The sequence below is a fragment of the Poromitra crassiceps genome, assembly GCF_964638095.1.
Source record: "Poromitra crassiceps genome assembly, chromosome: 12".
Lineage (NCBI taxonomy): Eukaryota > Metazoa > Chordata > Actinopteri > Beryciformes > Melamphaidae > Poromitra > Poromitra crassiceps.
Genome location: NC_139632.1, coordinates 14,681,687 through 14,825,865, shown reverse-complemented (window position 1 = coordinate 14,825,865; position 144,179 = coordinate 14,681,687). Strand labels below are relative to the sequence as shown.

Here is a 144,179-nt window from a genome sequence, read left to right as displayed (position 1 = left end):
CAATCAACAATCATAGTGTCAACAAATTAATTTGGTGCCAGTGTTTTTGTTAATCAAATCTGATATCTGAACCCATAGTATATTTAATATTTGAGCTGACCACAAATATCCATAATTCTGCTCATTCTCGCAATCATCTTCGTCTTCTGCATTATCTTTATTTATGCTGCCTGTATTTATACTGTACAGTATATCTTTTGTTTTCTCCTCTCTCTGTTTGATGAGAACAGTGCTGTAGAACATGTAAGTTCACATCATTATACCAAAGGCCACTTCTTCAGTTGTACGAGTGCAATGAGAACCGAAACACACACACACACACACACACACACACACACACACACACACACACACACACACACACACACACACCATAAAGGAATATGTGAATCTAAACAGGGATGACAAATGGCAGAGATGTTAACATATTAACTTTTTTATTGTACAAAATATATATTTTGTGTGTTTTTCTTTTTTAATTTAAAGCTCACATATGTTATATTACTGTGAAGTTCTCCTTATCAGTGTTAAACATATTGTAAATAATAAAGATATTGATGAATACGGCAGAGTTTTCGATTCATCCTTTATCTGCCTGCCGACAGTTTTAGTAGACTGCACGAATTACATTCAAAGTGGCACTTTGGGGGAACTTGGTATTGTTCACACTGTGGTTTGGAAAAAATACAATTGGAGATAGCTGCAGCAGCATTTGTCAGCCTGATTTTCACCAAATCCTCATGCAACCCAGAGTAAGGCTTTACATTTTTTGTGGAGACTTTGCCACCATCTAGTGGCGACAGGTCATTTTTATGATCTGAAAAAAGTAGTCCTAATGGTTATCTAATGGTTCAGTCAGACGATGGGATTTGTTAGAATTGGCAGAGCCTGCAGTGACACATCTCATTAATGGACTATCTCGCATACAAGGTTTCCGCCTGACAGCAGTGATTGGCTTTATTTCATAAGCAATAAGCTATATAGCAGATACACATAGTTATTGCTATTAGTTATTAATGCATAACATAGATAAATGGAAGACAGACAGACAGGCACACACACAGACACAATCACCTCTGACTTGGAGGTAGCCTGGCTCACATTGTGTTCATCATCACTTTATTGACAGACACAAGGTCCAATAAAAAAAACACACACACACACACACACACACAATACATATAAGACAGGCAAACGTCACAACAAGAACACTAGCCACTCAACAATACTACAATAGGGCACTGTGCCAATATTTCCAGATGCACGACAGGTATCTAGTGGCACTGAGACTAGGTTGAGATTGAGAAGATCCTTATCACCTCTTGTTCTGCAGATCATAGTGACACTCTTTTTAGCATTGTATTTCACATAAAAACGACCTCCATAGTCAGAACAGATATTCAGCAACTGTTGGAAACCAGTACCTTCCTGTTCCCTGTTTTCACTGTCCCTAGTGACTATTCATGACCATATCACCCAGCCACAGTATATTCTACCCGTTCTGCTCTCTCTCCTCTTCCCCGCTTCCCCGCTTCCCCTGCTCCCTCTCCACCTCCTCCCTTTCCCTGCTCTCTCCTCCCCCACATTCCCCATTCCCTCCTCACCTCCTCCCTTTCCTTGCTCTCTCTCCTCCCCCGCACCCCCTCTTTCCTTGCTCTCTCCTCCACCATACACCCGCTCTCCCTCCCCACCTCCTCCCTTTCCCTGCTCTCTCCTCCCCCACATTCACCTGTTCCCTCTCCACCTCCTCCCTTTCCCTGCTCTCGCCTCCCCCACATTCCCTCCCCCTTTCTCTCTGTCTCTCTCTACCATTGTTCAATTATGTTGTTAGTATTACTACTGTAATTGTTATTGTTGTGTCAGCTAGATTTAGCTAGACATATATTCTCTGTGAACCCCTCCGAGACATACTTGTGAATTAGGGCTATACACATGAACTTGACTTGACTTGACAAACAAGAACTATATAGTAGAACTGTATGTCCAAAATTCTGAACATCAATTAGGCTATATAAATAGAACTATACTGTATGGACAGACAGTCTTTAGAGGACAGTCAGCTGCCCCCCCCCCCCCTCCCCCCCTTTCTCTCTCTCTCGCCTCCCGCTCTCTGGCTCTCTTTGGCTTTTGAAAACTAGAGAGTCAATCAAAATCTCGGACATCATCTCAATACTGATATACTGTAGGCTACATGGGAAAAGGCACTGTTCAAAAACCACCACCCCAAACCAGCCTAATTGGGCGGAAAACCCGTCCAGGATCTGGCAACTCTGTAGGGTAGCTGGATTTTCGCGGCTTCCGTGTGTTTGAATTTGATTCGGCCTCTGATTGGCTAACCGTGAGTTCATCTTTAGAGCGAGAAGCTTCACGCAGTCAGTCCAACACTACTCTTGAACGGATCAGCTGCAATTCGGAGAAGCTACGGTTACCAACTCGAATTCTCGAAATCTTACAAGTAAGTCAATGTTTTATTGTCACAGTACCAGCTCTCTAGGACATGTGTCGACATAGCGTTTGTCAGCATCTTTTTTCGCGTGGAAAATGCGCCTTTTGTGAGGAGAAGCGATGATAATGCCTGCTTAATAACGCTAGCTTACCAGCCGCACTAAATACCTTGTTAACGATGTAACTTAATGTTAGCCCTTATAGCAGTAACAATACAGTGTTGTAGCACATGCAAGGCTGACCAGATGGCAGATATTTACAATACCTGTCCAGTATAACCATACTGCCTTTTTGATCACTGAAATTAAATGGTTAGCCCACAATGTCCCTTAATCGCCAAGCCAAGGTCACATCGGGAGCATTTTTTCGTGCGATTAATTCGCATATTTTCCGAACCTATAGGCCTATCAGTTAATGCAACCGTGCATACCAACGGTGAAGTTTCGCCGAGCATATTGTGGCGTTTATTTTTTCGAAACGTAGAACAAGCCAGCACACGAGATGTCCTTTCTTTTATCGTATTTTATTTACCTCAGTCCGGGGTGGGTACAGCACAAACAGTTTCGGCACGGCCTTCATCAGGCCTTCATCAGACTAGGCCTAGTGCCGAAACTGTTTGTGCTGTACCCACCCCGGACTGAGGTAAATAAAATACGATAAAAGAAAGGACATCTCGTGTGCTGGCTTGTTCTACGTTTTGCTATTGTGCTTGTGCCTTGCACCGGACCTTTATGTTTGACTCTCTGAAGTGTGCTTGTTTTTCCACTTTTTTGAGTTTATTTTTTCGAACCACGGTCGATTTTTCAGAAATTCGCTTCCTTTCATCGCTCTTGATGTGTAAGGACCGTTAGCGTTAAACCAGCTAATGTAGGGCCTACGTCGTGGGCTACCTGTCGTTGGAACTAAATTGGCAGTTGATCGCTGGTTTTTAGTCAAGTTCTTTAGTGAAATGAGCAAGATGGAGTTGTGACTCGTGAACCAGCATGCTGGCTGTAATTCCGTGCGCAAATGCCGTTAGTTGTAAACAGTGTTGGGGAGTAGTGAGCTACATGTCGTTGAGAAGTGAGAGAAAATGTCCGCACATTAATGTCCTTTCACTTTCAACTAGTTGCTACACTAGTAGTTGAACTACATTTTGCAGTAGCTTGCTGGTAGTTCATCTACATTCATATTTGCATAGTGAGTCAAGTAGTTAAACTACTTTTTGGTCATTATTGTGTAGTTTAACTACTCAAACTACAAACCACAATTTGGGGCAATAAAATTAAAGGACAGCTGATGTTACATTCTCCACAGTGTACATCAATGTAATAAGTAGTGATATTTCTTTGACATTTGATATTTGATATTTCTTCTGCTCACCAGACCAGACCACTCTGATGGAAGCTCGCTTTGCCCACCTGCGCCAGCGGGACAACAGCATATCTATGTTGAGGGTGAAGATGTCCCGCAGACAGACTCAGACCCAGAGGGAGAACAGGGACCGCCTGCTGCAAACCCGCAGGCAGCTGGACAGGTTGCCTGAGCTTGAGACCTCCAGCCTGGACGCCTCCATGACAAGGCAGAACAAGGCAACAGCTAAACGTAAGGATTAACATTACCTGTGACATCAATACACTCACCTGTTGTTTCACATCAGGAGTTAATTCCAAAAAGAAGAGTGCCTTCAGTAGTGTCCAGGTGGTTTGGTTACATATTGTAAGAGCACATACAACAAACCACTGTAATATTTGAAGGCAAAATGTTACGTTTATGCTAAAACTATAACACTTTTATTGTTACAATTGTATGTTGGTTTTTCTCTCGTTTCTTTGCCATTGTCTCACCTGCTGTCCTGGTCGATGCTCCACCCCCTCTGCTGATATGGGGAGAGCCCTAGACTAGCACATGCTTCCTCCACTCCGATACATGTGCAGTCGTCACCAGCTGCTTCTTGTCACCTGACAGTAAGGAGTTTCACCGGCAGGATGTAGCACGCTGGAGGTCAGATCAGGATCATGCTATTCCCCCCAGTTTCCCTCCACCTCCTCTGAACTGGCGCCCCGACCAGAGGAGGCACTAGTGCAGCGACCAGGTCACATACACCACCCGCAAACACGGCCAATTGTGAGAACGTCTCTGACCAATCAGGAAGTGCCGCTGCCGGTAATTGAACCCGGCTTTCTGCGGTGGTAGGCGAGTGCTTTTACCTTTACACTCCCCAAATGCTCTGCAATGTTCTTGAAATTAATAATAAAATATTTCTCAGTATTTTATCATATCATCAAGAATATCGTTATCACAGAAATACACAAATATCCTGAATTATTTTAGGGCCATATCGCACATCCCTACTACCATGATTCACTCAAAAGGATTTGCTCTCCAATTTAAATGTAGCACATGCTCTGATTCAGAGAGACAAACAATGAATTAGCAGTTAGGGGTCCAGGGTCTCCAGGAGGTTTTGTCAGGATGCATTGGCTGTTGCAGGGATCAAAATCTTATCTCATATCACCAAGCTACCCACCCATCTAGTTAGCTCTTACCAGCATCCGGGTAGTGTAGCGGTAGATTCCCTGCTTACCAAGACAAGGGTCGCAGGTCCGCGCCCCCCTGTGTTACCTCCGGCTTGGTCGGCTGTCCATACAGGTACGATTGGTTGTGTCTGCGGGTGGGATGTGTATGTGTCCTGGTCGGTCGGGGCGCCTGTTCGGGGGCGGAAGGGAACTGGTGGGAATAGCGTGATCCTCCCACGTGCTACGTCCTGCCAGTGAAGCTCCCGGCTGTCAGGTGAAAAGAAGCGACTGGGAACTGCATGTGTCGGAGGAAGCATGGTGCTAGTCTCGGCTCTCCAGATCGGCAGAGGGTGGAGCAGCGACTGGGGCAAATTGGCCAAGTACAATTGGGGAGAAAATGGGGGGGGGGGCGAAGTTAACTCTTACCATATCTCACACTTCTTCCACTTCTCCACAGAGACAGCTGTAAGTAATGAGAAGATGAAAAAGCTTGAGCAGTGGAAAGAGCGCAAGGCACTGTTGAAAGAGAAGGAAAAGAGGGAGAAGAAAAGCGTTTTCAAGGCAGGGTTGTACCATCCAACCAACACCTTCAGCTTTGTCCCTCTGCCTCCTGTGAAAAAAGGTAAATTGTAATTGAATTACTAGGACAAAAAATGCTTTAAGGCTGTGATATACTTGTGCCCCAGCCTCGACCTGGAGCCTTGCCAGCAGCAGCTAGTCCTCCTGTATACTCGAATGTCAGCTTGAAAGGGCTCGCAGGGGAGTCCCCAGCAAAATTAGTAAAATTGTGTGATTTTACTAGGATTTCAATTACTCCTGCTATCTCCCCAATCTACATTATATTATACTCGCGCTGTTTGCGTGATTTTCATCAAGTCACATTTTTTAGGAGCTGCACGTCCCCTGCGCCCAAGCTACGCCGACAGGCCGGCCAGCCGCGGCGCACCCCTCGGCGCATTCGGCGCTGGCTTTGACGCGGAACCATGTAAAGCCTATTAGGATTTAGATAATCTTTGCCTGTTTATTTGAGATAAAACACACAAGTGCTGCGACCTTGTCTGTTTTGGTTTAGTTCTGACCTCCCATTTTCTTACAGGCCAACCTGCTATGGAGAGATCAACCAGTAGGCGTGTCCAGCCTGCTGTGGAGAGGTCAACCAGTAGGCGGGTCCAGTCTGCTGTGGAGAGGTCGACCAGTAGACGTGTCCAGTCTGCTGTTAAGAGGTCGACCAGTAGGCGTGTCCAGCCTGCTGTGGAGAGGTCAAGCCACAGGCAGATTGCTCTTGTCCAGCCATTGGCAGCACTTAATGGGACCACCAGGACCAAAGCCTCTACAGGTAACATGTGTTACAGGACAGTGAGATAACATGAAATGGCATCTTTACTGCCTTGATTTGATGCATTTTTGTTTCTTTTTCTCTATAACCTTTTCTGTCTGTGTCCCTCTTTTCTACAGTGACTGCTGAGGACAAAGTCCAAGTTGTTCTGATGGTCATGTACCCAGCTCCGGCCGACTGCCTCCCTCCTGTGGATTCATCTGAATCTCCAGCCTCCTTCGCCCCTCAGGGCTTTGTGTTCCAGGCTCCTGTCGGCTTGTCCTCCTTCAGAATTCAGCCTCTCACTCCTCGCTCAGCAGACGCTTTCCTCACACCAAGGTCTGTCTCTTTTCCCCCTCCTTTAAGTAGACTTTAAATTGACTTGTTAAAGGCACAATCTGCAATATAATGCAAATTTGATGCCCCCTTTTATTTGAAAATGAATTACTTGGAAAAGAAAAAAGAAAAAGTGCTTGAATTTCATGTTGTTCTGAAAGCTGTTTATGTTTTTACATTGCTTGACGCAGTGTTGTAGGCAAGTCACTATATCTCTGACTCGGACACTGTCTGCATGCAGGCTTGTTATTTTGTCATTTTACAGGCAACGCCAATTGGCCTTCGGTGTCACACTTTTTTGGGGGGCACAAAGGCCATTGAGTGAAATAAGAGAATTTGGAGCCCACAAATAAATAAGTTGACTTTCCAATTACAAAAAAAGAATGACATGAAAAACATAAATTATTAACAAACATTTGAAGTTGTCATATGCCTCCCTAATGTTATGCTGATTGATGATGGCATTGGCTGACCAGTCTATACATATTTGTTAGTTGTGTCTGAACTTTTACAGTCTGTGTCTAAACAGAGAGGGAGAGAGACGAGCAGGCACACACAAATCCATACAGAGAGAGAGAGAGAGTGTTACAGATATGTGTGTGCAGCGGTGATGCGAGGCGAATATCGGTGCTCTGATGCTTAATTGCTCTAAAGTTACGTTAGACTCAAGCCCAGTGAAAAATCTAAATCCCATTCTGATTTCCACAGGTCCAGCGTCAATCTTCCCTCTGCTCCTGCTCCTGCATTCAACCTCGAGCCTCAAGCTGAGCAGAGCGGACTCTCTCCCCCCAAATCCCCCCACCCCTCCCCGCCTCGCCCCTCTCCCTCCCCCCACTGCTCCCCACCTTGCCCCTCTCCCTCCTCCCCGCCTCGCCCCTCTCCCTCCCCCCACTGCTCCCCACCTTGCCCCTCTCCCTCCTCCCCGCCTCGCCCCTCTCCCTCCCCCCACTGCTCCCCACCTTGCCCCTCTCCCTCCTCCCCGCCTCGCCCCTCTCCCTCCCCCCACTGCTCCCCACCTTGCCCCTCTCCCTCCTCCCTGCCTCGCCCCTCTCCCTCCCCCCACTGCTCCCTACCTTGCCCCTCTCCCTCCCCCCACTGCTCCCCACCTTGCCCCTCTCCCTCCTCCCCACCTCGCCCCTCTCCCTCCCCCCACTTCTCCCTACCTTGCCCCTCTCCCTCCCCCCACTGCTCCCCACCTTGCCCCTCTCCCTCCTCCCCGCCTCGCCCCTCTCCCTCCCCCCACAGCTCCCCACCTTGCCCCTCTCCCTCCTCCCCGCCTCGCCCCTCTCCCTCCCCCCACTGCTCCCCACCTTGCCCCTCTCCCTCCTCCCTTCCTCGCCCCTCTCCCTCCCCCCACTGCTCCCCACCCCATTCCCTTGAGTTGTCGCTCCAGGAGGACCTGCTGCGCTGGGAGCACGAGCGACACACCGAGAACGTGGAGCTGCTCGAGTTTGAGCTGCTCGAGCAAGAGGCCAACGAGCTGTCCTCTTCCACCTCCTCCGTCACCAAGGTGATTTACTCAGTTTACTCCTCCAGCGTTCTTTCTTTCTTTCTTTTAAATTCCAAACAGCCTCGATTGTGTGAGTTTTGTTTTTCCCTGCCTGTATCTTCTTATTGTATTTGACCTGTTGACTGTGAAGCCAGCGGTTCCTTGTTTGACGTTTGATGTCTGCCCTCGCAGGTTTCTCAGATCGACCTCAGGAACAAGTTTCAGCGATTCATGGGCAGGGTGAGGAAGGCCCTCCTTGGTTGCATTCTTCCCCAGAAGTCTGCAGAGCACAGAGAGGATGCTGTCCTAATAATAACGTAAATAATACATTTGTGTGTGATCAAAAGAAAATCTGAAATTTGGGTTGAGACTTAATGACCAATGACTTACATTTCAAACCAGTCTTGTAGTTCATGCGTTTGCTGTTCTAAGCCAATAAATGTTTTGTTTTTTTTGTATTTTAGGTCACCACGACGACGACTCTGAGCCCAGTCAACTCTCCATGTGCTGCTATTGGTGCCGATCAGACTGTAGGAGAGCTTTGCGCAGGACCCTGTCAAGAAGAAGGCCAAAGAGAGGAAGGCCAAAACCAGCATCGTCAGCCATTATCTGATGATTGTACAACTGAACAACATTACATCAGATATCATTACGATGTCTTTGTTCAGTTGTATATGTACTATTATGTATATATGTTTTTCGTGCATTCCAATTGTTTGTTTTTTTGTTTTTTTGGGTGGAATAATCTTATTTTATTTTCACAAGCAACTGAAGCAAGCCATTATATGAGAAATAACTCCCTCCACTGCCTCTCAGTCGAAAATACAATAAGGTCACTTCCTGTTTCAGAGTTAGAAAGAGGAATATTAGAGAGTCCAAGCAGCATGAGTGTTAGGACATGCTCAAAACCCCACGCCAGGCCATGAGGTGTGACTCAAAACCCCACGCCAGGCCATGAGGTGTGACTCAAAACCCCACGCCACGCCATGAGGTGTGACTCAAAACCCCACGCCAGGCCATGAGGTCATTGAGGTGTGACTCAAAACCCCACGTCACGCCATGAGGTGTGACTCAAAACCCCACGCCAGGCCATGAGGTGTGACTCAAAACCCCACGCCACGCCATGAGGTGTGACTCAAAACCCCACGCCAGGCCATGAGGTGTGACTCAAAACCCCATGCCAGGCCATGAGGTGTGACTCAAAACCCCACGCCAGGCCATGAGGTGTGACTCAAAACCCCACGCCAGGCCATGAGGTGTGAACACTGGCAAGCATCTTGACATTTTATTGGACTCTTGGGTCCTTCTATACAGTGCTATGCATATACTGTACTGTAGGTGTCAGTTATTTCATTGAACTGCTCTCCTTTGACCTGGATCTGTGAGGCCATTTACACCTGGCACCAACACGCGACCAGACCGCAACCGGACAGCGGCCGACCACACTTACCTGATTACATTTACACCTGGTATTAATGTCTCCAGTGTCCACATTGAGATCCGATAGCGATCCGCCCAGGCAAGCTCCATAGAGTAGAGCGGCAGAAAAACAGCAGTGACTGTTGTATGTGGTTTGAGAGGACACATTGCATTTACACTTGTGTTCAATGTGGTCACAATGCGTCCCTGACCACCTCTGGAGGTGGTTTTGCCAAACAGATCGCAATCCGCCCCTAACGTGTCCTGGGGGAGTTTACACCTTTCTAATTGTTTTAATGAGTTTTAAAAAAATGTTTTAATTAAAATATAAAATTACCTTATATGTACTATGTATGTTTTTCATGCATTCTAATTGTTTTAATGATTTTTTTTTATTCAAATATAAAATTGCCTTATATGTACTATATATGTATATGTTTTTCATGCTTTATAATTGTTTTAATGAGGTTTTCTTTACTGTTTTAATTAAAATATAAAATTGACATATGTACTATATGTATATATTTTCATGCATTCTAATTGTTTTAATGAGTTTTTTCAAATGTTTTAATTAAAATATAAAATTGCCTTATATGTACTATATAAGTATATATTATTTTTCATGCATTCTAATTGTTTTAATGAGTTTTTTCAAATGTTTTAATTAAAAATATAAAATTGACTTGCCTTACGTGTTTCATGAATGCCTTCTGTTTGAGTTTAAGTATTCAAGTGTAATATGTAATGAAACCCTTTGTAACGTCTCCTGAGGAAATTAGAAACCTTCCTAGTATGACTAATGCATTGTAAATATTCACATTAACACTTTACATAATAGTAATCTACAGTATAGAAACTATCATCTCTGATTCCAGGTGATGTCACCCTGTCACTGCCAACATCTAACATCAAGCACAACTTTAAAGACACACCAAAGAAGCAAAGATCCTCTTGCAACAAGGCTTATGGGAAATGTAGTCTTCACTTTGAGAAACAGTCTGACCCCTGACATTTATGTACAGTCAATGAGTCTGACCCTAGGCTGGTGTGAGATACAGTTGAAATCAAAATGGTTAATGAGCGACACCTTGTGGTCGGATGTAGAAATGAACAAGGGCACAGTTTGTCAACCTCTCCCATGAGAGGATGATATTGAATTTTTATTCCCATTTGAAGCAAATGCCTCATCTTTGTATGGCGGCCAGTGAGAACACATCTGACTTGTCGAGACAGACTGCAATCACATGTGCCATAACAGGAAATTAAGAAAAGAAACCCCCCAACATATAAGCCACAGGAACTACCCTGGCACCCCAATAGGCCTACTGAAATCCATACAACATACATATGCACATAACACATGCATACTATTAATGTTATTTAGTTTAAGCTTGTTCTTGCTCCTTTTCTCCTGTGATTACTATTTTCAAAATGTTAATGTCAGCTGTTACGTATAGGCTATTCATTCCAGGGTTCCACATCCTCCTTAAAATCTTCAAAGTTTGTGAATTTGAGAAGAAAGAAATCAATTGAAAATAGAGATGGGTCAGTGAAAGTGCATGAATTTATTTATTGTAACGGCACAGGCGAGTGTTTTGAACCCGAGGTCTCCAACTTAGAAGTCCAACACGTTAACCATCCGACTAAAGGGAGAGGGCTCTTAGAATGGCCAGCACTGGGTGCTCTCTTACCCATATAGGCGGAGTTTGACTTTTAGCTTTTGGGGGACCACTTCTGCAGGAGACAGATGCATCTCGCACTGGCGGGAAAAAATTTGCCGTTTTACATTTGAAATTTTGCCTGTTTGAAGCCAGATTTAGAGGAATATCTCATTTTAAGGCTGATGTCATCATGGTCTCTCTCTAATTATTGTTTAATAAGTGTAAGAATGGAAATATAATACATATTAGAATATGAATAGAATTACAGAACATTAATACTCATTAATGTACAGTAATTTTATTATTTTCTTACTTGCAAACTGCCAAAAATGAGACGAGATACAGCAGCGAACTCGGTGCATGTCTGTCTGTATGTGGAGAGATTGCAGCATCTCTATCTGTGGAGAGATGGCAGTGTCTCTGTCTATGCAAGACCGCTGTGTTTGAAAAAGCTGGAGGCCTAACTTACTGTATGGATTTTTAAAGTCAATAACATTCCTTTACTTTATATGTAGGCTACTGTATTCTTGTAACATGTCAATTAGATGGTAGTCTGCATGAGAAATAAAGAAAAAGAAAAAAACGGTTATAATGATCATGCACTTTTAGTGATCAATTTGACCCATCCCAAGGGGATCACTATAGGAGGAGTGCACTGTATTCAAAATGTAAGCCCTTGTTATAATGAAATTATATCTATCTATAGATAGATAGATATAATCTCATTATAACAAGGGTAGATTCTATCACTCTATCTATCTATACCTATAAATTTGGCAATGTGGGCTCTGTTTCTCTGTTTGTTCTGTTTCAATTTATGTTCCACTGACACACACTCTCTCACACACACACACACACACACACACACACACACACCAATAGGCCACGCAGTAGCCGAGCTAGCAAGGCCACGCAGTGGGCGAGCCAGAATCGAGTGTGCGCGGCGCGCGAGATGCCATAGTAGCCTACTTACAAAAAAGAATTCAGGTTCCAGTCAAAAAGTGTGCTTAAAAAGTGAAGATTTATTCAAAAGTTTTAGCAAGTGAAAAAGTGCATCAGATCACAAAGTTTAAAAAGAAAGAAAATGTCCTTTCAAAGGCTGTAGCAGGCTGTTTTAAAGCAAGAGTGAAGTAATGAATGTCTCTAAGGCATATCTATCTCCTGAGTCTGAATATTAAAGGTGTGGGAAAGGGGGGGGGGGGTTGGAGAGAAATTAAATCTAAATTGACAATACATTGCGGAGGGCAGCCAACATATCGTCCATGCCGGTCAGCAAAAAGTAGTTGGCCCCAAAATGCTCACTACGGCATTTTGGACAAGTTGTGGTCGGGGTCTGGAGCCAAATCCTGATGCAAGAGCGGCACCCGACCATGCTCCTGCAACATGGTGCGACTATGATGTCATTCATCACTCCTGCAAGAAAAAAGTATAAATGATCAGAACAAGTTTTCATCATTAGCTTCATGGCAGCCCACCCCCTCCTCAATTATACATGGCCGACAGCTATGGCTGTTCCGGTCGTTGCACCCCCTCTGCCGATCTATATCTATCTACAGGCTATGTATTTATTTATTTTATTTATTTATTCATTCATTTATTTGTATTTGCAATAGAGAATAACTTAACATGTAGCCTAGCTTACAATACAAACCTGTGCAAATAGGGCACTGGAAGGTGATCTTTGTCAAAGCGACCATCTCCATCAGCCGGTCCAGTTTCAGTGGCAGCTGCTCCATGTCCATAATCTCGTCTATGATACGGCTGGGGAAAACAAGCAAAAAGAAAACAAGAATTTCTGTTATGTCTATCCACTAAAAACAAAATGTTTGTACTCCATAAAAGGAAACGTAACGCACACCAAATGTGTGCTGATCACTGGAAGTAAACTTAATTTGAAATGCAAAATACATTTCAACAAAGAGATATAATAAATCTGTCCTTAATGCTGCTGCCACTAAAAGAACAGAGGTCTGATCTCTTAAAAAATAAACCTACCTAGTTCAATCAAATGACCGGATAATGTTTACAACAGAGTATTCTGAGGGTTCAGAACAGATTAAGGGAATAATAAAAAAAATCAATATACTTTATTCTGACTGTCAACTTAATGGCGTGTTCAAAGAACAGCCTTTCATGGTAGGCTACACAGCACATAGGGCGGACTGATGTGCAGACTGCACAGTGCAGGCTGTGACGTCACCAACACCTACATCACGTGACACCTCTGCAGCCGAAACATGTCAGGTACAAACATTGCCTAACTGGCCTTTATAGATGAACTATTCTAAATAATGCTTATAAAATAGTTGTACTTCCTTCCACTTCTTCAAATGAATCACAATCAACACATAGGGGAGAGTGGGGTGAGTTGTGCCAGTTTTTACTTGGTGTCTTTAAAGTGAGGGCTTGACAGTAATGCCTCCAACAAGAATATGTAAATATATTTCAGGATGTTGTGCACCACTGGGAACACATAGCCTGACTCCACCAGACGGGGGCGGCATTGTTCCACAAATTCACAATCCACCTCAGTCTGGCCCTGGCCTCAGAGATGCATTCAAACCGGCCGCCACACAGGCGCACCAATCAGCGTGAGCTAGGGGCGGGCTTTAGGCGAGACCGGGTGTGACGCCACCGAGAGGCGCCTCTGCGTTTGTAGTTCTTTCACTATTCAACACGGCGGCGGCTACCGAGGCTAGCTCCAGTGTGCTAGTCAAACATTCTATTCAAAACAATAAGCTAACATAAACGTTAAACACTTGATCTTACAGTGAGTACGAAACCGTAACTGTATTGCTGTAATGTTATCAACTATGAACGTTAGTAAACAAGACATTGTTGTAGAATTTGGGGAGATAGCCTTCAGGCTAGGCTGGGATAACTTATTAGCTGTAAGGCTGTAATGGCTAACGGCTAGCCATTCACGCAAGTCACACAAACACAAAGCCCTTCTCACTCTCACCACAGCCCAGTAAACATGCAATCTGTTAAACCATCATTTTTGTTCCAAATCGAAATAAATCATAACGTTAATCAAAATGCCACTGAATTATTAGCTAATCAACACAGAACTGCAAAGATCAGTGTGATGTATTGTCCCTTTACTGCTAGCTGAAGTGTATTCTGCTATGATTGGAATGTTGGCTGCTGTTTAATAAACCACGTTAACTCACGTTGGTGTCCGAGTGACATATTATGTTATACAGGCGAGATTAAAGATCTCAGGATACAATACAACAATCAGTTTATCTGATATTTTCCCCCGCTTGCATAAATTATACTGTGAAGTGTGAATATAGCTCTAGCATATAGTAGTCCTATATGTCTGATATTTTGGAGCTGTTATTCGAGAAATTGGTTTATCGATAGAACATACCGGTAGCTTAAGATTTTGCACTTGTACTTTAGATAGGGGGTAAACAAACGTCATGGGAGCCAATACTAGGAATACGGTATATCAACAAGGAACCATTCTTAAAGTTAGAGATTATATCCAAATACATGCTGCATGGTGTAACCAGGGTGTTTTTCCTCTTCTCTGTTGACGTCCTCTGGGCTCCAGGCAGCTCCCTTTCGCAGATTCATCTGACAACATCTTTATGCATTTACATCGTCTTATCATTTGACCCAATCGTGCCTCAAGACCAGCAGATTATGTAACAACAACACCACACACGGCCGTCATTTCTCCGTTTAGTTTATTATTACAAGTAAGCAAATAACATTCTCCAGTCATGCGTAAATATCTACCATTCCACTGACACATATGCTAAAATTCACCAGTTAAATAGTAGCGTTAAATCATTATATTGTATCAAAGCATTTGGTTGTTGCCATGATCATAAAGGCTAGAGAGCGTTGCGTCTCCATGACGTTAGCCGTCCAGGGTGCGTGCCACTCGGTGTCATATCGTGTCATCAGTTCCCTGAAGAAACGAACAACGATATGTGTTATGAATGAATCGCTGTTAACGTTAACATTAATCATCAATCATCAGACGTAGCACCCCAACCTCCAAATGTTGCTATCGTTAGCGTAACATCAGTTAATCCAATCAGTTACATTTAACGTGCAAAATGGCCTACCTGCACTTCATCCTCAGTCAGACATCTGCAGTAATTCTTCTTTCTTTTGGCAAATTGAATAGTCAATGGTTGCACCCAATATTCACCTTACAAAAACAGCAAAAAATCTGCGACCTCCATGCTAACTATTAGCAATTGTAGTCCTAGCTGATCAGGCGCTGCTACGTCATGAAGGGAAGTCTGATCAGGCGCTGCTACGTCATGAAGGGAAGTCGATCTGATTGGTTGGCGCTGGCAAGCCCAGACGGTGACAGACAGACGGTCCATCCAATCACCTGCCTAGTAGCTTGAAAAAAGTGACCGCCCTCTTCAGCAATGTAGCTTGGCCGAATCCAGATGGATGTTGTTTGTGAAACAGATATTTGAAGCAAACTCATCGATCTGGCAGCGTCAGGTTAGGGAACACACCCTTTGGATCTTAAATAAACTGTTTAAAAAATATAGCTTTTCAAAAAAAAGTGGTCTCTTGGCACAACTTGCCCCCGGTGCGGGGTAAGTTGTGCCTTTGGAGAGAATACATTGGGGTAAATTGTGCCATTGATTACTGAAGTAAAACAGAACATTTTCATCTCATATACTGTAATGCTATATCAAAGCAAGACAAAATAAAGATAACATTAAAGTCCAGTGTATTATAACAGGGTTAAACAAGGCTAAACGGTAGCAGCAGTTGACCTACATTAACATTTTCAGAAATAAAAATTATGTTCAAAATGAACAAAATCAACTATCACAGAGCCAGGCTACACTTGCCAATACTGCAATATTCTTCAACAAGGTCTATTTAAACATTTAAGAACAAAATAAAATTAAAATTCACTAAATCAACTGCAACTGCACTGGCACAACTTAACCCAGGCCTTTTGGCACAAATCACCCCATCCCCACCATTTTAACAAACTTGTATCATATAGGTTTGGAGCTAACATCAACATTTAACAGTATAGCCTCATATTGTAGCTTACTAAAACACTAACACATGTGTGAAATGTTTTCAAGCTTGTCTATAATTGTTCAGACACAACAATCAATAAACCTTGATCATAAAAAATTTACTTTGAGAGGCAAAACAGTTTTTTTTAACGTAAATGTCTCTTGCTCTTGCACCTCTTGTGCCATCTGCCTCCCTTCTTTGCAGAGTAAGTAAAATGGATGCCTCTTCAAAAATGTGTGGTCACATGACCAATTTCTTCTATGGTTTTCTAGGTGGCACAACTTCCCCCCTGGAACAACTCACCCCACTCTCCCCTATTGGCACTCCACTGATCACTCCTTTCTTCACTGTCACTGGACCCGTTCCAAGTCGGAAACACATCACTTTACAAGAGTTGAACCTAATTAAATCTAGAACTTCCAACACCTGCTTCTTCGACACAGTCAATAATAACAATCCCACTTCTCGTTGTCTTGACAGACTTCACTGCTCCAAAATTTTCTTTCACAAACTTTCCCACCTCATGTGGATTACTGAACACTCCATCAATTTCTGAACGATTTCATTCCAACCAACCAAGGCCCCGACCCTTCTTTTTTCACTTATCTTTTGGGAAGACCCGCTCGAGACACTCGAAACACTCTTTCTCTTGTTCACCATCCACCTTGTACACCCTAGAGTTACACCGAGATTTTTATCACCGAGATTTTTGGCTGTTTGGGGGGGAAGAACGGTGGTTCTACTCTGGCTGTTTGCCCAAAATCTCTCTTACTTGGCAAGGTTCCGTGTTGAAACCATGCCGAGTTGTCATGAATGCGGCCGACAATAGTCTAGAGTTACGACTATACACCGAGATTTTTGGCAAACAGCCAGAGTGGTTTCAACACGGAACCTCCGCCCTGGAATCGGGTGACAGATTGCGTCCATGCTGCACCTCCCGCTCGGGGGGAAAGCCCAAAATGTTGCTATAGCAACCAGCGTTAGCATGGTAACTACCTACTAGCGAACAATGCTAACCGAACATGCTGAATGCTGAATTTCACACAGAGCGAAACACAGATGATACAAACACATATGAAATGTTAACATTACATAATTAAGAACTCAACTTGTGTGTTAAAACGTCAACAAACGTCTTTATAATAATTCTGTGATTATCATTAACGATGCAAGTAGCCATTTTGATGTGGCTGTGACGTCAACTCGGAGAAACCGGAGCTCTGGATGATACCCGAATTTCCGAGCTGTAATTCTGGCCTGGACGACCGTTCAATTAACTTTTTACAGGTCGGAACCCATTTTTTCCGGCGGTCCGAGTTGTCTTGAACGGGATTTTTGGCTGTTTGGGGGGGAAGAACGGTGGTTCTACTCTGGCTGTTTGCCAAAAATCTCGGTGTATAGTCTAGAGCAGTGGTTCCCAACCTTTTTACACCAAGTACCACCTGAGAAAGTAGTTGGCTCTCCAAGTACCACCATATGACCGACGTTAAAATACAGTCTATTCAGCCATAGACGGATTATGACTTCATGGGCCCCTGGGCATGCCCCCCTCACGGGCCCCCCCTCACAGCGCAAAAAAAAAAAAAAAAAATTTTTTTTTTTTTTTTTTTTTTGCCCCCCGATTTTTTTTTATCCAGAATGCAACTCGGGCAAGTTATCAGATATCTGCACTGATTGCAAAGGGTGGACAGCTTTTTCATGTGGTGACTTTGTGAAACAGTGTCTGAATGTGGCTGCAGATATACTGTGTTCACTCCTGAGATTGCATCCCTGCAAATTGTCATGGCAAATTGTTTACAAAAGATGAACAATAAAGCTGATTTTCAAAGTACCTTGAGGATTTTTCAAGTTGTGAATTAAGTCAAATTTCTCTCTTGATTACAAAGGTGGAAAATACAACTGTTTTTAACTGGGTGTTTACTGATTAAATGTTTAAGCTCCCCACAAATGCAGATGTTTTTTTTTTAATATATATAACCAATTGCAAATTATTACAATTACCAAACAGATAAAAAGTAGATTATTATATTGAAATGTTATTTTAGATTTAGAATGTTAATTTTCTATAAAACACAATACATTTTAATGTAATTCCACAACGTTTATTTTTGGCCCTCGGCCCTCCACCCAGATTGAGTTTTGGCCCTTCATGGGAAAGAATTTGGGCACCCCTGAGCTAGAGTCTCTTCGCAGGCCGCCTGCGAAGTGAGCTCAGGGGCCCATAAGCTAGAGTCTCAGCTGTGAAGTGAGCTCAGGGGCCCATAAGCTAGAGTCTCAGCTGCAAAGTGAGCTCAGGGGCCCATAAGCTAGAGTCTCAGCTGCGAAGTGAGCTCAGGGGGCCCATAAGCTAGAGTCTCAGCTGCGAAGTGAGCTCAGGGGCCCATAAGCTAGAGTCTCAGCTGCGAAGTGAGCTCAGGGGCCCATAAGCTAGAGTCTCAGCTGCAAAGTGAGCTCAGGGGCCCATAAGCTAGAGTCTCAGCTGCAAAGTGAGCTCAGGGGCCCCATCAGTTAGTCTCTTCGCAGGCCGCCTGCGGCGGCCTGCGAAGAGACTCTAGCTCATGGGCCCCCTGAGCTCTCGGGCCCCTGGCGAGTGCCCGGTATGCCCGTTCAGTAATACAGCCCTGTATTCAGCTATGCACAGTTCACGCAGGAGGCAAATTTATTCCAACCTGCAGCCTATGTGCAACCTGCAGCAGCTGCACTTGTGCTGGGTTGACTGCTGTCTTCACCTCCTTGTGCTTCATCGTTGCTGCTCTCCTCTACTACAGCTCTTTTACGATTCCCTCCTGTTTTGATCCACTTTAGCATCCCTCCTCGTCTTTGTTCACCACTTGTGTAACCATGCGGGGCGGGCAGGTAATTGTGCATGCGCAACAGGTATAGTGTCCGCCAGAAACAAATATTTGTTTCTAAATCTCAAGACAACAAAATAAACCTCAATTTCAATGATCACAAGTTTATTTTCATTCGTAGTATTATTTTGATAAACATGTTTTACAATTGATTTTAAAGTTGGGTTTATTTCATAATTTAAACATTGGGATTCCAGGGATCAAGTACCACCAGCAGGGGGGGCGCAAGTACCACCTACCTTGAGAAACACTGCCAATAATATTAATAATAATTATTATTATTTCACTTTCACATGTTTGAAAATTACTACTAATGACCACCATGGATTTTGCACAAAAACTTTTTTTTTTTTTTTTTTTTTTTAGTTTTTGTGCAAAATGGTTAACTAACAAAGTATCAACATTTTCCCCCAAGTCTATGCTTATAATAAGAAAGCTAGGAAGTGACAACTACATCTGACTGACATACAGTTATCCTCCCAAACTCCACTAAGAAAGTTGGAAAGCCCTCGTGGCTGAGTGTTTAAAGCAGCCTGCTTTGCAATCTGAAGTTCAGTGGTTCGAATCCACCACTGGCTTTTAGCAATCTCTGTCCCAGGCCAGAGCTTCTTTACATGTCCGGTACCATGTAACTACATATGAACTACAGTTAAATAGACTCACTCCACTTTACAGGTCCGGTACCATGTAACTACATATGAACTACAGTTGAATAGACTCACTCCACTTTACAGGTCCGTTAAAATGTAACTACATATGAACTACAGTTGAATAGACTCACTCCACTTTACAGGTCTGTTACCATGTAACTACATATGAACTACAGTTGAACAGACTCACTCCATTTTACAAGTCTGTTACAATGTAACTACATATGAACTACAGTTGAACAGACTCACTCCATTTTACAGGTCTGTTACAATGTAACTACATATGAACTACAGTTGAACAGACTCACTCCATTTTACAGGTCTGTTACAATGTAACTACATATGAACATAATTTATAACTATTGGTAATTACTGTGTAATTACATTTGGTGTTCATGTGTAATTACAAATAGTTCATATGTAACTAGGGTACCTGTAAAATAAAGGGTTACCCAAATGTCCATTAATACGAACTCTGTATACTCACATAGGTATCTCCGGTTTATAATTTCACAAATCTCTCTCAAACAGATTTCCCCTTGTATCTTCGCTGAGTGATGTGTACCTTAAGGCAACTTCAGCAGGTGGATTTGAGAGCCAAGGAGGACCCGCCCCTCTCTGCCTCTGATTGGCTATGGGGAACACGAGTTAGGTACTCACATGGCCGTAACTAGCTATGAGGACGGGGAGGTCCGGACCTCCCCTAATATTTCAGCCTGCAAAAAAAAAAAAAAAAATTTTTTTTTTTTTTTTTTTTTTTTTTTGCAGGCCAGGCCAGGCCAGGCCACTCACTGAACAGCAGGCCAGGCGCCGCCTACTGGTTTACTAGTGGTTTTATTACTTTATTCAGGTTTAAAGTGGGTGCATCTCATTGTAATCATGCATGATGCCAATTGCCAAGCTCCCGAAGTCAGGTATGCAGGTGGCTATATGCATGGTTTCAGTTTCATGACCCAATAAGTAACAAAAAGAGGTGGTGTAAAGTTAAAAACAACATAATATATTTTATTTTATTTTTCAATCGTTCCTATCAGGAATAAATAAATGTCCCTCTGTATGTTTTTTTTATTATCGATGATGACTTTGTGTGTTGTGTACGGCTTGGGTTGTGTACCTGTGTTTGTAGGTGTCATTTTGATATGAATTTGGCTAAAACAGTTTGTGTTTGTTAGTTACAATTATGTTGACAGGAGAGCTGAGCAGGTGGTGACATGAAAGAGAATATACTGAATAATGACATCACAACAGTATAATCCTAATGTTGATTTAAAATGATATATTACTCTAAATATGGCTAAAAAAGGGGGGGGGGAAAACTCAAATTTTTTTCGGCGGCGAAAACCTCTGGGTCGTTTGCTTTGTTCCGATTCCGGGGCTATTCAAGTTGTCTTTGACAGTAATAGCCTACATCCATGCTGATGAAATCCAGTGTTGGGGGTAACTCATTACAAAAGTAACATATTACATGTAATATATTACTTTTAGCAGTAACTCAGTAATATAACTTATTACTTATAGGATGTCAGTAATATTATACCAGTTACTTTGTCAAGTAACTCAAGTTACAAATTGAGTTACTTTTTTTTTTATCAAAGCACCTATTTAAATAAAGATACAATAATTTCCTAATCAAACCATGTTTTTTTAATGCAAATAACCACTATAGATGACAATAACAAAGGAAAATAATACAAATTTGAATTTTGGATTGTTTACCCTGACTTCAAGGCAGTTGAAATTATTTTTCGGGATGGTTCTGGTGTGGCAATGTCATTCTGCTGCTGCTGTTGTTTTGGTGAAAGTAATGCAAAAGTAGTGTAATAGGTAACGAGTTACTCTACACAGACAGTAATATTGTAAAGTAACTTATTACTTTCAAATGAAAGTAACTAGTAATATGTAGTATATTACATTTTGAAAGTAACTTGCCCAACACTGATGAAATCACGCTACATCCATGGGTAGGAGTCCTTATATCTCGACCGTTCAGGTTCGGGCAAGGTCGCAAAAATAATTAGTAGACATGTTTATCAAACCAAAAAAACACTTGAACCCGAAATTAATGAATTGGTATTTTGTCTATGCTAGCTAAAAACACGGCAAAAATACCATCAAAACAACGCTATTCATTCTTTCTATCCCCCAAAAAGGGTCGCGGCCTTGACGCTTTGGATGTGCAGGTCTGGTCTAGACAGAGACACTGCCATCTCTCCACAGACAGAGATGCTGCAATCTCTCCATACAGACAGACATGCACCGAGTTCGCTGCTGTAGGCCGCCTATCTCGTCTAATTTTTGGCAGTTTGCAAGTAAGACAATAATAAAATTACTTAGATTTACAACCGGCCCTTTGAGGATAACCATAATGTTGATGTGGCCCGGGATGAAATTGAGTTCGACACCCCTGCCTTAGACAGTGTGTAGCCTACACGACTACGGTACCACCACTGGCTAAACGATCATGGGACAGCTGTATTTTATATCATGTGTAGCCTACACATGATATAAAATACAGCTACACCAGACTATTATATTATCTAACAGACTAAAATTATGTTGACTCACTGTGTGTGTGCATCCGTAGGCTGTACGGCTTCAGAGGATAACTTCATTTAAAGTGTAACTTACCCCCAAAACACTTTTTTTCCCAGCTTTTAACCAATAGGTAGTAATGTACAGTATAAATTATCATCTCTGATTCCAGGTGATGTCACCCTGGCACTGCGAACATCAGTACAACTTTAAAGACACCAAAGAAGCAAAGATCCTCTTGCAACAAGGCTTATGGGAAATGTAGTCTTCACTTTGAGAAGCTGCACTTTTAAGAAAATAGAACCCCTCCAAGTGTGAAGATAAGATTGTTGATTTGCAGAAAGTTGAGTAGAACTTTTTTATTTTTTAGGTTAGTGGTAGAACCAGATAGAGTGGAAATAGTTAACGAGTGACACCTTGTGGTCGGATGTAGAAATGAACAAGGGCACAGTTTGTCAACCTCTCCCATGAGCGGCGATATTGAACTTTTATTCCCATTTGAAGCAAATGCCTCATCTTTGTATTGCGGCCTAACAAATAATGAGAACACATCTGATTTCCCCTTGTCGAGACAGACTGCAATCACATGTGCCATAACAGTCAATTAAGAAAAGAAACCCCCCACAGGAACTACCCTGGCACCCCAAATAGGCCTACTGAAATTCATACATATACACATAACACATATAAATGCATACTATTAATGTTGTTTAGTTCAACAAGTTAGCTTTTTCTTGCTCCTTTCTCCTGTGATCACTATTTTCAAAATGTTAATCTCAGCTGTTACATAGGCCATTCATTCTAGGGCTCCCACAGGTCCTGCTTGAAATCCTTCAAAGTTTGTGTATTTGAGAAGAAAGAAAGAAATCAATTGGAAAAATACATAAATAGATATGGGTCAGTGAAAGTGCTTGAATTTATATATTTTGTGCAAGAATGTGTTCAAACACATTGTCTGCCATCAGTGTAACAGCACAGTTGAGAAGTGTTCACACATTCAAGCCTCTCTCTGTTTTTATTGTCTGTGAGGTTCTGTAAAGCCTGCTAGTTATCATTACCAGTGTTGTATAACAGTAATCCTGATCCCTGTCTCAAACTAGGCAGTGTTGGGTCCTTGAATTGGAGGAAATTGGGCCTGAAAAGTAATTGAATTTGATGTTAAGCTGTGTGGGAACCCTGTATGAAATCCTCAAATTATAATACTTTGGTAGGGGAAGTTGATCCCAATCATCTCTGGGATGGGGGCTTCATCTTCATCATCATCATCATCATCATCATCATCATCATCATCAGTGACGCCTGGCCACACCATATCCGACTCCTCCCCAATCGCCTATTGTAAAGATGGCGTCCATCATGGAGGGACCGCTAAGTAAGTGGACTAACGTCATGAAAGGCTGGCAGTACCGCTGGTTTGTTTTGGACTACAACGCTGGCTTGCTGTCATACTACACGGTACGTCATTTATCACGGGTTGTAATCGCGTGTTTAAGTGCAATGGACGAGATGGTAGAAGTTACCACTGGCTGTCAAACCCAAGTGGGATAAGGGCCTGTTTGTCAGGAGTTGGGAGTCTCAGCTGGCAGAAAGAGGCGGGCATTGTGGGTGATGTAGCCCTTATTGACCAATCGTAACGATGCATGAGGACCAACTGACGAATCGAGTGACAGTATTTTCTCCACTTCCTAGAGTCAACATTCCAGAGTGATCTCGCTAGCTAAGCTACTAGCAAATATCTTAGCAGTAGCACTAGTCTTCTCTTCTTGTTGTAAATAGTTTGCTGTACTGAATGATAGAGCCTCAAGTATGCATGGCTTGTTAAACATCTCCCCGTTCATATTATTAGATGGCCTGCGTTTGTCTCCAGTACTTAAAGAATCTGGAACTGGAGTGGAGATCTGTGCTCCCTGGCTTTGCTAGCTAACATGACAGCAGAAGCACGGAAGGAGACTGGGTGCTGTCCGTAGTACCATTGTTTTCTGTTTGGCAAGTACCAGGGCAACGAATCGTAACGTTGTACGAGACAGCTAACTACAATGCATGTACAACTTTCAAGCCCAATCTCTGATTGAATATGATTTGGCTTAGAATAACACTGGTGATATAACCTGGAACCATGAAAACAGTGAGATGTCAGGTAGCTACTAGGCAGGTTAACTTAATTAGCTACATTACATGGAAAAACCCATTTCCTGTAATGTAGTAGTCCACCTTCTTATCAGGTTCATTATATAACGTTTATATTTTTTGCCATTAACGTTAGATTGTAAGGCATCTTAATTTCTGCCACATTTAAACAACAGAAGGGATACTATTTGGTTCGAATTACTCATTGATACTAATGGCCTGATGCAAAACAGGAAGACATGGTTGTGAGACTATAATCTCTGCATACTGATTGATTGTTGTTAAAATGTTATTAACCTAACTTAACAAAAATAACTGCTGTCAATGCTGCTGACTGTACGTACATGATCTGTGTACTCGACAATTTTCCCTAGCATCATTCAGCAATCAGCACAGGTTTAAGCATAAATGGCATTCACTCTGTTTAAGCCCTGATTTCTTCTATTTTTGTCTTGCAGTCAAAGGACAAGATGATGCGAGGATCCAGAAGAGGCTGTGTGCGGCTCAGGGTAAGATATCCAGGATGAGGACTGGCCTGACTCCTGACAGATGTTGCTCATGAGTCATGAATCAAGTTCATATTCTCTCTGGGACTCCTATTGAAAAAAGCTGAGGTGCTGCTGGCCTGGTTTCACAAGTCAAGTATTTTGACAAGTTTCCAATCCATGCTGGTGCCAAGTGGGCAGTGGTGGCCTAAAGGTTAGAGAAGCAAGCTTGTGACCGGAAGGTCGTCTGTTCAATCCCCGGGACCGGCAGGATAAATCTGGATGGGGAATGTGAAAAGGCAGCGCTTGCCCCTCCCTCATTACCACCACTGAGGTGCCCTTGAGCAAGGCTCTTAACCCCCAATCGCGACAGTGGAGCTGCTCAGTGGCCAGCAGATCAGACTGTAGTTGTACTGGTCAGCTTCCAGGTATAAATGTCTTGTGTGTGTGAATGTGAACAGGGCGCTCCTGAAAAAGCGAGCATTGCTCTCAGTGAGACTCCCCCTGTATAAATAACGGTAAAAATCTGTTTTAACTACCCAACGAGCATCTTTTGGTTGAATAGACATTTAAAAAACGTTTAGGGTCAACGTTGAAAAAACGTGCAAGATAGGTTGAAAAGTTAAAGTTTTTACAGGGCACCAGGCCCATATATTATACTGTATCGCTTATCCTTAGACAAGTCTGTGCACGACTACGGTACCACTGGCTAAACGATCATGGGACAGGTATATTTTATATCATGTACTAGGGCTGCACAATTAATCGTATTTTCACCGTCATCGCAATATGAACATGCGCAATAAACACATCGCAAAGACTGCCTGAAACGCAATGAATAACAAAAGGGGTTTTATTTACATGCGTCATGCATTCCCACTCAGCATCTGATCATTTTGTCTTGTGTTGTAAATCCAGCGTACACCTTTCCCTTGCAACAGTGTGCTCCGCCCCTCTGCCAAAGCCCAAACACGCTGTGTGTAGTTTCAGCTAGTCAGTGTGTATTTAATTTCTTTATTCAGTGGGCATAGGCTATGTTTGTGGTCTATGTTAGCATTATTAAAGCAGAAAGACATAGGAACTGTATAGCTAATATGCATACCGTAATTCTGCTAATAAGAGCCCTGCACTTATTATGCTAAATCAATTTGGAAAATTGGAATACAAAAAAAGGAAAAGGAAGACAGGCGGCAATTAGAGTCAGGCGGTTATTTTCATTTTGGCATAATTGAGCCAGGCGATTATTATTTTTTGAACAGAAATGCCTGCTCAGCAAAAATGGAAAGTATCAAATTGCTTATTTAAACCAGTGAGATAGTACTTAGTACACACAAGAGGCTAGGTACAGTCAGGCAGTTTAAACCAGTGAGATAGTCCTTAGTACACACAAGAGGGTAGGTACAGGCAGTTTTGAACATGCCTAGTATTGTACAACGGACTGGAATGAACGAAAACAATTGATAGCCTTCGTCTTCATCGCCATCATCATCATCATCATCATCATCCAACTACTGTATCAGTTCATTGCTCTCCTCTTCTTCCTCTGCCAAGCAGCCATACCATATTTTAAACAAGTAACATTAGCCTACCGCTCACACATTCAGTTGTTTGTGTTTCATTGGAAAGAAGTCATAGCAACGTTATTAGTCTCGCTTGCCAGACACTCCCAGCAAAGCAACATAGAAGGCACGCTAACGTAGCTAGCTACAAAGCTAACGCCAAACAAACAAACAGCACTGCAGCACTAGCGTTAGACAAAACAAGGAGACTTACCAAATAGTAGGTAGACGCCAAGTTTCCAATACATGTCCAGTATAATGGGTATAATCCATACTGCATTTATGATCGCTGTTCCGCTGAGAGAAATGCACTTTTACAAGGCACAACTGAGCTACGTTAGCGTAAGTTGCCCGCTGCTCCTGGTTAGACAGCGTCTCAGCACGTTGCCTACAGGAATCCGTAGCATTAAACAATGCGGTATGCATACTTGAAACATGTCGGTTACGGCATGTATAAATAAAATATAAAACTGTCTGACAGGATGAAACTTCCGCCTGACTTCCTCCAAAACAACGTCATTACCGTAAGTGACTGAATTTAGTCAACACAAAAACATACAGTGCAAAATACCATATTTATTAAAAAAAAAAACGCCCCGGCGGGAAAATGAGTCAGGCGCTTATTATGCTAAATCAATTTGGACCCGGCGGTAAAGGGAAGACCCGGCGGCAATTAGAGTACAGGTGCTTATTACAGGCCTAATGTGTACCAGACTATTATATTATCTAACAGACTAAAATTATGTTGACTGTGTGTGTGCATCTGTAGGCTGTACGGCTTCAGAGGATAACTTCATTTAACACCGGCAACTTCGGTGGGGGACACAGAGCCTCGTATACAGTCTGTTACAATAACATAGCGTGAAGCCCAGAGCACTCTGTCTTCGGATTCAATTCTGCATCCCCGGGCAGTCTAGTCAGTCACAGCTAGCGACTAAGCACTTGCGCATGCGTGTTACTGCAGGAACTCAATTCATTATTTTATAGTATTGCACTAAAGTATTAACCATAGTTGTGTCCTGGAAGATTTTTGCTGGCAGCACATAGCCTATATAGTTCAATATTTATATTTCATGATATTTCATGCGACATAAAATACATTAAAATGTAGTGTTTGTGTAGACAAGATTTCAACTCTGTTACACAATGAATTGGACAAATACCAATTCACACACAGTATCAATATTGCCTGTATTTCAAGCTACAACAAACGTTTTTAACTATATGATTAACCAAATTGCGTTTTTTTGACACGTTGATGTTGTAACCGCATTTTAGCCGGGTGAAGTTCAAACCCAATATCACCCAGGTTTCAACTAAAAATCAACGTTGAAAAAATGGTTTGTGCTCGCTGGGTAATGAGATAAAGTTTCCAGTCTGTTCATCTCACTTCAATCATTTTTATTGCAGCAAAATCGGATTGTCAATCAGGCAAACTGAACAACACTGTCATAACAACCTGTCGTAAATGTTGCATGCACTTGACAATTCATATAATAAAATATTATGATACTTGGGATTCGTGCAATAGGATATATTGCCACACAAAATATTGCGATACTATGCTGTATCGATTTCCTCCCCCACCACTAGTAGATTATAATATGCAGGACTTTTCATCTGATTGGTCAGGGTGAGAGACTGACTTACTATAGTCTTTTGTACCAGTAACTTCAGGTATGCAGGGAGGTAATAGCTATGCTAATTAAATGATTTGTTGGCCTAATTGAACCTGTGTGAAGAAGATATCCCACAGCCATTTTTCCAACCCCAATGCTCCACGTTTGGATGTATTCTAGCAGAGGCATTTTTGCATTTGCAGTGAGATTTCAGTTTTGAAGTATGCCCACTAGATGGCGGCAGTTGCGCTACTATCTATTTATTACATTTACAAGGGGGAAGGAAAGGTATTTACAAAAAAGATCATTCTCAATGCAGTAGGATTCCTTAAAATACTTCTCATTATCTTAAGTTAAGTTATCCTTTATTTCCCCCGTGGGGAAATTCATCCTCTGCATTTAACCCATCCTCTCCTAGGAACCTGCCTAGAACTAGCAGTGGGCAGCCGCAGTGCAGTGCCTGGGGACCAAACTCCAGTTTGATTTGTCAGTGCCTGATGGGCTGTATGGTACTGGTCATATGGAACCGACCTGGGACGGCTAGGCTAATTCTAGGTGAAGGTAATTTCAAGGCTAAGGCTAGGTTGATGGAATATGGTGAGGTAAAATGGAGTTGTGCGGCGCTGTTTCCAGGACGCTGGATTACATCGTTAAGCCTTCTTGAGGTGTGGTGGGGCTAATTTAACGAAACATCGGTGAAGGAAGTTGCCCACTTGAGAACCCCAATGACATGCTGCATACTGCTGTTGGCTAGGGTAGGTAACTGCTGATTGGTCCATCTGTGGAATGACTGTAGATCTATGACGGTGTAGCCTGATTTCTCCTATGGTGTTACATCTGATGGTGGTTATATCACTCGTTTGTTTGATTGTTTTAAATCTGGATTGGGCTTCTGCGTGTGATTTAGTTTGGAATTTGGCACAAGGGATAGTATCATCTAAGTGTGTAAAAAAAAAAGCTCTTCTTTTAAAAAGAAAATGTCGCCACATCTCCAGTTTTCCCTGTAAGGTGATAAGGGCATGTGATTGCACATGTCCAGAGGGAATAATAAATAGGCCTGAAGGTAGGTCAACATCACGTATGCTGCAGTGCAGTAGGACTGTGAGAGGATAATATTTGTCTCTTGTCCACGCTCAAGGCAGGTGTTGGGCGAGCTAGTGTGTGTGTATCATTTTTCCCAGGCTGCAGTTGGTTTATTTTGAGGTTTTCTGGGTTTTTGCAGTGTTCACACCTCTAGCTGCTTTCTACCTCCTAACCTATTTTGAGCTGATGGATGTTTGTGGAGTATTTTTTTTTTTTTTTTTTTTTTTTTTTTTTCAGGAGATATGTGTGAGATTTTGAAGGAAAAATATGTCTAGCTATTTAAAAAAAAACTACACTGCTATGTCTTTGATTGTCGTGTGTGTGTGTGTGTGTGTGTGTGTGCGTGCGTGCGCGTGCGTGCGTGCGCGTGCGTGCGTGTGTGTGCGTGTGTGTATCTATATATAACTCAATGATCTATACATTTTAATGTGGGTGAAATAAAGGGTGGGGTGATGATGACGACTTCATCACCAGAGCCGTGTATATAGAAGAGTCGCGACATCTCCGTTCACTCCAATGGACCAGTTTTTTACTCAAGAGTTCCCGGAAGTAAGGTTCTGGATTAAGCACGCTGTCAAGTTTCAGCAAAATGGACACTTTGTGATGTACTTTGAGAGGGTCCGACGTTTAAAGAATCAAATTGTACACTATCTGCTTTATTTTAGCATTCAAAAGTAGCGCGAGCCTCCTTCCTGGCTATTCATTGGCTACTGAGTCACGCATTTTGGACCTCCGCTGACGCCACTCTCTTACTAGTTTGCTCTGGCCATCACATGTGTTTGTGTTGAAGGCTCAAAGAATTACCCTACAGCCATTAGCCACTGGAAAGCCAGGCAGCTCCTGAGAGACAGCTTCACTGATAGGTTTAAACTGGAAAGCCAGGCGGCTCCTGAGAGACGGGTTCACTGATAGGTTTAAGCTGGAAAGCCAGGCGGCTCCTGAGAGACGGCTTCACTGATAGGTTTAAACTGGAAAGCCAGGCGGCTCCTGAGAGACGGCTTCACTGATAGGTTTAAACTGGAAAGCCAGGCGGCTCCTGAGAGACGGCTTCACTGATAGGTTTAAACTGGAAAGCCAGGCGGCTCCTGAGAGACGGCTTCACTGATAGGTTTAAACTGGAAAGCCACATGGCTCCTGAGAGACGGCTTCACTGATAGGTTTAAGCTGGAAAGCCAGGCGGCTCCTGAGAGATGGCTTCACTGATAGGTTTAAACTTATTCATTTTAGTCATTGTACTTGACTTAGGTCTTATGGCAAATTTTTACACATTTTTACCTAGTACATTTTTCTTTTGGTTTGTGCACGTATTTCATTATTACCCTGGCCTGTCCTACTATGTGCAATATAAATCAACTTTGCCTTGCCTGTTTTCTTGAAAGCTGTAGTGAGGTTGGATTTGAGTCATCCCCCTCCCCTCCCCTCCTCTCCCCCCCCCCCCACTCATCCAAATTGCCATCTTTGCAGGATACGTTGTTAACCTTTAGGCCCTTGGCAGTTATTCTGAATCTAGAGCAGAATTCCCAGGCCAGAACCTGTTCCTGCCCGGCCCTGCAAGCCACATGCAGGCGCTCTCACATTCAGTCAATGAGTGTTTTCGCAGCTTAAACCCAGGCCTACCTGCTTTGTTTAAACCCAGGCCTACCTGCTTTGTTTAAACCCAGGCCTACCTGCTTTGTTTAAACCCAGGCCTACCTGCTTTGTTTAAACCCAGGCCTACCTGCTTTGCTTTTCTATTCGCAATATGATGTGTTATGGAATCAAGGAGATTAAGTTTCTCACCTTATTATTTGTCCGTTCTGGTTCTGAATGTAGTGGAGGATTCTATATAGAATATTCGGTCAAATGTCAGATATAATTTGTGAGTGACCCATTATAGGACTGCAAAATATTGTGTGTGTGTGTGTGTGTGTGTGGGGGGGGGGGGGGGGTTGACTGTTCTTTCCTATGAATGCATCTGGAGGACACATCCTTTTTGAATGCTCAATGTTCATAGCATTTTGACAATTAGAGAAAACGAACAGCTAGAACTTAAATTTGTTAAAAAAAGGGAAGACTTTCTCAGACTCAAACATAACTTCATTTGCAGTCCGCTGGTTAGGAAGATGTTGACTAAGATGTTCTAAAATACCTTTCCCCATAAGACAAAAAGAGCGTTCTCATAATTTGGAAGTTGCTGCTGTGTCATTCTGTGGATGGATACTGTAGGTATAGCTTTGACTAGAACTGTGCAGGCCTAGCCTACACTAGCCTAGCTGCAGGCCTAGCCTACACTGTTTTAGTGGTGCTTTGTGTTGTTGTCAGGTGCCATTCTGGGGAAATCTAAATGTGCCTTCTTCAGAATAGCTTAGGCAACTCAATTTCTAACAGCATGACCGCGGTCTTATCATTACTCAACGTCACAGTACGGATGACTCCATATCGCTGTCTTCTTGTTCTTATGCGCAGGTTGCTTTTATTAGGGCAGGTCTGGGACACACCGTGCCTAGTTGCTAGGTGCTCATGGCATGCCCCAGCTAGCCAGCTAGCCAGTGCAGTGTCTGCTGCAGTGCTTTCTCTCCTGTTCGTCGCCAGCGGCTGATCCCCAACGTGTGCTTCTCTCTCCACCCGTCCCCGCCTCTCTCCTCCTTCCCTGTCCCAAATCCCACCTCCTCCTCCTCCTCCTCCTCTGCCCAGTTCCAAAAGGCTGCACTTGTATGAGAGAGAGAGAGGCTGTGTGTTTGTGTGTAAGAGAGAGAGATGGCAAAGCAAGAAGAAAATGGAGCACTTTGAAGGAGCGAGAGTGAGGTGATTTACTACAGAGACCGAGGCAGGGAGTGGAGGACCATGTGGAGGGCAGGAGCATAGAAAGCCAGAGAAGGAGACTAGACGTATGACGTGTCTCTCTGTCTGACTACCGGCTCCTGTTTATTTTTCCTTTCTCCTCTCTCTCTCTCTCTCTCTCCTCTCTCTCTCTCTCTCTCTGTCTCCCTCTCTCTCTCTCTCCCTCTCCCTCTCTCTCTCCCTCCCTCTCCCTCTCTCTCTCTCTGTCTCTGGTTTCTCAGGGAGCTGTGATCGGCATCGATGACGAGGACGACAGCACATTCACCATCACTGTGGACCAGAAGACTTTCCATTTTCAAGGTGAGACGCCCCCTCTCTTGTTTTTTTTGTTCTCTTTTATTCTTGTATTTATTCCCTCTCGTGTGATCAGTCTCTCACCGTGACCCCTTCCTCTTCCTCTGCTGACGGCCTTGGCTCTCTTTCTCTCTTGTCTGCTCTTGTGCATCCATCATTGCTGCTCACGTGCTCTCTCTCTCTCTCTCTCTCTCTCTCTCTCTCTCTCTCTCTCTCTCTCTCTCTCTCTCTGTGTGTCCCGTTCTCTCTCTCCCCCTCTCCCTCTCCTTCACACACACACTCCATCTTCCCCTCCCTGCTTTTTAAAGAGGTGGATCGCCCTAACGCCAAGAAGCACACGCACACGCAGGCATACAGACAGAGTCAGTGGCAAAGGCGTGCTGTGTCCATCAGTGAGCTTTCTCCTCCGTCTTGCACCGGCACCCTCTGCTAGCGGTGTGGAGTGGGACTGACTGACACGCGCGTTTCCTTAGATCAATAAGGTTTGTTCCACTGTAAGCAGAGAGAGGGAGAGAGAGAGAGATTCCTCTGGAAGAGAACGAGCAAACAAACAAATCTTTTTTCTTTTTTTCTCCCCCCGTGCCGTGCCGTGCTGTGCCGGGCCGGGCCGGAGGAGGAGGAGGAGGAAGCTTGCTGCTTGTGCTTCTCTGCAGCTGAGCCTCTGGGAATACTACGGGAATACTGCTGAGCTAGAACCTGCTGAGCTGTCTCTTCTGGTTGTTGCCGCTCTTCGCTACAGCGCCACCGCTTTGCCATCTGACAGCCAGTCACTCCACCGGGACAGGATTGGCTTTCACCCAGAACGCCCCCCCTACCTCCCTACCTCCCTCCCTCCCTCATTCCTGCCAAACCTCCCCCCCCCCCCCCCCTTTTTCTTTGACAGGGAGCTGCCCGGACCCCCTTCTTCTCTTCTCTCTCACCCCACCAGGTCTTTAACTAAGCGCCACACTTTGTTCTTCCACCTCGTGTCCTTCCATCTGCATCTCCCCCCCTCCTCTCCCACTCCGTCACTACCAGCACCCCCCCCCCCCCCCTCACCACCACCACCACCACCTGCTCCCCGCTCACCGCCCGGCACACTGTCCATGGGCCCCCCGCCCCTCTCACCTCCTCCATGCCCTCTCCCATGTCTGTGTTCCGAAGCTGTATGCTGTGGTTCTACAAAAGGAAGGGTAAGGAGATAACGACGACGCGCACCACGTCTCTCGCGCTCCTCCGCCGCCGCCGCGTGCTGCATGCCGGTCCGGGGCTAAGACAGTCAGGATGGAGGACGAGGTGGAAGGGAGGCGTTTCGCTTGTTTGTTTTCAGGGATCTACAGTAGGTGAAGGGGAGGGGAGGGTTGTTTGGTTTCTCCGGTGTGCCGGGGTGTTATCGGGTTGTTCATTCAGGCTCAAGGACGCCTTCCGAGTGGTGCGGATTTGGAATGAGAGTGTTTTGTAGCGTCCGGCTGTGACGGGGTGAGGTGTGTGCAGCACGGTGTCCGGTGTCAGGCGAGTGTCGCTCGGCTAGGTGTGGTTTTTGGAAAAAGGATGTTTATTTGTTGTGACTGTCCTTGTTCCTCAGCGAGCATGTGAGGAAATGCCATGGTTGTGCGTGTTATGCTAAACGTTAATGTAACGCTAAGAGTTAATTCTTTCCAGACATCCTCTCAGGATGGGGCTAATTGTATGCACATTGTAATGCCGTCGTGTTTGATGTCCGTTAATGATGTTGCCAATTCAAAGGTTAGGCGCTCTGGAATTTTCGATGCCTCGGTGAATCCGTGTGCCTGGCCTCAGCTGTAATATTCCGTGCTTTAAAGGTACATTCCTTCTATTGCGTTTGTTTGGACGTCAGCTGGCTTAACTGTGGGCAGCGGTGGCCTAAAGGTCAGAGAGGCGAGCTTGTGACCGCAAGGTCGTCGCTTCAACCCCCAAAACTAGCAGGGTAAATTTGTGTGGGGGGAAAAGCAGCGCTTGCCCCTCCCTCATTACCACCGCTGAGCTTCCCTTGAGCAAGGCAACTTAACCCCAACCGCTCCAGTGGAGCTGCTCAATGGCCAGCAGATCAGACTGTGGTTGTACTGGTCAGCTCCTGAAAAAAGAGCATTTCTCTCAGTGAGACTTCCCCTGTATAAATAAAGGTAAAGCAATATCATCACTGACAACTTTCTAGACCACAGCCAGGACAGGTGAATATCAGCGATACTCATATATTTTTAGTGGAAAATAATGGCATCGTCATTCTACCCTCTGCCATCATATGACACATGTGCTGTCCAGATACCAAGAGGACTGCGCTGTACTGTCGCCTGTATCACCACCACTCCGGGAGCAGGCAGAAAAGCAGTCAAATGCGTCCTGTCCTTAAATAACATGAGACAGTGGATACATCAGATGCCTAGATGTCACGGGGACACGGAGCGCACCGGATGTTGGGGAGATGAGATTTCCCAGTTGCTGTGACGTAATCCTGGCGTGCGGAAGTTTGCAGATTCACAGCGGTGCGTCTTTGTGTGTCCGTCAGACGTGCAGACATGCATGCAGTACACGTGGTTCTGTTTGGACATGGGTCGGGTCGGGTTAGGTATGGACTCTGTGTGGGCTTTTGTAGCTCATGTTGACAGGGCCACTGCACTGGGACCACTCATACACAACATCAGGACTAAGACAGCATCCCCTTACAGGTCATCTGTGTGTCCAATAGAGGATGTACTTTGGGCAGAGGATTTGATGGAGTTATAATGGTAAACCAGAAGGATTAAAAATGGAACTAGTCCTTAATTAAAATGTAGGCCTTTCAGCAGATGCGCTTCTCCAGAGCCACTCACAGTGAGTAAAGACCGGAACGCTTTAATAGGTCTAGATGGCGCTTGACAAACACAACATTGGTGGTTTGAGCGGTTTGACACGGGGGTTTTGACTTCCTGTCATGTGACGGAGGGTCTCTCTATGTAACCGCGAAGGCAAAGTATAGTTGTGGGCTGGCCGAGTGCAGCTCTGTACTCTACTGTCTTTCTATTTAGAGAAGCATCCATTATTCATCGGCTCCTCTCGCCCGGCGGTGCATCAGAGCCCTGTAGCTCCGCCTCTTCCTCTTTCCTCTCTCTCCTCAAGTCTCACTCTCCTCCTCTCTGCTCCTCCTCTTACCGATAGTAGCTCCGCCTCTTCCTCTTTCCTCTCTCTTCTCTCACCGACTACGTTTACCTGCACACAATATTCCACGATTATTCGGAAAATGATAATATTCGGAATTTGATAAGGGTCCTGTAAACAGCATATTCCAGTTGCATTTTCTGAATTTGGCCTTTTTCCGAATTTAGCATTTTCCGATTAAGACGTGGGATATTCCAGTATTATTCGGGTTTTAGGATTCCTTGATCGTGTATACAGCGCATTCAGAATATTTGTCTCAATCAGGGTTTTACCGCCGTTTGCGACGCATCTTGCCTGTTTGCGGCCAGCTGATGTGTGCTAGAAGAGGCGATATAATCAGATAATCCATCATCTCTGGCATGCGAAAAGAAAAGCTCACATTCCTGATCAGGAGGAGATGAGAAACCTGTTAACCCAGTTAAAGAGAGAGTGGTGCCCACGCCCCACGGAAGTCCAAAATGCGAGGTAAAAAAAAGAAAAAAGTCCATTGGAGTGAATGGAGATGACGCAAATCTTATAACATGACTCTGGCCTAACGTAGCCTACTTTTAATATGAAAAACTTTGATATCAGCTTTTTAGATTATGCACAATTATCGCAAAGCCAAACCTTTCAGCAGCAAGCTCCTGAAATGGACCAAGTGATGCTAGTAAGAATAGAGTCAGGACTGCTCTGTTGTTTATTCTTAACAGAAACCCCCCCCCCCGACGTGTCGTGGAGGGCGAGCTACGGCTGCATGTAAACGGGAATATTAGTGGATTATTCATTTAGTCGGAATATTGTCTTTCTGAATATGGGCAAAAACCGAAATGTTGTGTGCATGTAAACGTAGTCAGTCTCCTCCTCTCTGCGCCTCCTCTTACCTACCCTGTAGCTCCCCCTCTTCCTCGCTCTTCTCTTCCTCTCCTCCACTCTCCTCCTCTCTGCTCCTCCTCTTACCTACAGTAGCTATCACTCTCTCGTCTCCTCCCTCACATCAGACCCGGATAAGAGAACCCTTCACGCTGTCTCCCTCTTCTTCTCTTCCCCGGGTCTTTCACCCCTATTTCACCTGTCCACTCTCTTCCATATTTCTACCTTCTCACCATTTTCCACCACCCCTTACCCTCCGAACTGCATCTGGCCCCCAACAGTTCACTTCATCAATCAATCGATCGACTGATCGATCAATCGATCGATCTATCAATAAATCAATCAGTGGCAGACAATGCAAAATGTATTAATTTATTGGCAGTGATCAAACACAAATGTCATAAATCATTAGAGGAGCATTTTCATTTTTCATTTGACATTTTTGGCTTTTAAATGGAGCTTATCTCGAGCAACTACAACGAACTTAGAGTACTAAATTGAAAAGATGCTCACTCTTGCCATGAAAAAAAGCAAGCTACTACAACAACAATGCACTGTGAGATCATCTACTGCTTTAACACCTCCTCCTATGCATGTACCAGTATTTTCCATCTTGATGTGATGCTTTTTCCTCCCACCATATTGGGACACCACTTCATAGTGTTGGACAGCTACTAGCGCACCGCATCAGAACCCCCCCTCTCCGGCCCCCTGCTGTGCTCGTACACTCCATCAGCTTGTCTGAAGATGGCGGGCGGGAGGAGGACGAGGGGAAGGGTAAATAATTGACAGCAGGGATCCTTTGGGAGAAAGGAGCAGCGGTATGGCAGCAAGAGGCAGAGCATGGTGAAGGGAAATGTCTGTGATGGATCCACTGACCACAGAGATGGGAGATGGACTCACCTCGTTAGAGATACACAACCCGGTGCCGTAGTGTAGCTGCAATCTGGGAACCCAGAGTCTATTTGGGAAAGTAAATAGACTCTGGGACAGCCGTACTTTTTTTTTTTTTTTTGCTTCCTGTACAGAGCGGATCTTCCGCCCGGGCCTTTCCACTTCTGCGCAGCGGTGCCTTTTAAAAACATACATTGCGTCACTTTTATTTTGAATGCTAAACATCAAAATTCGTATATATTCACTAGCGTTCGGGACCGGAACTCTTCTATTCGCCGGTACAACAACAGAGCGACACTGCGCGGAGGCGGAAGTCGACTCTGGGTTCCCATATTGGTGTAGCTGTGCAAATCGCTTTGTCAGGATTATGGAAGCTATCTGTGTTTGTGTGTGTGGTGTATATAGGTGCACTTGTACGTGTTTCATAGAGCTATAAATACCCTTCTCCTCTATGTCTTGGACTGCAATGTCAGCCAGTGTGACCTTGTCAAAATCTCCATTACATACAACTCATATGTGCTTCTTCTGCTGCTCCCAGTAGCTTCATTCATGCACAGTGGAGACACCTCACCTTCTACCAGACTGTTGATGGAAAAAAAGGGCCGAAGTTTGGCATCAAGGTTAACAAAGATGAAAGAGGTCAGGTGGAAACTCACCAGGCACAGTGGAGTGGAAAAGACTCTGCTTACCTGCTAAAGTAATAATTTACACGACAATACACAATAAAAATTGTCTTTATTTTATATCAATTTTTTTCAAAACACAGTTAGTTAAACACTTTGCAAAGAAGTAAATAAAAAAGAAACCGATAAAATCAAGATCAAAATCAAGTTGCCATAACTCAAATGTACCAGTATTTGTCTGTTGTATTGTTGGTTGCCCCAATGCAAGATGGTCAAAGTGGGCCCTGCCCATCCAAAGCGATACAGACCGCCGCCGTGATATACCTGACAACAACTGGTGTCGGAGCAGCATAACAGATGAAAACATACTCTGTGGCGACACACTTTCTGTACATTTTATATCCTCTTATAGAATCATTTTCACTAAGACAGACAGGATAGGGTTATTAAGGGTTAATGTACTCAGGACAAGCTGGGATCGCTGTTTGGAGAAGTCCAGACAATGGCTCCTTCTTAAAATGCTACTGGATGTTAGGAAGCGGCGAGACAGGGGAGTGCACAAGATAAGATTGAAACAGTCAAGGTCACTTCTCACACCACAGCCTGAGAAATACCGCTGGCACAAAATCTCAGAAGATAACCATGGAGGCGATTAAACTGCATATTCAACTGAGATCATTCTTCTTAAGCTGTGTTCACACCGAGATATTTATTTTTCACTCTGTCGCTTGATTCAACCCTTTGGAATCGCTCTGTCGCTGTGATTAAATCGCTCGTCAACAGGCACACGAATTGACGGACATCTGGGGGCATAACGTTACGCAATGTCATGATGTTTGTCCACTACGAGCCACCGTAGTTGTTTACAAGCTAAGTCTATCAGCGTGCTCCTAACGCGAGCTCTATACCGGTAGTTCATACTTCACTTCATGTCAGCTGTCAGCCTGTCAGTCAGCTGTCAATGCGGTTTGTTGCCACACAATAAACCAGCGGTTTGTTCCAAGCCAGTGTGATCCTTGACTCACTCTTACACGGCAGCCAATCAGCGTTGAACAGCGAGCGACTGATGCCAGCGTAATTTCGCTCGAGTTGGGATATTTCATCTCAGGCGCCGAGCGAATTTTCTCCCCATCACTCTTTCTCTGTCGCTCGGACGCCCAGCGATTTTTCTCCCGGGGCGAATATACGCTCATTCGCTCATTTGCATTGACTTTGTATGTAAACTCGATGCCAGCGAAAAACTTTAATAGGTCGGTGTGAACGCAGCTTTAGTGTTCTTAGAGTTAAAGTAGTGTACTACAGTATGTTTGTGGACTTTACCATTTCCCCCCGGCAACCTTGGAAATTCCACGACAGCACCTTGACACTATATGTAATTATGTAAAACTGTTATGTTATTGTATTGTTATTTATTTGCTGAACTGTATGTGACAGCATGGAGCAGATGCATTGGCTCATTTACGGCTAAAGCTTAGTGGCTGCTTGCGTGTATACTGTAGTCAGTATGATAGATCTAGAAAGTTTTATGATACAATATAGTGAGATAAAGAGGAGGAGGCCGTGCATGCGGGCCCTAAACTGTTGCGGGCCCCAATGCAACTGCATTACCTATATGGTAGTTACGCCTCTGCCACCGGCAAAGGGCACATGAGCAAGGCAGTGCAGGCTGATGGGGGACCACTCATGGGACCACTGCACTGCAGATGGCTCTGCAACTATTATTTTTTCTGTACTTGGAAATTGATTCTTTTCTTATTATTTTTTCCTTTCAACGCCAGTATTTTTTTGCCATTTCCCATGTATAGATGTGTAGTTGCACGTCATCTGATTTGCGCCAAAGAACTTACATTGATATGAACCGAAGGCTAATAGTTTGTTCCACTGCAACTTCATGGTTGCAGCGCCGCTGTTGTCAAAAAAGCAGAAGGACTTCGTTAAACTCTTTGTCTGCGGCTACCACGGAAGTGACCGGAAGCAGTATGCGGCCATACTGTTCCCCTGTTTAGAAGCCACAATATTGCTGTATCATCAACAAACCGGCCAACACATATCCAAGCTGGTGGGCTTCATGGGAAAAGCGTGACTCGAACTGGTTGACAGTTATATCGAATTGGTCATCCAGTGCCATTTTGAGCCAGTAGCTAACAAACGTAGCTAACAGCTAGCTAACGGCAGAGTCTAACGCTAGCTATTTACTGTACATACTGTATTTACATGGCAGATAGATATATAGATGTGTATATATAATACTGGCGAACAGTGTGGCTAATCAGCAGACCAGGTCATGACTCATCAAAACATGACAAACAAAACACACTGGAGGGGGCTGGGGAAGCATCAGAACCTAATAATAGGGTTAGTCAGCAAAAGCACACCTTCCTCTGTTTAGGACAGTACCCTAGAGGCCAGGCAGGGAGACTGTGTTCCTGCATTATGGGATTGAAACTATCATAAACCTCCAGAGTGTGTTGTTACTGTCAGGTTGGTACAGAGTTAGAGAAGAATAAATTAGAACCTAGCAACTCTTAGACCTTTGCCTATTATATATTGGATAAAAGCTGCAAAGCAACGGCTTGTGTCCCTTTGCCTCACTAGACGGAGAAGCATCTGGAGGCAGCGTATTCACCACCAATGGGATCAAGTAGACAAAAAGGCAATCAAACTTTTCAATTACCTTAAATCCTTAGAAAACCCACAGTGCTGATTCTCCCTGAGCCTTTTTTTCATAGGATTACCTTAATACCTTATGATTGCTAGTCTCACTAGTCTTTGTCAGCAACTTCTGGGCTGTGTGCACATAAAGCATCTACTGTACTATAACTAGGCTGTGCTCCGATTGTCTTAAATCTGATCCTTGCCTTATAGTTATCCCATAACTTTCCCTTATTGCGGCATCAAGACAAGGAAACGTTTACAAAAACAAACATCTTGTGGTTCGAGTTAAACAGACTGTTTGAAAGGTGTTCCAGATTGCCTGAGGGGTGTCGGGTCAGATGACGACCGGTGTCATGATTTACAGCGTGTCCTACTCATGTGACTATATTATATACCATGTGACCATAATATATACGTTTGATAGTTAATTATGAGGAGATGGGTACTCGGCTGCCTAGCATCTCACACATACCTGGGGAAATAAACAAGGCCCTGCATGTGATCCACAGAGCAGGACAAAGATAAGACTAGCACATGATTCTTTGTGTCGCATATATACAGCCCAGGCAGGGACGTTATGTGTTTGTGCTGAATGGCCCCGTTACTACCTATATTCTGTCATGAATAGACCGAAACAACATTAGCCGCAGTGATAGCGCTCCTCTGGAGAGTGCGGGTGGCTGAGGGGGAAGTGAGAGCTCTTGTCTGAGTGGATTGGCGCGAGCTGGGGCTGCCTTTAATGTCTTTAAAAGCTTTGCTACTGTTAGCGCTGCCCATTCATCTGCCATACTGTCCGTTCCCAACTCCATGAAAAATAACACTCGCACAGGATACAGTCCGCCGGCTAATTCACTGGCATCGTTTATAGAGATTTTTAGAGGTGGGCCGATGATTAATGGCGTTTTGAGATCATCGCAACGGCCAATGCCTGACCGATAAACAATCTGCACGAGACTAAAGACAAAGAGAACCTGCGAGTGTGTGCACTACGCTAACATGTTTTAATGCATGTATTTACACATTTTCATTCTCTCTCAGAAACAAGGTGCTGTTACCTGCTGATAAATGCTGTTAAGTGCACCAACATGTCATTTTTTTTGTTCACAAGTTGTTGTTTTTTACAAGCTGTGGACATTTAATAATATTTAGTTGATGTTTTGAGTGCGGATCTACTTACCGTAAGCAAACAAAGACAATGCAGACAATAACATTTAGTGTTAAATAAATGTTCATTTAAGTTGAGCAATTTTGCGTCTCTTTTGTTGTTATTGTTACAGTGCACTCCTCTTATAGTGATCACCTTGGGACGGGTCAAATTGATCACTATAAGCGGATGATCATTATAACAGTTTTTTTTTATTTTTCTTTATTTCTCATGCAGATTACCATCTAATTGACATTTGTATATGTATATGTATTACAAGAATACAGTACATACAGGAATGTTATTGACGTTAAAAATCCATGCAGTAAGTTAGGCCCCCCATGTGGAGGGCCTGTGTCTGGTCACTGTTTAATGTCAGTGGCAGTCTGTGTGTACTGCATGTGGAGGGGCCTGTGTCTGGTCACTGTTTAATGTCAGTGGCAGTCTGTGTTTGTTCTCCGTCTTTGCTCTGTGGGTGCAGCTCAGCCTTGGCTTGGCCTGTCTAGTAAGTCAACCCTGAAGGCTCCAGGTTAGGAACCCGTCCAGCTCAGCACAACTGCCTCACAGCTCGCTCTTTTCTTCATTTCTTTTTCTGATCACATTTTCCCTGATTTCCCCTCGTTTTCTCCCCAATTGTACTTCGCCGATACCCCCTGCATTGCTCCCCCCCCCCTCTCTGCCGATCTGGGAAGAGTTGTAGACTAGCACATGCTTCCTCTGATACATGTGCAGTCGCAGAGTTTCACCAGCAGGCTGTAGTGCGAGTGAGGATCACACTATCCCCGCCCCCCCGCCCCGAACAGGCGCCCTGAAGGACCAGAGGAGGCACTAGTGCAGCAACCAGGACACATACCCTTAATCCGGCTTCCCACCCGCAGACACGGCCAATTGCGCCTGTATGGACCCCCGACCAAGCCAGAGGTAACACAGGGGCTCGAACCTACGACCCTCGCGTTGTTAGGCAGGAAATCTATCTGCTGCTGTACTACCAAGGACGCCCAACTGCCCCACAGCTCTGAAGGGTTTTTCGCTCATTTGTCCTGATGTTTTTTTCTTATGATGATCACAGAACGGAGAAACGTAATCCCCGAACACCAGGTTAGACACAACCCAGGGAATAGTAATAGGCTAATTGGTATGGACGCAACCCATCTTGCCTGAGATGAATACACAAGTTCTGACGCAGTTTGGCCCAGCACTCATGTCATTTCACTGTTGGTCTTGTGTCATTAGTATGTAACAGAGTGGTAGTGGTTCTCGTGTCATTAGTATGTAACAGAGTGGTAGTGGTTCTCGTGTCATTAGTATGTAACAGAGGGGTAGTGGTTCTCGTGTCATTAGTATGTAACAGAGGGGTACCGGTTCTCGTGTCATTAGTATGTAACAGAGTGGTAGTGGTTCTCGTGTCATTAGTATGTAACAGAGGGGTAGTGGTTCTCGTGTCATTAGTATGTAACAGAGGGGTAGTGGTTCTCGTGTCATTAGTATGTAACAGAGGGGTAGTGGTTCTCGTGTCATTAGTATGTAACAGAGGGGTAGTGGTTCTCGTGTCATTAGTATGTAACAGAGGGGTAGTGGTTCTCGTGTCATTAGTATGTAACAGAGGGGTAGTGGTTCTCGTGTCATTAGTATGTAACAGAGGGGTAGTGGTTCTCGTGTCATTAGTATGTAACAGAGGGGTAGTGGTTCTCGTGTCATTAGTATGTAACAGAGGGGCAGTGGTTCTCGTGTCATTAGTATGTAACAGAGTGGCAGTGGTTCTCGTGTCATTAGTATGTAACAGAGGGGTAGTGGTTCTCGTGTCATTAGTATGTAACAGAGGGGTAGTGGTTCTCGTGTCATTAGTATGTAACAGAGGGGCAGTGGTTCTCGTGTCATTAGTATGTAACAGAGTGGCAGTGGTTCTCGTGTCATTAGTATGTAACAGAGTGGCAGTGGTTCTCGTGTCATTAGTATGTAACAGAGGGGTAGTGGTTCTCGTGTCATTAGTATGTAACAGAGGGGTAGTGGTTCTCGTGTCATTAGTATGTAACAGAGGGGTAGTGGTTCTCGTGTCATTAGTATGTAACAGAGTGGCAGTGGTTCTCGTGTCATTAGTATGTAACAGAGGGGTAGTGGTTCTCGTGTCATTAGTATGTAACAGAGTGGCAGTGGTTCTCGTGTCATTAGTATGTAACAGAGTGGCAGTGGTTCTCGTGTCATTAGTATGTAACAGAGTGGTAGTGGTTCTCGTGTCATTAGTATGTAACAGAGGGGTAGTGGTTCTCATGTCATTAGTATGTAACAGAGTGGCAGTGGTTCTCGTGTCATTAGTATGTAACAGAGGGGTAGTGGTTCTCGTGTCATTAGTATGTAACAGAGGGGTAGTGGTTCTCGTGTCATTAGTATGTAACAGAGTGGCAGTGGTTCTCGTGTCATTAGTATGTAACAGAGTGGCAGTGGTTCTTGTGTCATTAGTATGTAACAGAGGGGTAGTGGTTCTCGTGTCATTAGTATGTAACAGAGGGGTAGTGGTTCTCATGTCATTAGTATGTAACAGAGTGGCAGTGGTTCTCGTGTCATTAGTATGTAACAGAGGGGTAGTGGTTCTCGTGTCATTAGTATGTAACAGAGGGGTAGTGGTTCTCATGTCATTAGTATGTAACAGAGTAGCAGTGGTTCTCGTGTCATTAGTATGTAACAGAGGGGTAGTGGTTCTCGTGTCATTAGTATGTAACAGAGGGGTAGTGGTGCTGACGGTGTCGGTATGGAAGACGTGGCTCACTGGGTGTGTCTGTGTGCTTCTGCCCGCAGCCCGAGATGCAGACGAGCGGGAGAAGTGGATCCACGCCTTAGAGGGAACTATCCTCCGTCACACCCTCCAACTCAGGGTAAGCTCTCTCCCCCTGCACGTGTGTGTGTGTGTGTGTGTGTGTGTGTGACAGAGAGAGAGACACACACACAAGTGAATATTCAGCTTTTAGGAAGCCGAATAGAGGAACAAATTATTTAATAATTAACGCTGTGATGCATTACTTTATGCTCTCCTTGTCGCATGATACGTTGATGTTCACTTAGGGCCTGTGTCCACCTAGCGTCTTTTCCTCAGGTCCAGCGTCTTTTTTCAGTTGTTTCCAATGGGGGGAGAGCGTATGCGGGCGCACACAGACGTCTAGAGAAAGTGCGCTGCACCCAGCGCTCCGCCGTTTTTGTGCGCTGGCTCCCAGCGCTTCCAGCTGAAAATATTTTAACTTTTCAGAAAGACGCTGGTGTCGGGTGCTCCTTTTCTGGCAACTAATCATATGGAGAAACTATCGCAACAGAGACAGAAAGGCTCAATTGTGGGAGCAGATTGGCTAGACATAGACATTTAATATTTCTGGTGAGTGTTGTGCTTACTGCTTTTAATAACGTAGCCTACCTGTGTTGTTAGCTTGCTAGCTGTCAGCTATCAAGCTACTACCGCACTGAACTAACGTTAGTTTCAGACTGCTTCCTTGTATATTGTGCGCTGGGATCAGCGCTCCCCAGCGCACTCCCAGCGTTTAACAGTCGGAAAAAGACGCTAGGTGGACACAGGCCCTTATTTGGTAGTGTAGGCAAATCCCAATGTCAGCATTTATGCCAGCAGTCGTACTATTTACCATCTATTTTCCAATGCAAACATATTGTTCTCTAGATAATGCCTGCCCTGAAGATTATGCTTGTGTGTGTATATAGTCAACTGGGTGTTGAGTCAGCCATGTTTGGATGTATTGGATTCACACAGGAGAGAGAGAAAGAGCTAGGCAGACTAAATAAAATACGTAAGGGATCATCAACGAGTAGGGCTGCGTTAAATGGTTTGACGTGGAGGCGAAGAACCACCTGACTCAAAGTGGAAATTGCGTTTTACAAGCTAATCAATTGTGACTACCAAACTTGCTAGCTAAACCGGAGGCCGCAATCGTCTTGGTTTGCTTTTATTAATGCTTTTATTTTGTATTATTGGGGAAATTACCGATAATGGTATAAGCGGGATAATCAACGAGTCGGTGTGCGTTAAAGGGGACACATTATGCTTCTCCTTATTTTATGCTATATATATACTCTTACAATGTCGGATGTTCATATTAAACGTGGCTTACGTTTCAAATAATGAGGTAAATGTACGTGAAAGTGATCCCCATTAGAAAAATCACAGGATTTTGACTGCTCTGAAGTTCGTGAGGTTACCAGATTTGAACAAGAACACAGATAGACCCTGATTGCTTGATTGGTCATTGTGCTAACCCCTTGCACTGTTCAAACCCTACCCAACCAATGGGATCTATGGAACCAGCCTTGAGTGCGTGATGTCGCCATTCACTCTTACCAGACTTTACAGGCTGTCCTTTTTACTAAAGTCACACATTTTAAAACTGTGAGAGTTCACACAACTTTAACACTACAGTATACCTCAAACCCTTCAGCTACTTCTGCTCTCACTCACAACGTCAAATTATAAGCAGTGCGATGTAGGCTATAGCTTTTGGGATATGAACGTTTGTTTGACACTAGTGTTCCACTCTTTTTCACATCGTCGTTTCTGCTGTCGGTTAAAGAGACGCGAGCTAAAACGGAGCGTTTCAGACCGAGGCTGAACTGACTGACGGGCTGCATCAAGGCACAGTACAAGATAAATAAGGAGTTTTTTGAACTGTGATCGTGCAAAGCTACTCTAGGGTAGCTCTCGGTAGCTCTCTTATTAGCATAATGGGGGTCCCTTTTAAAGGCACTTTGCAGAGGCCTCCGCGTCGTTTAACGCACACCTACTCATTGAGTATCCCTAGATGTCTATATCCATCTATTGTGGGGTTTTATTCCCCAGAATAAAAGTGCCAGCTGCATTTGCATACTTCATAAACCAGTTTTATAAATGACATCAATAATGATGACGGCTTCATAAGGATTTGTGTCTTAGGGTTTGTCATCGCCGCTTTCAGCGTCTTACTTGTTGTGCGTGATTTCATCAGCAGCACAGCAAGGACGGGTCAACGATGAGTCATTTACATATCAAAGTCAAATCTGGTAACAGGAACTGACAGAGGGGCAGTGAAAAGGGAGGATGTTAGTGGCCATGTTAGACTTGGAAACCAGCAGCTTACTCATTTTATGGAAATACTGCTTTATTTAGCACACGCACACACACACAAGTTTTTTCTGTAACACTTTAAAGGTGCATTAATTAATTAAGTTAATTAATTAACAATGAACATTATCTGTGAGTTAATTAACATTCATTAACAGTTATGTGTCTAGTAGTAGTCCTTGACCTTTACTGATAGTGTTCATCAGGTATTCAGTGTTCATAAGGTATTGGCATGAATTCACTGATTCGAGCGAGCTTATGATCAAGGCTGTTAATTAATGGTTAGGTTAGTTAATGCTTATTAAGTATTAACTAGCCGTTAATAATGTACCCTTATTCTAAAACATTACCGTTTTTTTCCACTTGATTTACAGCTGCTCTGTAGTCTGTACAGGTGTTGGCAGCAGTAGCATTGGCTCCTGGTTTGTCTCCTTGCTGTTTGCTTTATGGGTGTTATGACAGAGCGTCTCAGGCCATTCTCTTGCCAGGGTCTCCTGCCCTCCAGTCTCTCTCTCTCTCCCACACACACACACACACACACACACACACACACACACACACACACACACACAAACACTTAGCACGCTGCTGTCATAGCATCATATGACCCACCAGTAGCCAATCACAGGCCCGCTTGCTCGATTAGCCAAACATCTGCCCCCGCTGCTTCAGCCAATCAGAGTAACCGTTGGTGCCTGTCTCTGTTAGCGCTGGCTGCTGCTGCTGTGTGTGTGTGTGTGTGTGGTTTTTTTCCCCCTGCCTGCGTGAAAGGAAGCATGCGCTTCCTGCCAGGAGAGGGAGGGTCCGGGATTAGCTGGTCTCCGTCTGCCCTCACACACACCCGCTCAGCTGATACTGCCGCTAACGGATGTGCTGGAGCCAGACTTTAGACGCAGAGCAGCTCAGAGTCTGGAGGCTGCTGGGGTTTATATTGGCAGCCAGGCACAGTGCAGAGAGCAGCAGGAGGAGGAGGAGACTGCTGTGTGTTTCCGTGCGGAGGAGAGAGGGAGTATGCAGTGCAGCGGTGGTGGTGGCAGAGAGAGAGAGAGCTGGTTTGTTGCTGTAGGGAGGGAAATAACAGAGTAACAGAGGCAGAGAAAGATCCTGTGTCAGCCAGGCCAGGCAGGGGTTTGGCCTGCTGAGAGACGCCGAGGGCCTGACGAGGCATGTCCGTTGGAGCAAGGCATCCAGTAAGTAAAACACACATACGTCGTCGTGGGCACACACACACACACACACACACACACACACACACACACACACACACACACCACTGTGACTGCACCAAGGGGAATTCGACGGCTGCAGTGCAGTGCCGTTCCAAACTGGGTCACACCGCGTGGAAAGACAAACAGAAAAGGGGGAGGGTACGTACCGTTGGGAGGAGTTACTGTTGTTTGGTGTGTGTGTGTGTGTGAGAGAGAGAGAGAGAGACTTTGCAAGCTGCTCAGTCTGAGAAACCCCACAGTGTTTGTGGGAATGAGTGGGAGTGGAGCTCCATGCAGACAGACAGACAGACAGACAAGTTGCCTTGGCCTGGAATATTTGAGGAACAGTGGAGGAGTGAGTGAGTGAGTGAGTACTGTGACGCTGTTTATAAACCAAGCACCTGCTTCTGACTTTCTGTCTCCGAGCTCGTCTGGTCAAGCTGACAAACACTTCCCCTCCATTGTGTGTGTTGATATACCAGAGATAGTTTGCTACATAACGATAGGGGCTCTCTCTTGATACTCCTCCCCCATATCTTGTATTTGATTTTGTTTGTTTTGTTTTTGATTGCATCATGCATGGGTCTATTTGATCATAGACGTAGCTTCTTGCCATCCTCTAACACAAATGGATTTGATAACGGTAAGCTATCTATTCACATAGACAGAGGCCATTGTATTTCTGTCAGTACAGCTTTGTTAACTGCTCTGTGAAGCAGCTTCAGGTATCTTCATGTCGTTCTTCATGATCCTGGTGATCAGAAGCATGTGGCTGAAGTTGGATAATGATCTGATGTTCTAACAGTAAGAACACACAGCTTTCCTGATCAACTGATAAGCCCCCAAGCAAATAAACAATGAAACCTGCCTCTCTACTGACAGAACAAAGCTAGCTAATCCTCTGGATGTAGCTAGCCTGTATTAGAGTGACTATATGCATATACCTGCCTGGAAAAGGTTTGATGATGATGTCGGTGGTATTTGTGCTATTTTTATTCATTTGTCTTCAGATGTAGGCTGAAGTAGGCTAAACTGAGTCAGGGCGACCTTTGCACTGCACTTTGTCTTTGCAGCTCTTCCTGTGTACACACACACACACACACACACACACACACACACACACACACACACACACACACACACACACACACACACACACACATACACACACAGAAGAAGACACGATTCGTCAGGTTTTTGTTTGTTTGTTTTATTTGATTTGTTTTGCCCGGGCACCCAAGTGGCCATCAATATATAGCGCACTTTCACCTTTGAACCTTTGAGGAAGTTGGATCAGTTTCTGTTGACTTCACGGGTTAGTGAGCAGCTCACTCAGACTTTGTTCTCTATAAAGCGAGTCATTGATGTTTTACAGTGTATAAACTTTAGTCAGGCTCGAGCTGTGGGGCAGCCGCTTATGGCATTTCTTCATGTCCCCATGATGATGACGTCCACTTCAGCTGGGAGAAAGCCCCCCTCCTCCTCCTCCTCCTCAGGACGCGCCGTGACTCTGCGACGCTGCAAAACCAAGGCGACGACAGTAGCACTCGGAACGGTTTGTGAACTAGGGACCCTGGCATTTAAATTTGGAGGGAAGTCGTGTGCGTGTGCGGCACTGCGTCTGTTCACTTCTCGCTTTTTTTTTGTGCCAAAGCCCGCTGGATTGTTCTGGGCGCCTGGGTGAACTCAGACAGATAGAGACGGATGCCTGGTCACGTGACTCACGTCCGTTCAGCAAATAGTAATGACCTTTTAATGGATATTACGTAACGATAATGCCTGTGTGTCTGTGTGGGCTGCAGTCTGTGTTTCTGATTAGGCTTTTAAGGTAAACTAATTAACAAACACCACAGAATGAACTTGAATCCACCTCAACCCAGACATACACACATGCACGTACACACAGCTCCCATGTCTTTCATGTAAAGGACATCCACTGTTCTCTGTCAATGGCTTAATTCTCTCTAGCCCGTCAGTTCCTTGATTGAATTTAGCTGAACCCTGAAATGTGCTGACCTCTACAGGCGGTCAGGCAGACAGACGGACCTAGCCTTTTATGTTGGTTAGCCTTTTAAACAATACTATTCATATCTGCCCCGGTACAGTGCGTTGCTGGAAGATTCTCCTAAAGCCTTGCTGTTTCTCTCCACCATTTTGTGTTACAAAGCCTACCTGGCCAGGAGCTGACAGACAAACAGCTCTTTATATACGAATGGCTTACATGATGTGAATACATGACCTGGACGATTGGTAACGTCTGCACATTTTATTTTGAATGTGGAAACGCTAGCATGCCTTTTTCTTCTTGGATGAGGATTTGGTTGTCTTTGATGTGTGGAGACATGCTTGCAGGCTGCTAATGCTCTGTTGTGTGTTTGTTTGTTTCGCTCGCTCGTCAGGAGGCAGAGACAGGATTCGTCCCGAGTGTCCAAGACTTTGACAAGAAGCTAGCCGAAGCTGACGCCTACCTACAGATCCTGATCGACCAGCTAAAGGTAAGATGCTCTGTAGATAGATACACACACTTTCATCTGGAATTTTTAAGCTTTTTAAGGAATATTTCAAGGTTTCATACTGTATATACAGTATGTATGTATACGGTATGTGTAAATGTATATGTATGTATGAGAAATGTACAATATCCACTACTCACTTGGGGTATTTGGTTATGGTGCTGGACGTTACACATGGTCCATCTTAAGGAAAGATTTCCATACAGATCAGTGACATTTATGAAAACTTTAAGAATCGGATATTCAGACTGAAATGGAAGAAAAGCGAATTGTGGTATTAGCTACATTTTATTCTCCTGTAGTAATCACAAATTAGATGGCTTGCCCTGCCCATCACAATTTCACAATCTCTCCATCCAAAAGATATTATTTTGTGCTTTGGAGTGAGACTATTAAATTGTTTACATTTTAGCAAGCCAGTGTTATTACTAGAAAGATTAGTGGCTCAGAAAGAAATATAACTCTGCACAGACTGTCAGCCTTTGTTGTCGTTTAAAGTCAAGCTGAAATGAACAATGACTTGTAGATCACATCACTGGTCATAGAGTGCACCTATTTAACTTTGTACAGTATGCCAAGAAAAATCATCACAATTCAATTTCTTTGGATTTTTATATTGAAATTCAAACATGTTTCTTCTTGTAAAACAAATCGACAGTGTGCTTACGTCAGCATGTACTAACCAATTTCAACCAATAATATATCATGACATCCAGCAGCTGACAATCAATCTGAAATTCTGCCTTTTCCGGCAACTGTGCGGTGCTGACAAAGAGCTAACGTTAACTAGCTACCATTTTTATGTGGGGGCAAAGGCTCAAACATGTACGACCTCACTCCTGTCCTCTCGCTCGACTCCGCCTCCGGCAGCTCAAAGGCTGCGCCTGCCTGCTCCTATAACGGGGGAGATGAATGAGTAGTCCTCCATATTTCTTTTGGTTTTCTTCTGACGCACCCCGCTTTTCAACGGTCCAATCAAACTCCTCAAAACGTCATGCCCGCCTCTCTAGTGGCCTGTTGTCCAATCAAATTACTCCGAGTCTATGGTCCCGCTCTGGTCCCGCCTACAGTCAACGTTTCACTTCAAATTTGGCTCAAACATCCACTTGTACTCAAGAATGAACTGATTCGATTTTGGTGGTCAAAGTTCAAGGTCACTGTGACCCCACGTCCGTCCGTTCCATCAAAGAAGGGGCGGGGCTAGGTAAAAGGGGCCATAGCTAAGGATAGGAAGGTCGTAGAGAGTCTGGATTCAAGGGGTGTGTAGAGGGAATGGCTAGGGGCAGAGCCATGTAAGAAGAGTTGCGACATCTCCATTCACTCCAATGGACCAGTTTTTTACTCTCAAGAGTTCCAGGAAGTAAGGTCCTGGATTAAGCAGCACTGTTGAGTTGCAGCAAAATGGACAGTTTGTGATGTACTTTGAAAGTTTTTTTTTTCTTGAATCAAATTGTACATTATCAGCTTTATCTTAGCATGCAAAAGTAGCACGAGACCCATTCCTGGCTGTTCATTGGCTAATGAGTCTCACATTTTGGTCCTCCGCTGACGCCACTCTCTCTCTCTAGAGGACACTAGCTAGGGGGGTGTGGGTGGTGGGAGGGGGCGTGATCAGTAAGGGACTTGGGCGGGGCTAGGGAAAATGGGCCGTAGCAGGGATAGGGCGGTCGTAGAGAGTCGGGGATTTGAGGGGTGGCTAGGGGGATGTGGGTGGTGGGAGGGGGCGTGGGGCGAGGAGAATGGGGCCATAGCTAGGGGGATAGGAAGGTCGTAGAGAGACTGGGTCTGAGTAGGGGGGAGTGGCTGAGGGGATGTGTGTGGTTTAGGGTTAGGGGTAGGATATTTTAAAAACGATTAGCGGTGTTGTTGAGGTACCCCCAAACATTGCCTAAGGTGCCATAAGGCTGAATGGCCACACCACTATGAGCCTGGACAGACATGGATGAAGACTGCATCTTGACTCGTTTGCGGAGGCATACAACCACGATGTGGTTATTTCTAGTTTATTATATAATATTATCTATCATATTGTGGTTGTATCGAATCGGGAATTTCCTGTCCATTTCCACTGTCCACTCACTAAAGCAGAAATGTATTGTATGATTGTATGTAGTGTATAAAATAAGTATCTGATGCATGATGCTGCTTTACAAAACAGATGTCCCATATTAAGTCTCTCCCGAGCACACTGTCAGAACGGCAAAGTGAATACTAGTGTCTACTTCCTCAGTGAGAATAGCTCACTACTCGCCACCTCAAGCCACACAACACCTGAATAGATTCACCTTCTGATCGTTTGAGACCTTCATTTGACGGCATGCTCCTCTCAGCTCATATTCCATATCTCCCCCTCTCCCCCCCGTTTGTTCTCTCGCTCTCGCACAGCTCTTTGATGAGAAGATCAAGGACTGCAAAGAGGATGAATCACGCAGGGTGAGTACCAACAGTGCTGCTCTGTCCAAGAGTATCCAGCTCTCCGGTCCCCTGTTCCTGCGCTCGCCGTCATCAGAGCGGCAAGGAAGGCGGGCTGATGTCACCATGGTGCAGATATGACTGCCATGTTTTATCATGGTTTTAAGGCATTGGAAAGGTTTCAAAACGTTGGGTTGAGATATTTCATTTCTCACATATTTCTATGCGTCGTTTTGTTTTTACTGAGAAAATGGTTGAGAATGGTCTGATAACTAATCTAACACAGAACCGTTTATTCCATTGCGTAAGGAAATAATGCTTTCAGTCCACATAGATCGTTATCGTATCTGACGTTTTTGGAACCTCTATTGCGGGTAATCCTACCGAAAAGTAACATTTTGCTCCCCGCAATTTTGCATTTACTATCATTCCAGCCATGTTTGGTTAACAACAGCAGCGAAGTGACAGACACCAGATCAGAGACGGTCTCACACGATTAGACCATAGGCTCAAAACGGCACTTTCACGATGTCAAGTATGGTTGATATACACATCTGTTTTAAACTATTATCTTAAGACACGATGACTGTAACTGCGATTGAGTTATTGGACGCATGTGTTTTAATGCACTGTATCGATCGGAGGGGAAACGGAGTTTCACACAGCATAAGCGTTGCACTTCTTGTTTTCGAGGTTTTCAGGTCAACATATGGGTCCAGCAATGCAGACCTGTGTCTTCTATACAGCATCACTTCAGTTTCAGGCCCCGGTTGTGTCAGTGGCCTTTTGTTTTGTCCCAGCAGCTGGATGATTCACTTCCTCCCTGAGATTAGTCTCTTTAAGTGGAAAATACCTGGTAGATTTCCATTGTGAGAAAGGTTTATTGCACCTTTTTACAGAGCAAAGTCACATTGTGCTTTGCCAGAGCAGAACAGCTAACATAAGACCATGAAACAGTAAAAACAAACAAAGAAACGAGAAAGCATAAAAACAAAGCACATAAAAACACACAGAATTACAGACACGAGCAGAGACAAAAAGACCAGACTGAACAGATGAGTCTTTAGCTGCTTTTTAAAAGTGTCAACAGAGACCGCAGATCTTAATCTGAACACCAAACAGTTTCTGGCTGTTTTTCTTCTTTTTTTGTTGTTGCTCCTGTCACATGACTTACTCAGTTTACTCACTGTGGGCTCATTTCTTACTCAATATATTAGTCCTGCACCTCTATGGAAAAAGGCAAAACCACAATCATGACATTCATCAATTATATTGTCATAAATCACAAACAAGAAGAAGAAAATCACACCCTGGTGCTGATGAAGTAAGCGGTGCAGATATACAGACACCACTTAAACTATTTTAACTAAAGAAGAAGACAATTGCTCGAGTGACATCACTGATGACATGACAACTGCCTGATGACATCAGTCGAACAATTGCGTGACATCATTTCCAGTTGAGTGACATCACTTCACACGCTTTTTTACACGACCCCGTAGGTCAGCAGCAGAGCCGTGTAAGAAGAGTTGCGACATCTCCATTCACTCCAATGGACCGTTTTTTTACTCTCAAGAGTTCCAGGAAGTAAGGTCCTGGATTAAGCAGCACTGTCGAGTTGCAGCAAAATGGACAGTTTGTGTTGTACTTAGAAAGTTTTTTTTTCTTGAATCAAATTGTACATTATCAGCTTTATTTTAGCATGCAAAAGTAGCGGGAGACCCTTTCCTGGCTGTTCATTGGCTAATGAGTCTCGCATTTTGGTCCTCCGCTGACGCCACTCTCTTTCTAGACTAGAGCAGGGGTCCCCAATCTTTTTTGTGCCGCGGACCGGTAGATGGAAAAAAAAAGTCGCGGACCGGTTGTCAATTTTAATAAAAAAAACAAAAAAACATAGGCTATAATATTATATAGGCTGTGTGGTAGTTGAAACATAGTTTCAAGTTGACGTTTATTTATGTTTGTAGTTTATAAAAAAATGTTTGTAAAAAAAAAATGTTTATTTTGATTTTGATTTTGATTTGTTTTGGACCGGGCTCGCGGCCCGGTACCAAATGCGTTGCGGCCCGGTACCGGTCCGTGGCCCGGTGGTTGGGAACCACTGCTCTAGAGGACACTAGTCAGCAGTTCACCTGGGCGAATCCATCTCAGGTGAACTCTCAGGTGCATACAAAGTCAAACTTCAAATTGAATCCTAAGCCATGTAATTTGATTTGTCAATCTGTTTTGTCTTTTTCAGAAAATTGAAAATTTGAAAGAGACTACTTGTGTAAGTCAACGTCAAGCTATTTCCTTTGCTTTCTTTCCTTTGTCCTTCCTTTGTTTATGTATTGTATTTCAATCTCTCTTTCTCTTTCAGAGTATGGTAGAGTCCATCAAACACTGTATTGTATTGCTGCAAATTGCCAAGGTAAACACATTATCGACGCATCTTTCATTCACCTCTGTGTAGTTTGCCGTGGCATCATGTCAGTTTTCCTCAGTTGGCACTGTGCGTTACTTTGTGTGTGTCTCTAACCTAGTTCCCCATGGCACTAACAGGGTTGGGTTGGTGGTTGATGAGGGTGTAGCCCAGTGCTCATTTCATCACATGTTCCATTCTCACCCCTCTGAGAGGAAGTGGAGCAAGCGTTTCTGCTTCATGTACAGTAGTTGTGAGACATTTGGCACTTTTCTAAAAACTCACGACTCAGTTTCGTACGGATGAGACTCGAGAAACAGGCAAATTAATCTAGAAGTTGCCATGTTAGTATTATTCTACGGTGCCTGTATGACAGGGGGCCAGAAGTGATGGATTTGACCATGTGATGAAAGGATTACTGCATGTGGGAATATTATGAAGTTCCATGTGATGAGCAGGATGGGTTGGATCTACTGATGTTCAGGATGCTGCTTCTTTTTTTTCATTTTCTGTTAGCTTTTTTTTTAAATGACAGTTGAACCTTCCTACGCAAGTAGTCTAACGTTGTCTTCTCAAAATTTTAAGGACCAAAGTAACGAACAGCAACACGCAAACGGACTTATAGTAAGTTTGACATTCTCTGTCCATGACAAAAATTTAAATCAAACAAACTCCTAACCTTATTTTCCACTTAATTTACTCTACATTGTAGAAAACGAGATAAGTCTTTTAGTGCATGCATTTGCTGGCTAATTTGGAGATAAGCTCTGTCTCAAATTCCCCTCTTGTCTGCCACCTCTTATCCCTCTGTTTAAACTCAACAATTTCTGCTTTCTACTCATTTCTGAAATTCCTCTATCAATGGGTGGGAACTGTTTTGTCCTTCATCAAGGCACAGAATATGTGCAATGTTGGTTAGCAAAAATTCATATCGTTGCAGATTTTGTGTGCATGCGTGTGTGTGTGTGTGTGTGTGTGTGTGTGTGTGTGTGTGTGTGCGTGCCTGCCTGCCTGCCTGCCTGTATATGAGAGGGTGTTACAGTTCACTTAGCCGGCCCCCACTAATTACAGTCAACTAATTCTCCCATCGACTTATCCCTGTGTACTTTGCCTGCTTATTGACCCATCCCGGCCAGAGAGCGGTTTACTGGCTCCACACTTTAAAGCAAGAAGCCCACAGGGTCAGGCCAGCTCAAGGGCCTGTGCCGCTCTTACAGCAGACCCAGGGTCAGGGCCGCTCTTACAGCAGACCCAGGGTCAGGGCAGCTCAGGGGCCTGTGCTGCTCTTACAGCAGACCCAGGGTCAGGGCCGCTCTTACAGCAGACCCAGGGTCAGGGCAGCTCAGGGGCCTGTGCTGCTCTTACAGCAGACCCAGGGTCAGGGCCGCTCTTACAGCAGACCCAGGGTCAGGGCAGCTCAGGGGCCTGTGCCGCTCTTACAGCAGACCCAGGGTCAGGCCAGCTCAAGGGCCTGTGCTGCTCTTACAGCAGACCCAGGGTCAGGGCCGCTCTTACAGCAGACCCAGGGTCAGGGCAGCTCAAGGGCCTGCGCCGCTCTTACAGCAGACCCAGGGTCAGGGCCGCTCTTACAGCAGACCCAGGGTCAGGGCAGCTCAGGGGCCTGTGCCGCTCTTACAGCAGACCCAGGGTCAGGGCCGCTCTTACAGCAGTCCCAGGGTCAGGGCAGCTCAGGGGCCTGCGCCGCTCTTACAGCAGACCCAGGGTCAAGGCAGCTCAGGACCCTGTGCCGCTCTTACAGCAGACCCAGGGTCAGGGCAGCTCAGGGGCCTGCGCCGCTCTTACAGCAGACCCAGGGTCAGGCCAGCTCAGGGGCCTGCGCCGCTCTTACAGCAGACCCAGGGTCAGGCCAGCTATGGGGCCTGCGCCTCTCTTACAGCAGACCCAGGGTCAGGCCAGCTCAGGGGCCTGTGCTGCTCTTACAGCAGACCCAGGGTCAGGGCAGCTCAAGGGCCTGCGCCGCTCTTACAGCAGACCCAGGGTCAGGGCAGCTCAGGGGCCTGCACCTCTCTTACAGCAGACCCAGGGTCAGGCCAGCTCAAGGGCCTGCGCCGCTCTTACAGCAGACCCAGGGTCAGGGCAGCTCAGGGGCCTGTGCTGCTCTTACAGCAGACCCAGGATCAGGGCAGCTCAGGGGCCTGTGCTGCTCTTACAGCAGACCCAGGATCAGGGCAGCTCAGGGGCCTGTGCTGCTCTTACAGCAGACCCAGGGTCAGGGCAGCTTAGGGGCCTGTGCTGCTCTTACAGCAGACCCAGGATCAGGGCAGCTCAGGGGCCTGTGCTGCTCTTACAGCAGACCCAGGGTCAGGGCAGCTTAGGGGCCTGCACCTCTCTTACAGCAGACTTAATCTCACAGGCACAAGTATGATGGAGTATTAATAGGGAGCTATAAGCTACATGCTCACATTAAACGGCATGTGTGCTTTTTATGCCATATAGGCTTTGTGCTCAACATAACATATCTTGGCAGCTTTACAATCATTCAATGTTTGGATTGCGTAAGCGTCACGTTGCCGGCAGGGCCGACACTGGAAATCGAACAGCGAATGAACTGATGAACTATAGACTTCTAGCCATCGCCAGACCCATTTGGAAATGCACAATTGCAAAATAAACATGAGCTCCTGGATTCGTCAGGCTCCCAGGCTAATAGACTTTGGTTGATAGCCCTAAAAGCCTGCAGTAGACAATATTATCGCATTATAATTTTTAGGGATGCACCGATATGAAAATTTTGGCTGATACCGATATTTACCGATGTCGATATGATCTGTATAAAAACAAGTGTCTATGATAATCAAATGTTGTACATACTGAAAAACACATTCACACTGTGAATTTGAAAAAGTAATACATTTCTTTATTTCCAAAACATTTGGAAAAGCTCATAAATCATAGATTTACCACATTGTTTGCTCTCAATGTGAAAATGTTGACGGATACCGATAACCGATATTAACATTGTAACATCGGACCGATGCCGATATGTTAAAAAATGACTAACATCGGCCGATACCGATATGATTGCCGATATATCGTGCATCCCTAATAATTTTGGTCGAGGTGGTCTGAACAAAAACAACCAATCAGGGTTAGCTAGAATGTAACTAGCCAATCACAGCACACAAACGAGGGTTCCGGTTCTACTCTACGTTTGCTATGGTTAATTCCATTGATGTTGTTGTTGTATAAAACTGGCAACAACTGCAGCTTTAAAGGTAATGCTTGAAATGCTAGGAGCAAGTTTGACTGACTTTGAAGGATGAGGGAATTACCGCTACCTTAAAACTGCATCATTGTGCAACACTCGCTTAAATCAAGCCCACCAGAAATTAGCTCTTTGTTTTGTTTGTCCCAAATAATTGATGTGCAGTAATTGGTGTAGGGCAGGCCCACTCTGTTGCTCTAGATAACTGCTGCATTAATAATACATGCACACATTCAAATCAATATATTGATCGTTAGCCATTGCTTGAAGCCGTCTTCAGCTGTAAGCCTCTCTCTCTCTCTCTCTCTCTCTCTCTCTCTCTCTCTCTCTCTCTCTCTCTCTCTCTGCCCGGCTGCATTCCTCCCCTGCTTCTCATTCATCGCCTGCTTGCGAGGCCGCTCTCTCTGGTCCCACCATGACAGAGCAATATCCTAGTAATTGGCTAAATTTAGGAGCCATTGCCTTACTTTCAGCACGTGGACCAGGCAAAAAGTGTCAGGAGGAGGAGGAGGAGGAGGAGGAGGAGGAGGAGAGGGGGGAGGAGGAGAGGCAGGAAGGAGAGGGGGGGGGGGGGTGGAAGATGAGAGAGAAGAGAGGACAGGATGGCAAACGGAAAGAGGTTTTCTCCTAAATCATCCTCTGAGCTGAGGTCGCACACCGCTATCCATTGCATGCCCTTTTCCGCCTCTGAACACACTTTGGTCATAATTTGTGTTGACTGCGTGTGGGGACACTGTAGTGGCAGTTTCCTGTCGACTGTGTGGCGACACGGTAGTGGCAGTTTCCTGGACGCGGAGACGAGTACCGAGCCCTCGATCAAATTGCCGCGTCACTCCTTTATTGGAAGTGCGATATTTTATTCCGTCCCACCACCTGGCCGGGCGACATCTCTCTCCAGAAAACTGTCCTGCTGCTTTGTAAAGTTTGTAGAATAGTATTAGAGGGAGCTTTTCCATTTGGGAAAAACAATCATACATCACTGCTCTTCTTCCTCTCTGGGTCCTCATCTTTCGTGCAACATGCTCAACATTTTGCATCCTGGGATTGTGGAGGCCCTTTTGCCGCTTTGCTGATTTTCCAATCTAACCTTGGTCTTTCCCTGTAGGCCGTCCTCCTCCTTCCAGCCCGGTGTCGGGGGCACAGGTGGAGGCTCTCCCCTTGGCTTTTTACTCCCTCACTGTCCCTTGTGTATCCCTGTTGATGTCAGATGACTGAAAAAAAACATCTGTGTAAATCAGGTCGAAAAAAATAACTACCGGTTGGTCACATCATATTGACGTAGGTCTACAGTAAGTCCATCTGACACTTTCAGATCGACGGCGCTTCCAAGAGCCCCCGGGTGGGGAGGGTGGGGATCGGGGATGGTGGAGCAGGTATGGAGGGGGTAGTTAGGGAGTTGTTATGGAATAGGGGTCAATATGGTTTTTATTTAGCACTTATTGTTGACCGAGTTCCAGTCAGCTGGGTCAATGGCGCCAGTGACCCCGTTACACCGAGGCAACAAGCTGCTGTGTGTGTGTGTGTGTGTGTGTGTGTGTGTGTACACACACATGCATGTGATGTTAAAGAAGCGTCGATGAGGGCAGGCCACAGCAGATGAGCGCGTCTCTTCCCCACGGGAGAAATCCGAGCGCCTCAGAGACCAAACCTGTTACAGATTTAGTCTGCGGCCCAGTGGAGTTAATTAACTCTGTTCCAACTGGAAGGTTGGTGGGAGTTCAGGAGGCGCTCTGAGTTCTCATATAAAGCTACTTGCCTGCCTTCAAGGTTCCCAGCTTTGTAGCCTGCTCCGTATTGATTCGATTAATGGGATCTGGTAATCCCACTCTTTCCAGGAAATAGAGTGAAAGCAATTGATCGACTCAGGCCAGGTTGTGCATATTTTATTACAGTGTTCTAGCCGTTGCTCAGTTCCAACATTAAGCAGATGTGTACCAGCACACAAGCTCTGATGTAACTATCCTTAGTGCCATAATCTAGGATGAAAGCTTACAGAGACACTTAGCTTGGATATTAAAGGAAAAGGGTTAAGTGCACGATATGTCATTGTGGTCAGCTTATAGGCGCCCTGGGTCACTTCATTTTATTTATTTACCATTAAATTAAGCTGTCCACACCTCCTGGATGTTCAAAACTAAAACGTGATTTCATTCATTACTGCAGACAATATAATATACGATCTATATAATATAGATTGTGATTAAAGCTTAACTGGTTAGGGTTTCTTTCTTTTTTCCATTTTTTTCTTTCCTTTTTCTTTATTTCCAATGCTGGTTTTAGCCCCTTGCATTTTGGATTGGTCGGTCGGTAGGCAGGCAGTGGCATGGGGGTCTTACTGTTGCAGATAGGTGTCAGATGTGACCTGTGAGGCTGGTATTTGTGGTGTTGATGGCAATGGTTGTTTTCGTTTGTGTTCCCCTCCAGAGCACCATCAACCCAGTGGATGGGATCTACCAGCCTCCTCTGGACAATCCTATAGTCGACACAACCATGCCAACACAGACCACACTTCCCACAGGTACCGAACACCTGCCTGTCTGTCTGTCTGTTTGTCTGTCTGTCTGCCTGCTTACTGTCTTTGTTCAGGGTTCCAACTCTGCTGGGAAAAGATGTAGACTATCAAAATTGTGTTTTCCAGGTCTGCATAAGTTATGAAAAAATTATGATAGGGAGATATGTTTAGGAGAAGTCAAGAATTTGTATTCGTGGAGCCTGGTCTTTTACCTGCTCGATTTGTAAAGCACCTTGAGATAACTCTTGTTATGATTTGGCGCTATATATAAATATAAAATTGATTGATTTGTTTTCTTGGTATTTCATCGGATGTGACAAAAAACTGTCTGGCTCTAGAACAGTCTAGAGCTGTTGGAGGAAAAAGTCCAAAGTGAAACACAAACAAATGCTTAAAGTTAGTGTAGTTGATTGTTTCTATTGGTCATGGAAATTTGAAAGAGGTCATGGAGAAGTTGTGAAGTTTCATCAGTGAAAACGTGTGGGTAGTGGTACCCTGTCTTTTACACAGCTTGAAGTAGCAGCTATGTACAAGAGACAAGCCTTTTGTATTTGCTAGCTAGATATGTTGACATCCTTGAATAGTTTCAGAGACTCGCCATCATGCAGAAAGGTTCCAAATGATTTATACAGCATGTCTACTTAAAAGTAACAACAGCTCCCCCTGGTGTTCACATCTTAAAGAGCATGGTGCAGGTTGGAGATTTCTGAGTGGTTTTATGTCTGCCCCCTGGTATCTGTCATCTTTTTCCACTATCCATGACTTTGCATCCCTGTGTCAGCCCCGCCCCCAGCACAACTTCCAGCAACAAGTGATGTCACAGGTGTTGAACGCCTATTGAGGACGCCACCTTTTTCTCCATATTTCTCTCCCAAAATATGCTACTCACTCACATGTATCCACTCACAATGTAGGGGTCAAAAAATTGACAGAAATGCTTGTTGACGAAGGCTTTCTGCTATTTTATCAACGAAGACTATGACAACTAAATATTCCATTCCATGACAATATTTATGAAATAATTGTATTTCATTCTGGCATTGATGAAAACATGACAAAGTTAAAAGAAGATGTGATGAATTATATCCTCAGTATCTGTGCTTGGATTTTTTTTTCTGTTCAGGGTTTTGAGAAATGATCTTTCTGTGTGTGGGAAAGTACCGGTAAATTATATTCATCCAGGTAAAGTTCCCATCTTGTTTAGATGATTCTCATATAAAAATGACATTTTAGTTTAGTATAGAGTTCATAAACAGAAGCTGTGTAATCTACACTACTCCTATTCTAAGGATGAGCTATTGAAATGGATTTATTTTCGGGGAAACTTTATAATGTAATTATATTAAACTATTTTAGTCAGTGGAAGAATTCAGTAAAATTAACGACAGGTCATGACTAAAATCTGACTACATTTAAAGTCTGTTTTTGTCAACCGACTATGACCTTATTTTAAAATGTGATCGAAAATTAGCACAGCAAAGTAGGCCAATCTAATTTCGGTCAGTTTCTTAATGGACTGTGTAATCCCATTCAGTCCTGGCCTCTGTCTGCGGCATCTAATATCCGTCATTAACTTTCATTGTCTCAGGCTGAGCTTGATGGAGCTCGTGCTCTCACTCTGTGAGTCAGCTCAGTTTGCAGGGTTTCAGACTGTTAACTCTTGGCTTGGTGCTGACTGTTTGCTCCCCTTTTCCCTCCGCAGACGGTTCTCAGGTGTGTAAATCAGACCAACGACCCTCCACGCTACCTGTGGGTCCCGTCGTCACGGTGATGGGCAGTCTGCAGACTCCGACGCCCAACAGCACAGGTGAAAGATCACTTCACTCCAGCGGAAAATCATATCCTAGCACTGCACTGATTTTAACATCAATACTATATGGAGTGTATGGGCATCCAGGTAGTGGAGCGGTAGATTCCCTGCCTACCAACACGAGGGTCGCAGGTTTCGCATCCCCGTGTTATCTCCGGCTTGGTCGGGCGTCCATACAGGCACGATTGGCTGGTGTCTGCGGGTGGGAAGCCGGATTGGGGATATGTGTCCTGGTCGTAGTGCCTCCTCTGGTCGGTCGGGACGCGCTGATCGGGGTGGAAGCGAGGAAAACTAGTAGCTAATAGCGTGATCCTCCCATTGTGATCCATCCCATCCGGTCCGGTGAAGCTCCCCCTGTCAGGTGAAAAGAAGCAGCTGGCAACTGCGCATGTGTCGGAGGAAGCATGGTGCTAGTCTCGGCTCTCCCCAGATCGGCAGAGGGTGGAGCGACCGGGGGGGGGGGGGGGATTGGCCAAGTCCATTTGGCGAGAAAATGGGGAAAGAAATCAGAAAAAATTAAATCAAAATTTAATTAATTAATTATTGAGTGTAGTCATTTCCTGATTTGGCGCACAGGTACTGCAGCCAATACATCATTCTCTTGACCTCCTTTGGGTTTGTGCAAAATGTGGTACTTGTATTACAAAGACAAATATGTGGTTTTAGTGTGTGCATCCTTGTCAGCATGTCAGTACTCATTGTTAAATATTCTTATTTGCAAACCACATGAAGCTAGGGAAATATAAACCTCGCAGTAAGAAGAAAAGTCATCATAATAACTTAATTTCCATAGTACTCCTCCAGCCCGGCGTGCAGTGTCCATAAAAACAAAGTAGATTAGAACAGCCGAGTAAAAACGCAAGGAAAGGCTGGGCTTCCTGCTTCCTGTGTGTTTGTCTCTCTGCTGAGGCAGCAGTATGAAAGTGCTGTGCTGGGCACTAAGGAGGAGGGGGGGGGAGGGGGACTGTCAATATGCACTGCAGAGGAGCCCATCGCCATGTTAAAGATGACTTAATGTTACTGTATGAGAGGAGGCTGCTAGACTGCACCCTCACAAACCAGAGTGCTCCATTTGAGTTGTTTCACTATGACGCTCTTACTGTGTGCATACGGAAGCCCAATGTGCTGAATTTGCTCAATTGCAGAAATTGTGCATCAGTACACTGTTACTGTTACAGTGTTACCCGTGCACTGTTCATATTTTATCCCCCTCCTCCTCCTAGGTGCGTTTCCATGCACTGGTTCTTATGCACATTTTGAAGGATTAGAAAAGATTGATGGAAATGGCAAAATTTGAAAATACTTCCTCAATTTCAGAAAAGCAAAAAAAAAAGCAAAATGGGAGATGGAAACACCTTCTCCGAATAAGTGATCAGCTGGAGACCTGTGTGCACAGCTGGCAGCTTGTCCGGTCTGTTGCGATGCGTTCTGCCGGCAGAACCAGCACCCCCGACCTGCCCAACAAATGGCCCGATAATCCTGCAGCAGATCAAATGTTGTTCTGGATCCTCTAAAGTGTTGGACCCAAAGGCTCTCCGTCACTAAAATGCCTTTTGCACGGTGACCAGAACTGTTTTGTGTGTCTCATTTCCCAGATATATGGCAAGTGTCGCAGAATGGGCATTTCTCATGTGATATTGGGAATATAATATTTTTATATTTACTCATCACCACCAGAAAGAAAGGAATACGGCCACCAGCTTACTTGACATACTAATTATTACTTCTCCTATGGCAAGTAACCATTGGAAAGCTCTCGCCATGTCCCACACACAACTTGCTTATTTGCTTAACAGCCGTGAATGGAAACGCACCTGATTAGAATTGTAAGATTGTTGACTTTTCAAAAGTTCGCTTAGAATTTCTGCAAAACCTGAATTTGAAATGATTGATTTCAACCGCATCGCCCAGCCACAGTATAAACTGTTCTGCTCTCTCTCTTCTCCCACTCCCTCCCCACGTTCTCACACTTTTTTCGCTGCCCTCTCTCCCTTCTCCCCCCATTCTCTCCCACCCTCCCCTGCCTCTCCCCCCCATCTCTCTCTGTAATACAAGATTGTTCAATCCTGTATATTAATAGCGCTTCGCTTAGCTAGCCATATTCTTTGTAAAGCCCTCTGAGACACGCTTGTGAATTAGGGCTATACAAATGAACTTGACTTGACTGAATGGAAACCCGGCTTCTGTCTCTGTCAGGGAGCGGTCCGTCGGGCCCCAGCAGTGGCGTCGCCTCCCCGCTCCACATCCCCATCCCCTCCCACTCGGTGCCGGACTTCTCTTATTCGTCCAGCGAAGACGAGTTCTACGACGCCGATGAGTTCTACCAGAGCAACACTTCCCCCAAACACTGCATAGAGTGAGTACACCCTGAGCATACCTCCCCCCAAACCCTGCATAGAGGGGGTCATCCCTATGTTCCCCGGGTCCTATGTTCCCCGTTTTTGTGGGACCGGGGAACATAGAACCCTTTCTATGAAAAAGGGTCCTATGTTCCCCGCTTTTCCCAAATAGGGTCCTATGTTCCCCGCTATGATGTGTCTCCCGAAATGCCAAAAACAGCCTACCTCATATGATCGCGTGATTCAATCAAAAGACAACACTCCGTAACATTTGGAAAGGGCCTGCCGACTAGGTCATTTTTTTTCCCACCATCATTTTTTAGTTCTGTCTCGGGGATTACCAGGCCTTTTTTAAATATTATGTGAGTGTTGTCTGCGCCTTCATCCCTATTACGACATGCCTCTATGGGGCGGAGCACATGAGCGGGCCTTTAAACCCAATAAAGCTTGACATTGTATGCTTTAACATAGCCTACATGCCCGCAACAGCGGGGCTTACAAGCATTAACAGATGTAGGCTAAGAGGAGAAAAATACAATTTCTTAGAATAATAATGTTTACTTGCAGCAGGGTAACATATGATTTAATGTCCGCCCGACTCAGGTGTCTGGATCTTTTGTCTCTCCCTGCGCTGCAGGAGAAAACGTTTTTTTGACCGCAGTAAATTATAACTTTAAATTTTTTTTAAAGAAAAGTTCTGCTGATCTAAGGGATCTGGAGGGGGTGTGGTGGTGCAGAAGCTCGGAGACGGAGAGGTATGGGGCCGTGCCGTTAAGTGCTTTAAAAACAGTGAGGGCTAATTTAAAATCAATGCGGGAGCGCACAGGCAGCCAGGGCAATAGCCTACTAGGTTACAGGTGGCTCAAATAATACAGCCATTTGCAGCCATTGTTTGTCTGGTAGAATAAACACGTATGCTGGGCGCTGGCACGTAATAGATGAGGAGTAGGTGAGATGCTGCTACTGAGCGAATCCACTTTATTCACTCAACTAGTCCTAGTAGCCTAAATAAGGGAACGAGTCTGCTCCCGCTGTCTGCAAGGCACGTTTCACAGTGTCCTTATGGAAAGAGTATTTTTCAAATCAGTTCTCATGGCCTGTGCAATAAACTTCAGACTTATTTTCGGACCAGGGAACATAGCGGGGAACATATTTGGGAAAAGCGGGGAACATAGGACCCTTTTTCATAGAAAGGGTTCTATGTTCCCCGGTCCCACAAAAACGGGGAACATAGGACCCGGGGAACATAGGTACGCTCCCGCATAGAGTGAGTACACCCTGAGCATACCTCCCCCCAAACACTGCATAGAGTGAGTACACCCTGAGCATACCTCCCCCCAAACACTGCATAGTGTTGAGGTATGCCTGAGCATACCTCCCTGTAAAGCCCCCAAATTGTCGCAAAACCCCACTAATATCCCAGTGTTTCCCATACATAAAGGAATTTGTGGCGGGCCGCCACAATAATATTTGGACCGCCACAATAAGATGTTGACCAAAAAAAAAAAAAAAAATTTTTTTTTTTTTTTTTTTTTTACAGTGCACCTGAACGCAACATGCAAGATATCCGCTGAATAAGTGTCCAATAAATGTTCATGTCATTCTGGCCAATACTTCTGTTATAGCTTTTCAGTCTGGAATATGGAATATCTTTCAATAATCTATGATTTAGCTGCTAAATTGTCAAATACCGCCATCTGCTCGCTACCCAGGCACTTATGTATGTACTTAACCCAACTAACTTAACCTAACTAACTATCCGGTGTGCACAACACTGTCAGCCTAAACTCCGGCTGACACCCCAAAAACCTACAATCCGCTACAGAAAAATGTATATTGTTTGTTTATTAACTGGCCCCTCGCCTTCTATCATTTCACGAAAGTGGCAAAGCAAGTTGAGTATCCCTGACCTTTAGGGAGAAATTTAGTTTGTCATTGTAAACCCACAGCACAGTAATGATGACATGTTCTTCATAGATCTAGCCTTTTAATTTTGCTCTTAAGCTTTCTCAAAGTACATCAAATTCATGCATTTTACTTTAAAATGTTTAAAAAAATCTCGCGGGGGGGCATGCCCCCGCACCCCCCTAGGGGGTCTGCGGTCCCCCACCACAAATTCGCAAAATCCTGTGGGAAACACTGTATCCACAAACTACCGTTAGTGATAGCCGGTTCAATGACTTTCCAGTAGACATGGCTTCTTATCGGATCAGCTCTGATATGAATAGCACACTGGAAACGCGATTTTTCACCCCTTGAGAATGGACATCAGTGCTTCCCACAGGCTGAAATTCGACATTCTTAATTGTTAATTACTTTCATTTGTCTTGACATTGTGTCCAATGGGAACCCATCTGACAGAATAAGCATGCATTAACGTTACAGTACAAGTAGGATGAGACGAGTTTCCTGTGTTTCAGACAGACATCAACCATTTAGGCTAGTGCACGAGCGTCAAGTCAGCCAGAATATAAAAGTAGGTCTTCCGCTTTAGGGCTTTCAAAGTAAAAACCCGTATACGAGGGATCAGCCGAGCAGCATTTTGGTAAACAAACCCGCGTTTCACAGGGGAAACTGCAATGGGACCCTATGGAGCCAGCCTTGAATGTCTCTCTAGCCCTGGCTATGTTGTTTACATTTTAAAAACTGCCACAGTTCACACAACTTTAACATGACATGCATATATTATACATCAGAGTCTTGAGCTACTTCTGCTCTCACTCAGTATGTCAAAATATAAGCAATGTTTGTTTGGCACAACTCATACTACCGTAGTTAACTGTCGCGCTTCCGGTGGATTTGCGGTGTCGTGACGTCATGCTGATTCCTCGTATTATAACTTAATATTAATTTTTGAGTCATGCTTAACAGTCACAGTTTCACTCCATATGTAATCTTAACATCACAATGAGTATTTTGATACAAGGTTTGCCGTTTCGTTCCTTGAAATACCTTTTCCCCCTCCAAAGGTGAGAATTTGAATGCTTTTATTCTGAAAGTAAATTGCAGTATTTCCGTTGTTAGTCTGGCCGCTGTCTTGACACAGCCCAATAACATTACTGTAGTGTGTTCCAGAAAGGTAGTTTTAATTTCTATACATTGATTATATTGATGAACTGTTTATCCGGCCGTGACCATATGTATTGGAGACAATGTTGGTTGGTTTAGGTGGCCTGCAGCCTGGTGACAGTCAGTTCCTCCACTGAAACGTCCGCACTGGGGGAGCAGCTGTAAACGGCTTGGGAGGCCATGTGAAAGTGTCAGTGGCTATTTTTAGCCTTTAGCACACGCTGTTTACCTGCATTTGAAAACCCTGCATATAAGCGGTAATTTTGATATTAAAAAAAGAAGGAGGTATAAGCGGCTGTGTCCACTGGGAACATGTTTTTCACGTTAGAATGCTTTGGAAATCATGCCCAGAGCGCTTCCAACGTGCACAGACCAGTGAGACCACAGCGCACGGAGCATTTTTTTTGCTTTGTTTTTTCCCTCCTGCTGTCCCGCGCAGAACGGGTCAGGACGCAACGGTCACACGGACGGTAGCCAGCTAGATTCATCTGTTTGTTGTTGATTGTTCGCACTGTAAACATGAAAGCCAGATCAACTTTGTTCAACTTTTTTCAGCTTGAGACGCCCAGAGCGCTCCGCCAAAAAACACTAGCCGCCAAGAGCGCTTAAACGCCAGGTGCGATCCTTGAAAGAGGAGCGCTCCTCCTAGCGCGTCCTTACCATAGAGAATGAATTGCAGAAAGGCGCTGGCTTCTCAAAAACACTGTCGACACGGCCCCTTATACTGCACAGAGCAGGATCACCTCCCTGTAATACTGCATAGAGTGAGTACAGCATAATCTCCCTGCTGTACTGCAATGAGTGCAGCATCGTAGGGCGATGCTATATTTAAAGAGTTACTACAGCAGCACCTCACTCACACACTGCATCCCTGCAACGCCGCATAGAGTCAATCTGTTGCTTCCAAGCTTGAAAGCAACACTCTGTAATTAGTGTCTAGCGCCTCCAGTGGGGAAACCGCTGCATAGAGCGAGTAAAAACAAACAAACAAGCAGGATAAGCTCCTCTAGTCCATGACAAGCTTGCAACAAAATTACTATATATAAATATTTATTTTGTCCGTGTCCCTCTTGCTTCCTGCCTCCTCTTCCCTTCTCTCTCGTTCTGCTTCCCAGCCCCTCAGGGCCTGCAGCAGCTTTGCCCCTCGGCGATGAAGACACGGCGCGACCTGACACCAACGAGTCCCTCAACTCCTGCATGTCCAACGGCACCACTGATGCAGGTAAGACACACACACGCGCGCACACACACACACACACACACACACACACACACACACACACACACACACACACACACACAGACACTGCCCCCCCCCAACTGTTACTTTGCTTTTTTGATAACTGTAACAAATACGTGTAATTTGGAGCCATCTTCTGCTGAAGCAGTAGGAGTTGTCGAGTGATCATCACACCACACAGTTCTCATTAAAAGGTGTGCCATTGATGCTGCACCACCGTCATAGTTTAGCTACAGTAAAGCACAGAAGGAAAAGCGTATCAGAGTCAGAGGTACAGTGAAAAGTAATGTTTAACACATGGAAAGGTAGGTGTGAGCGTGTTGTTACAGTCATCATGAGATGTGCTGTCTGCTGCTGTTTTCAGACCGCTTTGATAGCCATGACGAGCGTGACGATGACGGTGAGGGGGGGTCGGTGGAGGAGCACAAGAGCGTTATCATGCATCTGCTGTCCCAGGTCCGGCTGGGCATGGACCTCACTAAGGTAAAGGCTCCTGACCAATGTACCAGCTTATACAGTACAACAGTTAGTTCCGAGCAATTTGATTGGACAAGAGAAGCATTCCATGAGTGCTGCTGATATTCAGTAGAACACAGAGAGAATATCCACACTTCAGCTGACAAATCACGCCAGACCGGTGCCTCTCAGACAGGGGGACTGAGTTAACACAAGCGAAAAAGGAGATCTGGAGCAGCACACGGTCAAAGTTAGGCAATTTAATAGGTGCAAACAAAGAAAGAGTGACGTTTCGACACAAAGGTGTCTTCTTCAGAGTCTCTGAAGAAGACACCTTTGTGAGTTCTTTTATAACTCTGTCTCTCTCGCTGTTGCTGTCCTCCCTCTTCCTAAGTGCATCTGTGTGAGCAGTCTCTGTGTGAACAACCCTCACAATCATGATGTGTCTGTCTACAGGTGGTCCTCCCTACCTTCATCCTAGAAAGGAGGTCATTGTTAGAAATGTATGCAGACTTCTTTGCACATCCCGACTTATTCGTCAGGTACTATTTAAACGACTCTCTTATTCATTGCAATGTCTCCTGATTGAATCTGAACTATATGCATGCTTAGAATGCTAAATACCCCAAAAAATAACATTAGAAATAAATACACTGTTTAAAACAAACCCCTAGAGATCATTTGCAGCTAGCATTTAACCCACGTCTATTCATATGCTAGGATACTGAAAGGTCAAAATACTGACTCATTCGTATGACTTCCACTAGCATCGCTGAGCAGCCGGAGCCACGGGAGCGCATGGTTCAGATGGTCAAGTGGTACCTGTCGGCGTTCCACGCGGGGAGGAAAGGCTCCGTGGCCAAGAAGCCCTACAACCCCATCCTGGGAGAAGTCTTCTACTGCCACTGGGACCTGCCCACCGAGGCAGAGGAGCCTTCCCCAAACACGGCCAGGCGGCAGGACGCTGTGGCTGAAACGGTCAGGACCGTTGTCGTCTTTTATTCAAGCGAACAGTTGCTAATATTAAACTGCGTGTAAACGTGTGGTTGTATCTTTGCATCCGTTAGATTGAACAAATATCTGTTTGCATTAGAAGTGGTTCCTCTTGTGTATTTTTCTAGTATTTTGCCTCTTTGGGAACCGTTGGCCCTTTCTCCACATGGCTCAAATAATATTGTATTCATCTCCATTATAATGATGGAACACATGCACATGCTGTAGTATTGCAACATGGAAACATTTAGCCCTCATCTAATCTCTTGGTGCTGCCACCTCCATCCCCCTTCCTCTCTTCAGCCCTGCCAGGAGACGGTCTCAGAAGGTCCAGTGCCATGGTCGTCACCCCACAGTGTGTGTTTTGTAGCAGAGCAGGTCTCTCACCACCCACCCAGTGAGTGCCTCACCACCTCTATGTTGTAGCAGCAGCTGGGCGGGTTAGACAGGAGTGGAGTCACTTTTGGACATGGAGAGGGCCAAGGGCATCATGGATGGAGGGGAAGCAGACACTGATTCAATAATATATATATTTTTTCTAATTCTAATAATCTATTTATGTATTTATTTATTGAATGTAACGAGTAGGAATTAATTTCTTGGGTATTTTGTCATTATCTTTGTTAATATGTCTTCAATAAGTAAGTATAGCTGACAGGAAATACGCAAGTTTCCAAATTGTTCCCTAGCAACAGAATTCCAGTGAAACCGTCTTTTCAGAAATCATTTGACTGCGTTTTTCAGATACCAGCTGATGATGTAATGCTTGAGGTTGCTTGTTTATTTGATTTTCTGGACGATCGCTGAGAAGTTGACATCTTTTTTTTTTACCAACTCATCGTCATTCCTTCTCTTCCTTCTCTAGTTTCTGCATTCTATGCAGAGTGTTTAAGTAAGCAGATCCAATTCAACGCTCACATCTGGACGAAGTCCAAGTTCCTAGGGATGTCTATAGGCGTCCACAATATTGGCCAAGGTACGCTAAAGCGCAGCCTCACAATATACAGATCCTTTCCAAAAAATTTGAATATCAAAACAAATTAGTTTTTTTCCATAATTCCTTTCAAAAAGTGAAACTTTCATAGATTCATTACACACAAAGTGAAATATTTCTAGCCTTTATTTGTTTCATTTTTCATAATTTTGGCCTATAGCTCCAGAAAACCGCCAATACAGTATTTCAAGAACTTAGAATAGTGTGAAGAAAATCAGCAGTTACTTCTCAGTTATGACTGACTTCAGCCTCAGTCCACTCCCTCTGAATCTCCGCCAAATTTTTTAATAGTCTTTGCTTGACAATCCGCTGAAGCCCACTGTTATCCATGTTATTTCCATGATATTCAATTTTTTTGGAAAGGATCTGTACATCTTTACACAGTCCATTAGTCACAACTGCATGGTTTTTCTAATAATGATCTACTGGTTGTGATCTAGGCTGCGTGTCGTGTTTGGAGCATGACGAACATTACATCCTCACCTTCCCTAACGGATATGGCAGGTATGTGTTTTTTGCATCCCCGCTTGTCTTTCATCGCTGTAGTCGTCTTATCTTGTCATCGTGAAATCCTTGAGTGAGAACCTGAGCATCTCTGTGCAGGTCCATCCTGACGGTGCCGTGGGTGGAGCTGGGCGGGGAGTGCAGCATCTCCTGCTCCAAGTCGGGCTACAGTGCCAACATCGTGTTCCACACCAAGCCGTTCTACGGAGGCAAGAAGCACAGGATCACCGCTGAGATTTTGTAAGAGGAGAAAAGGATGATTACGTACTGTACATCATTATTCAAGTTGTAGACTTTGAATGATTCAAAAGGAAACAGTCACTGCTGTGTCCGACGGAACAAAGGAGGAGCTTGGTGCTCATCCTTTGTTACTTTGCTCACCCCGATTCATTTTTTTTCTGTCTCTTTTTGCAGCCCACCTAATGAAAAGAAGTCTTTCTGCTCCATTGAAGGGGAGTGGAATGGAGTGATGTATGCCAAGTGGTCATCTGGAGTGAGTTCAGTTTTAAATTGACTAGCTGGATTTTCATTTGGTTTTGTTTTGCTTTTAGCACATATCGAAATCGAAGCATCCTCACTAAGCGCTAATTTGTAATGATTATTCACTTGGTTGAACCAGAATAAAATGTAGACATTCAATACACAGTGCATTGGCTGCTGCAGGAAAAAGTGTTTGCTAAATGTTGTGCGTAAATGCTGTTTTTTTGTTGTTGTTGTTTTACCTGCAGGAGAACACCCTGTTCATAGACACAAAGAAGATGGGCCTCATTAAGAAGAAGGTTAGGAAGCTGGAAGAGCAGCTGGAGTGGGAGTCCCGCAGGTGAGAAATAAAATCCTCTCTTGGTAACTCATACCCATAGGAGTGTGAAAGCTCACTTTATCCGGCAATACAAATATTGACCAATTGTTGACTCCACTAGAATCTCATTCATTCTACTATCCTATTCATATTTGTCTATCTGCAACTTGTGTCTCCCCTTCTGTTTAGATCAGTGGTTCTCAAAGTGGGTTCCGGGGACCCTCAGGGGGTCCCCAGCAAAAAGGGCGATAATTTATTTTCACTATAATTCCATGATAAGATAGCCTGGTAAACCAGTCAGTCACGTGAACTCGCATTTCATTTCGTTCTTCGTTCCCGTCTGGCCTTAAGGCTTCACCCAGTGTTTCGCAGTGGGTGGAGGTTGGGCGGGTGTACTTGCCTTGACAGACAACTCCTTCAGCCAAACCCAAATCCACTCGTGAGAACGGCAAAAACATATTTTCAGCCAAGAAACTCCGCGGTTGCGGGGATACTCCTGTACTTGTTTAATTTATGTTATTGAGTCTATTTAAAGGTAAAGGTAAAGTCACAACGATTGTCACACACCTGAGTGTGCGAAATTTGTTCTCCGCATTTGACCCATCCCCTGGGGGAGCAGTGAGCACCAGCAGTGCCGCGCTCGGGAATCATTTGGTGATCTAACCCCCCAATTCCAACCCTATTTCTGCAATAACTGCACTTTATGGCTGTTTAAACTCGAGACGATCAGGCAAGAAGGCCATTATTGTTTTGTTAGTGCAGTGCTAGTGGCGTTCCTGATTGGCCAACTTGCACTGTCAATCACAGGGCACTGAGCGCAGTCGCTGATTGGTTCTTCCGCTTTGCAGCTTCTGCTTAACACCCTCCCAAGGCTTGAGGCCAGACGGTCTCGAAGAACCAAATGAAATGTGAGTTCACGTGACCGGCTGGTTTACCAGACTAATCATAAGTAACACAATGACAGACTATGACTATTTTGGCCATCGGATTCATACACTTTCTGTAATCAAATCTAAAAGCAAAAAACTGGGGGACCCTGGGATAAAGGCTTATCAAATGAGGGTCCGTGGTCTAATTTGTGTCAGTTTAGGGGTCCATGATGTGAAAAAGTTTGAGAACCAATGGTTTAGATGACCAGAAGTCTTTTTATAATGTTAATACTGTGAAATTTACACTATAAGCCAATTTTGGGATTGTCAACTCTCCCCTACATTTGTGTACAAGTATTTTAAATGTGCTAACAAATTGAATGCAATAAAAAATACTAACATATCACAGAATGGTACTCTGGAGTCCCTCTGAATTTAATCTGAAGCCAAACGCCACCCCGCTGATTCTGCCACATGGTTCATTTCACAAACAATCTAGTGACTGGATTTGTGGAAGTTTTCTCTAGTGCACAGGCCCACGTTCCCCGAAAGGAATCTCTCCGTTTGTGTATCTGACTTTAAACTGATGACCCATCAGACTGTGGCGAGACGTGACGCTGAACCTGAAGCTGAAGGACATTGAGTCGGCGACAGAAGCCAAACACCGGCTGGAGGAGAAGCAGAGAGCCGAAGCCCGAGAGAGGAAAGAGAATGAGCAGCAGTGGGAGACCAGGGTGAGGCCAGAAAACAAGATACACTGCATGATGATGATAATATACAATGAGCTCCATAAGTAACAGAATCACTTTTATTGCCACAGCATGCAAGTTACATACAATGAATTTGTCGCAGGCCATGTTCAGACTAGGAGGCCAAATCTGATTTGTGAACTTTAATGACCTATTAATGGTTCTATCCAGATTGGTTTTATGAGTCTGGACACTCCAAGTTTGATTTGTGTCACTTGTCCCAAACCACATATGGAGGTAGTTTCCAATGTGCTTTCGACTGATGTGACTTCAGTGTGGACACGCTGATCACCCAAATCAGATTTGAGAGTGTGTTTTGCAGGGGACGGGGACTTGAAGAGCAGAGAGCAGACATGCAAACACTGCCAGAAACATTGTATGTTGGCTCATTGTGTCTGGACACACAGATCCGACTTGAACACTTGCCCAAATCAGATTTGTGGCAGTGCGGACACACTCCCAAATCAGATTTGGGAAACCAATCAAGATAATGATGATTAATGACTTTAGCAGCAAATCGGATTTGCCTGTAATGTGAACATGGCCTTAGTGTCTGTATGCGGCGTAGCGGTCAGGTCAATATACAGAGATAAAGAAGTAGGAAAGATAACTAAAAGACAATCATAACGTTGCAAGTGCAATCAAATCAATATATATATATACAATATGTACATGAGTGGGGGTACAAGAGCAGATATTACAAAAACGAAGAAGAAAAAATACAATCTTCACTCAATGCTCATTATCACTCTCATTTAAATTCAAAATAAAGAGTATGAAGGTAAAACGATGTGTTGATGGTCAAATACAGAAGCTGAAATCGGACAGATCCAAACCATCTATTTCAGTAGTAGGCAGAGATGGAGACTAGATATCATGTTAGCAACATTAGATGCTGCTGTAGTTTTATTGTAGGATCAGTTTGAATGCATTTGTTAACAAGTATAAGAATAATTTGATGTGGTGCTCTTGGATTGTAGGAAGTAACCGTTACTGCCTGTGTGTTTCTCCAGCTGTTCCATGAGGACGGCGAGTGCTGGGTCTACGACGAGCCTCTATTAAAGAGAATAGAATCACAGAGGCACTGAGAAGATGACACACTCTGATACACACACACACACACGCAAATAAAAAATACATGCACACACAACACAGAGTCTTCATAAGAACTCTTTTGCAAAACCACTTCTTATCCAAGCCTTGGAATGACTGACTGATGATTGAATATGTACACAGCTTTGCATTTTGACAGTAAAACAATATTGAATTGAATGAAATCAATGGAAAAAACATCTAAGATGTGAAATGAAAAATAGTAAAGCCCCCTCCCACTTATTTGGCCGGCCTCACTCCCACCGCCACCCCTCCAACCGCCTCCATGAGACTGAGCAGTGCGGAGCGGAGTCGGAGATGCGTCTCGTCTCTCCACTCAGACTTCACCGTTGCACCCTTCAGCAGCGCCGCGGGAGACCCGAGCAGCTCTCCTCTCTTGTTTCCTACAGATATGGAGGTTTTTTTGGAGGGGAGGTGATGGTGTTCAGATCAGATCTGTAGTTTTTTGGAGGGGAGGTGATGGTGTTCAGATCAAACAAAGCAGCGCTCTACATCTCAGGGAATCTGGTGACTGAGGAAAGGAAGCTGCTGTCCCCTCCAAACGTCTGGCAGCCTTACACCAGTGAAACAGAAGAGGCACAGAGGGGCAGGGGAGAAACTCGGCTTGCCTACAACTAGTTACAACTGTTTATATATAGATATATACATATGATGGATATATAGATATATATATATATTCTTTTTTATTTTCATTGCTCTTTTTTGTTTTGTTTATTTTGTTCATTCTGGCAATAGTTTAAAATATTTGAGGATATGAACTTGATGGCTTCACATCTTTAGGAATCATTCCATTTTCCCATTTGACGTTCTGTTCTTGCTTCAAGTTTTGTCTTTGCCTCTGCCACCTGTTTGATCACTCACCATCGTCTTTGTGTCCAAGCTGCTGTCCAGAGGCAAGCCCTGAATACCCCAAAGCCTCGAAACACTTTGGGAGAGTAGTGATGGATGTATTTATGCAATTTAGAGATGGTTTCACATTGTCTCTCAAAAGGATAGGATGACCAAACAGTTGGCAGAAGGCTGAAGGGGCTTTCATCTGGACAGGGTCCTTCTGGGCAAGAGGACAACAATTATAATTGTCTGGAAATGTTTCACCCGAAGGCATTTATGAACAAAATGATTGTTAACTTATTTTTGTCTTTCTGGATCATCTGATGGCTAGCACGTAAGGCTAGGAGTGTGAGTCTACAAAGTCTTCCTTTTGTCCCTTTTCGTCCGTCCTCGTCTCTCAGCTTAGGTTCACAGTAGTGCTGTAAAGGGGCGAGGAGCGAGGAGGCGACTCAGGCGAGGAGACATGGGCGTACTTTGGAGACGCAGCTGCTGTTTCGTAGAGTGCTGCTAGAGTCCAAATTATGTTTTGTCGGTCCAGTCTGCTGCCATGTTAGCCTGTGTCCTATAATGTTTTTCAATATAAGAAACACATAGAGGGTGATATTTATCCTACTGTACACCTCTGCCTGTTTAAACCATCTATTGTTCATTCTCTCGTTCACATCTACTTAGGTTAAATCTTAATGCAGAGATATTTGGAATTAGTAACCACAAGGAAATGTTGACATTTTCACCTGATGCCCAATGAATGAGATTTCACAGCACTGTGCTGAACTCACTTCAGCATCCTGTTAACTTTGACTTGTTAATTAAATAAAGATGTATTCATTGCCTCTCCTGATATTTGGACGATATAAAAATTAAGTTGCTAGATTTAAACGATTGAAAGGATTGATAAAGATGCATATTACTGGTGCTGCATGCACACCCAATGAAAACCTTTGGTGAAAATCTCAACATGCTCATTGTACTCCGCTGCAACAGTTCAATTTCATCCTCTAAAAGTAGATAACTCTTTGGGATTAAGCCAGTTGAAATTTGCAGAGGTTATAAAAATCTCAAAGCCATTTTACTTTTTTCTCCATGTTATGTCTTTGTAAATTATATTGAATTGAGGCCTTGCCATACATTTCGGTATCACTCCGTATCGCTTAATAGAGCGCAATCAAAACAAGTGTATTTTTTATTTCATTCTGATCATAACCATTGATTGTATCAGACTCTCCTGTTTATTGATGCATAATATTAAATCTCCATGAGTTTATTCCTGAGTTTTTGTGATGTCCTTTCAGAAGAAGAATCAGTCAGAGAGGCTATGTTAAAATAGTAGCCTGCTGATTTAATATGGTCCATACTGTTGACAAGTGATTAGTACTGATCTATAATTTGGTTGATCTAGGCATATCGCGCACTACGCACGCTTGGCCTCACCCGTCCTGCAGCTTGCCAAGCTGGCCCTGCAGCTCGCATTCGCGGATACTGTGTGGCTTTGCCTGCCCTATTGCGTGCACAATGTCTCCCTCTCTCTCTCTCCCTCCCTCTCCTCTCTGTGTGAGTGTGTGCGCGCACACGTGTGTTTGTGTGCGTCACTGATGATGTCACAATGCATCATCACTGAATTTATGATGTGATGTCCTTTCTGCAGAAGAATCAGTCATAGAGAGGCTACGATGTTAAAATAGTAGCCTACTGATTTAATATGGCCCATTAATATGGTCCCCTGTTGACAAGTGATTAGTACTAATCTATAATTTGGTTGAACTAGGCATCTCACATGCTACGCGTGCTCGATTCCTAGGCTTGGCCGCTGCGCGACCTCACTCGTCATGCAGCTCGCCAAGCTGGCCCTGCAGCTCGAATTTTCAGCTTGGCTGCGCGGCCTTGCCCGCAGCTCAGCTGCTGTGTGGCCTTGCCTGCCCTATTTGCGCGCCACAATGTCTCCCTTCCTCTCCCTCAGTCTCCCACTTCTCTCTCCCTCTCCCTCAGTCTCTCTCGTGAGCCTCAAGACTGATGTCATCTGTGTGTGTCTGTCTCTTGTGTGTGTGTGTGTATGTGTGCATCACTGATGATGTCACAATGCCTCCGACATCACTGATGATGTCACAATTTATGACATCATCACTGTGAGTTTATGACATCACTGATGATGTCTTCAGTGGGACAGACAGAGACACAGAGCCCCAGCTCCCATTTATATACTGATGATGATGATGATGATGATGAAGGTTTTTAGCAGAGAGAGCAATCTATGGGAGGATAGTCATCTTGTCTGTCTCATTGGAAAAAAAAACTTTACCAACAAAATGTGCGTTGCAATTCTGTTTCTAGATTCACACAACTGCCTTTGGGTTTGTGAATCAGCAACCAAAGGAGGTTTTGCATGCAACCAACAGGGGCGCTAGTTGTCCTTTTTTCCCATAAGCCTGTGCGGCATCTCCTATATAAAGAACTTCCACCCTTTCCTCACTCTCACTCTCCTCGGATTTGTGTCGCAGGTAACTACGCTGTGCTAACACCGGTTGCAAACCTTCTTGTAGGCCGGCTAGCGCTATTCAGCTGTTAACTTTGTTTTTGTCTTGAGGTTAACATGTTTACTCCGCTGTGCTTTTACTGCTGCGGCGTTTTAAATGTTTGCCTTTTCGCTTTGAAAGACTCGTTCTGTTGGTAGCAGCAGGCCTGGCCTGCCACGTGACACCGCGTGTCGCCCAGCACAGGCTGGGAGGCTAACGAATACCGTTAGCCACAAGCTAATCCAGTCATTTTCAACCACGTGTCAATTGCTTTGCAGGTTATCCCGTGCATTAATGATGAAATAAATGTTGGTAGGGACATCTGAGTTAAATTGAGGAAACGCCAACCTTTCTGACCGCATGGGAGAATAGTATCCGGTGTTAACTAAAACACTCAATTGGAAGGAAAATGATATTTAACTAGTTATATTGTTCATCTTGTTTTTAGGCCTGCTGGGATCTCCCAAAGTCAAGCTGGATTTCAACAATTGGTGAGGACACCGACTATTATTTTTTACTTCAGCTGATGATGTTTCATTATAAGAGTAGTGGACAGAAGTGATTTCTGAGACTTTTCCACTGAGGCTGCTAACAAATACGTATTGAGTAAAGCTCCACCTCCCCATTTTTGTCATGGTTTTTTTTTCTTCCATGCATGATTTCAGTAGCTGACCTCTGTGCTCTCAGTCGTAAAGACAAATAGTGCGTTCCTTTATCGCAAAATAACTGGGATGTGGAGGCTAAATGACTACATCCGTTTTGTTAGCATTCCATTTGCAGGAAACTTGAGCTGGGAAGTTCAATGTTCATTGGTCAGATCCAGTCGCTAGCCATTGTTAGCAATATCAATTGACAACATGGCATTTCGCTGCATTTTGTGCATACAAACACTGCAGCCTCATGTCCACACATGTTAGGCAGTGCTGTGTGTACAGCTGATTTAATGATACACAGACAAAACAGAACTGCTAAACAATATTACTATGATTATAACTACTGTTGTTGTGCAGCCATCTTGGATTTTTGAGGTCAGGGCTGCTGAGGCTCCTACGAGTTTGGAATGGGAAATATCAGCTCGGTGACGTCACCGTCCCAGCTCATGACCTTTGAAGTCGTAAGATTACCAGTCCCCGGTTATAAAGGTTATAAAGGAATGCACGATAAGCACATAGATGGCACATAGAGGTCACGTGGAGGCTGGGTTTACCCAGGCTATGATTTCAGTTGAGTGATGTGTAAGAGCTGCATGACTGAAGTGTTTCACCTCAACAGGTTGAACTTACTGGTGCCAAGTCTGAAGTCATCACAAATCCTGATTGGTAAGCAGCATCATTTACATATGAATCCATGTTCCATTGGACTTAAAGTCTATGATGATTCATGTATAAGAGTAGTGGACAGAAGTGATTTCTGAACAATTAAACTCTGAGGCTTCCTTGTTCCCAAATAAGCACTTTAAATAAAGTATCGCGGTACTAAATACTGTTTCTCAACAGGCATCTGAGAAGCAGAAAAACAATGGAAGACCTAAGACTGACTGAGGTAAGACAAGTCATGTCTTAGTTTTCCTTATAGGGGAATATTGCCATTTAAAGAATTTAGGTGTCATTTCTCTGTTCCAGGACAGTCTGAACTTGCACCATCTATCCTACAGATAGAAATCAGACCGGTCTCTTGAATGTGACGTCACTAGGATGTAAAATAAGGGGCTGACTTAGTGAGCCACACGATGTTAATTCTCAATGAAGCAATTTATAGCTTTACGAAAGAATGGTGCATCTTCCTACTATTGGATGAACAGTCCTGGGGCAAAGGAATAGCATTTTTTTATGGGTGACATTCCCCTTGATGCCTGTGCTGCTGATGACCCTATTTGCTACTCTTGACAAGACTGAATGACGAAACTGCAACCACCATTGCATCCATTCTGAGGCACAGATCACTTAAGAAGTCCTCAAGTTAAATGACTAGAAATGCCTTAACTAATGTATTGTTTTTTCCTTAGCAGTTGGTGATGGCTTCCTGCCAGTGCACTGCTGTCTGGTCTCCAGGTAATAAACTGCAGAATTGTGAAGACTCCTTCCTGAATGCCTGTAAGAAAGCACTACACAGGGTTCCCATGGGTCCTTGAATGTTTGTAAATTTGAAAAGTAAAAATCGAGGCATTGATTTTTGAAAATGGGACATGGATCATTGAAAGTCAATTTATGAGTTTCCTGCATAGAGAATTAAGAAGGGGCCGCCTCTGTCAAATTTCGCCCCGCATTCAACTCAACAAGTGAGAACTTTTTTCTAAGTTGCAGTCGGGATTCTGTCATTTGCAATTGCAACTAATGGCCCAATTGAGAAGTGCTCACACATTCAAGCCTCTTGTTAATTGTCTGAGCTTCTGCTAGTTTTCATTATAAAAATTCTGTTTTAATGGCAATTAACCTTAGATCAATTTCTAAAACTGTTGTGTCCTCGAATTTGAGGAATTTGGCCTTAAGTCATTGGAATGTGATGTTTGAGAAGGTGTGGGAACCCTGACTACAATAAGGGCTTTCCTTTGTTCCACAGCCTTGCTTTGGTTTCTCATGTTTTTTGTCATTTCTACAGATGCCCTGAAGTTGCTTGCATCGACCATTAACTGCAACATCCAGAACAGGTAATGGCCTGGAATTATTTGTTCAATATACACAATCACATTTACACTGTTAATGATGATCTTGTTTAAAAAACAATGGGAATCTCTCTGAAAAATAATGAAAGATGACTTTATGCTGCTGATACAGTGCAAACTACAAACTGTTTGCCAATTTACACATTGTCTGGCTTAAATTAATGCTTTGACATTAACTTACAGATTGTCTCCATGTTCTTGGATCAGTTGCAGGTGAGATGCAACTTTGTGCTAAGATGCTTTAATATATATATATATAAAAAAGCAAGCCAGATATGACTATCACATAGTTCAACCGATAATCCAGCCAGATATGACTATCACATAGTTCAACCCGATAATCCATGACTGGGAGGCCAACGAATAGTTAGCCACAAGCTAATCCAGTCATTTTCAACCACATGTGTCAATTGCTTTGCAGGTTATCCCATGCATTAATGATGAAATAAATGTTGGTAGGGACATCTGAGTTAAATTGAGGAAACGCCAACCTTTCTGACTGCATGGGAGAATAGTATCCGGTGTTAACTAAAATTCGAAGGTGTGGGAACCCTGTCTACAATAAGGGCTTTCTTTTGTTCCACAGCCTTGCTTTGGTTTCTCATGTTTTTTTGTCATTTCTACAGATGCCCTGAAATTGCTTGCATCGACCATTAACTGCAACATCCAGAACAGGTAATGGCCTGGAATTATTTGTTCAATATTCACATTCACACTGTTAATGATGATCTTGTTTAAAAAAAACAATGGGAATCTCTCTGAAAAATAATGAAAGATAACTTTATGCTGATACAGTGCAAACTACAAAATGTTTGCCAATTTACACATTGTCTGGCTTAAATTAATGCTTTGACATTAATTTACAGATTGTCTCCATGTTCTTGGATCAGTTGCAGGTGAGATGCAACTTTGTGCTAAGATGCTTTAACCTATAAAAAAGCCCGATATTATGATGATCCCATAGTTCAACAGATAACCCATGACGAATATTGAGATTTTGTCTTTCGCTCCTAGCTGATGTGTCGGCTTCAACAGCTTGTCAGGCCACTTGTATTTATTTATTTTTGTTAAAATTTTTATTTTCTTCATCCCAATTTCAGAAACGCAGATGGCTGACTAGGACAAAAGAACGCAAAGTGAAGGTGAGTGAAGATGTTGAGTGCCAGGTTTTCATGACACTTGATACAATGATGATCGCATAGTTCAGCAGATAATCCATGAAGAAGAAGAAGAATTTGTCTTTCGCTCCTAGCTGATGTATCGACCTAAAGTGCCCTTTGGCCCTTCAGTATTTAAAACATGGAAACTGAATACATTTTTTCTCCTCTCAGATGTGTACAACTTCCTGGTGGAGAATCACACAATCCTTACCGGTGAGATTTTTGCACCGTAAGGTTTTTTATTAAATACTTGATACAATGATGAGTGCATAGTTCAACAGATAAACCATGAAGAATATCGAGATTTTGTCTTTCGCTCCTAGCTGATGTATCAACTTGAATGCTACAGTTGGTTCATGATTAATTTCTCCATCCTGACATCTACTTCCCCCCCATACAGGATTCCAATGTGTTCAAAGCATGGACTGAATAGATCACAATACAGTTGATATGGGTAGGTATCCATGTCCCTGATAATGCCATTATGCATCAATGACAATCAGATGTGATGAGTTTGAATCAGGTCGCTGATCCAGTTGAGGAAATAAGTCATTTATTCTGATCTGAACAGTCTAGCTGGTGTAAACTGTAAATTCTTGGGGACATAAGGTCAAACTGAAGTTTAGGTTTGTTTTTTTCAGGAGTGGACTTCCATGATGAGTCGCATGCACAAGATGCCTCCAGAAACGTGGTGTGTATAAACATGGCCAACTCCCATGAGCACCTCAGATCCAGATGTCTTGGTGGGGCTGAAGATCAGATTTTTAAATAGTTTCCAAAGCGAAGAACAATGAAACTCGGTTTCATCATCAAGCTCTCAAATATTCTGCAACACGTTTCTATGCTATCCTATTTGTTTTCTCAAATATATATCTTTACCATAAGAATTTAATGCTAAAGCTTGTCAATGCCAAACATTCTTTCCCTGATACTAGCACTACAAATATCCCTCCATCACAGCCACATCTGGGTCTGAAGAGCAGCTCATGTACAGTAGTAGGGATCTCAGTTGGTGTTGTACGCCTTCTAGATCTCTGTAGTCTGGCCTGTGTGATGATGATGAGTAAAGACTGACAAGTAAACCATGGAGTCTATTAGCTCTAACTGAGCTGGTCAGTACTCTACTCATCTTGATGCGCTCTGTGCATCAGTGTTCTCATATCCGTCTGTCTCTTCAGGTGTGACAACTTGGTTTGGAAGTCATGGACTGAAAGATGGGATTGTCTAAAGTGAGACTGCATGACTAATACCACATACATGGCATGAATGGGTTCAATGATGTTTTCCAAATGTCTGACCTGAATATCAATGTGGACATAATCTTATACTGAGCAACCTAGTAAAACCTCATCTCATTCTGACCATTAAACATCTCATTCTGACCAGTTTGGAAGTAGTGCTAATTTACTTTTGTCTTAGCAGAGATGGATGGGGATGATGAGGAGTTTGAGATCTGTGCCAGTTTGGAAGTAGTGCTAATTTACTTTCTCTTAGCAGAGATGGATGGGGATGAGGAGGAGTTTGAGATCTGTGCCAGCGGACAGGACAGGAGGAAAATGACGTGGAGGCCCTGCTTGGGCATTGAGTGTCCAAACGGGTTGAAATGAGTAACGAGTTGACAGTCTTGTCTATCGGGCTAGTTGACAGCTGGAGGTGAAGCATAATCTTGGTAAGCATGTCCTCAACTTGAGATGAAGCTAGTCCACAAACTTGCCCTAATGGGCTTCTGGACTTTGCTGCCTTTTTTAAATCGACCTGTGATGAAAAGATTCTGCCAAATGATTACTCTGATTATACCCATACCGTTCCATTTTGTCTGAGGTTGTATGACTAATGCAACTTTTTTTTATATATATATATATATATAAATGATTCCCTAAAGTAGTTTTTCCTCTTTCCTCCAAAAGCTGCCTGTACTTTGATGAGGACACGGTGCACTGATGAGACCTGCTTATCCTAAGTGAGTATTGTTTGGTTTGAAAACATGTTTTGCAGTTTTTGAAACAACCTGTGAAGAAATGATTCTGCCAAATGAGATCTCTTGATTATACTCCTTACCGTTCCATTAATCTGAGGTTGTGTAGATCAGGGGTCTCTGAACAAGCCCCCCCCCCCAGCAGTCCTTCAAGGGTGTTGTGTGCAAGGCCTATGAAGCGTTTGACTTTCCCCATGTATGGCTGAGACATCTCAGAAGGACAAATCCCTTTATCAAATGTATCTGCAGAACTAATCTATTGGCCCTTGAAATAAAGTTGAACCAGTGGATTAAGTAATGCAGTGTTGTGAGTTGTTCTTTCACTTTCTCTCAAAGATCCTGTCCTTTTTTGGATGGCGGCCTGGAAGCTGTGGCGGGGATATCTGGACTGAAGAACTGTTTGAAATGCAACTTGACCCTTTTTCATCCGGTCTGGCAACACGGCTACATGAGAGGAAAAAAATGGAAGAAATCAGATTTCCTGCTGACAGGCGGGTCAAGAGTGGACTGCACCTGCAGAAACATGACTCGGCAGCCCCTCGAGAACTTTGTATTTCAGCAGCACTTTTCAAGTTCCAAGTTTTTTTGTTTTTGTTCCCCTCCCCGTAAAATCAATGACACAGTCAAGGTGTGCTGCTGCAGCTACCTGTACACCATGGCCAGGTCATCCATCTCATCTGGCTGTGAAGGAGCTGAAGTGGGACCTTCACTAAAAATGGGCAAACTGAAAAAGTAACTTGCAATATTGTGCCAATAAAAATACTGAAGCTGATTCTTGTGGTGTACATCATTTAAAGTTGCTTCTTTAAAGTGAACTTGTTGACAATTGGGTTGGTCTTGACAATAGACCCTTTTCACGGGTGCCATTTTGTGTCAAAGGCAGGATAAACAGGTGCAAGCAAAACACTAATTAAGGTTTCCAACTTCCAATCATGGAAGATGGAAACCCTCACTTGCACCTGTGTTTATCCTGCCTTTACGACACAAAATGGCCACCGTGAGAAGGGTCCATCGCTGTCCGTTCTCAAGAGCTATAGACCAAATCACCGTGACGTCACCATGTAAACAAATTTACTTCCGGGTACCACTTGGGAAAGGCGGCAGGTTTAAATGTGCGTGTTGTCATATAAATGCTGTCAAACCCTCTCGTTGTTTTCGGCCGACTACTTTCAATTTAAATGGTTAAACGGTTGGTAAACATGCTTGTCCGACGTATCTAGCCTTTCTTCTGTGTTTGTTTTATGTAGTGTTAGCTAGCTAATAAAGTTTGTTTGTCTGTCAAACTCGCTGTTTTTTTACGTTAGAGTAACCTCGCGTCACCAGGCTCTTCTCGGCGAGAAAGAGCCTGGTACAGACAGAGCTACTGACGCCAGGTCAATTTAATTTAGCTTCAAGTCTACTCTAGTCTGGTCCAACAGGTAAATTAGCTAGTCTGGTCTCCACTAACGTTAGTGAAAGTGTTGTTATGAATGATATTAAACAACAACACAACACGGACGAACCATTTTTGTCTTCTTTGTCTGTTTTTGTCTTCAACATGTCAGTTTGTGCCGTCCACCGCCATTATAATGTGTGGACCTCAGGGGTACCCGGAAGTAAATTTAAACATCCCGCTGATTTGGTCTATTCAGTTGGTTCATGAAATCGCTGGGCTGCGTGACCTCCAGTGTTGCTCCTGGCCAATCCCGGCGCCACAGGGCGTGGTTATTGCTTATCCTATGTGGGGTTAGAAATCACGCGTCTATTGGGTTGGTCCTAAGTAGCTTGCATAGTGCTTTGTAATGTTAGTGTTTTGCTTGGTAAACTGCAATTTTTAAGAAAATTCAACACATGCTTGCCCTCTAGTAACAATATTGCTGTAGTAAATGTAGACCAGGTGGAAGAAATAACCACAGTAGATTGTGTAGTGAGTGTATGCTACCAATTCATAGTATTCCCATGAATCAAAATCATTTTCCTACCAATATGGAGCTACAATACACACAGCTCATTGGCTGGTTGTGTCACTTGATTGTAATCACCTAATTGATTACAATCACCTATTTTCTTACCAAGATGGTCATGTGGTGATGTAACCGAATACTATCAATAAAATATAGATTTTTTTTTTTTTGGTAGGCTACTGTTGAGCATAAGCGCTTGATTAAACTTGTCTAGATCCTAACCCGCCATGCTCTGCCTCTGATTGGCTGTCATGGTTCTGGGCTGTTCGGCACAAGGGGGCGTTCTCAGGCCAACATGGTGGCAGTGCTGTTGGCAAATAAGGCTCGTCCTATTATACTCTTTGTTCCTAGTGACCAGCCCAGGGAGGGAGGGATAGCAATGCAATGATAGCAACAGCCAGCCAGGTTTTAAATGGGCAGACGGCACACGGTGTTCAGTCATTCATCTGACGGGTTCAAACTAGCTACTTCACCGATGTTTCTCTTCTCGTTTGCGCCTCTACTTTGGGCTTTGTCCGCCGAGGCTGACTTCTTCCAGTTCGACAGCATTTCAAACGCGTCCTCGTATTATTTTAATTATATTTATTGTAATATATGGGAGGGGGAGTGTCAGCCAAACCAGGATGATGCTACCCAGCAAGGTAAGAGATTATTCTGAACGGAATTAATTGGCTATAGCTATCCCCTTTCAGGGGATGTATTAATTAGCTAGGTTAACAATCCGTGCGAAATACATCGTTACGTTAGCTAACAGCTTAGATCCACATTGGATGAGTTGTCCGACTGATTTAATGCATGTACGTACATAAAATAAAATCGTAATAACGTTATCGTTACAATACTGGGACGCAAATAACTATCAATCTATTCTATCAATCTATTTTTAATCCATCAATCGCAAGAATTAGTCTGTTATTCACATTGTTGTGCTGTGCTTGTTAATCATAACCATTTGTTTTCACTTGATTGCTCATAGCCGACTATATAAAACTGACTTGTGCATGAAATGTCTTGTTTATGTGAGCAGTTCCGACCAGGGACGTTTTGGCAGGTTTTCCCCAGGACTACATCAGTGTGCTGCACCAGTGGTACTGTAGCCTGGGCCAGTGCTGTGAGTCTGGAGACTGCAGAATAACTAACAACATCACAGGTATCTTTTAGTGGTGCTTTATTGCCCCAGTCCATGTGTGATTGATTAGTCTGTGAGGCAGTAAATACTCGAAATAACTGTAAATCATAACCACTTTATTCTTTAACTCAGGACTTTGGCAAGGTGGCAGTGGTGCAAAGACAGCCAACTAACAAACACTTCACATGATATAGGAGCAACAGGACACAGTGCAAGGGGACTTGTAACAGATGTATGCATGGTCCAAAATTAACTGAATAAAAATAAAATAAATTATTACCATTGTTTATTTTGGCTGGTGGGTGAAGCAAATCTACCAGCCACTTGCATATTTTACCAGCAGCTGCTGGTGACTGGTGCAAATTTTGGACCCTGGATCTGTCATTCTAAATATTTGCAAAAAGGGATCCTATCGGTGCATTCATGCCACGTTGCACACATTAAGTTGCAGCCATAGGTTAGAGTCCATCTGTGCAATAGGTTGTATAGGGTGAGAGTGATATTTCGGTTTGCCCATCTTTGATATTGGCCTTTAGTAAATATCAGAAGTCTGCCAGTCATGTGGTATAGTGCCAATATGATCGAGGTTAATCCTGTCTGCAACTACATAAAGGCATCATGTAAAACTCACAATGAAATTATATTCTCTTTGATCATTTTATTTATTTTAATTGTTCAATACATTGTTTTGAATGTATTTAGCCTACCATGTAAAAGCCTAATGTATTCCAGACTTTCCCCTAGTGTTGAATAGGTGGCGTGTTTTAGTGTAGCTCTTAACACACTGAAGTAGAGAGGTGCTCATTGGAAGTTGGGGTGTTAAGAATTGAAGGTTAATGAAGACAACCAAATCCAAGGCACACTTGTAGAAAAAGGTTTTAAAAGGTTCTTTGCTTGGCATAACAGATTATCTTGCACTGACACCCTGAGGAATGCATGTGCAATGCAATGCAATGCATCAGCAACTCAAATTAAGGCTTTTTTTCATTAGAGAAGAGTGTCTTGGATTTGTCTTACATTGCTCTTAAAGATATTGAATATTTGACCAAAATATCGTCTATTAGTGACTTAAGTCTAAAAACACTGGTTTTGGCTTCAGCCTTCAAAAACCATGGTAACTTTTTTCTTTCAAATTTTAACAATATACAGTATATGAACAAAGCTCAGACACAGCAAAGGAAAAACAAACGTAAAAACATACATATATCAACAGCTATTATAATGTGGTGCTACCATCCATATAGGGTGCCTTTATACTTGTAAGAGAGCATGGGGTCCCACGCAAGGCGTCCAACAGAAACCAGCTGGGCAAGTCACCCACCGCCCCTAACCTCGTCGAGGTAGGCTAGAAACAGGTCCCAAATAGCCTCTCCATCCTTATAACAGAGATCATGTCCGTCAACCACAGTTGGAAAGAAGGTGAAGAGGGGGACTTCCATTCTTTCAGAATGAGTTTTTTTGCAACAGTTGTCCCCAGTGTCAGAGACTGTTGCATAGCTGTGGGGAAGCCCAGAGAGGTCTCCTAGCAGCCGAAGATGGCGAGTTCTGCCTCCGGCTGAAGGGTTATTTTGTAGGCCTTAGAGTACCAGTCAAATATTTTGGCCCAGAATCCTGTCAGTGACGGACAGAACCAGAAGGCATGAGACAGAGTGCCCTCTGACACCTGACAACCCTAGTAACATAATAAGAGACAGTTATACTGAATAGGATGGGAATGTGTTGTGGAGCTTGGATATAGTGACATAAAGTATAACAACTGCTGCAGACACTTATATAAGCCCTAAAGATTGTGCAAATGACACAAAAATAGGATATTAGACTAGACAGTCAGTAGTACAGTCTGTTCCATAGGCAAAGCTCTGTGAAATTCCATACAGGGTACAATTGTCCAAATTGATCCATAAAAGGTCCATGCATGCTTTGACTATCTTTCACATATTCCAATATTGTGAAAAATATGTTGGCAGGGCATGATGACAAATTATTGCAGGGATTATAATATCCATTATCAATTTGAAGTGTCAAGTGTGATGACTGTCATATGTCTGCCCAGGGTTGTCCCGGGACCTCCAGATGAAGCTCCACGGGCAGCACCTGGTCCAGTCGGTGGTTCTGAAGGCCATCCAGGGTTTCATCAACAACCCAGAGTCCAACAAGCCTCTGACCCTCTCCTTCCATGGCTGGTCCGGCACAGGCAAGAACTTTGTGGCCCGGATCGTGGCTGATAACTTGTACCGGGACGGGGTGAAAAGCGAGTGTGTCCGTCTGTTCATCGCCCCTTTCCACTTCCCGCATGCCAGACTGGTGGACACGTACAAGGTAAGCCGGCCCTCTTGGCACGGAGTTGGCCTGTCCATGCCTGGAGCATGCAGCTGTTGCTTAATCAGATACAGCCAGAGCTGCGTTGTCATAGTATTTTGCAATTACACACGTGACAGATTTAGTCTTAGCTGGAATAGTGATTCAAATCAAACATTTATCCTACGAGTGAGTAGTAGTACTGGTATATTTGCTGGTGGAAAAATAAAGAAAATAATTGCATGCTTTCTGGAACCAGGCACTTGTCCAACCAGGTGACAGGTACCAGCGTGGTCCTCTCAAACAGATTTTTACACAATCACTGCATTGGATTTCAAAATGATATTGACACAATATTATTACACACACTGATCCAACAGGACATAGTAGATAGGAGGACTTTTCAAACAGATAAGGTCAGAATCTGCAAATGTGGACTCAAGAATTACATTTGGCAGTCTCTCATGTCAGTCCCCGAGATTAGATTGGATGAAACTTTAATGATCCCTAAGGGGAAATTGGGTCATTGCAGCAGCAGAGAGTAGACTAAGAATAGAACAAAGAAAATGTGTTGAAGATCATTCAGGAAATAGGTAAAGATACATAGTCTAAAAAGTCGTGTTAAAATTGAACTGTTCAAGATTCAAGATTCAAGTTTATTATTTGTCCCAGAAGGGCAATTTGTGTGCAAGCAGATATAAAAAACATAGCGAATACATGTAAAACAAAACATGGACAAGTGAAACAACATGGAGCATGTTGTTTCACTTGTGTTGTCTTGAGATTGAGATATTTGAAGATGTTAGTGATGTTCACTGTGGCGCTGCGGTCTTCCCCTCTCTCTGTGCAGGGCCAGCTCAGAGAGGCGATCCGGGACATGGTGCTGCGCTGCTCTCAGACTTTGTTCATCTTCGACGAGGCTGAGAAGCTCCACCCAGGCCTCATCGATGCCATCAAGCCCTACATGGATCACTATGACAACGTAGACGGGGTCAGCTACCGCAGAGCCATCTTTCTCTTCCTCAGGTGAGACCAAACTCCAGGCACATACCGACTGTTAAATCCAATGTACACCGGATGCGGTGCGGATCCGGTAAAACTGCTGTTACAGACTCTCGCCCATGTTAATAAATGGGGAATACATGCGGTACAGAAAAAATACACACCTGTTCTATTTTGATCGGATCCCGCATGCAGATTACATGGGTGTGGCTCTGTTCAGGCAGCTGCACGGAGCCGTAATGCAGCCGGTGGACATAGAGCATCAGACCTGGCTCAAAACTCAAATAAATTCACACATACTTTATTTGCAATCAGGCACTTCAAACCAGTAACCAAAGACCACTGGCCCAGATATTTTGGCAGTTCATCTGTAATGACAGATGTTTCTTCCTCTGTCTGCATTATCACCCTATATGGATTTTTCATGTTCTCAATTACTCATGTCTAGTTTTGCACTGTGGAATGATGTACTGAGTCATATATAGAAACACATTTATTGCCTTGAACACTAAGTGAGAGTAATATGATAGAGGTCAGATCATTTATCCAAGGGTCATTTATATTTACGACTGATACATAACATATACACACCATTTGAACTGACAAACCATCTCACAAACACAGCCAAGAAATCAACAAATGGCAGAGACTTTCCATCGCTCAGTGTCTTTTGCCATGCTTGCTATGCTCTCTGCAGTAATATAGGTGGAGCGACAATCAACGATGTAGCGCTGGACTTTTGGCACTCTGGTCAGAACCGTGAGGATATCGGCATGGAGGATCTAGAGCATCGGCTACGAGCTGAAGCCATGGAGTCTCAAGGTGTGCGGCAGTCATATTTGTTTGGATATGCAGTACATATGAATGGATTCTCAATTGTGTTGTTGCTATACAAATGAGTTGCCTCTGATTTGATGTATGCACACCAGACCCGATTCTACCTGTGGATGTCAAAATCCACAGGGAATCTAAAGAGCCTTTAGGGTTGCAATATAATATAAAGGGTTGCAATATAATAAAAAAATGACGCTTTGGTCATTTTTAATTATTTGCTTTAGGAGGTGAAGGATCACATTTTTTCTCATTATCAGACCCAAACATTACATTTCCCTTCTGACCATGTAAATAATTCATCACTTTATATAATAATAACAGCTAGTCTCAACGCTAGACCCACGAGAGTTCTTACGCTGATCCACTTCGTTACTGCATGCTGTCTGGGTCCTGGAAACTTCTAGCTCCAAACTTCTTTCGGAATCCTGGCCAGTGATTGGTTCCCCCGAAATCCTGGGGGCACCAATCAGTAATGACTTTAGCGATCACTCAACCTGACTCTGTTGACTTTTGAAAATTAACCACTCTCTCATTGGTGCTACAACCATTAAATTTTGACCATTAGGAGTGTTTTTTTAATCTCAGCTGCACATATTGATAAAATACTCTTTCTACAGATTGATAAAATACTTTATAAATGTGTGTATTTATCACTGCTTCAATGTCACTATACAAAAAAAAATGAATGGGGCTTGAGAGATTCTTATCTTTTTCCCTGCGTGACTTTCTTTCCCAGGTGGTTTTGCTCAGAGTGAACTGATGTCCGGCCACCTGATCGACTTCTTTGTGCCCTTCCTGCCGCTGGAGTATCGCCATGTTAAGCTCTGTGCGGGCGACGCCTACGCAGCCCGAGGCCTGGAGCCGGACGAGGCCACGCTGGATGAGGTGGCCAAGGCAATGCTATACGTCCCCAAAGAGGAGAGACTGTTCTCGGCCCAGGGCTGCAAGTCTATACCCCAGAGAATCAACTTCTTTCTCCCCTAGAGACGAGACGCAGATCGAGATAGACCTGGAGGAGAGGAGTGAGATCGCTTCACCAGTCCATCTGCATACGAGCCACAGCAGAGACGTCTTCTCCCCAAGCCCTCGTCCCCCGTCCCCCAAGATACATCCCGTGCCTGCCCAGGTCCCTCGGAGAAGACCGGACAGCAGGGCAGCTCCGGTACTACAGGGAGCAGCAGCGCGTCACACCCTGCACACATGAATACCGTTGCTGGGGAACACGTATTTACGCAGGCTGGTCATCACGTGCAGCGCGGCTGCTCGTCCGTCCCCACCTGTCCGGTTTGAACCTACACACTGCCAAGGCAGAGAGCTGAAGGAGATGGCATTAGTGGTTTTTGTGCGTTTTGACTCACAGAGGGCCAGTTGATATTGCCATTTTCGTCATGTCATGCTGTATTTGTCTTTTCACCTCACTCAAAGTCTTGAGTTGCACTGTTTTGAAATGTAGATCAGGTCAATGATGTTTCAGTATTTGCATGTCAGAATTTGTGCTTAGTTTGCATCAATAATGTATTTCCTTTATTGTCATATTTGAACACATTGCTGTGCCATATTATTGTATTGTTACCTTACTGTACATCGTGGACATTTTGGGCTCAGGTAGTTTATGTGGAGTGTAAATGCAGACTACGTACCTGGCGTGGTACGTACAGGGACTGTCTGTGATGCAGTTGTAACAATTTAAACTGTTGGTGCAAACAGTTGCGAGAGAAGAATTTGAACGAAATGTTGTAAGTAATGAATTCATTTGAAAGCTAGCTGTTTTGTGTAATTTTGTTTGATAAGAGTGCTTTAATTTCTTTTAGGCAGAGAATTCCATGGCGTCGTATGAACTCCATAAATAAAAAATTAACACCATCATCCTTTCCTTAGTATAGCATCTGTGCAAATAGTTTTTTTTTCTGAGTATGTTTTGACTCATACTCTCACACACAGGTCTGTGTTGGCCTGCATCACTGGTTCTGCTCTCAGATAGTCACAGAACATGGTTGGAAAGAAGTCTCATTACAGTCGTGATTCTATTTTAAGAAAATAAACTTGCCCTGTGAAATTCATTACTCCATGCAATTTTCAGTGGATTAATTTGTAAGAAAAACGTGTATGAGTTCCAAATTATTTGTTCATTATTTTGCCAATCCATTATTTATTTATTCGTTTTGTTCGATAAAGCAGTCATATTTCGAGGATGGCATGAAAGTAATGCAAAAATACCTCCCTAGCTGTTTTCCTCTGCCTGAAAACTGGCTCTACACAGCATTGCAAACTCCCTCAACACACTTGTGGGCGCAAAAAGACCTATGAAAAAGACAAAACTTCCACTGAGCTTTGCAGGATCAGCCGAAAGTTAATGGAAATTTATTAACACTTTAGTCAAGTGCCTTTACTACCAGTTGTTGCAAATCATTTGCAATTGATAAGCATGCCTATAATCCTTATTATTTACTGGAGTAAAGCACTTGTACAGTATTATTTTTGCATATCATTGCTAGTTGGAAATTGTTAGTCTGTATAATGGACCGTACACTGCTACACTGTGGCTAAAAGTGGAATTACAAGATAATATAATGGTTTAATAATAAAATTGTTCTGTTATTCTCATTGTTTATTTTCTTATTTTCAGAAACCACACCCCCCACTCCTTACAGCCATTAAATAAAGACCAGTTGGAAATCAATTTTCTTCTCATGTATTTTAATGGATACACCACAGCGACTACAACTGATTTAACCACACAAACACAATATTTAACCTACACAGTTAGCTGAATTGATGTTGCAATATTAAAATTGGCTAAGTGGGTGGCGGTGTGTGTCATGATTGTGATGTCACTTGAGCAATTGTGATGTCATCAGTGGGAGAAAGAAGAAAAAAAACACGATTTCAGACGGCAGCCCGTCTTTATTGTCACACGAACACACTACAACACATGCATGCGGCCACTACACACACTCATGCTGACGGTGGCCGGTGAAATATGTCCTCTGCATTTGACCCATCCAGGCTTGTCCTTTCCTCCGGGGGGCAGGCCAGGAGCAGTGGTCGCTTTTTCTTTCCAGCGCCCGGGGACCTTCATTGGACCATCATTGGACCAACTTCAGATGTTGTCGTCACTGGTCGGATGACGATCTTCTGCATGTTTTTAGTGGGGGGTTATGTACGGAGGAACCCCCTGGGGGGTACGGGGAGAACATGCAAACTCCACACAGAAAGGCCCTTTCGACGAGATAGCCCACCTGGGCAGTAGGCACTGAAGATATGGGGGGGTCACAACTCCAGCGCCCACAGCGTCCCAGGTGAGAATCAAACCCAGGACCTTCGAGCTGTGAGAGCGACAGCGCTACCGACTGCGCCACCGTACCCCATACCCACAACATGCATAGTCACACCCCACCAAGCTACTAAGAATGAACTGACAAAATTAGGTTGTAAATACACTTCTCAGATGGCTTATGGTGCAGATGTACAGTTAGGGTTTTGGGGAGGGAGATGTTTTCTTTTGATCGCTTGAATACACACCAAGTGTTAGTGGGGCTTTTGTTGCTGGGCTCGCTGTTGGTCCATTCACTCCTTAGTGTGTTTGCTCCACTATTGCTATCAATCCACATTCTGTCAGTTTCCATCGGCATCAGTGAACATACTGCTCCTCTCCATCAAAACATGTTGCTCCCAACCCCCTCCCTCTTTTATTGGACAATGGCAGCTTTGATGTCATCACTTCAGCCAGGCACCACATTCCTCCTCCTCCTCCTCTAACCGTTTCAATGAGGAAGTAAATAACAGTTCAACATCTACGATAACAGAGAACATGCAAGCTAACAAAAATAGGATTTGGCACTGAGTGAGTGCATAAGAGTGTCTTATCACAGTATCAAAATCAAATGTTGTGTTTATAGACTAACTTTGTCACGGTCAGTGTTACAGCAGGAGGAATCCGCCCTGATGACTAATACTGACTGTGCCTTTCATTTTCACTGTCAAACTGCTGCGTACAGTTTGGAGGTGGAAACCTTTATTTTTTTTCTGTGTACATTTTGCAAATAAATCTCAGTTGTCAGTATCCTACTGTAACTTATTTGCTGTTGATTAAAGGAATAAGGAATTATGTCTCCACTTAAAAAAAAAGTGTTGTCATCGGTGATGTAATAAATCCTTCTTCTTCTGTGGTGTTTTATGGCAGTTACCGCCTCCTTCTGGATTGATCCATCCACTGTTTCCCTACATTCTTTAAAACCCGATCCTCCTCTCACCCTCTGCCGCCCCCACTCAAGAGCTGTGTCCGTGTGCGTACCTGTGTGTGAGTGAGCTATGCTGTTTTACGTGCAATCGGACTGAAACTTTCAGGGGCTGTACAGAGCACCTGACCTGACAGAACCGGATTTTTTAATTAGGTGATTGCCCTAATTACCTAATGATGTGATTTCATCCTTCCTGGCTGACGCTACATGAGTTCAATGACGTTGTCATCAGTGATGATGTCATCATCAGTGATGTCATAGAGCAGGTGAGGCCCGAGCTGCGTGACGTGCAGTGGGTGAGCAAGCCTAGGAATCGAGCACACGAGATTGCTAGTGTAATAAATCCTTCTTGGCTGAGGCTTTATAAGTGGTGGGAGTAAAGGTAGGGAGAAGAGGACATTGACAAGTGGTGCATCATCTCCAGTCTCCACCCTAGGGATCGAGCGCCCGTAGCCCACAAGATTCCTAGTATTCCAGGAAAAAGGGGATATGATTGACAATTTGTTGTCCATAATTCCCTTCAAACTCCAATTGAAGCCCTGTAAAGACACAGACCAGTGTAGACAGAAGAATGGCTAATCTTCCAGATACACAACTTTTTCAAACATCTGTCACCAACAACAGGAGCTTGAAGATGGTAAAATACCCCAAAAACTGGACAAATGAACGACTGAACTCTCTAAAACAAAGTCTGGTAAATGACTCAAGAGCATTTCATTCAGATAAAATGTGACTATGCGTTGTGTCGGGTCACTGGCAAGGGCGCCCAAACAGTGTCAGTGGCGTGCAGAGTCATGTTTTCCCGTTCCTGTGCTGACTTCACCCCTCAGGTGACCTTTGACATCAAGAAATGCGATGTGCACCGTCTGGAGGAGGGCCCTCCGGTGCGGGCGGAGCTGACGCGGGCGCAGGGCCTGCAGTACTATCGCACCATGGAGACCGTTCGCCGCATGGAGCTCAAGGCCGACCAGCTCTACAAGCAGAAGATCATCGGGGGCTTCTGCCACCTCTACGACGGACAGGAAGCATGTGCCATGGGCATTGAGGCGGCCATCAACCCGTCGGATCACGTGATCACGGCGTACCGCGCTCACGGGTTACACCTACACCCACGGCGTCTCCATCAAGGAGATCCTGGCCGAGCTGACGGGTCGTAAAGGGGGCTGTGCCAAGGGCAAGGGAGGCTCTATGCACATGTACGCCCCACACTTCTATGGTGGCAACGGCATCGTAGGAGCACAGGTCCCTTTAGGAGCAGGCATTGCTCTGGCCTGCCAGTACCAAGGCAACAACCAGGTGTGTGTCGCTCTGTACGGAGACGGAACAGCCAACCAGGGCCAGATCTTCGAGTCGTTCAACATGGCTGCCTTGTGGAAGCTGCCGTGTATTTTTGTCTGCGAGAACAACAAATACGGCATGGGGACGTCTATGGAGAGAGCTTCAGCCAGCACCGACTACTACAGGAGAGGAGACTACATACCAGGGATCAGAGTGGATGGGATGGACGTCCTGTGTGTCAGAGAGGCCACCAAGTTCGCTGCAGACCACTGCAGAGCGGGCAAGGGTCCCATTCTCATGGAGCTGCAGACCTACCGTTACCATGGACACAGCATGAGTGACCCCGGGGTCACCTACCGAACTCGCGAGGAAATCCAGGAAGTGCGCAAGAAGAGTGACCCCATCTCCATGCTGAAGGAACGCATGCTCAGCAACAACATGGCCTCCGCCGAGGAATTCAAGATAATGGACGTGGAGATCCGGAAGCAGATTGAGGAGGCAGCTCAGTTCGCCACATTGGACCCCAAGCCGCCTCTGGACCAACTGTGCAACCACATCTTCTACAACCAGCCACCCATGGAGGTCCGCGGCACCAACCCCTGGTCCATGCTCAAGTCCGTCAGCTAAGGACGACATACCGCATTCCACAACTTATGGGACTCTGTCAGTGTAATTATTTAACTGTTTTTAACATTATTATTTAACATAAAACTGGCAACAAGGGATGGATGCCTTTTTATACTGAACAAATTATGTGTTTGCTGTTATTCTATTTGTCACCATTTTTTTTTACCAAGATAATAAATCAAAGTGAACTGAGATGAGTATTCAAAATGTGCATCATCCAGGTGGGTGCTACACATCGGTGGTGTCTTGCCCACTCACCAGTCCCAAGTTTGGCAGCTTTAAAGCCTGGTGACATCACTGATGACATCATCACTGATGACATCACTGATTGGCAGAAGGGAGTCCGAGACGTCGAGCAGCGAGGGAGGTCGGCGTACTGGCACAAGGGCCAAGCGGTCCGGGAACAGAGGTCGAATAGATACAGTCGGTCTGTGTGGGAACACCCACAGAATTTCACTACGGCTGGAGTGGGGGAAAAAAACATCTCAATGGGCTGACTCACCTCTACACTACAGGATTGGGGATTCTAGAGCAGGTACATAGACGTCTGTTCAGATGTGTGTTTACTGCGATGGTTGAATCCCCGATCCTGTCTGCCTGGGCTGGGCTAGCAGCTAAATGCTAACTATGATGAATGGGGAGAACAGGACGATTTCCCCCACCCTGACCATGGCCCCAGCCAGCAGCCGGAAAGCTATTAGAAGACGACATCACTGATGACATAATCACTGATGACATATCCGTTATCCATTCCTGACTGAATTAATGAATGCCTGACTCGCCCCAAAAAGCCTTGTCTTGACCCAAGCTTGGCAGGTTTAAAGCCTGATGACATCACTGATGACATCACCTCAGCCAGGAAGGATGACATCATTGATTACATAATCACTGATGACATCATATCGGTTATCCATTCCTGACTGACTGACTGAATGAATGAATGCCTGACTCATCCCAAAAAGCCTTGTCTTGACCACCACGCGCTGCGCAGGCTGCGCACGTGGTAAAAACGAATATTTGGACCATGTGTTATAAGGTCCATAAGGTCCCCTGTCCCTGTCCACTTCAACTTTTTCCCGGATTGGCATCAATGCGGAAGTAGAACGCTTCCCCTTCATCCGATTGGTTGAGGTCAGTTACGCTTCCTGATTGAGGTTCGGAGCCGGCGTCCAATCACATTCAGACATCTGTTCCGAGCCGAGAGGAGAACAGCAGCGGCGTTTTTACGAGTCTGGGCTGGGAAACAGGACGGGGCATTTTCATTTAACGTTAACGTTATTTGTATTTATATTTATAGTCCGTTATTTTCTATTTGAAAGGGTGCTATAGCTCGTGGGGATGACCGCCCTGTCGCTGCTTTTGATGGCCGTATCGGCCGCATATGTGCTGGCCGAGTCCACTGTATATTTTCGAGAACAATTTGAAGATGGGGGTAAGATCCTTGAAAGAGAATCCTATCCTTTACTGTTGATGTTGATCAGTTTCGCAGTTTTTGTTGAAATTGTAACGTTAAATGTTTCAGAGGTGTCAGTCAGTAGGCTACATGCATGCACGGACCATGCTCTAGCCCAGCTCAAGCAGAGCTGCCTCGATCATTATCAGCTTGTTGGCTGCAGTTTATGATTTTTTTTTACTGGCATATGATGTGATGCGTTGTGTGCTGACGGCTCATCTTGAAATGCATTGAACCTATAATATGGGTAGCATCATCCATCTTTTGACCCCCATCCCCATCTTTTCCCCCGGGGCATTAGCTAACTCCGCCTGCTTGCCTGCCTCCCTCCCATCCCCCTGCCTGCTGCATGTCTGCCCTGCTCTTTCACACTGTCATACCCGACCGACACGCCCCGTCATGTTTGTTTTCGTACACACTGATGGTGATCCTGTCAAAGTGACTGTCCAGCTGAATTGTCATGTGCAAACTGTTTTTTCAGATGCCTGGAAGAGTCGCTGGGTGGAGTCCAAACACAAGTCAGACTATGGCCAGTTTGTCTTGACTGCCGGGAAGTTCTACAGCGATGCAGAGAAAGACAAAGGTGAGAGGCATCCTTTCCCCCTCAGTCAGGGCTGCCTCTTATGGAGTTCTGCCTTCTGATTGGATCAAACGTGTCGCCGACCCCAAAATCTTTCAGAACTGATTCTAGAGAATGAGAGGCTCTGTGGTGATATCATACACCAGATACCATACAATAGTGGGTCCTAAGGGAATATATAGCTGTTTTAGACCTATTTTAACACAACAACATCGCTGAATGCAGCTTTAAAGTTGTGTGAACTGTCGCAGTTTTTAAAATGTAAACTGGGTCAGCCAGCTAGAGTGAGACGCTCAAGCTCAGGCTCAATAGGGTCCCATTGCCATTTCCACCCAGTGATGCCGTTTGTTTACAAAAAATGCTGATAGGCTGATATCTGTATATCTCTGATATCTCTGTGGAGGAGGTTCAATTACAGATGCTTGGGAGTAATGTTAGTTTTTGTTGCATTCTGGTCCTTGTTGTGGTTGAAGTTAGTGCAGTGTTAAACCACATTGGTTTCACATATATAGTAATTTAAAGTGATAATATGGAAGATTTCAGTTTTGTTCTCTTGGGTGACACCTATTGGCGATCAGTGGTAATTGCAGGTGAGATCCAAACTGTTATTATGTGACATTACTCAGTTTGTTCGGCCATAGTATCCAACCGTAATGCTAGCAGAGCCTGGAAAAAAGCTTGTTATCCAACTTCACACAAGAGTTGTCAGGAACCTACAGAGTGAGTCTATTGTGTTAGCTCCGCCCACCCTTTGTCACCACAGACTAGCCTGGGTAAACCCAGCCTCCACGTGACCTCTATCTATGTGCTATCAGTCACACTTGTGACTGATAGCACATAGATAGAGGTCACGTGTTTACCCAGGCTAACCACAGACACCAAGTTCATAAATGCTGCAATACTGAAAATGCAAAGGCTTCCATCAATGGGCCATACGCTCAATCACCATTGTGTTAACACATTCACTGCCAACAACGTATGAACATGTTTTCAGAATCCAGCTGTTCCCTGCCAACAACGTGTTTACACGTTTTTGGCATCGATTTTTTTTTTTTGACGGTGGGTTATGCATCTAACCCTTTTACATCTCTTATATAATTATTGGAGCCACCGAACGTTTACAACCCATTCCACCGACCCACTAAGTGGCAACAGTGCTCTCCTGGCTAGAGAAAGGAAAGCATTTTTTTAACTTGTCACGCCATTCTCAGCCCAGCCATTCTCCTTTTCGCGCTGATTGCTGGCGATGCGGGATTGCAAATTTACATAATAGATTCAGCCGATCTACTATGATCGGGTGATAGATTACAGGTGGAGGAACACACTTTGAAACACGCAGCATAAATATGACCAGAATCGCAAAAGCTTCTCTCAACCAAAACTCCAAACGAGCGAGTCCATCCCGACTTCCTCAAACAGCGGCCGTGCAGACATGCAGGCACAGGAGAGCAGCAAAGCACTGACTGGTGACAAGCTTGTCCGCCCACGGAGGGAGGAGTTGAAGCAACTCGAGAGGGAGGGAGAGAGAGAGAGAGAGAGAGAGAGAGAGAGAGAGAGAGGGAGGGAGAGCGAGAGGGAGGGAGAGAGAGAGAGAGAGCGAGAGGGGGAGGGAGAGAGAGAGAGAGAGAGCCAAAAATGAATGGTTAAAGTGACTGTTCCATCCAATTTCACAAAAAGCCGTTTATCTCTGAATATTCTTTCTGACCCTAAAACCATGCTGTATTCAACTGCTAATGCTTACATAACTACTAACTCTACAAACTAACTCTTTTAGACAGAGAAAGTACACATTCTATTAGTACTTTTGAGATATTGTATGTTCACAAACTCCAAGCTGAAACGAATCCTCGGCTCTTATAAAATGAGCCATAATCCTCAAAAAACGGCTTGGCAGAAGCTACCTACAGCAAAAAAAAACGTCTGGCAGTCAATGTGTTAAGTCACTTTCAGATAGATAGTGACTTAACAGACATTTATTGAGATGAAAATCTTCCGTATTATCACTTTAATAAAACATTAATTCTAAATCATAGGACTGCAGCTCTTTAGGTTTCAGATGTAATCCATCCATAATGTGACATTTTCCATAGCACTACTGGCTGAATACAGAGGGAACACTGACCGCCCCTGTACGAAAGAAAGTGCAGTAACATGATCTCTCCTGCAGGGCTTCAGACCAGCCAGGACGCCCGCTTCTACTCCGTGTCATCCCGATTTGACGACTTCAGCAACAAGGGCCAGCCTCTCGTCATCCAGTTCACTGTGAAACATGAGCAGAGCATCGACTGTGGTGGAGGCTATATCAAACTATTCCCCTCCGACGTCAACCAGGAAGACATGCATGGAGACTCCCAGTACAACATCATGTTTGGTCAGTGTGGCTCTCTAGACACTTGAGTGCTAGAGATCAAATGTAGTATTCCTCAAAAACATTGGCAGATCGGTTAAGGAACACATGGTTTGTGTTTTTTGGCACTTGTCCTTGTCATCATGTTTCATGGCATTGTAAAGATGCATTTTATATGCCTTACAACAAACAAGGCTTCCACAAATGACATGACAGTGGTAACTTTCGCTAACAATTAACACAAGTTAAATACCACTGATTTGTTGTCTTTTAGATGCATTTGAGGTATTCCTTATGCCTTTCCTCCTCGTGCTTTGCTTAGTTTTTTTGGACATTCGACTGAGAGATGAAATCCCAGTCATCGTTTCTGTTCCCGTCTCAGGTCCTGACATCTGTGGCCCTGGCACGAAGAAGGTTCATGTGATCTTCAACTACAAAGGAAAGAACCATTTGATCAACAAGGACATCAGATGCAAGGTGAGACGTGCAGCAAGAAACTGTTGTGGTTTCTACAGTACACGAAAGAGCCTTGCCAGATTCCAATGCCCTGTTGCACAAAGAAATGCATACTTATTTTTGTAATTAGTTGCTGCTAAAACTTTGGAATTGCAAAACCTTTCACTTTCTTTCTCACCCTCAAATCAAATAACTAAGAATCTAAATTAGAATAGCAAATGGTATTGCATATTATAAACACCTGAGGTGCGGTGGATATAACACACAAAATGACTTGTCCCTTCAACAACAAATGACCCACTGCTCATGGGTTTAATCATCTGTTTGTCTGTCATGCAGGATGATGAGTACACTCACTTGTACACACTGGTCGTCAACCCTGACAACACTTACGAGGTTAAGATCGACAATAAGAAGGTGGAGTCCGGCAGTCTGGAGGAGGACTGGGACTTCCTGCCTCCGAAGAAAATCAAGGACTCTGAGGCCAAGAAGCCAGACGACTGGGATGAGAGGGAGAAGATCCCTGACCCTGATGATAAGAAACCTGAGGTCAGTCTTTTGATTAAAACGCTTAAAGATTTTTTTTAAATTTCTATTATATAAATATATGATATGATATAATATCATATAAATTATATATATATATATATACAGTATATAAGAGTTCATTTGCAAAAACAGGTAAACGCCATTCTTAAAATGAAAAATGAATGAATATATATCCTGCCTACCCTTAAATGTCATTTTTGTTATTGAACAGCCCTCGTTTGTATGTACAGTACCTGTTTCCAAAATGCATTTGATTTGCCTCAGCATAGTTGTGTTTCCCCCCCGTGTCCGTTTGGCAGGACTGGGACAAATCCGAGAACATCCCAGATCCTGATGCCAAGAAGCCCGACGACTGGGACGATGAGATGGATGGAGAGTGGGAGCCTCCCATGGTCACCAACCCCGACTACAAGGTAGAAAAAAAAACTGATAGTACACAAGTTCTGATAAGTAATATACTACTTCTCAACACAAGTAAAAACAGTGTCGTCTTTGTCGGCACCGAAAAATATTTATACTATACTACTAAGTTGGGGTATTAACTTTCTATAATAAAGCACTTTTTAAAGGGCTTTTCTTAGATTTGTGGGTCAGTTTCATCAAAATGTGATGTCACAGTATGACAGTATTTCCACCCTTCTCTTGTTTTAGTCATTTTTTGCACGATGCATCTCTAATTCCAATTTCAGAGCCGTTTCATGAACATTCAGGAATATTTTTTTGCCCTCATGTCCCTTTTTAATTCCCCACGCTTCTCTCTGTCCAAGAAAGAAAAAGCTGTTGCGGCATAATTTCCCCCGATAAACGACGTCATCAGAAGATCTTTTTGCTTTTGTGATTTCTCAAAACGAACCATGTAATGTTACATGGCTTTCTGTGTCCACTTGCTTTCCGTAGGGCGAGTGGAATCCCAGTGAGATCGACAACCCTGCCTACAAGGGCAAGTGGGTCCACCCTGAGATCGACAACCCAGAGTACACTGCCGATGCCCAGGTCTACAAATATGACAGCTTCGGCGTCATCGGTCTCGACCTGTGGCAGGTAAGATGGCCGACTACTTTCTGACTAAATAAGACAAGTCTGTACAATGTTTATCTACTATTTATGTTCTTACCAAAGACCAAACATTAATATTTGGTTCTTGCTTTTACTACCTATTCCATTTAGCAGACGCTTTTGTCCAAAATGACTTAAAATCAGTATATTTTGTTAACAGTAGTCAAACTGATCATATATCACATCTTCATCACCTATATTCATAAATTCCCTAGCTCTCTGCCCTGTGGCTAAAGTATTTTCTGCCAGACGTAGTGCAAATCATCTTTGTTGTTGGACTAATTTGAATGTGGGCTAATGCAAATGGGATGGAGATGGCAGACAAAAGTCCTATGCTGGTGCCCAAAACCCTTACATTACATTCCTGTTTATATTTGGATTTTAGATCCTATAGCACACTAGTTATTCACTTGGTTTTGTTTGTCATTTCTTTGTATGAAGCAGCTGACAGTATAATATCAACTCAATAACATACTGTAAATGTCTTTCTGCTGCAGGTTAAGTCTGGGACCATCTTTGATAACTTCCTTATCACCAACGACCCAATCCAGGCAGAAGAAGTCGGCAGCGACACGTGGGGTCAAGCCAAGGTCAGTCCTCCTCAGCCTCCGTCCTCACCTGTTTTCAAGTCACGTTTGTTTATTTATATAGCACTCTATCACAAGGATGTGTCACAGGACTTTACAGAGAATGTGTCCAGCTAGATCTAACTAAACAAAACTGCCCCCCCCCCCACACACACACACATGTAAACACATGTATGTAAACTGTCTTCAATTGAAGCTTTTTTATGTGGATATTACATTGTGTCAAATAAACTACTACATGTACCACCACTACTACCATGCACGCACGCACGCGTGTCTAGCTAGATTTAGCTAAGCACAATCAATAAACAGAATTGAAAAATCTTATATAAAACAAGCATACTCTAACCTTAGCCTGAACTACCTAGCAACCAAAGAATCTAGCTAATCTACAGCCTAAACTGCCCTATGCTAACCTACCGGCATCCCTCAGACTACTGAGTTTTTGATGCAGATCTTCCACTAACATTTTACTCTGTCTTCTTTATTCTGAAGGTTCATTTTGCTAAAAAAAATAGCAGCTTTTGGAACTAATTAATATTGCTGTCTGAGCCTATAATTTTTTTTGTTTACTTCCTTCCCAGGACCCAGAGAAGAAGATGAAGGAGAGCCAAGAGGAGGAGGAGAGAAAGAAGCGTGACGATGAGGACAAGCAGAGGAAAGATGAGGCCAAGGAGGAGGAGGAGGAGGAGGAAGAGGAGAAAGAGGAGGAGGATGAGGAAGAGGAAGAAGAGGAGGAGGATGAGCTGGAGGAGGAGGAGGAGGAGGACGACGACGACGAAGGCACAGACTCTAAACTCAAAGATGAGTTATAAACTCCTCACAGGAACTTTTAGAAGAGAACGTGACTGTGTCAATGAGCCATTGGATCAAGGCTGGAGACTGAGCTGAAAGACCTTCATGACCGACACCCTGGGGCGGGGGGTGGGGGCTTTAGTTTTGTTTACAGGACGACGTGAAAAAGGGCAACAACTGTTTTGTTTTCATGTTTACATGTGCTATTGTTGTTATGAAACAAGGAGGCTGTAACCGCAACGCAAAGAATGAAGGCTATAAAGTTTGTCGAGACCGGAAACTATTAAACAACACTCATACAACTGATTTGCTGTTAATATGCAACAGAAAATATAAGTTGTCAGCTGTGTTCTGCACAAAGTTGAGTTTTTATGAAGTTTATTCTTGTCTTTGTTACATGAAAAGATACATTTCGGTTATGATCCATGAAAATGTTTTGTTTACCTCAGGCGTTTGTTTTTATTAATCTGTCATGTGGTTTTATTTTATTTTTCCTTTTTGCAAGCTGCCCCTCTTGACCCTCCTTGTGTGTTGTGTGGATCTCAGAGGAGTTTGTAAGGTTAGACATAATATGGAGGTCTACTTTTATCCTGTCTCTTCTTATCTAATCCTCTCAGATCCATAAAGTTGTGTATGATGTACGGACAAGAGTGCATCAGGACAAAAACTGTATATATGTGACGGCCTGCTAAAAAAAATGACGTTGCCCATAGGAAGGTGATATGGGGTTCCTTGAGCTGGAATCCCTTGCATAGTTTTGTACTGTATAGTAAAAATAGCAACTTTTTTTCTCTTCAGTGCAGGTAGATTTGTGTGTCTAGAAATAAACCATGCATTTACTGTAGACTCCTGAACTGTAGGACGCTTAAGTCGCAGGAAAGAGCTTCTGTCCAATGGCACGTATTCGTTTTAGGTTCATCCAGTAGTGTGGTCTGTCACTGGATGCTTGCCGTAGATATAGTGAGCAGTTCTCTCATTTCCACACTGCTGTAGCCCAACACACTGTCCCAAACAGACTGAAAGCTGGTCCTTTTGTAAAGACACATTTTGTACTAATGCTAGTGATTGAAATGGGAGGATGTTTTCATTTTGCTGTGTAAAAAGAGGGGGAATCTGTCCAATAAATACTACCAGAAGGAAATGAGTTAGAAGTCCTTTCCCTATCAAGATGTCTTTTATTATATTACAGTGGGACTCACTTTGGCTGCATTGCAGACTACATAATTGTACATTGGCCACTATATGATCCTTAGGGCATTTTACTAGCTATATATTAAGTTAGTAACATTTAGCTTTTTTTCCTGTTCACATTTCTCACACTCCTCATTGGCTAATTTATAGTTGTTAGCCATATGTTATGTTTTGGCTGTAGGGATGCTACATGGCAGACTATCTAAATAGCTATGATTAAAGTCCACGGTAGACAGACTGTCTGCATTCCAGTCATGGATTTCCATGGTTCCTGTTGAAAGTCCAGCGCCAGGTTTTTTTAGCGACCCCTGTGTGAGTCTGGCAGCAGCGCAGAATGAAAGCAGTGGGAACAGAAACACTATGGCTGCCACTCTGTCTCTTACTCAGGTAACACTGTCTTACAACTCAAATCTAACGACCAGAAATGTTGTCTAGCCTCTATCTACTACTCATAAACATTTCAATAATGTTGGTTAATGTTGATAGGGGAAAACGCGGTCGTACGGCGATCCGTGTCCTTCTTTTTGGAAGTTTCGTCCGGCTCTGACTGGGAAAAGTTTCTGCCTAATCTCTTTGGGGACTGCGTAAGGGCGTAGCTAGCTAGCTAGCATGCTAGCTAAGTGCTAGTTTGTGTGTAGAATGGGGCTGTTTGAGCTGCTTTAGCAAACTAATGCCAAGCAAACGTTGTGCGGTTTCGATTCGATTGGGGGATGTAAATAACATTATTTTGCAATGCCGTAGTTTGCTGGAGGCTATTTGGTCCTAGTCAGGAATGTTATGAGCCTCCATGTGTTGTTTTGTTATGGCTCCACTGTCAAAGTGTGTTTGCTAGAGCTGGTGCTATTGCTCACTGCTACAAATATAGCAAGTTAACTCTCTTCATAGGTTACACAGTCTATATTGAGATTCTCATCGCTGCTTATTTAGCTTGCTAGATCAGTAGATGGTTAGGCTCACTAAGTATTTATTGATATTATTAGAAGAGTGAGGTTAGTGTGCTGCCCATGACCTTTGGAAATCAACTAACGTTAGCCTTGTTTGCTATTGCCCGCGAGGTTTGCCCTGTATCCAACTGCCCATCTAAACAGAGAGAAAAAGATGCTTGGGTCAGCTAACTTAGTGTGAACAGTTAGCTGTTTTGCTCTTAATAAGAGGAAGTGCACTTGAGTGGACTGTCCTTCTGCAGTCACACAATATTGCTAGTTCAATGCAGTATGTGGAAGTTAGTTTTTGTACTGTGCAAACAAAGTATCTAGTTGGAAGCACCCAGGTCTATGGTCGTCTACTACTAACGTTAGGACTTGTTACCAGAGCCACTGTCACCTCTGCCTACTAATAATAACCTAACAGTCTGGACACAGCAGTATTGTTGCCATCATTAGCTGTCACAGATGGGTTCACAAATGGACTTGCTGAAGCTGCAATCATAGGCCGCGATTAAAAAAATATATATATCTCGTTCTCTAAATATTTCGAGATGAGATTGCCATGATGTGTGTGAGTTCATCTGTCTTTCAGTATGTTGTAAGAAGTCTTGAAGCCTATGTGCTGTCTTGCCGAAGCTTTTCCACTTGATAATCTGTGTCCTCAAACTATAGGCCTACTGTAGGGTGTATGTATAGTACTGTACGTGTTTCCTTGCTGCTGGTGGATTAGGGAGAAACATTTTCTAGAGCAAACTAGACTAGCCTGCCTGTCAACCCCCGGTACTGTGCCGTATCTTGCCATCTGCTGCAGTTTGTATAGGCGAGCTACAGAATGATTGAGGGGTGTTTTTTCAATGCTCAATTAAAGACTCGCCAGTACAATGACCACAGTGTTGCAGGCAACCGCCAACAGTTCCAGGCACACTCTCGTGTGTCATAGAAAAAGTGGCATTGGACAGAGAAAGATAAGTGTCTGTGATGAATAGTCATCGGATTATGAATTGGCAATTGACATCTGGCTGACGCAGGCAGCTGGGCTGAGCAAGTGAGCATAGGCTAGGTTTTTTTCTTGCAAGTCTCACCCTCGGTGTCCAAGCTATGTCAATCTTTAACGGGACTGAAATCCAAGAAACTCTTTGACATTCTCCCTTTCTTTTACAGTGGAGGCGATTTGTGTGTGTGTGTGTGTGTGTGTGTGTGTGTGTGTGTGTGTGTGTGTGTGTGTGTGTGTGCGTGCGCGTGCGTGTGTGTGTGTGTGTGTGTGCGTGCGTGCGTGCGTGTGTGTGTTTGCACAACAAGCAAGAGTGCCTCCAGAAAGAAAGCCTTTTACCCACTGGTTAAAAATGGCCACTCCCCAGTTGAATCACAATACACACGATTAGCTTCCTTTACTTTCCTGCTGATCTGCACCCATCTATTTGAAAGCATAATAGCAGCAAACACAACATATGAACAGAAAATGATCGTGCTAGTTAGTTATATGAGGAATGAAATGCAGATTGTTTTCCTGTGCAGACCATCAATTGCATTAAAAGAGGAAATGGGGGGGGGGGGGGGGGAGGAAATGACATGAGGCGAAATAGATTGTTGTCTGTGGAGGGACACCCCGCTGTAGCTCTGTTCGCTGACCGTCAAGAGCCTCAGGAAGTGAAGCCTATATCATGAGGAGGGAGGAAGCGTTTGAGTCATGGTCCGTCAACTTGCAAATCAGCAGAGGAGCCTTCTGTAACCTGACTCATACGAGGCGGATGTGCAACACAACGTTAGTCGGAGAATATGGGAACTTGAATGTCACTCACTGCTGGGAAACATGGGCTAGGAGTGCCTCTCTCATACAATCATGAGTGGAATTACTCATGATAATGCTGGTTATGGCTTTGCCTCGGCCTACGTCCCCAGATCTGCAGGCTCGCCGCCATAAGCTGTCTGTGTTGTGGGGGAAAGTAGACTGCTGGCTCCAGCTGTTCCTACAGTCAGACAGGTCTTATGGCTGAGCTCTTTTGCACCACAAACATGTTTGGCTTTGGTTTTCTTTTTGTAAGAGCAGCTATCAAAGCCACTGTGTTCGTATTTACCCGGGGACAATTACAGGGCAATTTGACAACAAGCAGCGGTTTGAGTCACTGTTATGAACACAATGACGAGAAATAGTGCTGATATTTCCCTGAAGTCTGTGCCTGTGCCTCCCCCATCTGTAACGGATCATCCTGTTGTCTTTTGGCAGCTGCCTAGCTGGCACAGTGAAGGACACGCCTGGCCAGCAGTCAAACAAACACTTGTTGATCATTTGAGCTTGTAGACTGGATCTGTACAAGTTACAAAGCATGTGGAGCAGGAGCAGGAGCAGGCCCGGGATTAAGTTCAATGTTGTATCTGAACAACAAATGTAGGGGTTTTAGTTTAGCGATTTGTTCATTCTTATTCCGAGGCCTAAATGTGACCATCCAGACAGAGACACGTGCTTCTGTTATAGTTTCCCATTGTATTGATACATTATGATTCAGTAAACTGTGTCTTCCTCAACAGCTCTCCAGTGGAAATCCCATCTATGACAAATACTATCGGCAGGTAGGCAAAAATATCTCTATACTACCACATGATTAATTTATTCAGATAACATTGCTATCTTTTCAGAAACATTACTTCTTACACATTGCATGGATAGTGTGTACTGTATATACCAGTAATTGTATAATCAGTGAATTTAACTTGTAATTTCCATTAAAAAAAAGTACTACTATCATACATCATCATCATCTGCAGCAGTGATAATCAACTTGCGGGCCAGATACGCCCGCGATAGGGTGCAGAGTGGCCCCCTGACCATTGTCTAATTCACAATGAAAACAAACGTTAAATAAAGTTTGACTGAGGTCGTGCTAAATTGTCAAATATAGCCGACCTGCTCGCCGCCCAAGCGCTTATATGTACTTAACTCAGAGCCAGATTAACACCCCCAGGGGCCCCGGGGCACTGAAGCTCCCAGGGGCCCCCCTATCCATCGTCCGGATGTTTGGATGTTTTTTTGCCATATTTAGAGGAATATCTCATCTTAAATTAACATTAGTATTATACTGTTATGTTATTATTCTGTTTCTGAGATTCAGTTTCTCACTCACTCATAGGCGATTCTAGGCTTTGCAAAGAGGTAGCACCAGCAGGATGAAGATATTAGTCTGACTGGGGGGTTTCTAGAGGGGGCTGTGCCCCCCCTGGACAAAGAAATTTTGTACATTTTAAAGTAAAATGCATGAATCTGATGCACTCTGAGAGCAAAAGGAAGAGGCTAATCTTCACATTAATATCCTCTTCACTGTGCTGTGGCTTTACAATGATGAAAAAATAATTGACATTACATTTCCAATACAAAACAGCAGAGGGTGCCGCAGCACCACAAGCACCCCCACTTCCCGCGCCCCTGGTCACCACTTGCCCACAGGCATCCAATGAGACTAAATCATCAGACTTAATCTTCTTGGAAACACATTTTATTTTGTCCTGATTGGTCTTAGATTTGTGTCATAGTTCTGTGGAGCCCAACATGAGCCCGACCAAAAAAAAAAAATAATAATAATAATTGGAGGGCCCCTTCACCCCGAGGGCCCCGGGGCACCTGCCCCGGTTGCCCTATGGTTAATCCGGCCTTGACTTAACTAAATTATCCTAACTATCCTGTGTGCGCACAATTGTCAGACTAAACTCTGGCTGATGACCCAAAGACCTACAATCCTCTACAGAAAAATGAATATTAATGTTTGTTTATTATCTGGCCCCTGGCCTCCTGTCATTTAGGTAAAGTGGCCCCCGGGCAAAGCAAGTTGAGTATCCCTGATCTACAGTCTGAATGCTGTGACTTTGACTCTTGAACCCCGCCCTTCCTATTGCTTGCTTGTAATGTTGGAGATCTAGGAATTATAATCTTTACAAGTAACGTAAAGTAAAGTAATCTTATTTTATTCTGCTGTTCATGGTACTGTAAATAGCTCTGGATTAGAGAATCCAGCTAAAAACCTAGAATATGATATATGAATGAAAGATGGCTGCAGAGAGAGATACTGAAATTCAGAGAGATGCTGCATAGCATCGTCTGTGTGAATCCACAGCAGTGTTGTAACAGTGAACAGTGATCTCTCATCTCTCAGATCAGTGTTGTAACAGTGAACAGTGTTGTAACAGTGAACAGTGATCTCTCATCTCTCAGATCAGTGTTGTAACAGTGTTGTAACAGTGAACAGTGATCTCTCATCTCTCAGATCAGTGTTGTAACAGTGAACAGTGTTGTAACAGTGAACAGTGTTGTAACAGTGAACAGTGATCTCTCATCTCTCAGATCAGTGTTGTAACAGTGAACACTGTTGTAACAGTGAACAGTGTTGTAACAGTGTTGTAACAGTGAACAGTGATCTCTCATCTCTCAGATCTAGTCTCTGTGTCCAATGAGAGAAGCTGCTCCATGAATAAATCATGTTTCTCTTTGCCAAACCTGTCAGAGGAGCTAGCCGGTAGCCTAATGAAAGATGACTAAGTTGTTGTTGTGGTTAGTGTGTAGACCCAGTACCTCGCCCGCAGCACAGCAATTCTCACACTTCTTCACTTGGGGCCCTATTTTGTGCCCGGTGCAAGGCGTTGTCATTGCTAGTTTCTAGCACTCAAAATCTCCCTTTTTCCCTTTTAATTATGACCACTGGGTCAGTACATCAACTGTGTGTGTGTGTGTGTGTGTGTGTGTGTGTGTGTGTGTGTGTGTGTGTGTGTGTGTGTGTGTGTGTGTGTGTGTGTGTGTGTGTGTGTGTGTGTGTGTGCGCGCGGCGTGCAGGTTGATCCGACTGGCAGTGGGCGAGTGGCGGCCGCAGATGCGGCTCTGTTCCTAAAGAGGTCGGGTTTGGCTGACCTGGTGCTGGGGAAGGTCAGCGCAACGCACACATCGGCTGTCACTATTCTTGTTAATGAGCAAATATGACCTCATGCAGTAAAGTTAGTCACTAGACTAGAGAGTCATGTAAAATGTTGTCAATGTAAAACGCATATGTCTCTGTAGGTCTGGGATTTGGCAGACTCTGAGCGTAAAGGGTGCCTCAACAAACAGGTACAAATACATTGTGGATTTACTACATAACAGATTTGTGTGTTTTAGAGGCATTGGTTTTAGTGTGTGTAATCAGTAGGCTGAAGTCACTTGCCATACCTCTGCTCCCCTCAGCAATTCTTCATAGCGTTGCGGTTGGTGGGCTGTGCTCAGAATGGCCTGGAGGTGGCGCTCAAGAACCTCCATCTGGCCGTTCCTCCCCCCAAGTTTGTAAGTTTACTTTGTCTCTGCTCTTGTACATTTCTCTACATCCTTTCAATATCCTATCTATAAATGCCGCGGTTGTTCATTCAAAGTTTCCCCCCCAGACATACTCAGAAGTGCCGGTATTGGGACAATGAATGGTGTTTCTTTTGCTTGTCATTGTTTTTCAACTTGATTTAACACAGGGCTTCATAAAGGCCCAATGCTCACACGTAACTTTTTACTGTGAATTCACACCTGAGAATAACAAAGTGTAGCTTACTAACCTGATGAAACACAAGGTTAACTAATTGTTGTAATTCTAGCATGACACAAGCAGCCCGCAGTTACCAGGAGGAGTGGCCGTTGACATTCCCTGGGTTGTCAAGGTGAGGCAATCACAATCACGAGCTTTCCTGTTATTATACAGCACAGACCTCTCTGTGTTAGTGTCATGTCAGTAGTGTCATGTCATCAGTAGCATCCACTCCTAAACATAAGTTGATGCTTGTCAGTACTCGGTACCAAGTCTGTCCCAGTTAGAGAATCGGTTTGCACATGCACAAGCTAGCTACGGCAATACCACTTGGACAAAGACGGGCGGGGAGAAAGAAAAAAGCAAAGGGGCGAACCAAGGGAGAGACTGTGAATACGTGTGTGTTAAGGAGGTTGTGTTCAGGGTACAACTTTGAGATTTCACCTCCTACACTCCCCCCGCCATACATACAATAATATAATAATATTATTAAATAATATTGCACTTTGTAAAAATCAAGTCATGTATTGTCAGTTTTAGGGTGCTTATCTTGCCTAATTTCTGAGACCGACTGATATTAGCCTATGTGGTGGTTTGGAGTATTTTAATGTTTTTGTTTTTTATTTATATATTTTGATATACTGTGTAATATATATATTTTTTAATTAACACATTTAGAGACCAACTGCCTGTTTTACACATGTAGATTGAGTTCATTCTTAAAAAATGTGTATGTGGTATTTAACAAGTAAACGCATCCTGCACGTCCTGTTAAATAGAAAACCACATGCAGTAGCCTATAACTTGTTTGCAACCATGTGATTCCGATGACGTGGAAAACAGCGCTGGAGGGCAGCCCTCCACGAGCTACTATGGAGAATGGAGGAAAGAGTGGATGAAAGAGTGTTGGATGCTGCTCCACGCTGCAGGTATCGCCAGAAGATTGCAAAACATAATAGGATACATATGATCCATATACAATGAAGAGAAGCGTCTCTTGACGTGACGTCACCTGAGAACTAGTCTCAACGCCAGACCCATGAGAGTTCTTACGCTGATACACTATGTTACTGCATGCTGCAGAGCTCTCTCTGGGTCTGGGACACTTTCCCTCAGCCAGCTGGTTATGGGAGGGAACCGTTCACTTGGCCAGTCATATGCCATTGACGGATTCAGTCCTCCCCAATCAGTAAGGACTTTGCGATCAGACGACACGGGAGGCGCAGCCCATTTTTCGAACCGCTCTCTCATCGGTGCTACAACCTGTCACTCATTCAATTTCAGTTAACAACCAGCAGTGGCTGTGAAGTGGCACAGACTCATTTATATAGTATGCGGAGCGCAGCGATTCAACATAATATTTGAGTCTGGGGAGAGACTACCTGAGAACAAGCTATCAAGTTTGTCCTAGTGCTTTGCTGTAGCTAGCTCTTCCAAGATGGCGGACCATGCTCATAACTGATTCTCTAGCTGGGAGAGATTCGGTACTGACAATGCTGTCTAGAAAATGTTGAAAGGGAAACTTACCATGCAAAATATTAATGGTTATTTTCAATTATTTTCACAGATCATGGTTCTCAATTTCTCTCCTACCTCCCAAACTTTTCAGTAGCACATTTATACAATGATGAAAAACTTAATGCATAGTTTGTCCTTTACTAGAACAGTCTTTTACAGAAGCTGCTTCATGATAAAGACAAGCTGATCCTTTTTCCCCCCCCAGGCTGAGGAGAAGATGAAGTTTGACGCCATCTTTGACAGTCTGGCTCCGGTGGGAGGGATATTAACAGGAGAGAAGGTCAAGCCCGTCCTACTCAACTCCAAGCTGCCAGTGGACGTCCTGGGCAGGGTATGACCCCACACTGAGGAGGCAGACAGATGACAGCTTTTAGTGTAGTTACATCATGAGAAAACATACAGAGGCAAAGAGATGAAAACAAAGTGAGACAAAAATACAATAAAAACGCAGCAAGAAGAGAATAGTTACAGATTTGTACAGGTGGCCAAAAAACTCAAAAGGCCTTATTAAAAACACACTTCACCTCAAAACAAACGAAAGACAAATGAGAAATCAACAGGACAAGCAAAGATGGCTGCATTGGATAACGGGATTATATTTGTAACAGAATCTAAATGACAGCAAAACCTTTTTATTTAACCTTTATTTAACCAGATAAGACATTTGAGATACAAGATCTCTTTTGCAAATGTGATCTGGCCAAGAAGGCAGCAATTACAAGCCAGGTTACAATCAACATAAATTACAGTACATATAAAGGAAACATAAAAACAGGGCTATAGAGCTGAAACATTTCATAAAAGCAAGGACAACCAAATACACATATGTGGAAAACAACAGATTGCAGTAAATGAAAAAAGAGAAGTGAAATTTAAAGGCACTGATCTAGAACATGAACGCAGCGAGGAAGTGAGAGCTTGCTAGTTAGCGAGGGATTTCACCAACACATGTTGAAGCCCATTAGTTTCTATTGATGTGTGCTAAACAAAAAGTGTTTGTGTGTTGAAGGTGTGGGAGCTCAGTGACCTCGACAGAGATGGAATGTTGGACAGAGATGAATTTGCTGTGGTAAGAAATGGGATACCAGGCAGAAACCACCATACATTATAAATATAATCTGCCATCAAATCTGTATACTATTTCCCTTGATATATTACAGAATTGAACTCTGAAGTGTTCATTTATAACTTATAAGTTAGTGTTTATAACTTGTCCATGATTTTACACCAAAATGTGTGTGTGTGTGTGCGCATGTGTATGTAACAATAGAAAATTAGAATTCTAGACTTGTTTCAAGTGCGAAGGATCAATAAACCATGATATGGGTTATTGGTAACAGCCATTTCATCATTGATTTTTGCCCTGTCCCCAGGCCATGTATCTGGTCTACAGAGCTCTGGAGGGGGAGCCTGTCCCCATGTCTCTGCCACCTCCCCTGGTTCCGCCCTCCAAGAGGAAAAAACCCTCTGCGCCTCCCGTGATGCCCTTGTTGCCCTCGCCCCCCTCCGCCAAAGAGGCCCGCTCCGCCCACTCCGCCCACTCCGGGGCCAAAACCATGCCCCACCCTCCTAAACCGGCCCCCGCTCCTGCCCCGACGCCAGCCGCCGCCCCTGTGAGTACCAGAGCCCATCATCCCTGGTGCCGAAGTACATGAGAAGCTGTTGGATCTTTCAGAACCTTATAGAATTTATCTTTAACATTTGAAAACGAGACGAGCAATGCTCAAAATGAAGTCACATTGGCTTTTTCAGTGTGTTTTTCCAAAGAATGAGATGAGAGAGAATGTGAAGGTAAGTGAATTCTGAGGTTGAAATTACTGTTTTGTCGTCAGTGTAGGCTCTCGTAAATTTTAACTATATTCAGCAGAAGGCAGAAAGTTAGCCTTTGCTCATAGTTACCGTGTGTTTCTGCTGTCCAGTGGGTGGTGTCCCCAGCAGACAAAGCCAAGTACGATGAGCTGTTCAGCAAGACGGACGGTGACATGGACGGCCTGGTGTCCGGCCCCGAGGTCAGAGACATCTTCCTCAAGACGGGGCTGCCCTCTGCCACGCTGGCACGCATCTGGTAAGCCGGCAAAGTTCCCCGTCAGTCGCCTGCATTTGAGGCGTTCTGTAATTTTGTCTGTCACACACCCTGTGGAGATTTATTTTAAAGTTTTGTCTCAAGAATCAGAAGCAATGCGTTTACAGGAATATGTATTGGTGGCATGAGGGACACAGTTGATCTTTTAAAATCACATATTGTGTGTTTTTAGTTTGCACAATTCATAGAATAGAACAAGGCTTTTCAAAGTCTGAGACTGTGGGCCTCCCCCAGCTTGGAATAAGGAGCCCCCCTCCATCAATTCCTGGATGCCTATTGGATCATGATTATGTCATTTGATCCCATAGACACTCAACAATTGAGCCAAGCTAGCCTGATATTGCTGTTTGACATACTTCAGACTACACCAAATACATAAATCAATGTCTGTCTGATGGCATTTATTAGTTTCTGACAGTTGGAAAAACTGTCAATTTCCCTCAAACTATCTCTTTAACCAAATCACACACATTTAGGCTATTCTATGTGATCTCCTTTTGATAACAAATAACTAATGTAATATTTTTTCACTGAGCCTCCCCTGAACTGCTTGGAGCCCCCCTGGGTGGCCCGCCTCCCACCTTGAAACCCTCTAGAATAGAACGTTTCATACTTAGAACTGGAGCAATGGGCAAGTTGAAAATGAATCTTGATTTAAGATGCAAAAAGGAAAAATCCATAAAAACAAATGTGTCCCTCAATGGTCCTGATTATTAATGATCATAATAGTATAGTATCAGTATAGTATTGTTTTAGCTGTAAATGCACAATCCTCTGTGGCTTTGGTGCAGAGCCATATCGACAGCTTTTCGCAGCATCATAGCACATACCGACACAAACCAACGAGGACAACCCAATCTATCAGCGGATCCTCACATCACATGGATTTCATCTCCGCATGGCTGATTACCCTCTGTCCTTTTGTCCTGTTGTCTGTGTGTGTATTGGCTTCCATAACCAACGTAACAGAAATAGTCTTTGCCTGAGGTGTCAATCATTACTATGTCATGCTCTGTGTGTGTGTGTGTGTGTGTGTGTGTGTGTGTGTGTGTGTGTGTGTGTGTGTGTGTGTGTGTGTGTGTGTGTGTGTGTGTGTGTGTGTGTGTGTCAGGGAGCTTTGTGATATTGGAGATATTGGAAAACTGACCCGAGAGCAGTTTGCCCTGGCGCTCCATCTGATCAACCACAAGCTGACAAAAGGCCTGGACCCCCCGCAGAGCCTCTCCCCCGAGATGATCCCGCCCTCCGACAGACTCAACATCAAACTGGTGAGTCACAGTCTGAGCACCTGTACCTGAAGTCCACCAATCATTATGGCCATGACGATCAATAGAACAACAGAGTGGGGGGTACGGTGGTGCAGTGGTAAGCGCTGTCGCCTCACAGCTCGAAGGTCCTGGGTTCGATTCCCACTTGGAACGCTGAAGGAATGCGTGCCCGTCCGCATGTCCTCGAGTGCCCAACGCCCGGGTGGGGTCGTCAAAAGGGCCTTTCTGTGTGGAGTTTGCATGTCTTCCCCGTGCCTCCCGGGGGCTTCCTTCATATAGGAACCCCTTCACCAAAACATGCAATATCCTGGTCGCTGAAGTGGTGCCTCCTCTGGTCGTTAAGGGCGCCTGTTCAGAGGGAGGGGAACTCATTGGAATAGCGTGATCCTCCCACGTGCTATGTCCTACCGGTGATCGGTGAAGCTTCCCCTGTCAGGTGAAAAGAAGCGGCTGGCTAACTGCCCATGTCTCGGAGGAAGCATGGAGCCAGTTTTTGGCTCTCCCCAGATCGGCAGAGGGTGGAGCAGCAACCAGGATAAATAAATTAAAAAAAATTAGCACTAATGGGGGATAAAAATGGGATACAAAAATCAGGAACAACAGTCAACAGAGTCATTATTTTAGTAATAATAAAAGTGAACAATGAAATCCCAATAATTTATAAATACAACCACAGTGATGCTGATAATGGTGCTGAAGTAGAAGTGTGTCTCGATTGCTCAATCGTGCACTATATAATATATATATATATACGGTATATATATATATATATATATATATATATATATATACATATATATATATGCCAAATTGGCATGATCCCTCTGTGTGATCTTGATTTTGGTGCATTGCTGACAGATATTAGTACATCAGTTTTGGTCAACATTAAACATGTGAAAAATACAAATTGATTCCCCCCCCTCTTCTGTTGTGTGTTTGGATTTTTTCCTTTAGCTTGCGGCTGTTCCTCTGCTTATTTTCCTTCTGTGTCTACTCTGCATATTATGCTTTGTCCACTTTACATGTTGGGATTTCCGTCTATGGAGACTCTGCCGAGTGAGTCTGCTAGCAGCTAGCTAGCAAGAGTCGGATGCATCTCAAGCGCAAACAGGCTGCCTTTCCTCATCCTCTCTTCTACTGTAACTCGTATTGATTTCATCTAACTTCATATTTCTATTTGACTTGTGTTCATCCAGTTTTTCTGCCAAATCTAAATAAAAAAATACTTTGCATTTTCCCATGCCCACTTCAGTAATGTTCATTCAAATACTGATGAGGAAAGGAGACAACAGGAGACGATGCCATTCATAGTGTTTTGAGATGCATCCACTGCACCATATCTTGGCTGTAGATGTGACTTTTGTTTCTGTCAAAGGTTTGAGTTTATTTTGATTTAATTTATTTATTTCAAGTACAGCAGAATGGAGGCAGTTGCAGTCTGCACCTGCTTGACATAATACAAAAAAATTAAATCAAGCACAATAGAAGTACTAGAAAGAAACCTTTGGACCTAGAGCTTGTGTAGGACCTTATTACTAGTATTCTCCCAGTATTACTATCACTCCTCCTATAGCTCCATTCTTGCCCTTTGTGTCTCCATCAGTGGCTGTCTGTAGTTTTTGTGAACGCCATCAATGTAGCACTGTCTGTCGCCATTCATTTGTTTGTGCTTTGCTATGAATGTATTGTGTCATGGACGTCCTGACATCACCGTGTTGTTGGTATCGTTCCCGGACCATCATTTTTCCCTAGTATGGGCCGGGATAACCACGCCCCAAACTCATTTGATTGGTCGCCGCAACTGCTTCTTCCTGAAAACATGCGCCAAGTAATTTTTTTTGTTTAAGATTAAGGTTAGGTTGTGAAAAAAGTGCAGCTCAGGGTGTGCTCGGTCCTGTGTCTTTTTCCCCCCAATATTTTATTTTAAATTTTTAGAACAATTAGAGGGCAAACAAACACGCTCAGACACAGGAAAAGAAAAAAAACAAGACAAAAAAGAAAACAAACATACATAAGATCAACATTCAATATTACATGATTACCAGCCGCATAAGGTGCTTATGTGCTCGTGAAAGACATTATGCCTGGGGTCTCACACAGGGGGATCATGAACCAGCCAGGCGAGTCACCCACTTCCCCCAACCTCATCTAGGTAGGCCAAAAACAGGTCCCAAATGGGCGAAAACTTTGTGAGTGAATTGGTCCTCATAAATCTCAGTCTCTCCATCCGTATAACAGAGGTCATATCCGTCAACCACAGTTGGAAAGAGGGTGAAGAGGATGACTTCCATTCCTTCAGAATTAGTTTTTTGGCGACGATTGTCTGGTCCTGTGTCTTAACGGGTAAGGTGCTTGCCTTCCAATCTAGGACTGGGGTTCGATTCCCGGTCAAACCACACACATTTTTATAAAACATTAGGGTTAGACATTAGGTTTAGGCAAGTACAACAATTTGTTTAGGGTTTGGTTCTGGTCGTGGTTATATGAGAAAACCCTATGCCGCACGTTTTCAGGAAGAATCAGTTGCGGCGTTCAATCAAATGAGTTCGGGTGCGTGGTCATCCCGGCCCATACTAGGGAAAAATGACGGTCCGGGAACGATACCAACACGGCGATATCAGGATGTGCGTTGTGTCATACACTCTGTAGTCATTTTGAGGTTCTTTGTAGTTCGACAAAATACGTTTTGATCCAGTCTAGTCTAGATTCATCTGTGATGAAAGATAATTCTTAGTCAAGATGAGGTTTCATCATTGTTATGGTGTTTGGCCGTAATAGTGAATTTACATCCACCGCTAAATTATCCTCTTCCTTGCTGGGTCTCCAGACTAACGCGGCCAACCTAGCAGCTGACTTCTCTGCCATCAAGGAGCTGGACTCTCTCAGCAACGAGATCGTCGACCTACAAAGGTAAGCAAAACTAAATCTGTTCAAAAACAAAAACAAGCACACAACTCATAATAAGCTGTGTGCAGACTGGTGCAGGTTACCTTGTTGGGGCAATGTACAGTAAGCGCTAAAGTTGGCCTGTTCTTGGTTTGATTGTCCAGTCACTAATGTTGTTCATGTTCATGTTCATGAATGGGTCAAATCTTTTTTTGTGTGTGGCAAAACACAAAGATCCCTAGTACAGTTTAATAGTGCACACGTGCTTAAGAAAGCACATAAGATAATAAATGAATCAACACATGTCCTTCATGTCTGCTTTGACCTAATGCCACCAGGAAAGTGCTTCAGACAGCCTGCTTGTAAAACAAACAAAGGGAAGTTTGGTTTCATCCCACAGGCCATTTGACTGGTGAGCAGCCACGGTACAAGGAATGGTCCGTTTATATAGACTAAATATGCACTTTGACCTTTTCTGACTTTTAACTTTTTCTGACCAAGTCTAATATGCACTGCCCCCCCGAGGGACTAATAAAGTTTTTTGAATTGAATTGAATTGAATTGAATTGAATGATCTGTTATTTAGGCCTTTGCAGCGTTAGTCAATTTGGTCAAAGAAAAAGGATTAATTTCGTTCTAACTTTTTTCTGAGTGTGTCGGTGGGGAAATGCTATTGTTTAAATTGATGTCAGATAGCATAACATAACCAATCTAATCTACGCTTGCTGGCTTCAACAGTCAGACAGTCCTACCAACATGTATTTGTTTGGAGGCTCTATACTGTATGTGCAGTCCGATTTTTAGACATTCTTTGGACGGACAGACTGACTGACTCTACTGACTCACTGACACACTAATACAAGTAGCTAGCTGCTGTCCACAGTTAAAGAACGGCTGGTGGTGTTTGTGAACCACATCGGAGGAACGTGTTTAAAGTTGACTCAACAAAGATGAGTGCAAACCATGTAGAGGTGGAAGATGATCACGTGCACACGATCTGTATCTCACACTCTGGTTTCTCACCCACACATTTCAGCAGAAGAAGGCACACCTGCCCCTCGGTTGTTGTTGCTGCAGGGTGTCAAAGAGAGCAGATGGCTGGAGAGCCCAGTTGATCTGGCTGCTCTGTGACTGTGATGTGGAGGTGAAGATGGAGCTGGTTGATTAGTTGATTCGACTGGATAATTGTCAAACAATATAAAGAATATCTTCAAGTATGAAACTTAATAATGCTCTGAAGCTTCTTTTTGTATCTGGGGTGACTGCTGGTCTGATTTTGAGGAAACTTGGAGGGATGATGCCTCTTTGCGCTAGCCTGATATTCGGACTGAATTGTCAACTCGTGAACTCGTTTCCATCTTCTAGAACAGCCCACTCCACAACTGTGCAGTGGGCGGGACTTCAAATGTCTGGAGCCAGGCTATCTTTGCACTGTTGTGGCTTTCCTAATGTAATAAATAAAAATTCAGCTTTTCTAGGGTATTTTTAATTGATGGCACCAGGTAGACTCTACCTGCTAGAGACAACGAGCTAGGAATCTTGCTGCATTGATAACTTGTTTATTTCTTTCTGCATATGACAAATAAAGCCTTTGAATCTTGAATAGTAAAAAATTTAGGAAGTAGCACTACCAACCCCCACCACACACACAGCCAGCCAGCCACACACACACACACACACACACACACACACACACACACACACACACACACACACACACACATAGAGGCCATTTACACCTGGCGCTAACATGCGTTTTCTGTGATCAGATTGCAATCAGATTGTGTTTTATCACTTGAAATGCCAGGTGTAAACACCCCCAAAATGCATTGAAGAAGGATTGCAATCTGATCGGCCAAACCACCTCCGGAGGTGGTCAGGGATGCATTGTGTACACATTGAACACAAGTGTAAATGCAATGTGTCCTCTCAATCTGGATACAGCAACTTTATGCAGATTGAGAGGACACCCATTTCTGCAATCAGATTGCAATCAGATTGCAGAAAACGCATGTTAACGCCAGGTGTAAATGGAATCATAGATGTCTCAGTACACACACAGCCACGCACCCCTCAGGTAGGAGACAGCTGTTCGCGGTAGAAAGGAGAAGTAAGAATGATTGGTAAAGAGAGATTTGTAAAGAGAGAGAGATTCGAGGTGGTGACGGGAAGCAGATCGAGGGGAAGAAGAACTTGCCAAGATGATTCGTGTTTGTGGCTGCTTCAAAATGTTCCACCAGCCCTCTGTTGTTAATACTGATGATGATGGTGATGATGATGAAGGGTAAGAAGAGATTGACAGTTATGCTGCGCTTGAGTTGCTGTTGGGAAGATGTAACCGCTACCGAGGGAGTGAGGTGTTTTGATGTGAGCGGAGAGGACAGAATACAAATATAGAGAATGGATTTGAAGCTTTTACAGTGTTATTTTTGGCTGACACTTCAAGGGGTAGTAAAGTGCTTTGTGAAGAGGCTAACCTTGATGTCTATTGGGTTTTCTTTTACCCCTCGTCCTCTTATCTAAACAGAGGCTGAGCTGTTACTGGTTCTCCTGTTTCACCACTTTTCCCCCACTCAGCATGTCATTTATAGATCATGTATATCATCATCTACTTGTCTCGCGAATGTCTTGATCAACGGGATTATCATTTGAGCTGTATTTGCACACCGCTAGGCCAATTGAGAGAACTTGTTTTTCGATAATAGGATTGATCTATTAGTCATGCCTTAACTCAGGAAAAGCTCAGGATGTACAGTATGGTGAGGATTGTTGGATCTGCTGTTAGGAACTGAAGGTTTTCTTTTGCTTTTTCTTTAATACGGTAATAGGATTGTCGTGTTATTTATTGTTTTACAGAAATAATTTACCCCGTACATACATACATACATACATAGCACCTATGATAGTATGTTGTGTATTTAGGTCATTGTTTGTTTGTTTTTACCTCTGCCAATGAGGTTATGTTTTCTGTGCCGTTTGTTCGTTTGTTTCGGTCTGTTTTTGTCCCTTTGTTAGCAGGATTACGGAAAAACTACTGGTCCTGATTTTCATGAAACTTGGTGGAAGGGTGTATCATCATGGGCCACGGAAGACCCCATGACATTTTGGAGTGGGTCCAATCCGGGTCGGGTCAAGGGAGGGGGGTGGGGTTAGGGAAAGGGGGCTGGAGCTAGGGATAGGAAGGTCTTAGAGAGTCTGAATTTGAGGCGTGGGTGGGGGGAGTGGCTAGGTGTGTATTAGGGCTGTCACTTTTCATTCGAAATTCGAATGCAACTTCGAATGTGGGGGAAGGGGTTCGTTTTCGAAATGTAATTTGAATGTTCGATTTTTTTTTTTATTATTATTATTTTTTTTATGAACCAAAATTAACCAACTGCTGCTTGCTGGTAATGTTAATCCCATGTCAGAAAAAGTCTCCAGATTTGTCGCGTTAGTCTCTTCTGAGAAAGATTGTCTCCAGGGTCTGAAAAGTTGTCGCGAGTTGGATGCAGCCAAGTTTGTGAGGCAGTGTTGTGACTGTGAGCGTCCAAGCTAACACGTCGGGCTGATGCCCGGTGGCCTGCAGTGGGTTGCACCAGCTGTGCGTAAGTTGAAACGTAAGCTAGTTTGAACGTAAAGTCTCACTAAGTCCGAGTTTACGCACTACTAAAAATATTTGGGTTGCACCAAGTGAAATAGTTACAACGTAGGCATAAGTTAGAACTTAAAATTTACACCTACGTCTTACTAGGTGTAAAGTCCTCCGTAAAATAGCAGTTGGCACGGATTGCAACTTGGCACCGTGGCGCATCGTTGTTTTGCGTCCGCAACGCGCTCTCCGTGATAAATTACACCCTTTGATATTTATGACTCACGCTTTTGTTTCCCACAAGCTGCAGCACTGCATACAAATTAAAATAACTGCAACAATTTAGTGAGGCAGGATGGTGGTATAGCCTACAATACTGATGAAGAGCTCACAGATAAACGTTAACAGTAATATGAACCTAAACGAACGTTACTCAATAACGTTCTCATTTGATTAGTGTTGATGAAATATGAAAGCACTAATTTGCGGTGGGCAACATGTCCTGTTTTCACTCCACTTAAACAACCGTAAATAAACACCGTTTCCACCGTGCTTTTCACTGATTGGTCACAGATACTGTACACATCATTGTCTGCGACACTATTTTGGTTAGTATGGACTTTAGGGTCTACTAGTTAAGATGTACCTTACGTCTCCATGGTGCAACCAAACAAAGACACAACTTTAGTGTCAAACTAACTAGTTTGAACGTAGCAGTTAGTGTGGACTTTACACCCTAACTTAAGACAGAACTTACGTTCAGCTGGTGCAACAGGCTGCTGGACTGAAAAAAAAAAAAAAAAAAAAAAAAAAATTTTTAATTAACCAAAAAACTTCGAATATATTCGAACGAATTTCGGGCAATTAAAGTTCGTTCGAATTTTATTTTGGGAAAAAGTGACAGCCCTAGTGTGTATCTGTGTGGTGGAAGGGGGCATGTTAAGGAAAGGGGACGGGGCTAGGTCAAAGGGGCCGTAGCTAGGAAGGTCGTAGGGAGTCCGGCAGTGGTGTTGTCTACGTGATACACAGGTATACGCCGTATACACACTGCGAAATGACTCAGATTTGCGTATGCGCACTGGGAAATGCGCTATGATACGTATCGTTTTCAATTTCCATTCATAAAATTCACCCTGTGCGCTCTGTGTGTTACCCTATGTTCACACACAGCACCCAAGCCTTGCCTTTACCCACGCTTTTAAATAGGCGTCCTTTTTACTCAATGAGGCTGTGTACACAGGGCGCCTCAACGTGAACCTTCCGTGTACCCGCGCCTCGCCTGAGCTGCGTCGATTTTTACGTGAGTTCTATTTTCAAGCCGACTAGGCGCGTAAAGGCAGACTTTTTCTGTCAAGCCATGAAAGAAAAACGCGACAATATCCGTGGGAAATGGCAAAGTCAACTGAATTTCAAAATAAAATTGTGTTACAGCGTTGAGCAGAGAGAGAGAGATTGACGGGTGGCTACCACGTGGGGCTTTCTCCCCGTCGGTAAACAAATCTTCAGGAGAAGAAGCCAGACACTTGCTGAAGCTATTCTGTAAATTTGGGGAGGAACAACAACAACAAAAAATGGGTCAAATCTCCGCCCACTTCCGGCCGAAACCACGCAGCCCCCCCCCCCAGAGTCAGAGTCAGTATACCCTCTGAAAAAAGGTAGACTACACCACTGGAGTCCGGGGTTCTAGGGGTGGGTAGGGGGAGTAGCTGGGGGATGTGGGTAGGTTAGGGTTAAGGATGCAACGGATCACGGATAATCCGTGATCAGCCCCCACGGTTCGGCACGCATGTGAACCGCAGATTAATTGCTAATTTAACCATCATCAGTGTGAAATACAGATTAACTGCCGCTGTTACTTTTTGAAAGTAACAATTAACGTTACCTACATTACATCTCCGTGCAACATTGCAGTGAAACGACAGAGATGAGACAGATGCGTTACGTTCGGGAAGGAGGGGGGGGGGTGAAGAAAGAGCGAGCGACTGATTTAATTGAGTGATGTCCTGTAGGCTGTGACTTGGGGCATTTTCAGTGGTGTAACTGGGAAACTGGGCATGCTTGTCCTCATTGAAATGGATCACAAGATTGTGATGTTTATGCAACTTACGCGGCGATATGCTGCCTGTGTGAGTACCGGATCTACTCGCCCTACCACGTCGGCTCGCCCTACCGCATGTGCTCGGCTCGGGCTCCACGACTACAGATGAAGCTAAACTCTCAGAACATTTATTTTCAAAAAGTAAGGCTCATGTTTATGAGAAAGGGTCCTGTAACACTTGAATCATGACCATTGAATGTTTGTATGATTCATATTTTAATGTTCCCAAATATCCGATAACGTCAGTAGCTTAGCTTGTTAGCTAATGTAAATCTGTCGGACATTTTGCCCATGTTAATCCCACGTGACCCCTTTCCCCCCGCGTGACTCACTGTCTGGGCTGCAGACAGGAAGGGGAGAGGTAGAGATAATGGGCTGGTGGACGAAATAAATGAGAGATGTTGTAGGTTGGCTCATCCTCCTCCCTCCTTCCCTCAAGGCAGCCATCTGCTTCTCACTCCTCCTCTCCCCTCTCTCATCCTCTCACACACACACACCCTCATCACGCGTACAGCACCGTACATCCACACACTCTCCTGGAAGCACACACACACACACAGACTCTCCAGCTCACATCTCACACTTGCTTTCCGCTGTAGCTGCAGGCGTCTGCCCGGCTGTCTGTGTGGTGTGTTTTCAGGCCAGGATCATGGTGGCCCAGAGAGAGGAGGTGGAGGTGGAGGGGCAAGGTGGAGGAGGTTGGCCGGGGCTGGGTGGGCTGGGAACCCTGGGGCTGCCCTCTCTGTCCTCGTTGACTAAATACTCCTGTCTGTTGTGCTGGACCCCCAGGGAGAAGAGCACAGTGGAGCAGGAGATCAAAGAAAGGGAGGAGGCCATCCAGCAGCGGACCAGCGAAGTGCAGGTAAGGCAGCGCCGTCTCTTCATCTGTCCGTCTCTGTCGAGGGGCTGTTCACGTCTCGGTCACGTCTGTCTGTTCCCTTAGATACAGTGAGTGGACAACAGAGAAGAGGGTTAGAGAAGGCGAAAGATTTACGGTGTTGGGCAGAATGGGCAGACGGAAACACAATGACAGAGTGGTGGAGATAAAGTTCCCGATATCAAGAGGAAACACAGCTTCTCTGTTCTCTTGTTTTCTATTCTTGTTTTCTCAAAGCCCATCCAGAGACTGGTGTTGGAAAAGAGCTGCAGCTATACAGACACGACACATACACTTACACTATATCTGTGCATTGGATGCTGTAATTAAAAGATGCGCTCTCTCTCTCTGCTTATCCCTTTCAAATGAAAAATCCAGACAAGACAAAGCAGATAGGAAGTACAGCAGGTGCTAAAGCAGTTCAGTTTTGTACTGATGAATATTTTAACACGATGAATCGAGCAGGTGATCGATAACCTATGAGGCCAGCAGGCGTAGACGCTTTCTCACAGTTAATGAGAGAGCGAGAGAGAGAGAGAGAGAGAGAGAGAGAGAGAGAGAGAGAGAGAGAGAGAGAGAGAGAGAGAGAGAGAGAGAGAGAGAGAGAGAGAGAGAGAGAGAGAGAGAGAGAGAGAGAGAGAGAGAGAGAGAGAGAGAGATGCTAACGAGAGTGTCCTTGTGTAGGAGTGTCTGCCTGGCTGCCGGCTGGCTCTGAGTCTGATAGATGGGCTCTATTTTGGGAGCAGACGTCTTAAAGGGCCAGTCCACTCCACTTTTTGGAGCTGTGTGTGATGGCGGCTCTCAGGGGGAATTTCACGTGAATGTAGCTGAATTTGTTAGCTTCACTGCAGCATAGCCTCAAGGCTGTGCCTGTGGCTTTATATAGTGTGTGCTTTGGCTGTCGTGATGCACCCCCCCCACACAGACATCACCCAGAGACGCCCTCCTGTTGTGCTCTTGATGTCTCAAATCCACCTTTCTGTCTCGTCTTCTCACTCAAAACAGGTTTACTCTCAACCTCTTCCCCGTAACAAAACAAACAAACAAAAAACAATTAAATTCAATTAAGAAAAAAACATTATTAGTCCCTCGGGGGGCAATTTAAGGCATGAATACTGCAAACAACATCGCATCTGTTGTTTGCCTTCCGCTCACTCACCACACTGCAGGAAATATTCCTTGGATATAAATGAAAGTAATAACAGTTACAGCGCTGTCTTCTGGTTTAGATGTTGAATTGTTAACATCGCCTGTGTCGGTGACTCGGTGCGTCACCTCCCGTCGCCTGTGTCGGTGCGTCACCTCCCGTCGCCTGTGTCGGTGCGTCACCTCACGTCGCCTGTGTCGGTGCGTCACCTCACGTCGCCTGTGTCGGTGCGTCACCTCACGTCGCCTGTGTCGGTGCGTCACCTCACGTCGCCTGTGTCGGTGCGTCACCTCACGTCGCCTGTGTCGGTGCGTCACCTCACGTCGCCTGTGTCGGTGCGTCACCTCACGTTGTCGCCTGTGTCGGTGAGTCACCTCACGTCGCCTGTGTCGGTGCGTCACCTCACGTCGCCTGTGTCGGTGCGTCACCTCACGTCGCCTGTGTCGGTGCGTCACCTCACGTCGCCTGTGTCGGTGCGTCACCTCACCTCGCCTGTGTCGGTGCGTCACCTCACGTCGCCTGTGTCGGTGCGTCACCTCACCTCGCCTGTGTCGGTGCGTCACCTCACGTCGCCTGTGTCGGTGCGTCACCTCACGTCGCCTGTGTCGGTGCGTCACCTCACCTCGCCTGTGTCGGTGCGTCACCTCACGTCGCCTGTGTCGGTGCGTCACCTCACGTCGCCTGTGTCGGTGCGTCACCTCACCTCGCCTGTGTCGGTGCGTCACCTCACGTCGCCTGTGTCGGTGCGTCACCTCACGTCGCCTGTGTCGGTGCGTCACCTCACGTCGCCTGTGTCGGTGCGTCACCTCACGTCGCCTGTGTCGGTGCGTCACCTCACGTCGCCTGTGTCGGTGAGTCACCTCACGTCGCCTGTGTCGGTGCGTCACCTCACGTCGCCTGTGTCGGTGCGTCACCTCACGTCGCCTGTGTGGGTGAGTCACCTCACGTCGCCTGTGTCGGTGCGTCACCTCACGTCGCCTGTGTCGGTGCGTCACCTCAGTCGCCTGTGTCGGTGCGTCACCTCAGTCGCCTGTGTCGGTGCGTCACCTCACGTCGCCTGTGTCGGTGCGTCACCTCACGTCGCCTGTGTCGGTGCGTCACCTCACGTCGCCTGTGCCGGTGCGTCACCTCAGTCGCCTGTGTCGGTGCGTCACCTCAGTCGCCTGTGTCGGTGCGTCACCTCACGTCGCCTGTGTCGGTGCGTCACCTCACCTCGCCTGTGTCGGTGCGTCGCCTGTGTCGGTGCGTCGAATCGGATGAAAAAGCCACTGACAAGGCCAACTAGTGCCAACTGGTGCTGGACACACCACAAAGACTAGGGCGACAGACGCGCACCGACGGCTCAGATATTGCCGACCACCCATTATCTGCTTGGTGTGTGTCTAGGCTCTAAGTCTGTCCGCAGAGACACACACACACACACACACACACACACACACACTAAACTCACTTCTCCCGTCCTGTCTCCCTCTATCTTATTGGGACCTGGAGGATGAAATGGCCTCTTGTCTTCCTTTCCTCATCTCCCAGACACCCATATTGTGTCACACTACCTTTTCTGCTCCTCCCTTTGCATCCTTTGGTCCATCTGTAGGACACAAACATGACACACTCGCGTCACGTGTCCCGCTCTCACCCCCTTTGACGTGTGCCTGCAGGACTTGCAGGATGAGGTGGCGAGGGAGAGCGGGGAGCTGCAGCAGCTCCAGGCTCAGCGCCAGAAGGTCCAGGAGGCCCTGGAGGAGCTGGACCAGCAGAAGAACTCCCTGGAGGAGCAGCTGGCCCACATCCGCCAGCAGACCAGCCACGAGAACCAGCTGGTAGGTCCAGTACTCCTAGTAGTATCATGTATAGGAAGAGCCTCTTAAAGGAGAAGCTAACAGACATGTAGCAGCTGACCGGACACGAGAATGCCTTTTTCCTGTTTGTTTTAGCCTATTTAGGTGCCAAATGGGTTTGCCACATACATCATCATTTACTATCTGAATTGTCCTGATGTAAACCCTATGGTAAACCCCACCCATCTGCTGCACAAAGTCATTAATACTGTTTGACTGTGGTCTGGACCCAGCTGATAGGCACAAGCCCAGAAACGATATCCGTATGCAGCAATCAATATCCATCTTAACAGTCATATAGCATAGCATTTAGTCTTCAAATGCTAATGTCTGCTAATCTGCTAATGGAGTGACATATTTTAACACTAGAAGGGCTCATAGAGTTTGGGGGGTGTAAATGAAAAATATACAGGAAGAAAAAAGTCTAACTTTAATAATGTCTTAGAAACTATATTAGAAATGCAAGGAAGTAAAATATGCAAGTATGTAAGCAAGATTAAATAGACTAATTTGTGCTGAAATATAAAATGGAACGTAGGCAAAACAACTGTCATTTATCGTGTGTTGAATAATCAAAAAATAGTTTTACTTGGTCAAATCAAACGGTTCAGCTATATTTAGAAACAGGAGAGACCACATAACATTTCACTCAGACCAAAAGGTTAAAAAAAAAGCGAATTTAAAGAAAATGTTTTTTCGATGTTTTTTTTCCAGTTTTGCTCCGAGTGAAATGTTCTATGGTCTCTCCCGATTCTAAATAGAGCTGGTTGGCCATTTGGTTTGACCAAGTAAAACTATTTTTATAAGCATTTTATGAAATGTCTATGGGAAAATAAATGGCGGGTGAAAATCTCTGGTACACTGCTGAAGCAGGAAGTGACGTGCACTTTGGCTTTCTATTAGATTGTTCAAGGGTTTGGGTGGCTTAATGGATGCCTCCCCCCAACTCAGATCTCCTCGCTGCAGTCGGAGCACGAGGACCAGGAGCAGAGGATTAGCCAGTACGAGGAGGAGCTGGTCCAGGCACGAGAGGAGCTGCTCAACCTGCAGGAGGAGACCAGGAGGCTGGAGGAGAAGGTCCAGTCTGCTCAAGAGCAGCTCACACCACTGCAGGACTCTGTACGCGACTCCTACACACAGGTCGCTCAGGTCTGTCTGTCTGTCTGTCTGTCTGTCTGTGTGTGTGTGCGTGTGTGTGCGTGTGTGTGTGTGTGTGTGTGTGTGTCTGTGTGTGTGTCACAGCGTGTGTGCAGTAGTCTGTACATGACTCCTACACACAGGTTGCACAGGTCAGTGTCTGTGTGTGTGTCACAGTGTGTCTGGCCCTGGTCTTAGCCTTTAAAGGACCCCTGTATTTAGGTATCCCATAACAGTTCCTTACTTTGCAGAGTTAAAAAGAAAAAAAGATGGATGTAGTGAGGTGACTTGGAATATTTTTGGAACTGGCCTCTAGTGGACATTAGAGGAACTGCCACTGCTGCCACTTCCTTATTGGCTACAAAATTGGCACTTTGTTTGAACAAGTTCCTTTCTTTTTCTCCTTGTCGTTCTCCTCCTCTCCCCCTCCATCCCTCTCCCATTCAGGTGCAGCAGAAACTGAATGACCTCCAGGTGGAGGAGCGGTCAGTGACAGCCCAGCTCAGCTGGAAGAGAGCACTGGAGGACAGCTCTCCTGTCATGGTCAACGGCTCAGCAGGCCCCACGGCGGAGCTGCGCCAGGGGGACCTCTACCACCAACCTCTCCAGGAGGACGGTTGGAAAGAGCTGATAGAGGAGGAACCAGCTGCTGTCTTCCTTCCACAGACAGAACAGTCTGAACGGGAACAGACAGAAGGAATGGATGAGAGAGAAGAGGAGGAAGAAGAGAAGGAGGATGAGAGTCCAGAGGAGGAAAAGACCAAGTCTGATGCCTTCGTTGATCTCTATACTAGTCTAGCCTCCTCTGAGATCCTCGGTGCTCTGTCCAACTTTACCAAGCCACGAGAGAACATTGTTATGGTAATAATAAATACACTTGATTCAGTTGTCAGTTATTGTATGACTAGAAAGAAGCCACTATGTCTCCTCTCAGTAGAACTGTGTAGTGCTTTGTTTTATTTTTAAAATATTGCTGTGAAACTATCCCACAGTTTGTACAGAAATGATGTAAACAATATCCAGGTTAGTTGATGCATGATTTCTTAACACAAAAATGGGATTTTCCTCCAATATGGAATGCAAATTCAGGTGCAACATACTGAATTTATAATGCATTATCTTTCTATTTTATAGTGAAGGAACCACTGTAAAGCAATGTGTTCACAGGGTTCCTATGGTTATGGAAAACCTGGAAAAGTCATGGCATTTCAAAATCTCTTTTTCCAGGCCTGCAAATGTCATGAAATTAGTAAAATTCTTGAAACCTTGAAGTCATTTTTGTTGTGGGTAATGAAATTAATTGTTACAGTAATCTTCCATGGATAACCTTACACGTAATGCAAATTAATTTTAACACAATATGTGGTATTGGACTTTAGTGCTTCTTGTATTTCATGTTAATATTTTTATGGAAAAGTCATCTTTTATTTCAATAGCTTCCATGTATTGTATTGTAATGTGATGCAGTGATTCTAAAGCACTAAAATCCAATATAGAGGTGTCTCCAATTTGTCCAGTCTAGTAATAATTCCTGGTATTGACTCAGAGTCACCGCCTCACATTGCATGGAAATTCTATTTTGGATCCTTGAAAAGTCATGGAAAAGTTTTGAAATTGAATCCAGGAAAATGTGCAGGAACCCTGTATTCACAATCTTTGAGCATAACAAAAACGTGGGTAATGCTTCTTGTCAGACTCTGTCTCTGTGAGTAATGCTGGTCTGTGTTGCTGTGATGTCTTCTCGTCCGCAGGAACACAGCAGCCCTACAGCGGACATCTCAGCAGAAGTGGCAGATGAGGCTGAGGAGTCACCTAAAGCCAGCACACCAAAGGTAGTGACGGTCCTGAGAAGTGTTCTTTTCATTTGATGTCAGAACATTGCTGCCTCCTGTTTTTTCATACCTAACTCCTTATTTAACCAGGCAGGTTTGCTAAGAACACGGTCTTACTTACAGCAGCCGAGGGGATTAGACCAGAGTGAGGGAGGGTCACAAATTTAACATGAAAGCGAGCAAGAACTATCATAAACTTAGTAGTTATTGTGGGAGGTGAGGGTGTTCACTTGCCTCTGCTCAATGTTGATTTAGAGATTTTAAACCTGCAACGTTCCAGTCAAAAGCCCACCTCTCTGACATTGAGCCAACTCAACGCAGCCTTGTCACTTTGTCCAGCAGGCCACATCACCAGTCCCAGAGACCAAACGGGAGTCTTCAGAGTCCCCAGAAACCATCCCCTCCTCCTTACCGCCCCAGACCAGCCCCCCCACCCTGCCTGAGATTGACTTCTTCCAGTTAGACCCCTTCACTGACCGTGAGTCCCCTCAAACACAGCTTACTAATGTCTTCTTATCTTGCTCCTTATCTTGAACACTCTTCAAATAACATCATGACTTAGTTAGCAAAGCCTTGATACTATGATATGAAGTCAGATTGATAATGGCATTTCCTTTGTAGATGACCCATTCAAAGATGATCCATTTGGAAAAGCAAATGTTTCTGGTGAGTACTGTAAGTTAAACTTTAACTTTATCACGGGTAAACAAATTTGATTGCTCTAAAACAAATCTACCATTATGTATTTGAAGCATAATTATCTGACTAGTTAGTTTACCAAAGGTTCAAGTATCTCTCGCTGTGCTTGTTCAATCAGATCCATTTGGCGGAGATCCATTCAAAGGCACAGACCCCTTTGCTGCAGACTCTTTCTTCAAGCAGGCCCCCAGCGCCCCCTTTTCCTCAGAGGACCCGTTCACCGTGTCAGGTGACCCGTTCAGTACCACCACTGCTGGTGGTACCGAACCCGACCTGTTTGGAGCCAAGCTGAACAATGCAGCACCTGCACCAGCCACATGTCCGGACCCCTTCACCTCCAAACCTAGCAATACAGCTTCAGCAGCCAAGGATCCATTCAGCTCCACAGGGACCAAAATGGCTGACTCTGACCCGTTTGGAGCCAAAGTGAACGCCCAGGGGGAGGCGGATCCATTTGGTTCTCAAGGCAGCGGAGGGGAAGATCCCTTCAACTGCTCTCCACCCGGCTCTGATCTGGCAGCAGTGAGTGAAGCCACAACAACTGGTCACAATACAGTGATCAAATTTCAGACAGGCTGTCTTAGTATCCTTAAAAGGCCTGACAAAGTCTTAGATAATCTAAATTACGGCCTTAAAAAGTATTAAAATCGGTTAAATACAGTAAATAGAGGCTTTATTTTCTTACCATGGTCTGCAGGTTTGTTTTCAACTGGAAGTTTAATTTTTCCCCCCAATTATTTATGACTTTATTATTTGGTGATATGTAGTCAAGGCAGATTTTGGAAATAATGCAGTTGAAATAAGGGAAATACCATCATTATACCATTATGTAGTTTAAACTACCGTACAATTAAAACACACATTATTTTCTTGTGTTGTAATAGATGACTTGTGTTTCCAGTTGATCACATTAAGTTTGCCAATATGCATGTGCACTCTTAGTGTAATACAGAACGGGGTTAACATGTTTTGATTTGTGTTGTTCTTAGGACACCACAGCAACTAATGATCCATTTGCTCCAGGAGGTACGACAGTGAGCGCTGGCTCAGACCCAGGTATGACTTGTGGCATGGCTCCACCCTCTGGAGACAGATGGCAATGCAGTTGCTAAAATGTTATAATATTGAGTGTCTTATTGTGTGTCTGCGTGTGTGTGTGTGTGTGTGTGTGTGCGCCTGTGTGAGAGGGACGGGTAAATTACTTAATCTCATTCACATACTTTGTGTGTCTTTCAGATCCGTTTGCTGCTGTTTTTGGTAACGAGTCGTTTGGAGGGGGCTTTGCTGATTTCAGTGCCTTGTCAAAGGTAATTTTCAGATCCAATTGTAACATCATATCCTGTGCTTGAGATACATGGTGTTGAGATAGGGAGGCAGTGACACCTTGTACGTGTGTGAGATGGACAGATAGACAGAGAGAGAGACAGAGTGAAACGTGAGTTCCACCTAGGGAGAACTGACTACCAACTCATCAATAATGACGTGCAATCTGAGACCGTGGAGGTAGATGTTGTCCTAACACAGTGAAGGCCATGATAGTGCGTGCCACTACAACAACAAAACACACACCTCCCCTCGGTGCCAAGTTAGTGATTATGTTGCGGTTTGGCCAGGAAGCTGATGAAACCGTTACTGTTGTTTGCAATGTCATAAATGTTTGGAAATCAAAGCAAAGGTGTGTGTGTGTGTGATAGCACAAGTTTATTCAAACCTGGTTTGCCCTCAAATATGAGAGATTAATGATGTGATTAGTTTTTGCAGATTATGGCTGTACTTTGTTACATTTTGTACATTTTTAAACTCCACGATGATCCATGTCACATCATAAATTATGGTCTGTAAGAAATCATATTCAATGAAACCGGTCTGGAGCTTTTAAGTGCGCAGTGCAATACTTAAATCTGTGTTTGGGCTGTTCCTGCTCCGTCATATAAAACTGTATGCACTAATGGTACTTTGGATTCACGTCTTCACCAAATGGAACATCCTCACAACTTCTCTGAACCCACCTCCCCTCAGGCAGCACATTTTAACAGACATGTCACATTATTTGAGTTGCCGTGATCCTTCTGTTCCAGTCCAATGGTGCCGACCCGTTTGGCACCAACAACAAAAACCTGTTCCAGGACGATAGCCAGTCTGCGAGCCCTGACGTTCCCCCAGCCCTGCCCCCGAAAACGGGCACGCCAACTCGACCTCCCCCTCCACCTCCAGGTCAGTAGTGGCACTACTCTAACTAACCATGGAAAAAACACGTCATTTAGAATTCAGTATTGTATCAGAAGTAAACCAGTGATTCCCAGCACAATGATACAACATTTAATATTTATAAAAAGACAGATCAGACTTCCTGTTTTCCCACCTGTGTGTGCCTTTCATTGTCGTGTGTCGTTGCAATGCGTCTGTGTCTGTTGACGCCTGTCTGTGCCTCGTCCGTCCAGGTAAGAAATCCTCCATCTCCAGAACGGAGTCCTCCGACTCCTTCCACCGACGAGGGCACTTCCTCCCCCAGACGTCGGGAGACTTCTCCTCCTCGTCCTCGTCCTCCTCCTCCCTACCTGCCAAGGATCCCCCAGCCGACCCCTTCGCCCCCTCCTCCCCTCCTCGCCACAACGCACGGGAAGCTGACCGATTTGCCAGCTTTGACAAAGTGAGCACCGCCCTCTCGCCCTCTCCCTCGCCTCCACCCGACTCTCCATAGTCACGCCCTCCTCTCTTATTTTATTTGAAGAAAAAAAAATCTCATAAATCACATCCACTTGTCCAAATAAGCCACAACCATCTAGCAAATGAATCACTCCATCCACTGCCAGAAAAACTTATAGAATTAAACAAATTAACATAACGTAAGTGCCAACACAGCATAGGTGCTTGATGGCACATTTATGTTTATTTGATGACTAAGGTGACTTAAACTATTTAATCTTCTATTTTTTTTTTTTCTTGCATCCTATCTGCTGTTTGTGTATATCTTAGATCTTTAGGGTGAATGGGATATTGCTTTATATAAAGATTATTTATACCTGTACTTATTTTTATGTTACCAATTTATATTTGGATTTGCACATTCGAGTCCGAGTCCAGTCCTAAGATTGAAGTTCCACTGCCTTCCTTTATAAAGAAATGTACAATATCATTATAGCTATTAATATAGATAAATTAATATATTAACTTTTACATGCAACATCTTCCTAGTTGCAGATACAAGCTACCTTACAAAACACTCACTTACTATCTCTGTGACATTGAATCCCTCTTAATGGTTGGCAGTGAATGGAGAGATGAGAGGCTGCTTGCTATTGGTTGGTGTCAGCCATCACAACTCAACAAACTGATATTACATCCTATCCTATGCACCTGTTGAGATCATTCATTGCAGAATAGGTGTATAAGAATAGTCTCTTTGCAAAATTAGATGTCTAATGTTAACAAAAACATCGGTAGTGTTTTTGAATTACTGTTTGAAGGATACAGTAGTAGGGAATCTTAGTATTGGTTTTATACATGGGACCCTCAAATATTGTAATGATTATTTTCCCCAAAAGATTTAATTTACTCAGTCATCCTGCATCCTGAGGAAAGAGGGAAGACCCTTTTGTGTACTTTTTTTTTTTGCACCATTTTACAGTAAAATGGAGACTCAGGTTAATCCCAGGTGTGCGATGGGTGTAAATTAGCTACCCCAGGTCTGCTGACTCGGCGTTTCTGACTTGAAGGACTTGACATTGATTCACCGTGGGGGTTAATAGGTTGATTCACAGTGGGGGTTAATAGGTTGATTCACAGTGGGAGTTAATAGGTTGCAGGCAGTGCATGAGGGACATCCAATGTCAGGCCGTTTCCACCTGCGTTTCATGAAGCTACCATTGTTTTACCAAACTGACTTTGATGAAAAATATTCCAGGGAACAAGCTGCTTCCCCAACACAGCGTTCTAGTTTAAAGCCAAAGTCAGCAAAAGTAGAAGTGCCAAGAAAGAGCTCTCTTTTTATGTTGTCAACTGTGTTAGCAACCTAACTACAACTTTTTTTAAAGAATTTAGATCATCTCATCTCATGGGGAATTCTAGTCACATTGATTTAATTGAGAGGGACCGAGGAATTACAATGCCCGGTCTTTTCTCTTCGATCTGTGCGAATAGAAATATTTCTAACATCAAAGCTGTAAGTAGCCTTATGTATTTTATGTGAGCTGCCAAGGTTTCCAGGAAGCAACCAAGCAAGTGAAGAACTTTAAGCAGAAAGAGAACAGGCTGGCTCATTGTCAATTGGCTGAACCGTTGTGAACATGTCAAATTAAATTTGTCAATGGCAGTCAAATCCTCTCAGTGCATAGAACTGTAGTATCAAGCTGTGGATTTGCGATGGATAACATGATCATAAAACAGGGAGGAGGTTTGATTTAGCCCCTCCCCGTTTCACCTGACCGCATCCTGCATGTCCGTCTCACTCTGAACCCCCGAGCTGCACGCACTAACCGTGTCCTGTGTTTGATTGGCTGGCTCCCATTGACTCCTACCACTGTCTCCGCCCCTCCTGGAATCACTATTTGTTTTTGTTTGTTTTCCTCCCACCTATCTGTTTATCCATGCATCCATCTATCCATCCATTTAGTCTTTCATTCTTCAATTTATTCCAATCTCGGCCCTTGTCTGGTCAGCACTGCGTTCGTTGTGGAGAAACGGACTGCCTGGATTCTCTCTCTCTCTCTCTCTCTCTATACCTCCTTTCTTCTCTCCTCTGTCAAAATAAGTTGAATAAAGAGTTGAATGAAGGGCACCACCTCTGGCTTCTATGTGCATCTGTAACATTTCCATCAGCAAATGCATCAGTTCTGTATGTTTTGATGTACCGGACTCTGCCAGACGGGAGCGCTGTTGTCTCGCAGAGTCAGGTTATGTTTTGATAGCATCCCATACAAATCATTGCAATAAATACATGAGAAGGTGTAGATAGCAGACAACAAATATTACGCAGGATTTTCTTTAAAGTACAGCATCTCTCTTCTTGCTAACTCCTTTGTTGAGGTCTGATTTGACTCCGGTTTGAGAGCAGCAATGGAACTTGATTATGTAATCTGGATAGAAAAGGTCTCCTCCAATTTGGATAAATGCATGTTCTGTCAACCGAGTATATCTTCTTTCTTTTACGTTCTAATCATGCATGTTCTGCACTTACTTGCTCTTTAAAAATATCCGCAATTTAATTTCATACCACCGCTGCTCACTTTCCTTTGCATGTGTGTGGATACACAGTGGATGTGATGCCTCAGTCTCTATTCACTGAGAATCATGTACCTGATGAGAGTGCATGTCCTGTCTGTGGTGATAAACTCACTGACCTGCGTACTGTGTATCTGAATGTTCCCTGCCTCCGCCTCCCAGCTACAAACATTGGGTGCTTCATTGTTGATTTTTGCACGATTTCTGTTTCTTTGGTCACACAACTCCCACTTATTCCTCAATCGAGATTCCAGATTTCATGCTTCTCTCCCATTTAGTTTCCTGCCCCGGACCCTAATTATGATCCAGATCACAATACACGATGGCACTAGCCTGGGGGAGAGTGACTGATCTTTCCGTGGGCATCTTTGATCCTGTACAAATTTGGATGGCTTGTGTTTTTGTTTTTTTAGCACAGGATTGTGGTGTTGTTTCTGAAGTGGGATGGGAGTGTGTGTGTGTGTGTGTGTGTGTGTGTGTGTGTGCGTGCGTGCGTGCGTGTGTGCGGGGGGGGGGGGGGGGTTGTGTCGCTGAAACTCAATTTCATGCATTCCAGAGCTTAGCTGAGGTGCATGCCATTGTCTCAAACTCTTAATGGTTTAATCCAAATCAAATGCCAATCCAGGTATTGTAAGATCTGAAACCCCATAGATCCTCTATGGATGCTAAATCAAATCGCCGAACTTATAAAGTCTATTCGCGATTATTTCACTTGTAAATGAGCAACGAAACTTTTTGGACAGTACATGTGTTGCCGACGGTCGATGATGACTGTTGTGTAAAAGCCACAATACTCTTAACGACACCCTTCACTGTGATTGGATGCTTCATATCAGTGATGCTGATGGTAGAGTGCACTTTGGCTATTACATCACCTTTTTACCCATATTCACAGTATAGAATGCCCTCTCAGGTATTGCTGTTATAATGGATGTTATACACACAGTGGAAGGCATCAGCCAGCTCTGAGAGCAAGTTTTCATCTCATCTTTGGGATCTTTGCTTAAAGAAGTGTGTGTTTTGTCTGTGTTTGTGTGTCTGGACTTGTCATGTGTGCACTGTCATGGCGTGTGTGTGTGTGTGTGTGTGTGTCTTGTGTGTTTATGGAGCAGTATCCCACAGAGGAAGACATGATAGAGTGGGCAAAGCGAGAGAGCGAGCGAGAGGAGAAGGAACGTGTTGCCAGGCTCACCCAGCAGGAACAAGAGGACCTGGAGCTGGCCATCGCCCTCAGCAAGTCTGAACTGTCCTGAGGAGCGACTCTGGCTCCCCCTAGTGGCCTGGCACGGCACGGCACGGCACAGCCTGGCCCGCTCTGGCCCAGCAAGCACCAAAGTGGAGTGGGGACTGTATAGGACTGATTCAGCAGCGCCTGCTGACCCCATGAAGAGACTAGACCCATCTCTGATTGTTTCAACACCTTCTCCTCAAGACTGTGGTTTTACAACTCATTGGCATTGCAGTATCACGTCCATCCTGTCGGTCTCTGTCTGGCTTGATGCAGGTTGGAGCAGCGGATCAAGATGGTGTGGATGTAAAGACTGTTTGTTGAATTTGTTATGCAGTGGATATGGATTTTGAGATTGTCAAGTGTTACGATTGACATGTTCCATTTGATTTCCACATCAGGTCACGAATGTCGCATTATATCTCCAGATCATAACTTACTTAAACACCCACTCAAAACTGGTTTGGATTGGCCCTGTCAGGAATCCTCTTATCCACTAACCATACTCGCTACATCCCAAGCTGACTCCCTTTATATGAAATCCAAACTTCTTAGCCACTAGCTTCCATCTGTATATGAGAGGATTGTGTAGGGAAGAGGAAGTATTATGATGTTTCTGATTTAATTCAATCCCTTCAGAATGGAGTGACTTCTATCTCCCCAAATTAGTTCCCAGGAGCATAGCCCAGTCTAGTGAGTTGGTAATGGGGCTATGGCATTTTATGTACCTACCCCCCAGGACAGGGTCATAGTGTTCGACTTGTCTAGATGTTGTTTAACTGGAAGCTACTAGTCCTCTGAGATGTGAAACTTGTGTTCAAATTGATACTACAAAGGAGCAAATCTGTCATAAGCACAATGACTCCTACTTAACCTGTTGACACTTTGATTTCCTTCTTGTTAGCATTAATGCCTTGCTTCGCCCAGTGTAAGTACTATCTATGATAGAGTTTATGTGTGGCATATTGAAAGCAATGAAACTACATTCACATGTAATGGGTACACATCATTTCTGCGTTATATTTCAGGGCAGACTACAGCGGGTTGATCAGTTCATTCTTCAAATTCCTGGTTTATAATTGAGTTTCTTCTTTCAAAAATGCTATATAACCGTTTTTGAAAAAGACCTAAGGTCAGCATTCAGTATCTCTAAATATAGAAGATCTAGTTATTTTGTCAACAAAAAAACCTGGGTTACCATCTTTTAAAAAAGCACAATGACTTGCTGTCTCTCTTTTTTTTATTAAATTCTTCAATTCAGGGCATTTTCTGAGACATTTGACAAATATGGGCCATGATGAATTTGCTTAAACCCACCACAACAGCCGAGGTAATGCTAATGCTAACTGAACACAGTATTGCTTAAGTTTTGAAGTGAAGAATGTTGCCTTGTGATTGTCTTGTACAGAATAAGATGTTAACTTTGGACATTAGAAGACACAAATAAGTTGTGAACTAGAAAGTGGATTGTAAAAGTGGAAAGGCTGTGTTGGTGGGGGGAGGGGTTGTATCCACTCTGCCTCTTCCATTTACCCATATTTTAAATGAATAATATGAATAACGTTGTGATGCTTTATTGAGGGAAATTCTCCTTTTTTGCTTGAACACGGAGCCTCTGGTTGAAGGATGGGTCTGCCAACTCACTACGCCACACTGCTGTTTAAACTGTTCAGAAAGACCCTCAAATTTACCACAACAAACTTGGATGCTTCTCTTTTATTAGAGAAGTGTATTTACAGAAATACTTGAAAACCTCAAGTGTGTCATATTACTGTGTAAAAATAACCATTTCAACAAGCCTCACACCAGTTCAGAGGTGCAGACCAGAGGAAGGGGACATCCCATTGTGAAAATCTCTCGTTGCTGCTTCTTGTATTAAGCATTTGTTCAAAAACCTTTATTCTTCCAGGATGTTTTGCTCAGAGTGGTCGACTGCATTTCAAAGTCTTACACAAAATTGAGGAAAAAGGTCCCTCCTCCTGCATTTAACTTGCAAAACCCTGCGGTGTTGTTAAGGAGAGCCTGCGAGGGGATGGAGGGGACAGGGATCAAGTCCAATGTTGCACGTTGTCTGTCCATGGTCTTAACACCCGCAAAGCGTTGACCAGGCAGTGACCCTTCCTTTTGTTGGATTGGTTTTGTGTTCCTCCCAGAAAACAAACTAAGTGAATACTGACTCCTAAACTGGGACAGAAGGTTTTTGACTAGGCAAGGAAGCTTTTGTTTTCACTTTCTCAACTAATTCTGACCAAACAATGCACAAAGGATGTCTATCCTAATGTTCTCACCCCCCCAAAAAAACTTGTTTAGGTTAGCATAATCCAGTCATTTCATATCTTCATGTTTAACTGGTATACATGTAACTGTCTGTGTGGTCAGTTGAGCACTTCCTATGTCAGCCATTCACAGATCACCTTTATTGTAAATACTAGAGAGCAGGAGTCGTCTGTTCTTCTTCTGACTCTCTTTCATACTGGAGTTTTTGGGTTCAATGCCATTCTCTTGTACTGAAAAGCTACCGGACAATATGTAATTTGTATAGACTCCTCTATTTTACAAATCAAGAACCACTTTATGTTTCTAGGCTCACCCATAAATGCTTTAAAATTTTTATTTTATTTTGTATTTTCTAACGTGTAAGAAGAATCATTATTGGGAGGTTTGGTCAGAATAGCCTATGTTATGCATTTAATTGATAACAATAAATATAAAACAGTTTAAGCTTGTAGCTTGTGTGTTTTTGTTGTGATTGAGTTATGTATGCTGTTACTCTTGAACATAAGTATTATTATTATTCTCTTTCACAGATCAATCAGAAGGTTCTCCTGAATCAGCATACAATCAAGAAAACTGCTTAAAAATACACACATCAGGAAATGTGTTTAAAAATACAGTTTCCAAAATAGGCCTACTGCCCGTTTAAAAAACGAGGCATCTCGCGCGCTACACACGCTCGCTGCACGGGCTTGCACGTCCTGCAGCTCACATTCGCAGCTCAGCCGGCTGCTGTGTGGACTCAGACT

The 144,179-nt window shown here is 44.2% G+C and overlaps 4 protein-coding genes, 1 long non-coding RNA gene and 1 pseudogene across 11 annotated transcripts; all 6 read left to right on the top strand.

The window, feature by feature from the left end:
* Positions 1-23,554: 23,554 nt before the first annotated feature.
* On the top strand, positions 23,555-77,891 carry osbpl9 (oxysterol binding protein-like 9; the record flags this gene model as incomplete). 4 transcript variants are annotated; one of them, XM_083648086.1, is made up of 24 exons in its annotated part: positions 23,555-23,671; positions 24,802-24,852; positions 32,131-32,209; positions 44,300-44,376; positions 50,203-50,298; positions 52,702-52,749; positions 54,968-54,997; positions 55,088-55,138; positions 55,715-55,753; positions 60,780-60,873; positions 62,570-62,674; positions 64,874-65,033; positions 69,201-69,307; positions 69,690-69,808; positions 70,238-70,323; positions 70,549-70,759; positions 71,078-71,171; positions 71,640-71,750; positions 72,209-72,272; positions 72,372-72,512; positions 72,687-72,765; positions 73,001-73,092; positions 74,539-74,674; positions 75,703-77,891. In XM_083648086.1, the coding sequence occupies 24 exons, from the start codon at positions 23,561-23,563 to the stop codon at positions 75,775-75,777; spliced, it is 2,256 nt and encodes a 751-aa protein (XP_083504212.1). In that variant the 3' UTR covers positions 75,778-77,891. The 4 variants fall into 4 exon arrangements, with proteins under 4 accessions (XP_083504212.1, XP_083504209.1, XP_083504210.1 ...); XM_083648083.1 differs by lacking the exon at positions 55,715-55,753 and having other exon boundaries at positions 23,561-23,671; XM_083648084.1 differs by lacking the exons at positions 23,555-23,671; positions 24,802-24,852; positions 32,131-32,209; positions 44,300-44,376 and adding an exon at positions 47,346-47,785.
* A 1,698-nt stretch (positions 77,892-79,589) lies between these two features.
* Positions 79,590-85,703, top strand: LOC310786788. 3 transcript variants are annotated; one of them, XR_014553235.1, is made up of 16 exons: positions 79,590-79,634; positions 80,416-80,462; positions 80,640-80,685; positions 81,152-81,194; positions 81,742-81,790; positions 81,989-82,018; positions 82,432-82,480; positions 82,672-82,701; positions 82,906-82,947; positions 83,137-83,178; positions 83,366-83,419; positions 83,607-83,656; positions 84,144-84,194; positions 84,463-84,634; positions 84,873-84,925; positions 85,277-85,703. It is a non-coding gene; the product is annotated as an uncharacterized lncRNA (long non-coding RNA). The 3 variants fall into 3 exon arrangements; XR_014553237.1 differs by having other exon boundaries at positions 81,149-81,194; XR_014553236.1 differs by lacking the exon at positions 84,144-84,194 and having other exon boundaries at positions 81,149-81,194.
* Positions 85,704-87,358: 1,655 nt separating this feature from the next.
* On the top strand, positions 87,359-93,130 carry tor3a (torsin family 3, member A; the record flags this gene model as incomplete). Its single annotated transcript, XM_083648089.1, has 6 exons — positions 87,359-87,524; positions 87,911-88,033; positions 90,066-90,331; positions 91,161-91,336; positions 92,010-92,134; positions 92,883-93,130. The coding sequence occupies 6 exons, from the start codon at positions 87,359-87,361 to the stop codon at positions 93,128-93,130; spliced, it is 1,104 nt and encodes a 367-aa protein (XP_083504215.1).
* Positions 93,131-97,085: 3,955 nt separating this feature from the next.
* On the top strand, positions 97,086-98,292 carry LOC310786037 (pyruvate dehydrogenase E1 component subunit alpha, mitochondrial pseudogene; annotated as a pseudogene). Its single transcript has one exon. The product of its transcript is annotated as a pyruvate dehydrogenase E1 component subunit alpha, mitochondrial pseudogene (transcript).
* Positions 98,293-99,501: 1,209 nt separating this feature from the next.
* Positions 99,502-107,240, top strand: calr (calreticulin). The gene is made up of 9 exons (XM_083648088.1): positions 99,502-99,724; positions 100,227-100,328; positions 102,493-102,696; positions 103,055-103,149; positions 103,468-103,677; positions 103,977-104,090; positions 104,575-104,718; positions 105,231-105,323; positions 105,905-107,240. The coding sequence occupies exons 1-9, from the start codon at positions 99,631-99,633 to the stop codon at positions 106,133-106,135; spliced, it is 1,287 nt and encodes a 428-aa protein (XP_083504214.1). The 5' UTR covers positions 99,502-99,630; the 3' UTR covers positions 106,136-107,240.
* Positions 107,241-107,640: 400 nt separating this feature from the next.
* Positions 107,641-139,485, top strand: eps15 (epidermal growth factor receptor pathway substrate 15; the record flags this gene model as incomplete). Its single annotated transcript, XM_083648081.1, is given in 25 exon segments — positions 107,641-107,661; positions 107,664-107,693; positions 110,759-110,800; positions 113,049-113,138; positions 113,271-113,318; positions 113,433-113,528; positions 113,828-113,890; positions 115,481-115,606; positions 116,285-116,344; positions 116,649-116,888; positions 117,195-117,340; positions 118,470-118,626; positions 121,454-121,536; positions 127,968-128,040; positions 130,861-131,022; positions 131,992-132,189; positions 132,625-133,038; positions 133,929-134,009; positions 134,349-134,487; positions 134,631-134,684; positions 134,827-135,230; positions 135,698-135,764; positions 135,945-136,015; positions 136,787-136,922; positions 137,150-139,485. Coding segments are annotated over 25 exon segments (3,261 nt in total). The 3' UTR covers positions 137,410-139,485.
* Between the last annotated feature and the right edge of the window lie 4,694 nt (positions 139,486-144,179).

Excerpts from the sequence above, each read along its gene's own strand:
- calr (XM_083648088.1), top strand. The coding sequence starts at position 99,631 with ATGACCGCCCTGTCGCTGCTTTTGATGGCCGTATCGGCCGCATATGTG. Across the intron at positions 99,725-100,226 it reads AGAACAATTTGAAGATGGGG|ATGCCTGGAAGAGTCGCTGG; the intron begins GTAAGATCCTTG and ends CTGTTTTTTCAG. Across the intron at positions 104,719-105,230 it reads TCGGTCTCGACCTGTGGCAG|GTTAAGTCTGGGACCATCTT; the intron begins GTAAGATGGCCG and ends TTTCTGCTGCAG.